A 123,238-nucleotide genomic window follows, 5' to 3' on the forward strand; every position below is an offset into this window, starting at 1 on the left:
GATATATCGTTCAGCCCTAATATCATCACAGTACAGTCAAAGGCAAAACGAAGCCAATGCGGCACCTGCAACGCTGACACAACCTCACCAACCAGTGATATCATACCATTTATAAAATGCATTAAAAGGTTCATCTTATGACTATCAGAAAACGATACACTACCATGTTTTATTCATTAAAAAAAGTCATTATTATAAATGGTCATGTACACAGGATTTACATTTAAACGGTACTATTTACAATTACCCTCTGTAAATTTTAAGACTAATTATCATCACTGGAGGCAGTGTTTTACAAGCGTGTGAGTTGAAATGTTGCCAAACCTGTTCTGCTGTTCTTTAAACCTTTGATAATTCTCTCTAGCCATACCTATGTTCCATCCATCAGCTTCCACTTGATGTCCTTTTTCAGGGTTGCCTATCCCAGCTGTCTTAAGGCGAGAGGCAGGGTACGCCCTGGACAGGTCGCCAGTCGTGGGGCTAACACCTATACACAGACAACCATTCGCACTCACACCTATGGGCAATTTAGTTTCCAATTAACCTTTGGACTGTGGGAGGAAGCCATAGGACCCGTGGAAAACCCCCACAAAGACAGGGAGAACATTCAAACTCCACACAGAAAGACGCCGGCCTGATGGTGGAATTGAACTAAGGACCTTCTTGCTGTGAGGCAATAGTGCTAACCACCGTGCAACCGTGCTGCCCATTGTTATTGCAATGATAATGCTGTGTCGATTTAGTTCCTGCACCATGTTGTAGTCCATATTGGTATTACACAAACACAACTGGTCCTAGTTCACCTTCAGCTGATATCACAGAGGTCAGTACAAATACATAAAGTCATTGTGGTTGTTTTTTTTTTTTTCAATTCTGCTGCAAAGAAAAACCATCAGTGAAAACTTTCACCAGAAGGTGGCAGCATGAGTCTAGTTGCTCACCCAGGAACTGAACGTTTCAGTTCATTTAGAAGGTTTCAAACTCTTTAGGCGTAGGTTTTTACAAAGAAGATCTTTAACTAAACACAGGAATTTAGAACAAGTAGCAAGAGGCATGAAGAATACTGAGTCACGATATAAACCGAACATGCACGCTGCACAATATTTGCCCTGTGTCAGAGTGATTTTGATGAATGACTTCCTCCTGCAGGGAGCGTGTTAGAGCTGTGTAACACTAATCTGAGCTCACAGGCCCGACTGACTAAGGCCTTTGTTGCAGGAGAAAGAAATCTGTTCACCCTCGCTCTCACTCTCTTTTCTCTGGCAGCCTGATGATTTTTTTTAACATTTCTGATGAACTGAAAAGCACGTGTGTTCCTTCAGCGGTCAGCGGGGGTGAAAATGATCCCGATCATCTTGCGCCATTCTGCCATAAAGCACAGCTGTCCACCCAACATTAGCACATCTGTGAAAAGCTGAGCCGGCTGAAAATCGGAAGAAAAACTCTAGGTCGGATGTGCTATCGGAGATTTTGCCCCTTACAAATGCTGCAATAATACATCCCATTCACGATACTTTACTGCAGAGATCATAAAGCAGATTTAGAGGATTGGAATAAACATTTTTGTGAACTTTGGAAGAGCGAGCTACAGGCTGCACTGTCACACTTGCTTTTATGAGTAATGTCATGCTTTTTCAGCAAAGTCAGTAATCGCAGATTTTAAAATATGGATAAAGAAGTTTCCCACAGCCCCCTGAGCCACGGTTCTCATCCAGCCTAAAATACACCACCCTGTTGACCTTTCTCCCAGAAGTCCACCACCACCCATCCCAGCCCCCCAACTCTGTCTGCTGCCTTTGAATTATAACCTTTGCTCACTGGAGGCAGCACAATGTGACGATTGTGATTGTATTTTAATTCTGATGGCCAAGTGAAAAAAGATAGCTTCCTCTGAGAATGGGCTAGATTTATGGGCCCTGTCTTGGCCGCTGGCCCCACATCCTCTCTGATCTGCTTTTACTCCAACGACCCCTCGACCCCCGGGGGTCATTAGAGAGCCCCCGAATGGTGCGGCTGGCCACCAGCCCATCTCATACTGCTTGTTTTCCAATCAAATCACTATATTTAACGGGGACACGAGCCCAGGGCCAAGTCCAAACAGACATCTGTTTGAAATTGTTCCTCGCAATTATTTCACACAGAAGTTCTCCCTTTGCAACCCCCCCGCTGCACTCCTCGCCCCACTTTGGTCTTTTGTTTGTTGTTGTTTGTTTTCAGCTAAACCTCCCCCTCTGGACTGCTAATGGACAGAAATGAGCAGGGGGAAGTGAGAGGGAGGGTTTCAGGGTTGGTGGTGAGGGTCTGGCTCCTGGAACCGCTGTCACTGAGATATGCAGCCAGAGGAGAAAAGCAGAACCAGCCAGGGGTTTTTGATTCAGTACAAAGCAGGTTTTTCACTCTGAACAGGGAGCAGCTTTTACACTCAGGGGCCCTGAACCGCTGCCAGCTCACAATGACGTCTGCATCAGGACCATCACTCTGTGGCTTTTATACCTTAGTGACAGCATGTTGTGTAAACATGGCTAATCTGATCGAAGAAAGTGCACTTGCTATGATGGTTATGAACATTTGCTTTACTTTCTTGTTAAGACAAAAAATATATAAATTTTTTTAGCCACTGTAGGCATCTCATTCATCTGGCCTACGATGCAGAATAATTCTATTTGATCCTGAAATTACACTTCCCAAATGACAATGTGTGCTGTGGGTGCATCACTGTCTTATTCTTGTACCCTTTAGGGACTAAGAACATCAATCAATGCTGTTCATATGTGGCTAGAACCAAAAGTTCTTCCCTCCTTTGACACTTTGTTGAAACATTCGTCACATGTTGGTTTTGGACTCTCGATATTGTTTTGACTTCTGCCATGTTGGGCTTTTAGCACTAAAAATAACATCCAACCTAATCATCTAAATATGATTATCAACTAAGGCTAGCTAGCTTGACTTCATCAATAGACTGTATGGGAGCATCAGATAACAACCATAAAAAAATCCTAGAATTTCACTCACCAATACTGAAACTCAGACTTCTTGGATTGGCCTGTTTGTACAATTAAGTGCAAAAGAAGTCACGTTACTGGTCAGTTAATTGAATTAAAAATGCTCCAAAAGGCTCCAACAGTACAGACACAGTCCAACGGTCCAGTTCATGAACTCTATTTAGCTAAGGTGAAACTTAGCAGATACCTACCACATACAGCCAACTGTGTCACCATCCATCTGTCATTCAACAAGACCATGATAACCTGATAATGCAACCTTTAAACAGGTGAGTCATAAACATTTTCACCACTGTAAAGTTGTTATGAAAGGTAAAATTCGCTAAAGTTTAAAACTAAAATTTATAGAAGTCCGTTAATATGTTTACTTCTCCTGTAAAGTTTTTGTAGAAACAGAAAAATAGAAATATTTTTAGGAACTGAAGTTTTTTGTCAGGAAAATTAAAAAAAAATCTTTCTGGCTGGCAAAAATATGGGAATAAATCTTTTACTTGTGATTTTCCTGCAGCTAAACACACCATTGAAGCTATATACAATTTACGCTCAGTAATATTCACTGGATATGTAGATATTATGCATTATTGAAGGAATAATAATTAAACGCGTGACATTGCTGAGAATTGTTCTCAGGTTTAGCTCAGAATAGCTGTGCAGCTGTAGAGGCTGTGCTGGATATTTAAGTGTGTAGCAGGGGTGTCCCGTTGCGAGTCAAAAAGATGCTCTTAGTCACCCCCACCCATGTAGCTGGATATTAGATGTGTGATAATGCTTTGTCACCTAAAATGGGACATTTTGACACTTTGGAGTGCTAAAAGCCGACATATCAGTGAGGCCTTCTGTGCAGTACCTGAGTTACACTAAAAGCCCGTCCTGGATTTTTCTTCAGGATTTTTTGACAAGACTAAGAGAAAATATTTTTTTCTATACATATTTTTGGAGGATTCAACCCCATGCTGATTTGTTTATGATTTATTAGATGACTATTTTTTCAGTTAAAGATACCACAGGTTGCTACTATTAACTGTGCACACATACATGTAATAAGTACCTGTAGAAAATGTGTATAAACCTTGTTACAACACCACAGAAAATATTCTTAGTCAGCCCTGAACTATAAAAAAGAACATATGTGACAAATTTATGGCTGCATACTTATGGAAACAATTTTATTTACTTAAGATTGTTTAAAACAAGTATTAAATAGTTTACTTGCTTATGTCACTTTTACATGAACTCTGCTGACCTTCAAAGGGTTCAGTTTCAGTGACAGACACACTGGGAATTATCACTCAACTGCATGCTTTTCTTTTGCTCTCAGTACTTTCAGAGATGTTCATCTTCATTTGCTTGTATTTGAATAGAAATGGGCAACCTCCAGGCTAAAAAATAAACCAGAAACCTGCAGCACTTCTGATGTTTGCTTGAAGCTGGCTTCTAAAGTTTAAAAAAAAGGGTAAAAGACTTCATGCAGTACTTGTTTTATAGTCCTGTGGTTGTTACAACAGAAATGTTCACAAAACCTTTCACGGGATGTGTTTTTTAGAACCCCAAACTCCATTTGGATACAGGAAGGACTTGGGAATGTGCTGCTTTGGATAACAGGTTTAGAACTACTAGCTGTCTCGGGGATCAACTGTTACTGATTTAAGTCACTGAAGTGCCGCTGGTTACTTTTAGATCATTAATGATGGATTTGCCTGAAAAATAAAGTGTGTTGTTACAAGGTTATTTAACACTAATTAGTAGGGATTTGCATTTGTGAAACTTTGATGGAACTTGCTAACAATGTAGCTAGAATTAGCTTAGCAAGTCTGTTTCTAGTCTTTTTGTTTCTTTTTTGGTGTTTTCAGTTTGGTTTATTCATAGTTTCTGATTAATGTTAGGTTAAAGTTTTGATTTCCTGTTGTTTACCTGATATTGTTTCAGTATTTTAGGTGTTGTTCTTGTAACTTTAGAAATCAGCTCACTGTTGTGTTATTTAAATGTGGTTCCTTGTGTTTGTTACTCTAACCTCTCTGCGCCCTTTGATATCATGTTTAGTGTGTGTTCTCTGGGTTTTGTATTTTGGTGAACTTTAGATATTTTGTTTGGTTTCATTGTTCTTGTTCATAACTTGAGATTTTGATTTATACACTAGAATTCTGATCCCTTAGTTCATGTATTTGACTCCTAGTCACTGTTTATAGAGCCTGAGTTTCCTCAGTGGCCCTTTTGTACAGTGTAGTTTGTTTCTGTGTAGTAGTTAACCTTTGAGTTACTTCCTATTATATTTTGGTAGTTTGTTACCTCCTGTTTAGGTTCAGTTTTCATCCTTCCCTGTCTTGTTGTCTTGATTGTCCTACCTGTGTCCAGTTTGACCCAGCTGTCTCCACTTCCTTGATTACCCCATATGGCTAAAAGTACTGTCTTCCTTCTGTCTTTATCACAGTGTCATCAACCACCCTGACATGAAGATGATATTTTAAATATATTTTCACACAGAATTCATTTTCCTTCATTACCAAGTGATCAGCTACATGGCCCAGTGACAGTGTTAGGAATAATATACTGGGTTTTTATCATTTATCATTATCTTTGATCTATTTCTGTATTTAAATTAATATAAAGACTTTACATAAACATAACTCACTTTTCATTCACTACTTGATGGCCATACTGGCTGTGTGGGATATTTAGGGAATTTGCATCAGCACAGTGATAATGACTCAATGTCTGAATTCCTTTTGTAAATCGGCTTAATTAAAATTTGCAGTTGAAGAGGCATTTGACACTTGTCCATTTTTAATAAGCGGGAACCTTTGATGGTTACCTAGTAAACCAAAATTCACTCGACGTGGACAGTGATGAGCAGCTTTCAGTGTATTTTTGGATGACGCGCAGTCAAATTCAAGTGGTTTAAACTGATGCAAGAAGCTGATGGTGAATGAAAGAATTAGATCCCAAAACATCACAACACTTTTTCCTTCCTTCTAACAGCACTGCTTGGTTTTATTGTCCTACACAAACCTGCAGTGTGAGCAAACTTTATGTGGCATTGTGCATTGAATGGAAGGAAACAATTTGTGTTTTGTCTAAGCAGGTTTATGTTCGCAGACCTCCTTCCTTGCCTGAAGGGACAGAATAACGAATATATGATATCTGTGAGATGCTCAGGCCTTGTTCTTATGTCACTAGGTGAAACTCAAAGAAACCTGACCCCACAGCTTTGCGTGGCTGGCTGGTTTCTCTAAAATAACGTATGGCACCAGTCTCCTCCTTGCTCCACTGATTTATGATGGGATGAAGATTATCTCGGTGCTCGGCTCTTTTAAGTGCTTCCAGGACTGTATGATTAAGGAAAAACAAACATGTTGAAATATCTATTTGCAAGGTTTTAAGGGCAAGTTCTACTGCAGAGAACTCATTTTGAAGGCCAATCATTCCACTGTAGCTGTGCTCAGACTTTCAGACTGTATTTGTAGATGGCATTTCCACTACATAATTACAGTGTTGTGGGATCTGAAAATACTAACTCATCAACTACAACTCCAAAGGGTTAAGAGTTCAGTTTCAGGGTGGAGAAACAGCCTTTGGAATATTTTGTGTAAACTTTATTTTTGTAGATCTTTTAATTCACAATTTACAAAGTCAAGTCAGCCTCTCTCTCTGAAGACTCTCTGAGCCTCTGTGCTGACCAATGACTGAAAGGCCAACATAATAACACATGTAACACCCAGCCAGGTTACAAAATTGGTACACAAGAAGTGGAGTGCACCATCAGTTGTGATGTCACTTTGTGCACATGTTGCATCATGAGGGTGAAAATGGCAAGCAAAAACTAGGTGTCAGACTTAAAGGAGATCTGTGGAACATCTACCATGAATAAACCATCCTACTGGACTGGCGCTGACTGTAGTTTTCACCAGTGTTGGTCAAGTTACTTGAAAAAAGTAATCAGTAACTAATTACTGATTATTTGCCCAAAAGAGTAATCCCGTTACTTTACTGATTACTTATTTTCAAAAGTAATTAATTACTTAGTTACTTTTTAAAAACACGATTTATAACCTGAATAGGTAATAAAGCGATAGATCTTTCAGCCCAATTCTACTTTTTCTGCATAATCCATCATACAAAATGTAATCAAATGGAAAAGTCTCTTTTTAAAACTTGTTTTATTAGTTTTGATCTTTTAGCTTTATGCATCAAGCAAAAATTTAATTATATGCAACATTCACTGACTGGAAGAAATTTGTTTAACATTTAAACCTATCTTCTGCACATTCCAGCACATAAAATAAAATATTTTTTTGTGTTTACATTCAGTCTTTCAAATAAATGCAAGTAAAACACAGCATAAAATAAATAAAATCAAAGACTAGCGGTCCTTTGGCTCTATTTTCACCTGTAAAGCAGGAGTGGCGTAGGCGTAGGTTTACCCTGGTGCAGGTGTGCCGCAGCGGTCAGTTGAAGAATCATTACCTTGTTGCGCACTCGGTGCTTGCTCAGAAGTTAAGGAGTTTTTTTCGCTGTAAAAAGAAGTTTTCTTCCCATGCAGCGATCAGCAGACGCAAATGTTTTTGTCACTTTTTATGGAATCAAACTCAAAGCAAGGTCAGTACTTCCACGCTTTAAACGCTGCACGCTCATACTCGCTCCTGCACTCGATATATTATCCATTGTTGATCTGCACACAGCTGTTGCCACCAACGTTGCACTCGTTTACGTCATTGTCATGAGACACTCTCGCAAGAAAATCACGGTTTTAGTAACGCAGTAACGCAGCGTTCCTACGGGAAAGTAACAGTAATCTAATTACCGTTTTTGCAATAGTAATCCCTTACTTTACTCGAAAAAGTAATCGGATTACAGTAACGCATTACAAGTAACGTGTTACTGCCCATCTCTGGTTTTCACTGATAGTCGAATGCTGTTTGGTTAGACAGGCTTGGGTAGATGAAATCCTCATGTGGAACTCATGTCATGTCTGTACTGTTATTCAACAGTTAGCTTAAGTGTCCTTTGAAAGCCAAGGTCTTCAAATATAAATCCTCCACTGGCTGCTTGAGGAAACCAAGACAATCAGATAAGTCCTTAAAAGATTAGAGAAGAAGTTGCATAAAGCCCCGACTTTGAACCATCATTAAGAGCCCCAAAAAGGATTTAAAGTGAACTGACTCATGGGGTCAAAATTTCTCACACAGAGTCGAAATGAACCTTGGAAGCCAGACGCAGGCATACTTTAAATCTTAAAGTTAGTTCTATTATGTACAGGAAGTCAGTGGAGAGGAGCCAGGGCTGAAGTGATGTGATGCCATCTGCTGAAACCAGTTAAAATCATGCTTATTTCTCTGAAAAAAGAAAGGAAAGATGCTTAGGTCAGTGTGGCCTACACAAAAATGCAAGTTAGCCTAACCAAAGGAACGTTGGTAGGAACTGACTTGCCCATTCTCCCTGTGGTGTTTACCCAGTACATTTCTCTTTGCCAGAATAACAGATCTATCATTTCAATGTACACAAGAATATTAGGAAAGGCTTCATTTCAACTTAGCAGACAAGTGTACAATCATGCCCCTGTAATCCGAATGACACAGCATTCATTTTAAAGGATGCAGTGAGTGAGGGAGATGAGTGGGCGCATTCTTTGTGCTGGTTATGACAGGAAGAGGAAAAGTATAGAAAACATAAAAGAGAAGCAATCAAAATGCTTCTGAGCAATAACTAACACAAGGTCATACACATGCCTGCTCTCTCATTCACGTAAGCCTTTAATCAGACGAATCCTCCTAACTTCAATCAAACTATGGCATTCCTCAACGGCCTACTCATGACGAGGTTCTCAGACCATCTGACCTCCAGTTTGGCTGCTAATAGAGAATAACTAAGGAGAGGTCATGATCTGGGTTAAAGACTGACTCTGGGCTCTCAAACCCCGGAGGAAGGTCCACAATGCTGCCCTTCTTCACAGACATTCTCTGGGCTCTCTGCCAGTTGATCATAATTCTTGTACTTCCAGAGTTTAGCAGGGCACGCCTGCCCTTGGGCCAGCAGCGGCGGGATGGGCCAAAGCTCTGTCGGAGCAGTAGGTAACCCTGACTCGGGTCATTTCCCTCTGATCTCAGTAGGCATAGAGCTCAGAGCAGGAAACCTTTGATGAGAAACTGAGCAAAGCCCCCAGAGAAAGGCACAGCAGCTCAAGCCAATGAATCGCTTTATTATGATGACCTGGCCTCAGAGGTCAAAGAGCAAAATGTGACACACTCCGATACAGCTTCAGAAGGGCTCAGATGTGTTTGGAATATATTGTGGATTCATTGTGGACACATGTTACGACAGTTTTGGGCTTAGATTTATTTACAGGAGCGCCATCGTAGTATAAAGAGTTTGAAATGATGGATATATTATTTTGCAGTTTGTTTAGTGACCTTAGTAACACTTGGTGACATGTCTGTTATTTTTATTGTATTTTATTAAATTATTTTTTATAAACATTACATATGTTCATCTCACTGCCCTGATAATTAAATTAACCAGATGGAGAAACACATTTATAAGCCAGAAACACACTATATACACTGATCCGCTACAAAATCAAATCAAATCAAATCACTTTTATTGTCACATCACATGTGCAGGCACACTGGCACAGCACATGCGAGTGAAATTCTTGTGTGCGAGCCCCACAAGCAACAGAGATGTGCAAACACAACAACACAAACGAGCAAAATACAAGAATGGCCAACCTGAAACTAATAAATATATGTACAATATATAATAGTGTATGCATTTCTGGATGTGTATACTAAATATTTTCCTACGTGTGTGTGTGTGTGTGTGTGTGTGTGTGTGTGTGTGTGTGTGTGTATACACATTTTTACAAATTAAATAGTAAAAAAATAAAATAAAATAATAATAATAAAATATATAAAATATACAGAGTTGAATATGTGCAAAACAGTGGCATTTATATACAGTATGGAGTGCATAATGTTGAAGTTCCAGTAGTGAAGCTGAGGTGTCTATGACGTGTTCAGCAGTCTGATGGCCTGGTGGAAGAAGCTGTCTCTCAGTCTGCTGGTACGGGACCGGATGCTGCAGAACCTCCTTCCTGATGGAAGCAGTCTGAACAGTTTATGGCTGGGGTGACTGGAGTCCTTGATGATCCTCCCCGCTTTCCTCAGGCAGCGCTTCCTGTAGATGTCTTGGAGGGAGGGAAGCTCACCTCCAATTATCCGTTCAGAGCACCGCACTACTCGCTGGAGAGCTTTGCAGTTGTAGGCGGTGCTGTTGCCATACCAGGTGGTGATGCATCCAGTGAGGATGCTCTCAATGGCACAGTGATAGAAGGTCCTGAGGATGCGGGGGCTCATGCCGAATCTTTTCAGTCTCCTGAGAAAGAAGAGGCGCTGCTGCGCCTTCTTCACTGTTTTGTTTGTGTGTACTGACCACGTAAGATCCTCAGCCAGATGTACTCCAAGGAACCGGAAGCTGCTCACTCTCTCCACAGCAGCGCCGTTGATGGTGATGGGGGTGTGTACTTCTCTGCACCTCCGGAAGTCCACTATCAACTCCTTTGTCTTTGCGACGTTGAGGGTGAGATGGTTGTCTTGACACCAGTGGGTCAGGGCGCTGACCTCCTCCCTGTAAGCCGTCTCATCACCGTTGGTGATAAGACATTAAAAACCAACATTAAAACCACTGATGGAAAAATCAGGGGGTCAGCATCCAGGAATATCTGAAGGTTTTCATGTCAGTCCCTAGTTGTTGGGATATTTGGCTCAAAGTTGGGGATGATCCAACATTCCCACATTATTCTGAGTTTGGCCCCATTGTTTTTTTTTACCCCCCAGGGGCAAAAATAGACATTTTATGTCAAATCTCAAATAATAAAAATCATGGCACACTATCTTGATCTTCCTCCATAAATAAAGGGTTTTTTTTCTAGTTCTAAATGGGCATCTACAGGTGATGATGCACTGATGGAGGATTGCGCCACATATAGTTAAAGCAACGAATCTGTTTTACCTAAAGGTAATTTTTTAAAACCAGTTGTATAAATTGTAAAATGATTCATGAATAATAAAATTACCTAAAGAAATGGCATCCACAGTATCTGATGTGTGTGTGTATTACATTGCAGAGTTATTACAGTCCTGGTGATTTTCTTTTGAGTCTAAAACCTTTTTGGGGGTGCCTAATGTGTTGTTTTTTCTGGGGGGTTTTTGAGTGGGAGTTTTTTATGCAGGAAAATCCCTGCAAAGTAATCCTGGTCCAGATATCCTTCTGGATCCATGGACTCAATTCATGCATGGAGTGGAGGGAATTTTCTGCCTTCATGGAGGTATGCAGTCACAGGCTGATCTGGTTCCCTCAAGCCTCAACAGTTGTGTTGCTAAAAGAGAAGGACAAGCTTTTATAAAACTGTCAAGTCCTTTAAAAACAATTCCTCTTCATTTCTTTAAGGATATATTATATTTCACTTATTTGTCATTAACCTTTACAGGGCATTGTTTGGCCCATACAGTCCCTATAATTTACTGCTTTTTATGTTTGCAGCTCTGAGAAGTTATTTTAAGGCTTTATAGTTCCATTTGTTCCATGTGGGTCAACTGAGGGGATCCGTCTTTCATCCACTTGACCCTCTGCCCCTGTGATGGAAGTTGTTTTGTCTGGTAGCGGCCACGGTGCAGGGTGTGAATACTACCGACCAACAGCTGATTCCTAATTGCATTCGACCTCATAAGCAGTTGTATCTTAGAGCAAAGAGATGTTGTCCACCCTCAGAACAGCTGAGCCAAACAAAAATAATGTTTAGCAACTCTTTGCTTTCAGTCCCTCTTTTTCCTCTAAGAACTTGTTGACAAACCTGGCAGCAACAACCAAACCCCCCTCAGTCTTTTCATCAAATTAAATTATTTTTTTTTTATTAAAAATCATTGTGTTTGGGAGTGTAACTTCCCAGAAAGCTACTTATTTCCTCAAAAGAACACTTTCTGCTCATTTATAGAGTCATAAATAATCCTTCTTTCTCTCATTCTGGGTCTTGCTGCAGCCCTTCAGTTCATCAACTGTCTGAAATAAACAGCTTTAGTTTCCCCCTCTTTAAACCAATTTTCTACTGATTAGCTGCCCCTCACAAACAAGAGGTTTGACCAGCAGGTGGATGGGACATATTTGTTTGAGATATTACGTAGAAAAAAACTAAGTATTAAAAAAGATGAGATTTAAGAGCTGAGCTTTTGGCTCACGTGGATTACTGCAGGTTTCATGCGAACATCCTGCAATGGAACAGCAGAAAGCACAACAGGTGCACTTTAAAGCATCACTGGCTAATAATTTTATATGAACAGCTGGTGAAACGATAACGTTGATTGATACTTGATGCTACGCTCGCTGCCTTTTGGAGCATTATTATTTACAGCCCGTCCAACAAGTTTGTACGAGAGGGAAACTGAGTCTTTACTGTAAAACGCAAATTTTGTGTGAATGAAACAGGCAGTATGTGTGCGTATGTGTGTGTCCTGGAGCCTGTTTATGATGTGAAGTCGTGTGCTTCAGAACACACCATTTCTCCCCAGCTGTGTGCTTTGTCTGATCATCCGTTTCTGCCTCACTAACCTCTTGTTCTCCTCTCTGCTGAGGCTCCTTACCCCGGGGCTATTTTTCTCCCATCCTCTCTCTAAGAGAATAAGGAATTCCAGTGGCAAAAGCAATCAGTGGGCTCCACTTCGAAGCAGTCCCCAGCTGAATTCACTGTCAGATTAAAAGTGATTTCTTCGCTCTCTTTTCTGCATCTTTTCTTCTACCCCCGGCCCCTCATGTGGCATCTCTTTTCTGCTCTACACCTCTCACTGGCTTTGCTTTCTTCTCTGCAAGAGCCCCCTCTTCTTCTCTGATGTTCCTTTTCTTGTGCCACCTTTTCTCCCGCCTCCTCTTTCCTGCTTTATGTTGCCCCTCAGACCTGTTTCTTCAGGGCCGGCCTGCCACTGTTAATTTTGGCCAGTGTACCATCTAACTTTAGAAACTGCGCTGTATGCATTTTGCTGTATGGAGTATCCTTTTTCACCTGACTTTTCAGATGGGATTTTCCCCCCCTCTTTCTTTTGTTCTAAGGAAGGCTGGAGGATTGTGTATAAAAGTGCAACTACTAAAATAATCCATTATCTTTTCATTAGCAGAGGGGCACACAGACAGTGATGTATGCAGAGGAAAGACAGGGCTTCAAAGCAAAACAAATGCTGCTCCTTTATTATTGAAGCATATGCACTGAAGCTATCACACAGCAGTCTAAAGACACCTTACTTAAAGGCAAAGGAAACAAGTGTGAAGGAAAATTGGTTTAATTTGACACCACATTAACTGTGATGTTATATTTATGCTGTAGAACCTCAGGAGTTTTTTTAACCTGACACAGAGTGTGAAATCTAAACTGAAACATAAGAAGAATAATTTCGAAGACTGAAAGCAGGAACATTTGCACAAGCATTTTCTTTACTTGGTGAAAGTTCTTAACAAAGCCCAGAGAAAATTTATGGATGGAGTACGCAGAAACCTTGAGTTTAATACAACTGTAGATGTAGACTGTCCTTGGGCTGCTTCATTCTCATGTTCTTAGTGTTTTCCCCTTTATGCTGCATCTGTATCTCCTGTTTGTCTGTGTCGTTGTGCATTTGTGTGATGTTGAATAATTGGAAAACTGAGTTGCAAGCATAAACTATGTAAAATATATACCTTTAAGTACATATAGCCACTGTGATGTTACCCATCGATCTTGGACTCCACATTCACAAAGTTTTGGCTCGACCAAGTTGTTTCTTTATTTCTAAAAGTGACCATTTTGGATGAGAGAATGGAGTGCTAACTTACCAGCTGGCTTTATTAGACAGAGATACCTGCTGATTACTGCTCAGTCGATTCAAATCAGTTTATTTATATAGCATTTAAACATATAAGACATAAAAACACTGCACAGTAAGTAAAACAAACACAGGATGACAAATTGATGAAAAATTAATACAATTACAGGCTGAAAATAATACTACAAAATAAAATAAATAAAAAGGATTAATAAAAAAACAGTCAAAGTGGCCGTGCCCCTAATTAACAAACTTTAAACAGGTGAATTAAAGAATATTCTCCTCCATTCTTTGGTTTCTCATATAAACATGTTTAGTTTTGCTGTAAAGTTGGACTCTATGGGTTGTGGGTTTGGTGCATTTAACCGATGAAGATTTCTGAAAGCAAAGAAACTGAATGAAAACCTAGTTGCTGGTTTGCAACTGAGAAAATAGTTGACGTGTGCAAATAGTGAAGTAGACTGTAAGTAACCCTGAAAACCAGTCAGGTTAAAGGAATTACATGATGGAGATAGTTATCAACATGGTTTAAATGCTGTTTTGTTTCCAGTAAGAATTAAAAGCAACTACGTCCCAGGTCCTGGATTGTGACCATCTGAGGAGAAGTTAACTTCAGAGTTAGACTGTTTAAATTTGCTTCCTGTTTTTTGGTAGTGACTTTCTTTGGGCATTTTTTCCTCTTTTCTTTGCCTGTGTTTTTTTTTCTTTGTGATTGTGTGCCCCGTCTTCATTAGTTTTACCTGCGCCCAATCAGTTCTCTGATTGTTTCTCGGTCACTCTGTATTCTTAATTCTTCAACCTCCTTGTGGTTGTTCAACTGCTTCCGTTTTGTATCATGAAGTAAGTTTTGGGTTAAAGTCACTGATTGTTCCTGTTGCTCGCTTGATCCCGTGTCTTGATTTGGGCCCTTTAGTGAAAAACCATCATGACTGCTTAAAAAAAAAAAATCAATCTGGTCTGTTTGGCATTTTGCGTAACATCATGGACAATAATTTAACATTGTATTTAGTAAAATTTATTGAATTTGTTTATTTTACTGAAGGTAGAATAAAAAAGAGAGCACACCAAATTTGATCCTGCCCGTTAAAATCCTTGCTGGATTATATGCTGGACTTCCAGGTTGGTGATGAAAACACCACCTGCAAAAAACTGATATCCTTTAAAACCAACAATTAAATCACTGATGATGAATCATTTTTAGCACAAATTCAACAGACTATGTGAAGTGTGTTAAAAAGTAAAGCTACAGGTCCATTTCTCTTCTTAATTAGTATTTACAGATGTCAAACATCAAATGACGTATTTATGAAAATAGCTTAAACCCAATAACCATGTGAGGCATTTATTAAAATGCTCTCATATAGTCTGTATATAAAAGATAGATGCAGCCATGGTGAGGTCACCCATCGGCATGTGTTTGAAGCATCGAATTCATCTTTATAGCTGCCACTTTGGTTTCTAGAGCCAGACGTTGCTGTATTAGACGCAGAAAATAGACACATTAGAGTCTAATGTGTGTTACTTTTTGCACTGAGGGTAAGTATGGCACTGGGGGTGATTTGTAGGCAGATTCAGGTCCAGTACTTATTCATGTTTCAGGAGATGAGTTGAAATTGCTAGCAAGCTTCACTCCTCTTTCCTTTATTAGTGTCTTCCTGTTTTTGAAATAAGCCGCAACCCCTAATAATTCAATCTTGGTATGAGTTATACAGGTGACTTATTTACCCCCCCCAATTTAAGATATATCTGTTTTCAGTAACTTGTATGGATGAATATGTGATAGTGTTTGGTTTCAGTTTTTCTCAAGAACAGTCTGAGAAAATACACATTAAATGAGATTTCGAATGCAGTGTAGCCTCACTTTCATGGTCTGTCTCCAGGGAACACAGATCAAAGAAGACACAGCAAGCAGATTTAGACAGAAAAAGAGGAGATAGTTTATTTGAAATGTACAAAAGCTATATACACATGCACACACACACACACACACACACACACACACACACACACACACACACACACACACACACCAAGCATAGTAAAAGTGGATGGTAGCATACACACAAACATTTAAAAGGCTACTTTCAGCAATTTCAGCAAACATAATAAAACAGAGGAATTTGCAGACCTAGTTTGCCCATCCTGTCCGAAAACAGGATTTCATTATCAAAGTCTGAGTCCTTTCCTGGACTCTGCAGTTCATTGAGAACCCAGGGGAGAGACAGGGTGCACTGACGGGGGTATGAATGTGTTAATTAGAGTTGGAGCTCTACTGAGAACACACAGAGGTACTTGTATATTCTTTCAGAGAGTGCTCCTCATTAGATGCGCAGGGGTTCATGTGCCCTGATGGACTAACACTGATGCATATCCTTGTCCTTTTCAATCATTTACCCTTGTGAGATGGGACCATGGAGAATGAACGTCTCTGATCCAGAGGGCAAAGAAGGAAATCACATTTCACATCCTCACAATCTCAGATTATGACCAGAAAGCACTTCAGTTCTGTGGATCACAATGCCTAACAACCATGTGTTTAAACTAGGGCTGTCAAATATGTTCACTTTGTAAACTGCATTCAGTGAAATTTTATGACACACACACATGTTGGTAACACATTTCAAAACATTTCAGATGGTAAACATTTATTACATAACGACATGCTCCAGCAAACACAGCTTTTATTTCCTCTGCTGCAGGATGGTTAAGTGCATATATGAACTACAACGGCAGTTTATTTTTTTTCCAATACTGGCATTTATTAGGGAGCAGAGATACGCTGATATTTACTGGAACTTATTCGACTCCCAGACTCAAATACTCGAATGAGTGCACGCACATGTAGTAACATGCTAGCTTTACCTGACAACATCTGCACCGAACCTCATTTTTATTTTTTATTTTGTTTAAATTTTGGGATTTCTGTGGTTGTCTTTGGCTTGGCATGTTTCTCCTGTTTGTACAGCAGCGTCTAACCTTGCTGTACTACACATGCTTCTGTTATCCAGTTATTTTTCATAACTTATTTAACCTGTTTCCGTTGTTTAATGGTTGTCAGCAAACAGTTTCTACTGTGGCTACATTACTATGACCTCTGGGAGTATTAGTGTGTTATATATCCACCCAGATTCTGGTAAAGCCAAAGGAAAATATAGTTTAGCATAACCAACTGATTAAAAAAAAGAAAAGAAAATGATAGAAGAAAAAATAATTGAATGACTATTGAAAATCATGACCATCCCTGGTGTATAATTTGGCCTCAGGCTTTTTTAAAAATTTATTTGGTCACTGTGTCAAAGTAGTACTGCAGGCTAGACCCTGCCCCGCCTATTTGGTGCTATGGTAGCTCAACATGCCCTCCCATCTATGCGCATTCATGGATGTCAGCAACAGGAAGAGGCACTGAGCATGACACTGATGAAGTCAGACAAAGTATTAAAAGCAAGGAGCTGGGACTGGGGTGGGTTAAAAGCAACTTGCAGATGTGTTGAAAATGTAGAAGGTAGAGCTACTTAATCAGATCACCCTGTGTGAGGTTTGCCAGTTAGTTGTAGTAAAGAACCATAACATGGGCTGAAGAAACTGCTCCACGCTTCCATAATCAGTTTTTGCAACTGCCTATTATCGTTTAGTTAAGTCAATACAAAATGAATTTATCATTTATAAACTGTTTGACAGCTCTAGCTTAAACAGCAAGTGTGTAACATATCTTAGACCAGGTACCATACAGTATCATCTACAAACATAACAGTCTATCCACATATTGTGTCCATTTCCTGATAATTCGGTTTTTGTGTCATATTCAGATTCTCACACTTGATGACCTCATCAAGGCACTATGTGAACTGCTATCAGTGCACCACTTTTTAAAGGCCTATTACGCTGGCAAATACTGAATGGCAATTGTTCTTGATCTGTTTATATACCCTGGGCTATCATAGACTTGTAGCTAAAAAGTATGGCTTTTTAACAAATGATAGAAAATGGTCCTTAACCGTATCTATATTTACTATTAACCTTTTAATGTAACATATAATCTGAAACAAATATTACAGGATAAGCATATTACTATGAACAGTGTAGAAAAAGTTTATGTAATGAGCAGTTTTGCATTGTACAATCAGTGCTTTCTTGTATAGTCTTTATATTCCTGATATTCATGGTAAGAATGGATGGATGATGAGGTGTTTGATTGCTCTCAGCTAATCATGTTGAGGAACTTGCTTTCCTCAGCCAGGGCTGTGAGCATAGAGTTCATGTCACCGATGGCCATGTTGCCAATCCCTGCCGGTACAGAAGCGAGGGTGACAGAGTTGCGGGGGGTGGTGAGACGTGAGGAACTCTGAGAGAGGCTCTGCAGAAGGCCTGGACTCAGGGTGCCCGACATTAGGCTTGAGTGGTCTCCGTCATCAAGCATGGTATCAAAGTCGATCTGGGCGTGCTCTGTGGCCCCAGATCCACTGGTGGAAGAATCCACTGTGCTGCTGGAGACCTGGTTGACGCCTGGTGAAGCCATGTTGGCTGCAGAAGTGTTGTTGCTGGAAGGAGCCTGACTGGCACATGGGGACATGGGAGCATCAAAGCTGACAGAAGGTGGCTCAAACACGTGAATCTGACCTGTGTAGAACACAGCGGAGTTTGGATTTTCTGAGTTGCTGTCATGGGCTACTGACCCACTGGGCCTCTTTGGGCTTGCCTCAGAGGTATCATTACCTTGACCGGGGCAAACATCCGATGACTTGAGCAATCGGCTCGGTTGTGTCATGCTAGACCCTCCGTGTGGTCTGGCAGTAGACCTGGGCTCTGTGGGAGGCCTGGGTTGTAACATTCCTCTGCCTCCATTTTGGACATTGTGCTGCTGTTGGGAGATAACGTAATTTTGCTGAGGATCCACTTGGCTGACATAAGAATAGACATCAGTCTGTGTCCTTGATCTGTAACTTTGGACCTCTTGATCTGCCATACTGTTGCGCGTAGGTCTCATGCTAGTGCTTCCAGATATAGAACTTGGGATTGCTTCTTGGCCAAACCCTTGCTGAGGACTCATTTGGTTACTAAAGTTCACGCTGTTGCATTGTCTCTGTTGTGGATGCTGCTGTAGAGAGATGTTCATCAGCCTCTGGTTGCTGTGGTTTGCATACCCCTGCATAGATATATTCTGACTCATAGGCACAACTTGCTGGTTGTTGCTCAAGCCCTGACCTTGCGTCTGGAAGGACCCAAAGTTCTGCCTCTGCTGTACAACAGCTAGATTCCCCCTGAGAGGATGCTGCTGCTGTTTGGGAAGCTTGGCTGTGGTGTCCACTGTTCCTGAACTCACCTCATTCCACTGCACTGGCATGTTATTCTTGTTCATGTTTTCTGATGGTGCTGCAAAAGGCTGCTGAGCACCTCCCGGACCCATCTGGCAGGACTGCACATCCTGATTGGACTGAGCCATCATGGTATCCACCATGGCCATCCTCCTCTGCGCAAAAAATGATGCTGGTGGAGCCACGCCTGTCTGGTAGCCCTGAGTCTGACCGTGGGAATTATAGTCGGTTTGTCCCAAGTTGTGAGTAGAGGGGCCAGAATTCTGTGACCTGAGGTACTGTACCACATCGTCTGGAAGCACCATATCATCCTCTCCACCCTGCTCACCCCCAACCATCATTCCATCTACCGCCATGTTCTCCATGGCTACATTCTCAGAAATGCTTGGTGGTCTGGGGGCAAATGGGTAGCGTTGCAGGCTTCCATCAGAGCGAGTATAGCCCTGTGTAGCCAGTGTCTGGTGACGTTCTGCAGCTGGTGGAGCATTCATGGGGTTCATGCTGCTCATGCTGTTGTAGCGCTGGACCCTTGGAAGGGAGAGAGGGTCCAGTGTCGTACGACGCACTGGATCACTTGCACGGCGTGGCAGATTGGTGGGTACTTCGTGGGGCATCATGCTCTGCGTGCCATATCCAATATCACTGCACCGTCTTGGTACAGTTCCAGAGGGTGGCTGATGGAAGGGATGCGATGAGCCTTCTTGGGAGTCGCTGTAGAGTGCCATGCGAGTCCTTAGGCTCATTCGTTCCATGTTGGGAAGAGGAGTAGGTGGTGCTCCACCAATGGCAGCAGCATACTTTGCCTTTAGCCGATAATGTTGTGCTGGTGTAAGACTGAGAAGGCTTGGAAGGCCTGCTCCACCTCCTCCGCTGACACCGCCACCTCCGCAGTGGCTGGCCTCACTGGATCGACGAGACAGGTCAGTAGAGATTGGGTCATAGGAGTCAGCTGAACTGATATTGTTGTGGCGATTAGCGCCAAACTGGGATGTCCCACTGGAGCGACGGCTGGAATAGCACGGGGATATACCAGAGGAGCGCCGGCTTAGGGTGTAAGCAGAGCTGATGGTGCTGGTGGTGCTGTCACGGCGCTCGTTCAGCTGGTTCAATAGCGTCACTTCACATGACAACAGGTCATCCATGCGTTGGCCAGGGTACGAACCACTTAAGTTACTCATGTTGGAGTTCTCCAGCAGGGACCCTGGCAGATAAAAAGATTAGAATAAATATTATTATATTATAACATTATATATGCACATGAGTTTATAATTACAGAGGAAGCATTTCTCAGCATCGCTGTTTTTGGTCTTTATAGCTAGTGTCCACCTTCATAACAACTGTACAGGGACTGAAAGCTAGAGCACTGTCCGCTTTGTTACATGTACAGGGAGCTGTAGCTCCTAGCTGTCTGCAAGGCTTAACCTCACCTGATTAAACTCACCATCACTTTTGGAACAAATAATACGGCTGTTGTGTAGTTAACTGTACTGACAGACTGTCCAAGAAGTCTGTGCTCCAGTTTGGGTAGTAAAATTCTGGGATTTTACTGGAATGTACTGAGCATTTATTAGCAGGTTTCTGTATGACAGACAAGTTTTGGATGTTCCTTATTAGTGCTAGCATTAGCTTACTGCTCCGACCTTTAATTGAAATATGATCACTCATTTAAGAAAAAACTAAGCAGCACATATAACTAAAGCTTAGGCTTCAAGATGGGTATAAATGGTTCATTCCATCTCCAACTTCACAGTCTATGACAGTACAGCCCAATATGAGGTGTTTCTTCAACATGTAGTCCTTACCAACTGCAGGTATGGGAGGCAGCTTCATGCTAATGCGTTGGCCCTGCAGCGGCTGTGGCGCAGAGTTAACCCAGGGGCAGGGGTCCCTCACCGTCTTCAGCCTTTCCTTCTTGATGTTTTCCAGCTTGATGGTGACTGCACCACCGTGACCCGTGGCTTTCCTCAACTGAAGCCCCATCCCAGCCTGCTGGCCCCCAGTGGGAACAGTGGAGTCAACCATGGGGCACTCGTCCTGTGCGCTGAGGTCCCCGAAGCTGCCCCCGCTGTGCACGGCCATCTCTACCCCACTGTCGTTGTTGTTGGCGCTGCTGAGAGGCGATGGCTCGCTGCTACATGACGAGTGGCCACCAGGACTGGACTGATACGTCTGGAGGAGGACAGACGAAAGTGTCATGAATCAAAATCCAAGAGGTTAGTAGATCATAGAAATATTCACTTTGCTGTTTGAGTAAATGAAAAAGAAAAGAAAATGATTAAAAAGTGAAATTTAAAAATGAATATAAATGAAAGAAAACTAAAACACAGCCTTGTGCCAAGCTAAAAAAAAAACCTATTAGATATTCTTCAATATTAAATAATTACCACAGTTAAAAAATTCTGATTGTGATGGTGTTTTGTAATAACTAATGTAGCCCTATAGCTTCATACTCTTGTGAATTATAAAGGAGGTTTATTTATTTAAGAAAACAAGTGGATAATAGAAAAGTTCTGTGAGCAGCACACATGCTACACAAGTCCCTGCCTTTCAGTATTAATGTGACAATGACTTTTATCATTGGTTGAATATTGAGCTCATAGATATAAAAATCCAGTGTAATGGCAGCGTAAGACTGTCTTACATGCAAAGGAGCAAGAAAATATATGAACATGGATTATCATGCACCATACATTTCCACCATACAGGAATTTGAAAAAAAAAAAGACATTGAAACAGGCTGCGTGCTCACCTCAGTGAAGTCTGTCCATTAGCAGGGTTTCAAAGGAAAGAGAGAAGCAGGTTCAGACAACAAACAGAGAGTGAGTTTGAAAGGACGCATGCAGGTCCAGCAGGGAACCTCTCACTAACAATGTTAGTAAAAATGTAAGATAACTGTTGTTCCCCTGTTTTAAAGCTCACCCAGAGCCACTGTCTCGTGTAACCGATAAACAGGACTCACCATAGAGTTCTCTGTCTTAATAGACTTGACTTGTAGGCAGTCTTCCCCTCCCCTAGAGGTGCTGTTGGCCTCCACCTTGCCATCTACGGCTCTTGCGCTGTGCTTGGAGTTTGCCTCGTTCTCCCCATTGCCTTTGGGTGGCTGTAGCCTTGGGGGAGCGTCACTTCGTTGTTTCTTGGTCACGTGAGCTTCGGGTCCATGGACCGTCTTGACGTGCTTCCTGAGAGAGCTTGGGTCCGTGTAGCGCTTGGTACAGCCCGGGATTTTACACACATATGGTTTCTGCCAAGATGGATTCAACATGATTTTTACTGTGGCAAATCTAAATCTTAGCTGACCTTTCCGGCTGCTCAGATGAGATCCATGTGTGAACTTACCTCATTGGAGTGTGTGCGGTTCTGGTGCTTCGCTCGGTCTGAGGCATTTGAGAAAGCCTTGTTGCAGCCTTCGTGCTCACATACATAGGGTTTCTCCCCAGTGTGGGACCTGAGATGGGTCTTGAGATTCTCCAGGCGGGAGTAAGCTTTAGAACAGCCCTCAAACTGCAGAGAGACAGACAATGGGACAGACGGACAATGAGATTGATGCTTGAGTGCTGTTGTTTTGTCTGCAGCTGGCCAGAGAAAAGAGCCGGAACACAACAACAAAAACAACACGAAAAAGCTCTTTTTGTTCCAGTTTTTAAATGTCATTTACTCTTGGACTCTTGCCCACCTACTGTGGTGTGCCACACAAAAGCAAAGCTCTGCTACACTTTTGGTAAAAAAAGGGCTATTACACAAAAAATCCAAACTAAGTGTGAGGTGTGGTAGAGCTCTTTGTCTGGTGCACTTTGTTGAGACAAAGAGAAGTCTGTGTTTAGCCTTTGTATTCACTTATACTGTACAAGCTATAATTTGGTATTCCTTCTGAGCAGTCATTGTGAGTGTAATTGGCTCTGAAATTAAAAGAGAATCAAATTAGAGCAGCCCAGAAAGGGGATGAAAAAGTCCGAAGACTCATCCTTAAAAAGAAAAGACTAAAGGGGAGTTAGGAGAAGATGCATGTGGGATTTGTGTGCAGAATATACAGCTTGGTCTTAATAAGGACCCATGGCCCCCTGCTTGTCTGCAAATTTTAATTACACACCCACACTGTCAATCAGCTTTCTTAACTTTATCCTTCACAAGTCATCTGTTTTAATACATTCATGAGAGGCCCAGAGTGAGCTTTGAAGCCAAGCAAACAGGCCCCTCAATTTGATCTTCACACAGCAAATGAAGGCTTCAATGAAAGCCCATGATTTATCAAACACGGGAAATATAGTGGTGGTACGCACAAAGAAAATCATATCAAGTTTTTTTGTAAGGGAGTTTTTTCCACAGGCGAAACTGACGCACTAAAGGGCTGACATTCTTTGACTGCTAAAGCGGCGGAATAAATTCCAACTTCAACTAGTTGGTTAACATGTTAACAAGAAGGTTAAAGGGCCTCTCCAGTGTTTTTACACAGATCAATGAACCAACTGTGAGAATTAAAGTCAGTGTGTATAACTAGTTGTATCATGTCTGCTGTGGCTCTGCAGGAACTTTAGTGAATCTGAGAGGAGATTTTGTGTCTGCCTTCTCATTGTTATGCACACACACATTGTTAAAAAGCATTTTTGCAGATCACACCTAGGTTTATGGTTTTGGAAACAAAGTTAATACATCATTGCTTAACAGGTGGGTGCCATAACCTATGCCATATATGTTATGAAAGGAATTCTTCTCCCCCCCTGTTGCCTTTTGCTGCTTATAGTGGATCGTTAGGTTTTCTCTGTATGTCTGTATTTCTCTGGATGTCACCAACTATGCCAAATAGCTTGCATTGCAATCCGAGCTGGAAAATGGTGCTGGCTGCATTATGGGAGATGATGGCTTGTGATACCAGTCAGCAAATTACCAAGAATACGAGGCGCTTACCGTGCACTTATGGGGCTTCTCCCCCGTGTGTCGCCTCATATGGACCACCAGCATGTACTGTGCCTTGAAGGGCTTTTGCTCCCGTGAGCACTCCTCCCAGCGACACACAAACTCTTTCTTCTCACCGTGGATGTGGTCATTGTTGATATGCTGTACATACAGATTGATTCCAGTAAATTGTCACAGTTCTATGATACTTTTCCCTAAAGATGAAAATAACGTAACAAAATGCTAAAGAAGAGTCAGCAAATTCTTGTCTTTTTCCCACCAGAATAGGCTCCCGCCTCATGTGTCCATGCATGCTTGACTCACTGACATCACTCTGCAATCCATTATAGCTGACAGTTATTATGCCTTTGTCAATAGTAGACAAAAGCTACAAAGGCTGTGTGTGTGTGTGTGTGTGTGTGTGTGTGTGTGTGTGTGTGTGTGTGTGTGTGTGTGTGTGTGTGTGTGTTTTTTCAGGCTGTGTTTGTGTTCACATTTCTCTTGGAAAAGGAACTACAGCGGATCCTTGTAAAAAGTGATCAAGAAGAGGATTTCCGACTGCATTCCTTCATTTCCTTCATTTCCATGGATCATGAGGTCAATCGAAACAGTTTCTATGTGACTTTTTAACTTGCACTTTAAATATGCAGAAAGTCTTCAGAGAAATTAGACAGTACTCAATTATCAAAGGCGTGAAGAGAAAAAAGAATGGCATGCTGGAGTCCAACGTACATACAGCCTAGAGCACTTCAAGGCAAAATGTCCTCAGCTACAGCATATTTGGTCACATGACTTCTGCTGCAGTCAAACATGATTTCTCTGAACAGACACATTTCAAAACACTTGTCCCGTCCACCGCATTCAAATATCCACACACCCAGAGGAACCACCTCATTTCCTGAGGACATCCAAGCCTACAATGCTCCACTTATGTGGCCACTTCTTCACCAGCAGAAAAGGTCTGTGGTTAGCAATTCTACTGAGGGCTATTCTGGGAGGAAGGAGGAAGAGGAGGAGGAATGGAAAAAAGTGTGTGGCCCACGCAGAGGTCTCTATTTTCAGGTTACACACTACTGTGAATCCGTAATTTGGAGGCTCTTGAAACAGGATTACTCTGGTCAAACAGAAACCACAAGAAACCCACAGGTGTGTGTGTGTGGTGTGTATGTGTGTTTGTTTTGGTCTCTTTTCGCTGATGATGTTTGAACCTCATGTGAAACCCCAGATGTGCTCAGAGAGGTGGTGTTAGAGGTCACACCCATGTAATTTATACTTTATAGAAAACAGGAACATAAACGCACTGTTGGCACTGTTTATCAGCACAGTCCTCTACTGGTCCACAGAGTTTGCAAAGTTGTTAAAGGTAACTCTGGTCCTGCGTGTAGCAGCTTATAGCGACCTGTCCACCTCCTCCCATTGGTCTGTAGGTCTATGGACCTGACATATGACTCTCCTACTGCTACTCGGAGGTGACTCACTGCCAGTCAGAAAGTGTAGAGAAGAGAAGTTGGCCTGGAAAAAGCAAGGGTGCATAACCCCAAAGTTGCTGGCATGACGATGGATTTATGGCCGGCCCTTTGGGCTTCGGGGGTTGGGGGTGTTGCTGGGAGTAAGAGGTTAGGGGTTAGGGGTCTCTGGGCTTGTGGAGGGGTGGGCACAGCTGCAGGGCTTGGGCTTGAATTTGGCAAGAGCCAGCAGGCTCATTAACATTACGCGTGTCGACCCAACAGAAAGAGACCGGTCACTACTCAGCTTTCTGAGTGGACCCAATCAGCATGGATTTAATTAGGAGCAGAAGAGGAATCTGAACTTTTGAGTTTTTACACAACAACAGTAGTCTATCCACTGTCATTGCAAACAAAACAGCAGATACTGACAACATAATGAGCAACACAACATAGAACCCTAACAACCACCAGGGATTAAGGAGGGTAGTATGTATTTCTTTAAAGGAATTTCTAATTTAGCAGTTTTGGTGTTTCCCAACGTTAACTGAGTATTTTTTTTTGCAACTCTCAACCATTTTAGAATATATTTTAAATTCATAGACAATGCTCTTATTTTGAAAAAGTTGGTTACTGCTAACAAGGTCCCCAAAAGTTGATTCTGTCCATCTAGACAGTGTTTTCAGTGTGAGAACAGAATCAGCTTTTTAGAATTTCCTTTCCTTGATGATTGAGGATGCATTAAGACATGCTAACAAGGTCGTTCTTGTTGTGGTCTGTGATGTCTCGTATTGGGACAGACTCTAAATCCATCTTTGGAGTTCCTGTTCTGCTTTTAAAATCTGTTTCTGGATGAGCAGTCCAGAACCTGCAGCAGGTGCAACTGGTTTAAACTGACTGAGGCTGCAGGGCCGGTTCCTGAAGTCTATATTACTTATTAATCTAATTAAGAAAGCTTGCACGTCCCCGTTCACCACTGCAATATAATCTAATCCTGTGGGAATCGCTGGATTTATGTCCTCTGTCTGCTGGCTGGCTGTCATTAAAAAACAAACAAACAAAAAAATCCAACTGAGTACTCAAAAACTCACATGAACGAGTTGGTCCTGGGTATCGTACTCTTTGGAGCAGCCATCCCAGTGGCAGTTGGTTTCATAGATGGCCTCTGGCTCCTGTTTACACTCATCTTTATCCAGATCTTCACTCAGGTCCAGGATCCCCCCACCGTGGTCCTGGAGACAAAGTGTATGATACTTCAGATATCAAATACGTGCATCCAATTTAAATGAGTTAAAAAAACAAAACAAAAAACAAGACTTAACCTTTCACAAGTCATTAAGAAGCATTCCGCACTATTTTGCATTTCTCTTATCTTATCAACCTCTTTATTACAGAGGAAGAGTTGTAAAAAAACACACCTCTTGTCACATATTAAAGCTGCATTTGTATCCATTACTTATAATCAATTAGAGACTAATTAGCAACCTAACTTTAAGGTGCACCACTCTCCCACTTTAAGGAGCTTATTATTTTCTCACCTGAGACGATGGTGAAATGGGCAGTGGACCCTCTGCTTCGGTCTTCACCTTTGACCTCTTCGTGATCAGTGGGTTGACAGTGCTGCTGACTGCTGGATCTCCACTGGCGTTCTGAAAGACATGAAGGAACAGAGGAATGTGTTTTTAACTGGTTGTCATTACCTACATTTCTTTTTATTGAAGGAAAATTAGTTAGAATTATCGTTCTTAAAGGGACAGTACACCTAGAAATATATATATATATTTATTTATTTACACGTTTATCCTTGGGCCACTAGTTTTGCTTGTCAATCCTAATGCCCAGTTTACATCAAGCTTTTGGTGTTTTGATGTTTGCCTTCCCTTGAATATAATGGAGATTACTTTTTGGTGCTTAAAATACAAAATACAAAACAAAACAAAAACACAAATCCCAAATCCTTATTTTTACAGGTTTTGATTTTAAAATTTTGAGTTTGTCTCTTTAAATATTCAGCCATCCCTTGACACTGGAAATATCTCATTCATAATTTATCAGCCAACCATTCCATTACTCGTAATACAAACCATCCCTAACCATTCATTCATTTGTGAACTATTAATCTTCCCACTCCCTCACCTTTTAATTAAACCAACGACTGAGCACCAGACTCTACTGCTTTCCACACCACAGGGAGCAGAGGGGAGTCACAAAGTTACGCTGTGCCGCTGCAAAGAGATGTGACAAGTCCTGGTTGCACCAGGCACCACGGTTCATAAGTCAGACTAGGACCCGCCGCCGAGACTAAACAGTTTAGACTGCTTTATGATCGCCAAAGCCGCAAGGAAATATGAAAGAAGAGGAGTTATTACCCTCGCTACAGATTGGGAGAGGAGGCAGGGTCGGGGCTAGAGGAGTATGTGAGTGTATGTGGGGGCGACGAGAGGGCTTTGATCTGCCGACTGATTCTGAAAAGACAAAGACTACGAAGGCCTGTTAAAGCTCTAATGGAGAAGAAAAGAAAGGATGGATATGAGTGTGTGTGTGTTTATTGAGGTTCGTTGGAGGAAGTCCAACAATGGAGAGGGGGGTCTTCTAATCCCACCCAGAACACTACAGTGCAGTTCTAGGGGCCTCGATGATTCATTCAGTTGGCTGGAAACCAAGAGGGAAATATGGTTCTGATCACTACAGAAATAAAGCTGTGTGTGTGAGTGTGTGCAGAAAGGTGCAAATATACAGTACACTCCAGCACACTTGGATTCAGCAGACACAGTGCTGAAACAGAGCTGGAGGCAGTGGCGTGTAGTGTGAGATGGAGTGATTCACCAAGTGGGAAGTTTACATTACGAGGGGCTGCGGTGTTGACAGTGGGCTGATAAAGTGGAGCAGAGGAGACAGTGGGAAGTAAGACAGATGGAACTGGGAAGGAGCCTCAAACATTTTTCTGACCTGAGACATCATTTGTAAAAATACTTCATGATAACTCATGCAATTAGGCTTTGTTCCAGCACCTCAAATCTATGTCTCGGTTCACTATCTTCTTTTTACGACTATTTGTTGGAGTTTTATAGCTTCTAAAATTATCTAAAAATATCAAAAGAATGTGGAGAAACAGCAGTTTGGACATTTTGTCCAAGATGCCTGCGTATCGTGTTGCAGAGATATCAACTTGTGTTTGGTTTATTTTACTTGTTATGGTTGCTATGTTTGTTTGTTTTTTACATTTTATTTTCATCTGTAATTAAAATGTGTATGCTATTACATTTGAAGAATTCTTTTCAAAGTATTATTTTACAATTTCTCTTACCTTTATCTACGGTCAAGTTCAAGAGACACTTAAACTCTTTGCAATGTTTTATGTATCAGGACAAAATAAAAATAATCATTTGCTCCTTATTAGGTCTTAAATTTATTTAAAGACAAAACATTAGATGAACAACAACATGTGAAAAATGAGACCGTGGCATTAGTAACAGCGTAAAAACTAAGTACAGCCCAGAAATTCCAAACAAGTCATATTTGTTCAGTCTTTTTCTAATTGTACTGTCATGAACATTAGCATAACAACTGAGGCCTGCAGAATCTGAGGTGTAGCTGCAGAGCATTGCACATTCTGAGCTCAGGGTGAAGTTCCCTTCCCTGGGAAGACTGGCAACTGTCTAGGGGATAGTGTCCGGTGAATGTTATAAAGGTTTTGCTTGTTGGAGAACCACAAGACTTAAACTTTGTTTATTCTATTAATGTTTATGTGACCTAGTGATCACAAAACATTAGAATCATGACATAAAAAGTGAAAATTTGGTAATCAGAGAAAATCTGTATTCATCCCAAGCTTACATATCCGTATAATGCAATCTGAGGTATAGCTTTAAAATATAAAGACATGAATGTTACCTGGTTTGCTTCGGAGTTGGTGCTATTGTGGGAGGACATAGGTGATGCAGTGAGGGGGTGTTGACGAGCAGAGAACGAAGATGGCGACTGTTGAATGAGAGGAGGCGTGTGGCCAAAGGCGTTGAGACTCCTTTGCTGGGACAACAGCTGCTGGTAGGCAACGGGGTTGATGTGATGGGGGAAGCTGAATGTCGGGCTGAGTGAGGGGGTGAGAGGAAAAAAGATATTTTAAGGCTAACATGGCTGGAGACTTTTGTCTACTAACATTAAAGCAACTGGAATCATGTCCCTCACTACCAAGTGAAAATAGATAAGCTAGCATTCTCCTTTGAAGCAAGGACCATGTAGTGTAACCTGGCACTGCAGGAAAGTCGATTTTACTCTGAATCTAAAATGCCTCATAAAGACCAAGTCAACGACTACAGAATTGTTTTTTTGTGTGGTTTCAGTCCAAATCCCGGACAAGCCCCCACTTACACTGCACCTTTACTTCCAGTGCAACCTTACACTTTAAGTGATAGTTGTAAAATGCTCACTGATGTATTTTTAATAGTTTTTGGAGAAGAATGTGTCATCTTTTCTTCAAAGCAATCTTGCTTAACTTGAAGCCACCCTGCATGTCTACTGGTTTGTTGTAACAGTATGAATACAATAAATTCGCTCCATTTGTTTTTAATAGCTGTGAATAGAAAATATATACATTTACTAGCCACCCAAAAAAGGAACTTGATTATAATGGATATTTCAAGAAAAATGGTGATTTTTAAAAGTGTGACTAATTAATAACTGTGGTAGATCTGAATCAACAGACGCCTGCAGACTACAGTTGCTGGAAACTATAAATATGCCTGTCAATGTTCATACAGTATTCTTGTATGAACCGCAATTATACCTGATTCCGCCGACTGAAAGGTGCCCATAGGAGCTGCTAGCGGCTGAACTGGAGCGTGAATTGTTGATGTAGGCCACCAGGGAGTTGGGTGAGGTACGAATCATGGTCTGCAGGTCAATGCTAGCATCTGACAGTGGCGAGATGGACAGCGCCCTTTTTCTGCTGAGCCGGGGTGTCAACCTTGGGCTGGAAAAACGGGATACTGGGGACAGACAACAAGAGACACAAATGCAGAAATGTCACCAATTTTGCCTTTTGATATTTGAGTTTTTTGCCACCAATAAATTAACTGCTTGAAAAATGGACAGCAAAATGCAGACTGTGAGGAAATGACAAAACCGCCATTCCCCTAATATATACTGGTTCCTAAAGTGACCGGATCCACATACACGCCAATGTTAAAATTTCTGGCTTTGCAGCAAAAATAAATGCTGCAAAGCCAGAGCACTGAATACACCCAAGCTAGCTAACAGTATCTAACACTCCACACATATTGTCCCAATATGTTTTTTTGGATTTCACGTTGAATGCCTTTAATGTGCAAATTCCTTGTGTAAAAACTATGCATGGCCTCAATAGAAACCAGCAGTTATCCTGGACCATGTTCGAGGAAATGCTGAGCCGCGGGCATTCTAGTGGAGGTCACAGCCATGCTAAGCTAAACCCTATCTCCTGCATCTCTCTCACACACAGCTCCCCTATTTAACATTTGCATCCTCTTATGCATAATGAATCTGGGCCTAATCATTCTCCGTAATTACTTTGATAGGAATCTCTTTCAGCCGCTGTACTTGGGGAAGTTAAATAGAGGCAATTTGAACAAATTGATTTCAGAATCCCATTTAAAAAAAAACAAGGCTGACTCACAAAGGTAGAGTTAATGGCCTCCTGTTAGACCTGCTTCTTGTACTGTTTTCTCATTCTTTTCAAAAAGAGCACAAGAAAATGACGGGGTTCACTACTTTCCCATGAACTTAAAGAAGGCAATTTGTTTTTCCACACATACTGATGTGTATTTATTTCTTTTAAAGGCATGCAACTCTCACTCCCACATAAGACGGAGACAAATCACTGGTGGGGACCAACAGGTGCTGGTCCCAGTGTGAGGGGACAGAGCTGAGTTGAGTGCGTTCAATTACAACTTACAACAGGCATCATCAGAGGTGTGAGAGGCAGGATACTCATAATAGCCCCATCACGGCTCACCTAAGCACGTGCATAGTGACCTAACACACACACACATTTCCTGCATGTCAGCTACGCTGCTGCCAATATGTTGCCAATCGCGACTCTTTGCTGGTACAACTCACAACCCCTCTAGCCAAATTAATCCAGGCACCGCCATAATCACCGCACCAGACCTGCAGCCATAAAGAAGGGGCTTACTTCCAAAGCTATTATGTTTGGAGGTGGCAAGTCGTAAAGCAGAGGCATATGCACTCAGTTAAAAGGCTCCCAGGAGCTTCAGATGGCAGACAACAGAAGTTGGGGGCCTGGAAAAGGAGAAAAAAGGCTGGTGGAGATGATATAGACATGTATCAAAGAGTTGGCAAAAACAACAAACGCTGCTCAGGAATGCGACTCCGTAGGGTTAATAAATAAATATGTCATCATCTCCCAGCCACACAGAGGGGTGGGAGTGGAGTAAAGGAGGGAGGCGGGAGGATTGAAGCAAAACTGGGATCATGAATGGGGACTTTTTTTTTTAAAGGTGAACTTGCACCCTTGCCAACAGATTTAATGGGAGATACAGGTATTAATATTCCCCTTTATAAAGCAGGAAACAGGCCTCACAGCCTGGTGCCCTGGTAGGCTGGCGCCAGCCTCACCCTTCTGGGCACGGCGCCCACAGTGCCGCCCTCTACCCCCATCTTTAAACTGCCGCCTCCAATCTGTACATCTAATTCAGCTCAAAAGAATTCTCAGTGCCTCCAGCAACAAATTTTCAACAATGTTTGGTCAGCAAGCTCTTGTTTAGCCCAGTAATCTTTCCTAATTTTACCTGGAACAACTTTCATTCACTCTGAAACTCTCACCACTTGGTAAAGGAGCGTTTTATAGGTGGTGGTTATGACTGAAAGGGTGAACAGGTTCCGGCAGGGAGTGAGAAAACAGATGTTGCGCAGGCCGTGGCGACGCAGCAGTGTGTGGTAACGTGTGTGAGTGTGTTTGTGCATACATATATGCGAGTGTCTGCATGTGCATCGGTGCTTTGTGGGCCTGAATCCCGGGCTGGTTGTAATTGTGGGATCTGGATTTATATAGAGGCATAATTACAGGCACACACTGATACAGTAAAGAAAAGGAATATTAAAAAAGAACCCGAGTGAGGAGTGTGCGTGATTATTTTAAGCATTTGCTTCTGCCGAAATAGTTTTGTGGAAAATGAAAATGCTCTAATTGGAGGGTTGTGCTGATCTCCAGAAGTTGCTAGCACTCGGTGTCGCTGCAGCCGGAGCCAATGGAGGGTCACTTTGCAGCCCTGCAAAGAATAGGTCTGCAGCTTTTCCTTGTGTAACACTGATAACAAAACAGCAGTGTTTGAAAAATATTTGTATTCATGGCCAATATGTGAGTGAAAACAGTTCTCTGAGAATCCACTGGCCTCTTGATAAGTTCATGGAGACAGTTAAGCTAATGCAGAGTTAGCCAACAGCAGAACGAGGAGTGGTGAGGATTGCAGCTGAGTTGGACCCACAAAGACTGCCAAGAAATTCAGCTCAGTGCCAATAAATCCTCAAACACGTAGTAAGAAATGCAAACCTTCTAACATCCTTGAACGTGTGAACAAACTGTCTCTGCTTTCGAAAAAAAGGGTTAGCATCTGTTTTGAGTACAGGACAGCAAAGCTAAGCCAAGAACATGCATACTTCACTGTGTTTTACTGCAACTAACTTTGTGGATCAAAGGTTTTCATTAAGAACTAACATTTATGTTCTCTAAACAATTCTTAAGGGATTTTAGTTTGCATAGTATTCTGCAGATATTCAGCTTTGGACAGTGAGCACCATCATATGAATATGGAAGTAGAGCAAAGATCTATTCACATACACAAGGGGAAAATATCAAGTAAATATTTATGTTTCTAGGGGAAATAGATCAATGTAAAAACTTGGATTTTAATGGTTATTGGTAAAATAAAATGCATTCAGTGCAGAGTGGCTTAACTTTTCAATATTTAATGTGTATAAACAGTAACATCTAGATACAAAAGTAACACAAATCTGCGAACCAAAGCATGCTAGTTTTTCCAAATAAGAGTTTCTAATAATGTTTCTGTGCTTTGACAAGCGCTTTTAAATGAGCAGATAATCTTGAGCTTACCCACCTTGACCTTGAATAGAGATATAACCACACCACCCACACCACCATTACACCAAAGCTAAGGTTTTGCCAGTCGGCCTCCTCATCTCCATCCACCCCCCAGTCAAGCCTGAGACGGGGACTGTTTATTTTTCCTGTTAAATCGCACTAATACGAACACTGTGAATTTTATTAGCGAGAGGGTTCGCACTGTATCCTCTACGAGCCCCCGGTGTCCAGCCCAAAGCCAGCGTTGTGTTTGCCATCGTGTTTATGCACACACTTCCAACCCATGTGCTCATGAACTAACATATAGTTAAGTGTTTGTGTAAGCAGTCTGAGGGGAACCCCCCCCCCTCTCCCCCACCCCATCAACTCCTTCTCCCCTCACCACCACATCGGTACACAAATCTATGGCCCCCACCCCCCACCCCGCTACATCAACACTGAAATCTTTTTCCTCAGGATGGCAGACATTTACTTTGGCTGCTGCTTTTGTCATGGGAGCTTCAAGGTTTTCCAGCAAACTACTCTGATATTTCTCTGCCCACCCACCCCTCACATACCTGTGCATTCATATACAAACAGCCTTCTGAAAGCCTCCCAATGTGATACCATAATGTGACTTTATTTGCATCCATAGCAGTGGCGGTGTACCAATGCTAATAACACTTTAAAGTCTATTCACTAACTAACTTTACTTTCCTTAGTCTTAATTCTACTGGGATTAAGAGGCTAAGACCAGCTCGGGCAACTGGTTTTATGGGCCCTAGTTTATCTTTTGTAATTTTAATATATTTATTATTTTGTATATTTATTTATTTATTAGTAGGGCTGGGCCATATTATACCATTCACAGTAATACCGGTACAATGTTAGGCAATGATAAGAAAATCAAATATCGCGATAGAATATGGGTAAAATGTGCATGCGCAGTGCCTTTGTTTTCATACGGACATGGCGGCGAATGAGAAGGGCATAAGCAGATCGTTGAATGAAACAGATGAACCAGAATTGGTTGGTAAAAATGGTGCAACTTCAGTGACGTGAAACTGGTTTGGTTTTTGTCCGTCAGATAGGCACCAAAGCACAGTTTTTTGTAGAACATGCAAGCGGGCCGTCGTTATTACTGTATTTTTCGGACACTAAGGCGCTCTTAAAAGCCTTTAATTTTCTCAAAAATTGACAGCACACCTTATAATCCAGTGTGCCTTATGTATGAATTCTGGTTGCGCTTACTGACCTCGAACCGATTTTATGTGCTACACGGTGCTCGAAAATCTGCAAAAAAGTGTCTAGTTTGACTTTGGTAATCTATGAATCCGCACCGCTTGATGGATTGTCGGAGCATTACAGCTACCGTAGTCAGGAGCCTCGCAGAGTAATACGTACTGCGCTTCAACATAATATTACCGTATTGTGTGTGTATAAGGAGCCCAAAATGACACCTGTTAAGAGACATGCGCATGAAGCGGATTTTAAACTCAAGGCTATCAGTCACACAGTAGAACATGGGAACAGAGCAGCTGCGAGAGAATTCAGCAACAGCTGCTTGTTTAAGTGAAAATAAATTGATGGGTTTTTTTGCACTGATAAAGTTGTGGAGTTGTAAAGTATTTTGTCTCGCATCAATTATGTAATCAGTTCTATTGTTATCGCAAATTTGCAAATATATATCATGATAAATATTTTTGTCCATATTGTCCTGCCCTATTTATTAGTATTTATTTTTTGGTATATTTATTTGTAACTGTCTTTAGGTTTATTGAAAGGTGTTATACAGATCTAAGTTGTTGTTATTATTATTATTATTGTTATTTTTTTTTACCATTATCAAACCCTTAAAATACGCAAAGGGCATTTAAAATAATATTCATATACCCAGTATCACTTAAACCTCATTCAAGCTTAGGCCTCAAACACAACTAGATGCATCTGTACAGATCTGTACAGATTAAAAAATGCTAAATGTAGTACTATTTTTATTTTAATGTCCCCCTGGTCTCCTTTACTTCCCTACTGTTACACATTACTTCATATTCATATTAGTTTCTTCTTTCCCAGGTCTCAGCCTCACTGCAAGTGGACCTCCACACACACACAGAGTGGAGCACAAAGAGACGGGAGAAGGAAAATAGTTCTTGTGGAAGCTGATAAAACTGTATATTACTATTATGCAATAAAATAGCTTCCTTACAAATATTACACTGAATATAACAAGAAAGAACGAGAAAGAGAGAAGCACCATGATTACCTGAGTACCTGAGTTTTCCAGTTATGTTGACTCACATAGGTCATACTGCTGATGGGATGTGACAATTAGCTGCACACATCTTTAGGTTGGCAGGTGTAGGTCAGCGTAACAACAAAAATGTTTTCTGATTTATTCATTTTTTTCCTTTTTGGCTTATGAGCTGGTGTAAAAATCTACTGAAAGTAGGTTAGTCGTGGGATTAGCTGTCACTTAAAGAAGCAACTGAAGGAACTTTTCTTTAACTCTAAACCAGCCGAGCTATTTTAATTAAAGAAACTCTAGGAAACAATGCTGAATTAAACAAGCTGCCAAACATGCACATTTTTCATGAATGTGTCTTTGGACTTGAATGTACTTTTGTTATTTCAGCCCAGTCGATTTCTCACCAGATAACGACAGTGATTGATGCGTGAAAAACATACCGCAAACACAGATACTAACTTACAGAAGCAGTTAAGCGTTGCAGCGAGGCCTTCACGGCCACTGCTAACACTGTTTGCTTAGGAGACCTGTCCATCACCCTGTCATATGGCAGTCCTGAGGGAAGGGAGAGTCTTAACAGTGGAAAAAAAGCAATCATTTTGCTGGTTAGGTTTGTGTTTTTAACAGTCTGTGCCACTTCAGTCAGCGCCACAGCAGTGTCTTTCAAATGCTGTCATCCTCATCGGGGAGAAATTGGTGTGTTTAAGTTTCTCGTCTGAGGTATACCCGACAGCAAATCCTAAAAATTCTTAAGTGGACCAGCAAGACCTGCAGACCTGCCAGAAATCCCGTGTGCTCACAACTTTTCCAGCAGCACCCTTCTCACAGCAGCACCCAGTGTTTGGGGCTCTACTCTGAGCCTTGCTGTTCACTCATCCAGAGGGAAAACATGGGCTGGACGAGCCATACTATAGGGTCACTGAGTGCTCCCAGTTCTTGCGGTGGGTCTGCTGAATATTAGTGCATAAATTGATTTTTAATATGGATTTTATCTGTGCTGCCTTCCAAAACTAACGGCAGGGGTGAAGCACATATTTGCCACGTCCTCCTCCTCCTCCTTCTCCCATGTTCTAGCAGTAAATAAGGCTATTGATTCAGGCTGAGGCTGCCCGCAATGACCATTAGTTGGCCGCCTCGGTCAATGTGGTCCCTGTGCCTCGAGACTGGCAGAGTGACCCAAACCTGACCACATCACTCCGAGGATGGTAGAACACTAAATAAAAGCTGGTAGCTAGTGTGGACGTTGCAGTGAAGCAGGCGGTGGGGGTGTTGGGGTGGGGGTTGTGGCTACACAAGTAAACAACCACCCAAACAAGTGTGGGCATGGCAGCACAGCGGCGGTCACTGAGGTGGTGGGAGAAGGAAGAGGAAGGAGGAGGGCGGGAGAAGGCGGTGGTCTACAGTTTCTGAAACCCCGCCTCAGCCTGCAGCTCAGCTCAGCTCTGTTTGACTAAGTGATTGAGGTAATTTAAAAGATTAATGTTCAAGCCATCCTGTACCTGATTTTCTCCTCTCTGCTGAGTTTTCCTACCTGTGTGTGAGGATGGCAGCTTTAGTGTCTTCTGGAAGCGTGACAGTGCAGCAGGTTTTTTTTCTTTTTTTCTGGGTGGGTGGTTGGATGGAATGAAAGGAAGAATGAGGGCTCCTGAAGGGGGTCAGTGCCAAGCAGGGTGTTTGATTATCAGGCATCGAAAAGGCCGACTTTCCTCTCTGTGAGCTTTCTCTTTCTCATTCATGAGGGCTGAAGGTTTCTTGGAAGCGTTTCCTTGCTGAAGTCAAACGTCTGTTCTGGTGCCTGACTGTCACTTTGATAGAGGGCCGAGGTTCTGGCTGGCATCAAAGAACAGGCTGGCCTCTGTGAGTTTGTGTGCAAACACGTGTACGAGTTTGTGAGCATTAGCCTGGCGGTTAAATTTCTGCCTGCCACTGAGTGTGAGTGTGTGTGTCAGCAATAACCTCCCTGCTATTACATAGCAGTATATGCAGGATTGAGCCCTGCCTGATACAGAGCAGAGATGAAGGTATACCTCCATGCTGCCTCTTTATTGGCTACCCCGGACGTTTTTCTTTTTTGTCGGCTGTTACTCATAACGACATCACAAACACACCTGAAACACAATCAGAATTAGAGACTTTAAGGTAATGTGGTTTTATGAGATCCTGGCCTCTGGGCTTTCAGTGTTTACACACCCTCAACTAGCCTCGGCCCCCATACGTGTAAGTCTAAAAACCACTAGCTTTGATGTTGAAAGCACTGCCATGAAAAAGCCTCAAGAGGAAGAACAAGAGGACCGTATCAACATGTCTGGTGCTGAGAACAAAGGACAACGTGGCTGTTAAATTTGCCTCTTAGTGTTAAAGTGGTGATAAAAGACAAGCTTGGGTTTCCGTATCAAGATGGTTGATAATATTTTGACATATCATGCTGGAAGCGCCGAGAGCTTCCACAGGTTCTGGTTTTGATTTGGTTTGAGGTTTTCAAAAATGCCTAATTATGAAATAAAAGTCTGCAGGCTGATTTTCAGCTGAACCAAACAGAATGATCTATCTTCTCCAGTGACTGATTTTCATGTCAGAATCTCCCAGTGAACCCAAACATTCTGTTAGATAAAATCTGGACAATAATTTGACGAATTGCTGTTGAAATTTGACCTCACAGTGGGAATCATGTTTTTTTTTCTTCTCTCCATGCTACCCCCATGGTGTCACTTTTCAATGTGAGGCTCACACAGAGCTCCAAAAGTCCAGTCCTGAACATGTCTTTGCCTTTTTTCATTGATGTCTGATTAGGTCAACACACTAAATTAAGCAGTTTAGGCACTAAAATGACTTAGTTACAATTAGAGATGGACCGATCCGATATTACGTATCGGTATCCGTCCGATACTGACCTAAATTACTGGACGAAAGCACCTCACAAAACTTGCAACACGCCGTAACTCGCCTCAGAACGTTAGCACGTCAGAGCAGTATGCATCACGTGATGGAGCGGCTGTGGCATGCGGGACCTGTCGGTGGTCTGGTTGAGGATGTGGAGCTTCGCTAGCAACCCGGCATTTCATCTCCGACAAAGTTATCCCCGAGAGAAGTAAAGCAAGTGTGTAAGTCCATCTCTGAATGTTTGTAAAGCATTCCTGCGTTAAGCTTAACAAACGATATATGGAGCGACTGCCTCTTCTTGCTGCTACTTCAATCATGAAACTGCTTAATGATCAGCTGATCGGCTTTTCTGTCGCGACTCCGTCTCTCTTGTTTGTTTTTGGCCCACTTTGCACCAGAAAGAGGAAACCAGTGTATAAACAACAGCAGCACGTTTAAGCTTGATCAGCTGTTGTTAGAATTTATTTAATATTACTTTCTACACCAGGATCTTTTTCTACGTAGCTGACGCTGGTAACTGTGCAGGGGCGGATTTAGCAAAGTTTAGCCAGGGGGGCCGATAGGGCATTAACAGGGAAAAGGGGAGCACAAAAACACACTTTTCTTTCTTATTCTCATTTAAAATGTCTAGCTTTTAATAAATAATTATCTGACACCCAAAGTTTTAATTTGATGTAAAATGAATAGAAGTCAATTACTGTATATAGTGACTATTAAGTCTAATATATACCCTAGTAAGCTATAGTACTTTTTCCTTTGGGAAGGTACCATCTGTGCAGTCTGCAATTTTGTTGAAGAAAGATGTTGAATCTATTTAATATTTCTTGAAAAATAATTGATTTCTGTGCATTTTTTTCACACTGCATCAAATTAAGGTTGATTACGTCGATTAAGCATCATGAGGTGGAGCGTGAGGGGTGGTTCCCTATTTTTTATTTATTTATTTTTGTTGTTGCTGGGAGTTGGAACCCTATTAGTTAGGTTGCTTAATATTTACGCTAAGTACTCTTTAAAATACCAGAATAGGGAGGATGGTGTAGGTTTAAGTTTATTAGATTGATCAGTATTGCTGAACTATGAAATATTTTTTTTTGCATACAGGTATAACAGAATAGTTTTAGTGTAGTTGTTGTTTTAAACTTGAGTATGAACTTATACAAAATGCAGCAAGATATTTAAAAAAACTGTTTTATTGATTAAAAAACACTATATCGGCTTCATATCGGTATCGGCAGATATCCAAATTTATGATATTGGTATCGGACATAAAAAAGTGGTATCGTGCCATCTCTAGTTACAATTAGAAGAAACCCTGGGTTGATATAAAATACACCTTTATGTAAAATTTGTTAAAAGTCTAGTACCATCTATAATAAGCTTCTCCAACATCTCCTGAGTTACAGGTATACCTATTCTTGCATGCATCCTTTCATTTCCTCATCATGTCCATTTATGACAGCCCTGGATGCTAGACAATGACCTTAAAGTGGTACATATATGACAATAGGCTCTGATCATGTGTCAGTGTCTTTTCTTTTCAGTTTTCTTCCTGTTTTATTTTGAAGGTTATTTCCTCATGTGGCTTCCTGTCTCTGTTGAGTCTACTGGTTTACACAGTTTGGTTTCTTTTTTACCCCATTTTTCCTTTTTAGACTTTTTTCCACTATGGAAACTTGAAATAAAATATTGTATTTTTTTGAACATACCATTTAGCTTCCTTAAAATGACCCTGTCTTAAACTCAAAGTATTCTTTCTCAGCTAAACTATTAATGCATACATTGATGGGTACAGTAAATGTGTCAGTACACTCAGCATTTCTCTCCTCACCATCCACAGGGCTGATGTAATCGGGAAGGTGAGCTGCGGCCGCTGCAGCTGCCGCCGCCGCACCACTTTGCATCAGCAGGTCACCGTAGGGGCTTCTCTGGCTGGCGCTGGCCATCAGGTAGTACTCTGCAGGGTTCGCTCCCGGAGGCGGTGGCGGGAGACTGAATAGGGCGCGGTCCTTCAAGTGTTCGTGGGTTACTGCGGCAGAGAACAGAGACAAATGGAGAATAGATCAGCTTCTCTTTCTGGAAATAAAGATCAAAGCAAATACTCGCAATCAGTAAGAGAAATTGTTAGAATTCCCGCTCATCCCCCAGTGCAGAGGTCGTTGTAAACCTGTGAAGTGATGCTAAAGTAATTCTGACAAGTCAGAAGGGCTGAGCAAAATGGATTTCCTGTAATGAAGTGATATGTTCACAGACAGTGTTTGACATATCCCTCGACAGAATGACAAAAACAAACAGGAGAACAGCGAAGGAATCGAGTGCCCTGCTTCACAGACTCAAGATTCGTTCCTGCATGTTCGTGAGGCTTGCTTTTTTTTTTTTTTTTTTTTTTTTTTTGATGAAACAAGTCTGATGTCTTTGAGGCTTGAAGGGTTTGGGGAAGAATCTCTGGGGACTAAAGGGAAGCAGAAGAAGAAGGGGAGCAGGGCAAATGGGGGAAGGGGGGGGGGACCACATTCCTGCACCTCTTGTGTCTGACAGGCTGAAGTCATACACAGAGTGCAGGTGCTCACGGACCCGTGCAATGCTGAGGAAGCCTTAAACGCTGCATGAACAAAAGTAATATTGACGTAAAAAGTGTTAACACCTGCATCCAGTAAAGCAATGTTTAAAAATGTCATAAACTATAAGAGTGAGGGACAGATTGCTTTTACTTTTTCCCTATTCCTCCAGTGGGTGTGGGTATTTGGAGGAGACAGGGGTGTGGGCTGAAAATGGATTAATATGCACCCTAATGGAAACATGGGGGAAGCTGGGGTTGTACCCTCTGCACGCACAGACGCATAAAGCAAAACTGTGGGTCCATCAGAAACTATTAGGCCATAGCTGTGGTAACAGCGCACAGGCAGCATGTTTGTGCTGCTGCAAGCATACTCCTGGTTTCTCCACGGCTGCCAGATCACGTTACCACCGCCGCACAGAAGCATTTTGTGTCTGGGTGTATGTGTGTGACCTCACATATGAACACAGAGGGATGAGGGGTAGCGGCTACGCTCCACAGCCCCAGAGAAAGCAGACAGAAAGTTACACTGGTCAAAAGTTGAAATGTTTTCCAAACTCAGCTTCTACCCGTGCACACCCAGGCTTTCTCCAGCTTCAGTTAAGTGAAAAAGTAGAAAACAAAGAACTGTAATTCTGCTGTTTTAGTCTTTGTCAACAGATCAGCGTGAGAGGATTTTGAGTGTCTACATGAGTGTGAGTCACCTGTTTGTGTTGTTGTTGAAAGTGCTAAGAAAGCTTTCTGAAAGTGCTATATGAATAAATTGCAAACGCATATATTTCTTTTGACAAATAATACAGAAAATTATAATAATACTACAGAAAAAAACTAAAGCTACCACTCAAACTATTATCAGCTGAAATAAACAAATTAATCATTTATTCTGGTAACTTTTAAAGGCATCATACATTTCCTGCACATAACCAGTTCAATCCAATATTGTCAAGTAAAAACCCTACAATAAACCAGACTTCAAGAAGGTGTCAAAGGTAGAAAGTCATTTTGGAAACCGCTCCAAAGCTCAGCGAGTCATTGTCACATAGCTGCCATGTTTCCCATCTATATATCCAACAGACATTCAGAAATATTCTGGTGAAAAGCAAAAGTCTTCCAGTTCAGTGCTGAGCAAACATCCATGGATGTCTACAGGCAGTTTACTTTATTCTCTGGAGACCAACCAATACTAGAGGAATGCTGCTAACACGGCTGAGGCTATTTTACATGCAGTCAGACGTTAGGACGTCCTTCCTTTTACCTCTCCACACATACTGTAGAAATGTCAGAGATACATATCAGTGCAACTACCAGCTACTAATTACATTTGCGTTTGGCATTATGAGCACAGACTTTGTATCACACCAAAAGCAGTTTTACAAACAGTCTTTAACACATGCATTACACCTAGGTAACTGTATCTGGAGTTTACACATGCTCCACTGAGCTCCATGCTTCCAAAGGCTTTATTTATGTTCTGCTGAGCTGCAGAGTGCCCTCCATTTGGTGCCATACTTCCCCGCCTGTTTATCAGTGACAGCATCTCTTCCGCATTGCTTCTCCTGAAAGGTGGGGAGGCTTTGCTTTGCCAGCAGCGTGTGCTCTGTGATTTATTGGAGCTCGTTGCAGGCCTTGGGCTCCTCTCCTCTCCGATCGGTTGTGGAGGATGGCTCTGTCACTGTGTGAACTCAATAGTTCAGGCGCACGGAGCGTTTGTGTCTGTGCTAATTTTCCACGGTCCCCCCCTTTCCAAACACACATACAAACGAGCGGGCACCGCAAAGCATGTGCCTGATACAACCACAAATTACCAGCATGCGCACACATGCAGAAACACCAGAGCATGCTTGATGAAAGGTGTGGGTCAGGACTTATGTAGGGGAGTGTATAAGGTGTAAGACTAATTATCACTGCTGGTGAAATAATCAGCTGTGTAAACTGCAGCCGAGCAGAAACACTTGGTTTATAGTTCACAGGATACATAAATTCTAAACCCGCTCAACTCTTGTCTCACCTCCTTAAAGCCGAGTTTCCAGTTTACTCTTCAGTCTGTGGTCATTACGTACAGCAAAGAAGACTGAGTGTTTAAATCTTGCAGATGCATGGTGGTGACTGTAATCCAACAGAAGGTAGTCTCATCTTATTTTACTTGAGCAGATTTTAGATATAAATGTAATAAAGGTGCAAAGAAATTGTTATAAGCTTCTGATTTAAGTTGCCAGAATTATAGCTTGCATTCTTAGACGCTGAATTTACATAGAAGAGTGACTGGAGACTTTCAAACAAATCTCTTGTACGAGTAGTCCTTTTTCTGCTCTGGAGACTCTAAAAGTTGGAGGTCCACTTTAACCAGAACCTGCACAAGGTGGCTGACGCTGCTCCCCTTGTAGCTCGCTAAGGCTGCAGATCAAAACAAAGTCAACAAGATGCAGTGCAAGATAGTGGAGGTGCAGTTCATCCATGGGATAATGAAGTTATTATTGTGGTGATATTTATTGTTACAAATCTTAATTTGAGAAAGTGTGTACGTGCCTCCTTTCGTGTTCACACACACTTGGATGCACACGTGCTCTCATCCTTTCCCTCTCCTACCACACATACTGTCTAATTGTGCAGAAAACTACAAGATGATGATTTTTATGGCTTGAAACAACTATAAGTGCTTTAGATTTTTGACTTGGTGAGCAAACACCTCATGCAAGTTTATTCTAAATGGACCATAAACTTAATTCTGAATTGTACCAGAATGCAAGAAGGACAATCAGTGAAACCTGAGCCATTTTCAGACACAAACTCTAAACAATGTCCAACGTGTCCTTTCTTACAAACACAGCAGCAAAAATCTGACTATTATAAGAACTCTGGTTAGATTGTGATGGAGGGCACGGGACGAGCACACCACTTTGAGTCTGCAGGCTGATTACTCGCACATATTCTTCAAGTTATAAAAAGTATCACACAGACTTTGTCGGAATCCCATTTAACTTCTTAGTCTACAGAATTACACATTTGCATCCTGACACACAGCTTCACAAGGTAATGCTGAGAAAAATGTACTCTGATAAACTTTAAAGCACAAGTTCTATTCAAATATACCAACAAGCTTAAGCTCCACTGCTCACTGACATTTTTGTGGTGGTGCATCAGATCCACTGAGGGGGGAAAATCTTACCGTCAGCAGGGCTCAGTCCTCGGGCCGCTGAGATCATAGAGAGGGTGGGACTGCTGTGTACTGAGCGTAGGTAGTGCTCCATGTGAGGGCTGACATACGGATGTGGAGGGCTGAATGGTGACTCGCCGGTCCCGGCTGCCGCGTGAGGAGACAGGCGAATCAGCGAAATATCTGAGATGACTGGACTGCCCGTCAGTCCAGGAGGCCTGTGGAAAGGAAGTAAAAATTGGACAAATATAAATAGCGGTAGAAAGATTTAGAGGCAGAGTGGATTAAGGGAAGGCGCAAGACAGACTGCGAGAGATCAAGGGAGAGAAAATAGAGTGCGTTCATTTGAATATTAGCATTGTTGTTATCTCCTGAATGATCTCCAGTGGTATGTTCATAGACATGCCTTAACTTTTGTGTCTTCAGTCCAAATCCATTTACACCCTTTCCCCTCCCCAGTCACACAGCTAATACATAATAATCTCCATTTGTTCACCTTCTCCCATTAAGCCCTAAAGCTACAGACAAGTTGAGACCAGGACTTCAACTGCAACGCTACGATGAAGTGTGTTGTATCTGTTCGGGTGGGCAAAACTGCTGGGTGTCTCAAATCAAGTATTACAAGGAGTGTGATAAGAGGACACAAGCAGATGCTTAAAACCTTAAGTGGTTCCCTGTAGCCACATTCCACATTCGGCTCGAAGTTTGTCTGAAGTTCTCCGTCAGCCTGCCGGTCAAATTGGCCTATACAGTAAATTTGTTACCTGTGGCAGGTAATTGGCAGCTGTGCTAGCAAGAACGCAGACAAGTAGGTGTTGTAATCCTGAGCTAGATAAAACTGTCTGATAGCCGCTGGCAGTACGACACAGCCCTTTGAAGGGGCACTAGTATTTATGTCGGCCAAGTTTGCTTTAGGCATGACAAGTGGCTTGTTTTTCCCCTGAGTGTGTGGTACGAAAACCTGGCACAGATCCAGCCCTCAGAAACACACTTAAGCCTAAGCAATGATTACTAAAATGCTAAATAAAAGAGGGTGGTTATGTTACTAGCTAGTAAATTGTCCATCAGTATGTTGCAGAAATCAAAGTGAGACCCTGTATCCACTTGTTTTCGTGAACGCCAAAGAAGGCATTGGAAAAGTTTCATTCTCTGTGATCACGTGGGAGCATCGCAGCCATAGGTCATCAGTCATTCATACTACAGTCAGGACAGAAACAGGCACTGGGAGGAAGCTGTGGGTAATAACTGTAAGACAGCCCTGAAGACAGCGGGGTCCTCCCTTTCTTAGAAATGACCAGACTAATGACTCACTAAAACTGTCAGCGAGTTTGAGGAGGGCCTTGCACAATGAGTCGGAGCAAGAAATGATTAAAGTTTTGGCCACCATAAGGCTGCTTTTAACCTTCTAACATCCCGCAGGTCTTCAGCAACCTATCTGTGGTTAGAGTTGGGCTTTTTTGTTGCTGTTGTTTTAGCCACATACTAAATAAGCAAATTTTGTTGGCTATAAACTATACAATGTTATATAAGATTTTCCATTTGGGTGGTCCGATTAAGCAAGTGTATAAAAAGGAGTGGTGTGTAACTGAACACTAACCCCAGATGAGTTGCCAATGACCTGTTGGATGTTAAGAGGTTCAAACTGAATGTTGAAATGTTCCCATTTGGTCATTTTGTTCCCATATTAGGCCTTACTTTACATGTTCAAGTGTGTGATTGAAGTGATTTTATGCTGGCCTTGTTCAAATCTGTCAAACATTACACGCTAAATGCCTCGAGTTAGCTCTCTCGTTCACATAATCTTCTCGTTTTCAGTTAAATGCAACTGTCAGCAGCACTCACTAGAACAATTCGAAGTAATAAAAATAACAGAAATGCTCTCTTTACGAGTGACGGCAAGCAAACTCTGACACTTCAGCATCTCCATGGCTGTTGTGTGAACAAGTGAGTGTTTATATGTGTGGTTTTGACTTTTGGCAGCATTGACTGCAGGCTGGGTACACATCGTGTGTGTGTGTGTTAGGAATGGTTAATCTTTTATAGAGGTATAACCTAATTTATCAAAAGTTTATGGCATAAATCAAAGTTAATGAGGAAAAAATCAAAAATCAGGCAGGATTTGATGAAATGAATGTGACTGCTCCTGTTTGAAACTCCTTTCTGTGGCTATGAAAGGTGGGTCAGGGACCTGGTAAGGCTGAGACGTCCCCCTCACCCCATCCTCCCTTCAGAATTTCCCTGCTCAGTCTTTCTTTCAGTGTATCTGTGCAGCCGCCAACCTGCACCCGGGCCCAGCCCTGCCCAGGCCCTCGCTCCATTTCCAGTAAGCGCCTGCAGACTGCCGGCCTTGTATGAGGGCCAACTTTCTGCCGTCCCCTACAAACAACCATAAAGAGCCCTCTGTTCTGGACGGGAGGGGAGAAGTGAGAAGAAACAGACGCTCCATACACAAAAACACGCTTTGCCCGATCTGCCTGTAAACAGCATACAGAGAGGCTGGCACTGCCTCCTCAGATTAGTGCCTGGGTGCTTCACTGAAGGACTACCTGGGTAAGCTGGCACTGGTGCTGTCTCAGAGCGGACTCAAAGTCCATCATAGTAACTGGGAATCCCAGCCTTTAGCTAAATAAAAAGGCAATCCAATGTGTCCTGAATGGACAGAACAGTAAAAATACCTGCCTCAATGCAACACAGGACTCTGCTGAGCATGTTGCATCTGTACCTCCATCCTGGATCGAAGCTGAGTCCATAATGAAACATAGTCAATTTCATTTAGGTCTCATTAAATCTTAAAATATAATAGTTTATATTCTATCTGCAATAGAGGGCAGATATCCAAGCCAAAATCTGCAGATATCTGACAGTTTTTGTTTATGGATACAAATGCATTAAATTAAAAACTACATAAAGATGATAACTGATGGTTTCAAGCACTTGTTTTACCTACTTACCTGCAACCAAAGAATGCAAACATGATCAGAACACGAATAAAGTTAAAGCACAAAGCTTTTTAGTACTAAATATCTCAGCCACTGATGCTGCACAGTCATTTGTAGGTGTGTCTTTATGTTTATAGACATAAGGTCAAATGAGCTGCCTTTAATTGTAACCACAGTGTGTTTTCACTGTTGTTCACTGAATGCAAAATCAAAGTTTCAAGTGTGAACTTCAACCCATCCTCTTCCACTTATCCAGTTCAAACTTGATTTGAAAATAAATGTATTTAATTCCGGTTATAATAAAAATGCCAAACTCTTTATTCTCACCTATTTTCCCACATTTTACTTTAAACCTTTATCCATCAGCAAAGTTATTTGTTTCTTGGCTGACAGCAAACCCGCGTGCTGACACACAATACTCGAACTGCAGTAAATCACTCAAACAGCCAAAGAGTGTGTATGAGGCCATGATAATAAGGTGAAATTTACTGCCCCTGCCTGTCAGGTGGTTGCAAATAATAGTCTTGCTTGGCAGGTACCATTATTGAAGCCTTGTCAGTCCACCCTTTTTCTGACAAGATGTTACTTGAAGTCTGTGTGTTTTCCCGAGGCTCCAATCACAGAGGCTTAATAGCAAGCTCTCCGAGGAGCTCTGAGCTCTGGAGGAGCCCTGCGTCTTAATCAGGAGCTGCCACTTAAAGAGATTTCCATCATACCTGAACACTATGGGTGGCTACCCAGTGGAAATAGACTAAGAAATGGAAAACAGACCTAATATAGATGTCTTGTCATTTGTCCTGGTGATGATGATACTTGAGGAGAAAAAGAGACAGAGGGATAGGAAGCCAGTGTGAGCCGGTAGATGACATGCTTTCAAGCAGGTAATTGCTATTTGTCTCTGTGTTCTGTACTGTGTGATTACATGCTCTCTGTTGTTCCATTGTTAAAACGCTGCTGTGAGAAAAAGTGATTTGGACAAGGTACGGCTTGTTGAGCATATGAGTAAGTGCATACCACAGAGCATGTACATTACAGCGCTGGTGGTGGCAGATTTCACTACGATTAGTTATGAAGTAAAGAAAAGTGGATCGTTTTTACGGGCCAGAACAGTTCCAGTCCAATATCATACAGAAACAATAAGTTAAGCAAACATGCTCTTTTTGCTTTGGTCTCCCTTCAATTTCAGCCTTTAAACACAAATGTGAAAAATTTATAGTTTTTATTAAGACTGTGGGGTCAGATGAATTTATTATGTCAGACTTTCACAAACCAACAACCCAACAGGCGCTGATTGGTCAAGTGTGCGGAGGTAAAAAGTGAAAAGATTAAACTGAACAGAAATATACTTGTTCTGACTGTTAAAGGATTTGAGGGAAACCCTGTTTAATTAAGAGGACCCAGAACTCAAAAAGAGCCATTCAACCAATCTGATAAATCTCGAACAAGAATGAATGTCTCCATCTGGACTGTCTGAGCAAATAAAGATTCTGAAAATGATCAGTTTTCTTTACCAAAGGATGCTTTCTGTGTTCCCGGGGAGGTCACATAGAGTCAGCTCCCCTTCTGACTCCCTGCCCTTTTAGCTGCCCAACAAGTTAGTGTTTGCCTCTCTGGCATTTTCCCTACTGGCTCAGGGTGGGATGAATTATGATGCACCACACTCCCTTCTGTACTTCTGGGCAGCCAAGGCGATCAAGATAAATCACCATGCTGCCCCACAGGGGATGTGGTGAGATCCTGCCTTGGATGTTTTTGGGGCCCTGATCAGGATGCTGAGGATTTGGAGCTGATGTGATACTGCACTCCCTGAGAAGCATGCACTGTGCACACAAAGGAGAGGCCTTGTGGAACTATGTCAGACGATTGGATAATAAACTAAAACGAGATGGGATTTTACAGTGGGTAATTATCCATTATTCGGCTCCGCTACTGTCACATACCATTTAGTCTTTTCTGAGTGTAAGAAAATTACACTGAAACCATGCGATAAACCGTGCAAATTTCAGCCTATTGATTCGCAGCATCCCGCTCTTTTGATTGATGGCTCTCTTGTCTTTTCAGCCGCACATTCCTGGCTGCAACTCAGGGGAGCCTCCGAATTCAAACATGAGCCGTGACAATGAGTAGGTCCTGGAGCCAACAAGAAACAACACAAGATACCAACATGTCTGTCAAAACCACCGAAAACTAATCGACGGAGTCGAAAATCCAAAGTCCACCCTACCCCGCCTCGCCCCATGTTACCCAAACCAAAACAATGAAGGGCAAAAAAAACAAAACAACAGCAGCCCAAATGGCTCATGCGTAAACTGTATTTAATCAACACATTCCGAGCTGTGGGGCTGCGGGCCGTCAGCAGGCTGATTGCCTGGTGAGCAGCACCACATCTGTTTGTGTACAGGGGCGGTGTAGGCCACAGCTCTGCCACACAAAAACCTTGGGCATATTTCAACTTTTCAGTGCTGCAATTTGCCCCCAACTGCTTCCCAAAAAGCATAAATACAGGCTGTGGAATGAGCGGGGGATCTGTTTTTCTCATCCACGGCGTTGTCATTGAGGTTCTGGGAACGGAAGGCTGGATTTCAGATGCTAATTACTCGGTCAAACGTACTGGCACGGTGGCTGGCTCTCCTGGCTTGTGGGTTTGCACAGAAGATGCACATATGCAGCAAACAGCACACAAGTACTGTATCAAAGTCCAAGTTCTACTGTCCGCCCACCAGAAGCTCTTCCTAATGTGTTTCAGAGCCAGCTCGGATATGGCATGGAGACCACAGTGTGACGGTTGCTACTTTTAAATTTTTGGACCAAGCCTTTAGAAATTTGCTGAAAAATGCACATGACATTGAAAGCCTGCATAATTAATAGAAAGTTGATACATACTTGGCCTAGACACTGTTTTATAACAGTCTTTTGTTCTCCGGAGATTCGAGCAAAGGATCACTTGTGTGATTCCAATGTAGCCAATGTAGATCACAATACCAGCTTGCACAAATATCCTAAGTGACTGCAGCAAGGAGCAGGCAGTGTAATGTGTTCAGCCCTGCGATACCTACAGAATCACAGGATGGAAGAAGTACTGCAGGATGGCAGCTTTTATAGAAAGGCCTTCAGACCTCATTATGTTATATGCAAACAGTAATGAAGGATCCATCAAAAAGGATGCGCAACGCTGACACTCGGGAACCATCGTGACCGACGAAGTTCCACCACCAGGTGCCCTGCGCCGACGGCCTGCTCCATTTCTCCAGTACGACACGCGGTAATTAGGTGAATTTGGTGCGGGCCGGGCAAAGACAGCTAGATCAAGGCCTTGATGAATTAGTGGGAGCAATCTGACAGAGTCACATCACATTAATCACAACAAACCGGGTGCAGAGCCACACTCTTGCCCCCCTCCTTTCTCTCGCTTTGCTAGTGATGAATAGCTCTGCCTGCACTGTGTATCACCTGATCTGGCTGAATTTAAATGTAACAGCACAATTCCCACAAAACCTCTATTGATCTTATTCCTGGGTTCCCTTCTAGGGTTCGAATATTTTAGATAAGGATGAAGGCGTGGTAATGTTAAGCAGGCCAGAGTTTTATGGTACGCTACACTCATAAGTCACAAAATAAATGAATCTTTGTTTTTAGGTCAGGTTAGAATACATGTGGTAAAAGTGAGGGGAAAAAAACTTCCACCCTGTTATAACAAACCATTCAATCAGTCAGTGCTCTTATTTTCATTTAAAGGATACAACAAAGATGTTGCTGTGTTGCAGAAACACTTTCTTTCAATGTTTGGACCACTTTCTTGGTAGAGCTAAGTCCTAAACCATGGTCCACGAGGGCAGATACAGAATGACACATTCACAATTTTAAAAGCCATCTAGTAGACTGGATTAGATTCTTTGATGGGGTGATTCTCTTGACCGTGTCTGCAGTGGCAGCTGGCTTTACTTTCAAATTGCTCGTGACGTCCCACGTGTTACGCATACATAACACCAAGATACCTACGGTATATTTTTTACTGCCACAGCTAGACTGCTGGATGGAGTGGTGGTGAGATAAACCAACTGACATGTCACACTGAGACAACTTTACATATCACCAAGTCCTCCAACTAAATCACACTAGTCGTTTGTTTAGACTGGTAGCCTTTTACAACATGGAAAACTCTGAATGTGAGTTTTCCATGTTGAACTCCATCCACAGGTGATGACTTACTGAGCTAATGTAGTTGCACTGTGTAAAGAGTTATTACGGCTTGATGATTCATGTGATCTAAGATAACGAGCCTTGTTATGAGCAAGCGTTTGTGTTTGTTTCTTTTTGTTCTCTGCTTATTTTCAGCCCTCCTTAATAGTATGTATGTCTTGTATTTTTCTCTCTTTTTAAAAGAATATAAATAGAATACAAGTCCTTTTAATTTGGGTTTGTTACACAGCATGATTCCCAAACTTTATGACAAGCCCAGGGACATAAGCTGTAACTGTGAACCATTAAGAGCCAGAAAAATGTTATGACTTTACCCCATTTTACCTGTTTAGCTGATATTCACTTACTAAGACTCCGCTACTAATGCCACACAGAATGTGTTGGCTATTAGACATTGAATTAAACATTAAATTTCTCCCAACCCCCATAGTTGGCTGGAAATAAAGTGTTTCAGAGGACATCAATAGATACCTACCCGTGCATTGAATGGAGTGGGTGTGGCTCATAATGGTACCGCCCCTCGTGGTGCCGCATGTCAATCGGGATAGGTGTGTGAAAAGTGGGGAAAAGGTGGTGCGCCCCTGCAAACACAAAAGACAGAAAAATGTTAGAGAACAGCATTTCTTAACACTCGCCGAAAAACTGGAATACAGTTACTGATTAGTGGCCGCTCCATTTTACAGTTCCCATAATGCAGGAGTAATTAAAACCGACCCATATGTGCCTGAAGAACCTTCATTAACTGCTCCCTCTCCGCCCAATAAGACCAAAGCAAGTTTTACACAACAATGAATGCTGCTTTATGTGTCAGACCAAAAATGCACGAATCTGCCATTTCCTGCCATAAATGCTCTGATGGCTCAAGGGAAGTCTCATTAGAACAGCTGTTTTTCATTAATTACTGTCATTAGAGCAGCAGATCATAGGAAACTTTACCGTCATGATTTAAGGAGGAGGAGAGGTCTAATCACACATAAAGGCTGGCTAATTCTCTCCACTTTAAAATGTTTACATCTCAGATCTTTGATGGAGAAAAATATGCCGTATCTCAGCGGGACTTTTTGTGAATCTGACTGGCAAATCCAGTTGTTTGTTCACTATAAGAGGAAAAAGACAAAGAGCTGTGCAGCAGAGTTCTGTCCTCACAAGGACAAGTAAGCCCAAGACCAGAAGGGTTAAAGGTCAAAGCAGATCATTATCTCAGCCTAAGAAAAACACTGGCATCAAGTGTCAGGAGGAAACTGGTGTAGCACCAATGGGATGCAAAGCAATATTCACACATGTTCAGCCCAAATTTAACCAGTGCAAGAACGTCTTCCTCACTTTGTTTCACTTCTTAAACTTACTAAACTTTTTATTTTTAGTTCTGCAGTTTCACCTGTTAGTGAAAAATGGTTTTTTTAAACTTGCCGTGACAGCAGCTGGGAATAATTAGTATTTATGGGTTTTGTTTTTTTGTATTTTTAAGAAAAAGAGCAACAGTTGTGTGTATAGTGTATAAATATAATATCATTTCATTCAGTGTTTGCATTGTTAACAACACCTTTCTCTATGAGATGTGCCTCAGGTGTGCTAATTCACTTTAGCCATCACTGTGAAAACAAGGTGTGTAACAGGACTCTGTGCCTGCAGGCTATGGCTAAATACTGGATGTTGTTTTAAGGTGACGGCAGTTACAAAGACAGACATTAACCCTAATAGAGCCTTTTGTTAGTGTGACTGAGGCAATCATTGTGATGTTGCACCATCTTGTTCTTGGTTAATTTGGATTGGTTCCCTGAAGGCAGCTCTGAACTGTATAACATTTGACAGGAGTGGAATTTTTTTAAGACCACGCATTAACGCTCAGCGATTATTTTACCCTTTGAAAACAGACTTTAGACAGGCCCGGTTTTACTGAGGCGTTGCCCTAGTGACGCTGTTGAAAACATGAAATTAAGAGAAGAATTGTACAAAACAATTTAAATAGATTTTTAACTGCAGTGCAGCACACCCATATCTCAAATTTTACAGCTCAGAAATTGTTTTAAAAAATGCTCAATTTTTGGTGAATTAAATTTTTGGATTTTATTAGGCTCTTACTTTGCACCAATTAGCATGTATATGTATCTCTCCCATACGGTCTATGGATATGGCTTAATATCCAGGCTAGCTAGCAGATGATAACACAGAACTCATCTCATCTGTCATCCAAATATAGTTAGTCTGGCTCCCAGAAACCAACATGGTGGCAGTCAGTAAAGCTAACGAGACTCTGGTTCCAACTGACATTTTAATGTCCTGATGTCTATGCCATTGTAATAATGTAGTCAAAATAAAGCAGCCACACATATACACATGTTCTATACTGTGCTACAAGATTTTCATTTGTAAAAAATTAGCAAATAATAAAAATTATTAGTTCAGAGAGCAGTGAAAAAAACCCCTGTAGGTTTTATTAATCACTGAATGTGCCCAGAACAGTGAGACCTGATCTAGAAGACAAATTGAGTTGTAAAACTCTGTCTGGTGCCTCTTCTCCTCCTTGAACTGTAAAGGCCAAGGGCTTGTTGTTTCTATTGAGACCTAAGTTGCTGGTTCTCAGCCACTGACCTGCCTTCATTTTATTTATTTATTTATTTTTGAGCAAGACGGTCAGACAAATCCAAGTCAGCTTCTGGTGAACAAGCCAAAACAGGCACCCAGTAAGAGAGAGAAACGTAGAGCTGGGGAAAAGAAGTTTGAGCTTTGTTTCACAAGTGGAGCCAGAAGTTGGTGATTTGTGTGAGGGGTGCCCCCTGCTTGTGCTTCCTGGCACATCTCTGGTGAAGAGGATGATGAAGCTTACTTTTTCTTTACTTATTATATTTTGTGCGGTTCTGCAAAGCTAATGTACAGTGATTAAGTCTTTTTGGATAATGTATCACATTCTACAGGAAGAAGTCTTGGTGTTTCTTCTGTAAGGACTAATGCCCAGGACATTAGAGAAAATACATGCACAAACACTAAAAGAACCAGCACCAAGCAGAAGCTCCAGAGGCTGCATGAAGCCTCTCCCCACCCCCTCCCAGGATGGTGCTGCTGGATGTGGGGGTTATAAGGGCTGAGCAGGACCTTCCATCACCCAGACAGCTGCATTGTTTGCTGGGCTGCAGGGACAACTACCGACAGGTACACGGCTGGGACGATTCACACGCCTCAGCTTCTTGATTTACCGTCCGTCTGTCCCCTTTGGGCGTGCTGGCATGTGGGGTTACTCCACCCTGGGCTTCATATAGCCAAAACTGTGTGGATGGCATTAGCACAGTGTCCCAAAAGCAATCAGTGTGCCAGAGACATGGAGGATAAAATAATCACAGTGACAACTTTAGATTTGCTTACACAGCAAGATTGTACCATGGATTTACTGCTTAAAATGTGATTTATTCACATTTATTTATTCAGATAGAAGCCTTTGTGTATTTTAACTGCATTGTGGTTTCTGAGTGTTTGCACAAACACACATTTAGTGGATCTCTGACATCACAAGTGTTTTGCTTCTGCTGTGTCATTGCAAACAGTTTAGAACTCAGCATCTAACATTATATATAAAAGCACATACCATGGAATAGCCGTAGGATTGTGAGTCAACTATTTTTATTATAGCATTCATTATCATTCTCAATATGCAATAAGCGTGTCGTGCACAGAGCACTGAGGGACTTTTGTTTTGGCACAGTCTTATGCAACACAGTCCCACTGGAGACTGGAAAATAGTTAGGACATTTGGAATATTAAGTTGTGTTCCCCTTTTTATTTTTACTCACCTGAATATGATCTTTTATCAGATCGGTCTCATATCTACTTATTCACCGTTTAACAGTTTTCCACTGTTAAGGATATAACAGTAACACGAGTGACCACATGATTTATTAATAGAATTGTATGATTGCGTTTCAAAAAGATCATATGTGTTAAAATGCAATCGTTGCCAGTTTAGAGTTGTTTGCCAGGATTTACATGTCCCACTGAACCCCTCACAAACAAACACTAAACAAACTTCCTATTAAAATACTAAAGTTACAAACTATCGTGAACAAACATCCATTTTCATGCCGTGAGACCCGGCTGTCTTATCTCATGAATCAAACCCGGCCACAGGGACTTTTGACCTGGAGTCGTTTTCAGTCTTCACATCTGCTCTGAACTCTGGTAACATGTTTGTTTTAAAACTGAACAAATCTTTGCTCCCCCATGACCCCCATAAGAAGGCTCCAGACATGCTAAACATCCTGCCAAGCAGCAGGAAGAGCCCCACATCCATCCCTTCTTTTTAGTTTGCATCTTGAATCCTCGGTTTGATCTCTCACTAAAGACAATGGCAGGTGTTCGATATCAACAAAGGCTACTTCGAGTCTCATGACTCAGGGGAGGAAGAAGGAAAAGCACTTTTGCATTATGAAGTCCCAGATCAGGACTACGCTGAAGTGGAGAGCGGAGTGGGTTCATATCTTTGAGGAAGTACTCAATGATAATAATAATAATAATAATACCCTGAAAGGCCAGAGCAGGCCAGGAATAATTTTCAGGAAAAAGGCTTCTGTTGTGCTTTGATAGAAAGAGGCGGGGAGAAAGATGGGGGGGAGAAAGCAGAGGAGTAGGAGCGGTGGGGGTGCGCGATTCAGACAGGAAATTCCACTAGAAAAAGTTGGCCCGAGTCCTAACTACACAGCACCGTGCCAACGGCTATACACAAACGCTCATGTGCTTGCATACACACTCACATTCACAATTACACACACAGACACTGATTTGTTCTGCAGTTCGGTCTCCGTAAGCAGACGTCCAGAAAGTGACTGAGACAAACGTGCCGCTCGGAGCTTCAACAGAACTGCCCTTTTCAAACACACACACTGCAGCAAGTGCTATGCTCAAGGTTAATAAAAAAGTGTGTGTTTAGCCTAATCCGGGAATCCTGCAGTACACACACAACATGAAACCTGCAGGTTTAATTTGCAAGACTTCGCTTCCTCTAGGGCAGTACATGGGCGAGTGATGGCGACAGAAGGATTAGAGGCTTACAGGAGAGCACGAAAACCACTGCCATGTTTAAAAGGAAGTCTTAACAGGGTGGCTCTTTACTTTTAACTACCCTCAGGGAAGGTAAAATGATACCTTTTTTATTGATAGGGGGATTCTGGGCAGAAGGTAAGTGGATTAGGCCAGTGGTCTCCGTAATGACACAAGATGGTTTGAGCGGAAATTCATTAGTCCCTGTGAACTCCTGCTAAGTCTGTAGATGTTATGGTGTACACACCAAAACGCTCGCAGCCTGGAAGCACTGACACAATTGTTTTCCAGAGGTTTTGAATCATCAGTGTAACTATGTTATGGAACATCAGGATATTGGATATTTCAAACGAAATAATGTCCAGTACAGGTTAGATTTGTTGCTGGATCCTAATACTTCTGTACTGTAGACTAAAGTTTTTTTGGTTGGACAATTTAGTCAGTTTTGATTCTTGGGATCAGATAATATGCAGCATTTAAAAATTCTGCTAATCGTATGGTTTGTTTGTAATCCCTAAAGCTGGTTAGAAAAAAAAGAGGAGGGATGTAATAATAGGTTGGTCAAATTACATTATCAGCTTTCAGCTCTGTTTGGGTCTCCAAGTCCTAAAAATATAGCAAGGCTTTTATAATAGGTTCCTGTTTGTTGAACTGAAACTGAACCGAATCAGGGGAACTGCAGTACTGACCAGAACTGCTCTACATATGAATCATGCGCATCTATCAGAAATCTCTAAAGTTGAAGCTGAAGGATCCTTAGGTAGACTTGACAAAAACGGTTGAGCTGGGTCCTAAACTTTGCTGATCAGGATAGTGATACAAGAAAAAGCTGGTGAGGCTCAGCGAAGAGCTGCTACAAACGGAGCCAACTGAGGTGGTGCAGCATCTGAGCAGGATGATTCCTAGATGGCTCCCAGGAATTTCAATGGTACTGGGAGGAGGCCTGAAGCATACTGGGCGATTATGTCTCTCAGCTGCCTTGGTAATACCTCAGTGTCCATCCCACCAGAAGAAGAACTGGAGGAAGGGTCTGAGGAGAGAGATGTGTAGGTACGGTGTTGATACTGTTGCCCCCATGACCCAAACCAAGATAAACAATAGACAGTTGGATAATTGTTTATATTAAAATTTCTGTAAATAGGCTGACATCTATTGATATTATTTTTTTTATGATGTACTGTGTGCATGTCAGTGAGTGATTAAAATGTTAACAAGTCTGTTGCTGATCCTGTGTTTATGTCTCATTGCCATGACACCCCCACCCCCACATATGCTGAATCTACTCGCCCAGACCTCTGCTGCCTCTCCTGTCCCGGCGTGTTTACAGATCCCTCTCAGGCCCAGCTGGCTCCTCTCTGCTGTGATTAGTCTCTGTCAGTTCAGCACGTCTGCTTCGGCCAATCACTCCTCAGTCTTAGCTTTAACCCCACGAACCCACCACCAGTATGATCCATCACCTGGGCTACAAGGTGCTGCACCGCCTCCCCTAATTGTTCTAAAGACTGAGCTCTACCAAGACCTTACCTCACCTGGGTTGCCATTAGCTACTGAGCTAATATCTCTCTTTGGTGTAAAAGAGGTGCTGAGGGGAAACAGGAGCAATTTTGTCAGTTTTACCTCCAGATTTTTTCCAAATTTCCATTTTTAGCTCTTTTTCTAAAGAACACTGGCTACATTTTTGGCTCTCCACCCACTGAGACTTATAATGGACTAAAAACACAAATATGATATGCACCACTAAGCCTGAATCGTGAGATTTAGCAGGATTTGGTGTATCCTGTGCTAACATTCAGGTAGCCTACAGCAGGCCTCTCTCTGAAGACTGATGGGGTGTCGGGATAATCAGCTTCCTGTACAGACTTCTGATTTATTGCCTGGTCACTTTAGAGCACAGGTGTGAGGCAGATCAGGTAATTAACACACTGGGTTTGTCACCGTTCTGTAGGTCAGGAGGATGTAAGGAAAAACCGGAAGGCCCCCTGTAAATGTGTTTAACATCCAATGGAGTGATACTTGACATAATGAGGTGTCGCGACCACATTTTCTGCTTTTCCTACTTATCAAAAACTGGGTTTATACACGACCTCTGTCCGGTCCAAACAGTGTTAGCAAGCACCAATCAAGCCAAGTAACCTCAAATGGCAAGAGCTGGCAGGAAAGCTTTGTCTGTCTCCCATGAGCCCTTTAACCTCTCATACACAGCTGATGAAGAGGCTGCCAGTTCACACAAAGAGCGTCCTCAGCGGTTCTATGACAGCATCCTTTACCCAAAAGCAGCCATCCGACCCCCCTGAATTACAAACTGGGCTTTTTTCTTTAAAGGAAAGAAGGGGAAAGACAGAGGAAGTGCCCAAAATGGCATACAATGTGTGGGAGAAGGAGGCAGCGGACATCAATCTAAAGCTGTCCCAGCTGGGGTTCACCCCGAGGTGAGGTGTCCCCCATGGGTAAGCTGCTCCCCAGGTCCCGGGAGGAGGCTGGGGAGTATCTCTTGGACGGACCTGGTCTCCATCAGATTGCCTGTCTTTGGTCTTCCAGAAGGATACACACTTCCCCTTACTGAAGACATAGGCTTAGAAAGGCCAGAGGTAAATTGTTTCAGAGGAAAATTAATTTATGTTTAGAATAATTTACACTGCTGAAAATGTTTATATCCATCAGCGTGGAAGTTATATTAAATAAACGACTGATGTCCATTAGTTTCATTGAGACATTAATAGCAGCAAAGTTTACAACAACTCTAAAAGCAGGTGGGCCATTTCAGCCTCGACTGCAGGACACAGCCAACATCCTTCCACTTTGCTTAAATGCATGTTTGCATTAGAAAGCTACACAGTATAAAGAATTCACTGTACTGTACTTATTTGTTAGGGTTAAGTTTTGTTTTAGTCACATGTTTAAATAGACAAATTTCATGAAGCCGTAAGGCGTTTTCCTTCAAATGAAGTCTCACAGATGTTCCAAAGAGGCAGGATGTTAACTTAAACCCTCAGTACCTAACCTTAGATGAGTTGCTGGTGGATGCTAAAGGGTTTAAACAAAAAGATTTTGAAGAGCTCAAAAGCAACAGCTGACTGCTGGTGGTTCATAACACAGGGATGAGCATCTTAAGTGCTAGCCCCTGCACTCTCAGGTCAGCTATCCTGATAAGATAAAACATTAAGACTGCGCTGTTTATATACACACAGACAAGCCGGATCTCACAAACCCCTCTCTTGTCTGGCCTCTTTCTTCGGGGCAGGATTCAGCGTGGAAACTCTGTGAATTGGTTTTAAAGCACTAACAAGAAACAGCTGTGAAGGAGGTCAGAGGGCCTCCAACTAAACGGATCGGCTCGCAGGTGATCCACAGTCTGATAATGCTGCCCTTCTCATCCTCTTTTTGTGATGCGGCTCTTGTTTCAGTCTTACAAAAAAATGTAGCAGACATGGTTTAGCAGATTATTCATTGTATTTCTCAAAAAGTGTAACCGGATAGGCTTATCAGCGAAGCATAAACACTCAGAATCAAATGAACAATCATCAGGTCAGCAGTGAACCCTGCTAGGGTTAGGGGTTTATGCCTATTGGGAACCTCTAAATTAAAAAGCTGTTACAAGGAAAATTGAAATGCTAAAATATTAGACATCTTCTACTTTCTGAATATTTGCCCAGGTAACATGTGGCTACAACAAAACCCAACCCCATCCCCAGAATGAGCCACTGGTTACCTGCCTTTGTATGACAAGGGGCCTGCAGGTGCCTCCTCATTCCTCAGGCACTGTTAGAGATCTGATGTGTGTGTGTGTGTTTTGTTTCCTTAAGCATTTCTTTGTGCAAACCATTCTCCATGTGCAAACACTTTTGGATTTTAGAAGTGCACAAGAGGCATTATGCTATCAGTGTTAGATACTGTATCAATCAGTGGTTCAGATCTCCTCCCCATAGTGAAAGTGATCAAACAGCGTAACAGTGCTTGACGTCTCTCCAGTTGTTCTTCAGCCTAAAGGCCAGTTTACTTGGCCTTAATGCAAGTATGGAAGCCAAATAAACAAGAATCCCTATGAGTAACACATGTCCCTTTCATCAGGGCCTCGCTGCCAACGGGGTCGAACCATTTACAAAGGAAAGAGGAGGAGGTTGATGCGTGTTACACTACAAGTCTGTCTTCAGTAGATTATACACGGGCAAATGTGAAGGGCATGAAGCCGAGCGGTGGAAAGCTTAAATCAGAGAGGAAAAAGCGAACACAGAAAGCAACCCTCCCATGGGGGAAATGACACTTGAGTTTGTGTACATATCAAAGAAAGTTTGCGTTGTTTCTGCAGAGCGCTACTTGAGCATTTTCGATTGTGTCGCTGTTTGTGTGTGTGCGCGCACGTGACTGCGGTTTGTGACAATTGACAGGCGAGCAGATGAAAGCTCCAGAGACGGGAGCGAGTGGCTAGGACATTACTCAGCAACAACAAACAACAGCCCTCAAGATAAGGCGTCATTTGTCACCGGAGCTGCAATGACAGCAGCGTGCATTGTGTGATAAAATTAGCTAACACGATACTTCCCTTGTGTGACACTCTGAGAGTTGAGTCACGGCGGGGTGAGCCTGCAGGGGAATCTCCTTTATCTGACAAACACCTTTATGGATACAGACAGGAAGGGCTCTCAATCATGAGGAAGTGGCTCTAGAGTTTTGTAACTTTTACATACTAGGAGCTTTCCTTTGGAATGGGAAGTATCAATTCTATTTCAGTCTAAATTATTTTGATGGAACAATAATAATAATGATAATGATAATGATAATAAATGATGAAATGTAACAAACAGGAAGATAAATTGACCACTTATTTTGTGCCGTTTAAAGATTTTTTTGCATGTGTAAAAAATGTTTTTCACACTTCCTTGTTTATATTAACACTGAGAATCTGCCCAGTTTAACCACAGACCTCCACTGAGCCGCCTGACCCGAGCGACCAGCCTTCAGCTGATGCCTTGCTCAAACCCACTTCAGTACCAGCTGCTGAATGAGGACTTACTTTGCAACAGATTTTCCCAGAACTCAAATATGAAAATAGGGGATAATCCTGTTAATTTGTATTTCTACAAAAAATACGTCATAAGAAAAGCAACGGCCACACCCGAAGCCCAGCTGCAACTGCCAATAGGACTGCACACCGAGGCCTTTGCGCGCTATTTTTGGAGCACAGCCAACTGTGACTCCATCGCTAAATTCTGCTCACACACTCCTCAAAGCAATCTTAACAGCATAGTAAACATGTCAGGGGGTCAAAGCGGGCTGTACACGTGTCTTCAGCTCACCTCCTTTAAACACAACGCCATGGTGGCAAAGAGAAATATTGATTCAAGGCAGGCTGGACAAACATCACGCATGGGTCTGAAACACTTTTGCACCACCTGAACTTATAACTTGACAGAACTTTAATATGACACAGACTGTATCATAAAATACTATATAGATCTGTATATATAAAATGTCATAAAATGTCCTATTTTTGACTCTATATGATGTCATCAAGAGAGGAACTTCTTAATATGGTCATCTCAGGCTAAGAATACCACTGATTTGCTGTTCAAGCCTTCAGATTACTTTCAGAACACAAGTGGCTTAAAGGGAAAGTGGATTTAAAGGAGGATATCTAGTTTGCACCATCTAGGAAAAAGGAATTGACTTCTAAATTGATCCACCAGATTCCTATTGGCATTCTTCACCCAGCATCTGGACTCCATTGTGGTTTCATTGACTCTACACTCGACATATGTAGCCTTACAGTGTTTCAGTGAATATGTCAAAACATGCAAATGTCAAAATAAAATAAGCATTTTCACAGTGAGTGGAAACTTCAAGGCTGCTTTGGTGGAGAACTGGTGACGACAGCCATACAATCAGCTAGTTGACAATGAAGAAAAAGCATGTGTGTTCTGAACTTTCTAAAGCCCTGATGTGTGTAACTTGAAACTACAAGAGATCCAGGCAGCAGAGCAGTGATTGCAGAAATTTGTCTCGTATCGGAAATTCATCTCAGAGTGACAGACCTTACATTCTGAGGATAAAGGACCAAATTAAAGAGCTGCATTTAATTTAAAATTCTGTTTTGAACTATTTTTTCTCTTAAAGGATCCCATGTCTATAACATATTTGTCATTTCTTTCAGCTCATGGTTGTGGTAAGAACTCGTCATCCAGTGTTAGCATAATGACTTCATTATGACATTAATCCCCGATGTCATACTCATCAGAATTTGTGCACAGAGCATGCGATCAGGACGGCTATAAAGTACACTTTTATGTATTCTTTTAGGACTCTTGCCCATATAAGAGTTTGAGGATGGGCATTTGGAAGAATATGATGTCTTTTGGCTAATTTTCATTTTCTGTGTGTGCATTTTTTAACGTTGCTAATTTGGTGGAATGAACCTCATAAACAAGCACTTCACAATACTGACATATTTAAAATACAACGTTTTTAGATCTTGTTTAAGCTCTAAGACTGTCTCCACCACAAGCTCCTCAGAAAAATACCCAAACTTTACTTGTTCATCAACGAGCTGGTAACTTATAAAGTTAATAATGCCATGAAGTGGAGTGTCCAAGTTAACAGCTGTACACACAAATTTCCAGGGATTCTCAGCAGTATGATTTGGGCATGTCGTGCCGTGGAAACCTGGCATTTTGCGCTGAATGTTGAGTGCCATACAACAAAATGCAGAAGTCTCCATTCATGTATTTTTTCAAGCTAACAAGCTATCCTATGCCACTAAGCTGGGTGCACATTGCTAGTTTTATCATCAGTGCTACTGCAGACCTGATCATATCTCCAACTGTGTATTCACTTGGAGGCTGCAAACCATGCTCCATCTTTTTGCTTTATTAATAGTTAATAGTTTTCCTAGGTGATACTTTTACACTTACTAAGATCGTCAGTCTTTTAATGGTAGACACCCTATTACTATTGGTGATTCAAAGTCAGGACAACTTGGCCTCCACTTCATGAATTTTTGACACTTTTTGTTGTGTTGTGTGTTGTATTTCTTGAGAAGGAATACTTCATTCTGGGTGTACCATGTTGAAGCCTGACATCATTATTTGTGACACAGATGTTTGAAGTTGTGTCATCATATCGTAAAACTCTGTCATTTTTATACTGTAATTTAAAATCTCTACTGCATTGTTAAATTGCAAACCAAATGTTTTTGCATACAAACATTGGGTTAGCCATACTTGACTGGACTGTATGCGCACTCTGTCATTGAGCCCACATGTAGACTGAATCAGTGCTGGAGAGCTTCCATCAACATAGAAAATGAAACATTTGGAGAACAAATTTAAGAGTCTGGCAGTCAAATGTTTTTACTGAGAGCACAACGTGGTGATAACAGTGGCATTTAATCAGACCTTGATGTTTTGGAGGGCTAAAATAAGACGCCCTAATGTCTTAGTGATTGTGCAACTGACTAGCGACATAGTGAAACAATTACAGTGTGGACTCATGCCAAACTCCAGAAATAATGCAGGGCAAACTCTTGTATGCTTATCTTGACTCGATCCAAAAAGGGGGGGCCTGCTAAATTGTATTTACCGTCTGTTTCCAGATATGAATTCCATTTATCGTAATGAGAAAGTGTTATTTGATGCCTTCTTAAAGAATTTTCCAGAACGAGTTACTGAACAAAACAAATAGTAAATACAGATGGACCTATTTTATCAATCTTTTACTATTTAGTTTGGGTTTTCCTTCAGTAAACATGACTGGCGTCTTGAGCTGGAGATGGGTCTTTCTACAGTTTGATCACTGTGGCATTTGTTCTTCCGGGCCCTTGATTAGAAAGTATTTTTCCTTTGCTCTGCTTCAAAGCACTAATTTAAAAGCACATTGAAGTTTTAACAATCCCTGCCTGGCTCTCGTAATGATCCACATGTGGCACAGTTGTGATGTTCAACAACCAACCCATGCTCTTTCTGTTGAGAAAAGGGTGCCACATGCTGCCACTGTATTATTCTTAATCTACTTTTATAGGCTCCACATTAAAGTTCACAACAAACACTGTGAGAAGTGACGCCATATGCTGAGGTTTGGGTGCTGGGGAATGAATCATGACTGCGGCAAAAAACCATAAAGACGATGGTGAATTTGGCAGCTCCACTAATATCCAGTGTTTTTCTTTCCAGTGCCTACTAGTTCACACCCCGGATTGTGTTTGGCCCAAATGTTGCCTATATTTGCAGTTTTTTGGACCACATTTGGTTTTTACTGCTAAGTCAGAGACTCACTGTTTCAACTCAGCCATACATCCACCTCATATGGGCCAAATGCCAGCTGTGTTGCTGGATTTGTGTAACAGAGAATTTTGGGGGCATATCTTGACCGTACAACTCTTCTCAGTGGTATAAGTAGCAAAAATCTGTCTCCTGTCCATGTTCTCTCTAAACCCATTAATGTTTCTAGACTTGTATGTATGTCTCAGGTAGCTAGTTAGGTTTTTCTCTGTCATCTTCTCCCAGACTGGTAGCTAAAGGGTTAGTCTTACAGCAAACACTCACAGCTTTGCGGGGCATACAGTATTCATTATATCTAAAATCCATTCTGCTTTTTTCAGTGTGAGCCCGCACACCAGTGGCGCTGAGGCATGCATTCATTCCTGAGACGTACCGTGTCACGAAAAACACCACTGTCCTATTTCTGTCCATCTAGCATTAGTACCATTTGACACTCCAGCAGAGCTGTGAATTTTGTATATTCCCCCATGAATTGGTGATAGCTCTTCTTCTTGTGCGGTGTTGTGAGTCACACAGCAGACAAGGAGGAACATTTACTAGAGTTAGCATTTCAGTACACAACACAGCCTGGTAAGAAAGCCAGACTGTGCTTCAAGGTAATGTCCTGCAAAAAAAAGCACAAGTCTCTGGGTATGTTATCTGAACTCAAACCCTGCTAATAACCTGAATGCACCTGACGACTTGGTGGACTTTAAGAGGTTAGAATATACGTTCACTATATTTATTCTATCTAGTCTAAGGATGCTAAAGAGTACCAATTAAAATATGATAGAGCCTCAGCAAGCACCTATATGTGCTACTTTGGCAGTGAGACTGGGCTTATAGTTTTGATAACTAGTGGAACAAATAAACTTTGATTTTGACTGACCCAACAGGTCGTGGAACACATTTTATTTACACTGTCTGCCAAACCTGGGGAGACCAAGCAATCCATAAGCTCAGTTTTTCTACCATACAAAGACTTTATTTTAAGCAAGCCCGCCACCGCAGGTCTTATTGAAACAGGGTTATGTTTCTATAGTGATCTCCCCCCCCCCCCATCAGACCGCCACTTGTCAGCTACTATTAGGGCCTCTGCTTACATGTGGTACCCATCACCCCAGACCACGAGGTAGTGATCGGGTTCAACTGCTACAGCTCTAGGCCCCCAGGGACACTTGGTTCAGTGAGACCTCGGATCACCTCCGGTTATATGTGCCGTGTTATGACAGGCTAATAGTGCTAGTCACTATGTGGCAGCCGAGTGAAAGAGAGAAAGTTAGTTAGACAGTGGACGAGAAGGATGAAGGTTAATGTGCATGCAGATGTTGGTCTTCATAAAAAACAGAGTTTAGTGGTGCTTAAAGAAATAAAGCCTGCATGTGTTTAGAAGTTTTGATATTAATAAGATTTTGAACATCAAGAATATCTTAAATGTCAGTGTTTGACATGTCATTGAGGATGTTCAGCGTGGTTTGAGTTGTTACTTTTATCTGTAACTTTTTGAAGGAAAATATTTTTCAGAGCATTTTTGGTGAACATGAGACTACAAAAACACCCAGCGAGGCCAACAAAAACCACAGTATGTAATAGGTATGAAATTTCTAGTGTGAAGAGTTGAGCTAATGTGCTCCATACTCTCTCACAAATTTTTTAAAATTACAGAAAAGAATTCATAAATATTCAGGTTAGTATGGTGAGCTGCTCTGATATCCTGTCCTTATATGAGCGTGAGAGTCACCCAAAATAAAAGCTGTGTATTATTGTTTTTTTCTCCATCTGCCCCGTGGAGAAGTTCAGGGGCAATTACACCGTCTCGATTACTGTGACAAACTGCCAAAGCTAAACTTTAACCAGTCAGGACAACACACACACACACACACACACACACACACACACACACACACACACACACACACACACACACACACACACACACACACACACACACACACAATTTTCCACAAGACCCATTGAACAGAATCAGCAACAGCCTGGTACATTAATGCACACCTGCACAAACAGCTTCGCTGCTGGTGAATGAGCTAGTCAGCGTATCCTAACAAAGTCATAATTTACCTTGAAATATACTAAGAAAAGCTTTTACAAATGGGTTTAACATGGCCTGATTAGCAGCACTAGCTAGTAGCTTAAAAATCTCATCCACTAATCAGTAGCAGTAACAACCAGATCACAAACACTAGACTAAACTACATGTCAGGACTAAAATAACAATGTGGATTCATAATTGATTTTGCTAGTGAGGAGGCTAGCTAAGTATGCCAGCTTGGTGCTATGTTTGACATCTAGAAAGTCGTATATATCTTAACAGTAGGAAAATGTTAGCTGATGTTAATCAAAAGAAAGCCAGTGTTAATTATTGAAACCCTTTTCCCAAACATGAATATGAATGATGTACTGGAAAAACTAGGGTCTGCATCAGCTGCGGATTTTAGTCATGGAGGGAGCTTCATTTGGTTTCAGCGATCAAAACCTCAGTTTATATGAGAGGGATGGAAAAAGCCTGAAATCTGATTTCTTCATAATGTCAGTGATTTCTTTTCTGACGAGTTTATGATATCTTTTGAAGTCGTGTTGAAATAAACATAAATTAAAACGCTAAAGCAGGGGATGAGCTAGCCTATAAGTGCACTTTTCAGCTAGCTAGCCTTCACAACTAATAGTTTAAAATCAACCCATCCTGAAACTCCAACTTCAACTGATGTACACAATTGATTAAGTCATGTTCTAATTATTTCAGCTCCAGTCTGTTGAGGTACTGTGATCCCTGCTGTCTTTCAGGGACTTTGGAACTTGTGTGAAAATGTGTTGAGATTAATCAGCTTCCATAAAAAGTTTGGACACTTGTCACTTCAACTTAAACAGCACTGAAAATATATGAAAACATAAACCATGTGCAGATTTTTTTAGACTAAATACACAACTTAATGACGTGTTGATGGATAGCTCTGCAGTATCCATATATTTTACCCTTCTTGGAACATTTATAGGTTAGGTCAATATTTGCTCACGTCTGTCATTACAGCTTAAGGTTCAAGCACCCAGTCTGGATGTTAATTGGCTTGCTTGTCATGTAATGGCTTTTGCATTCAATTTTCCAAAAGTTGGGATGATTTTATTAAGTGATTTCCAGTCTGTAAATGGTAAGGGACCCCATGGTTTTGGCAACCTGAACCATCCCCCCCTCCATTCTTTGGGCCACGACGCCTATGAGTCTGCACCAATGTAGCTCGCCTGGCCTCACAGGAAGGAAATATTACCTGGAGCGGAGCGTTAATTGGAAAGTGCCCAGACGACGTTGAGTGCTAATGAACAGCCAAAATGGCCACAGAAATGAAAAAGTAAAAAATCCAGATTGAGAGCAAGGGAAGAAGAGGGGGTCAAAAACTCACTGAGGCTCTCTGTGAGCCCTCAGCCTCTGTCCGAGGCTTACGGCTACTTCCTTCTCTATAATAAGGGGTTATCCCCCTGCACAATGGAGAAATTAAAGTGTAAAACCTTGCAAGGCAAATTACAGCTTTTCCTCGGCGTTAGAGGAAGTGTCTTGATATGTAAACAATACCCCCTCTTCAGCTGAGTACCCTCTCCCTCTCTCTTTCTCTCTTCCCCTCAGTCGCCCCCCTCACCCCTTCCCCCCTTCCCTCCTTCTTTGTTCCGTGGGAATTTCAGATGGGCCAGGTTCTCCCTAAGACTACAACTCTGTTGAATAAAGAGGATTTACAGTACCTTTATCGCTTAAGCATCTCAAACCTGTTTCGCCAAAGCTAACACTTAAAGAATGTGCACAGCACTCATGCAAAGAGCATAGACACAGTTTAAACTATCTGAGGTTAACTAGATCTTCTCCAAAACTTCTTTTTCACTTCTAATAAAGACAGGAAGATAGTCATGATTCCAAAATTAACAGTTTAAATCATGTATGCATTCAAAAAGCAGTGCGTATTTTCTGCTGTGCACCTGGAAAGAAAGTGCCTCAGTCTGCACAACAATATCACACACACTTGCCTTTCAGCAAGACAGCTTGTACCCAAGAACAAAGAAGCTACCAAAGATGAGTTAATACTAGAACATAAAAATGATGTGGGATATCAACGACTGATAACTGTCCAGTTATGGAAACTTGTCTTTTACAGAACATAATACAAAGGAAAAGATGACTGAGGCAATTTAATTTTATAATTACACAGCTTGCCCAGCAGTGCAGTTCCAACTCCTCTGTTTAATCGTGTCAGTACTGTGTGCAGCACATGTTGCAGAGCTGAGCAGCCAGTATATGTGCTGTTGTTCTGCAGGAATATTAAATTCTTTCTTATAATTCCTGCAAAAACCCCAGAACATATACTAAATACTTACCACTATGACCACTTCCAAACACTACCTTATATACCATTTTTACATTTTACATAATGTTTTCCATTCATGTTTACACTTCTTTATACTTTCTTAAATGTCTTTGTTTTTCTCTTTTGCTAACAGTTAAGCATCACATACCAAGCCCAATTCTTTGACTGTATGAATATTCTGATTTTGACAATAAAAGTCTGGATGTCTGGATCATGGAAACAAAAAGTGCTACTTTGTAATTCTGCAGTGTTGCTAAAGTTTAGACCGGTTTAGAGTGGATGTGCTATATTTACTGAATGACCTCTTCAAAAAAAGCCCTCTCTCTCTTGTTTGTTTGATTTCAAAGAGTAATGAATTTCTAAAGTTAAAGCAGGAGGAAAGAATAAAATTATCCAGTGTAAACAAATGGTCTTGGCAAATATCTGAGTCTGTGTTTGTGAGGCAGCACTGGACTCGTGACTGGTTTTCAGTTGAAGCATTGCAGTTTCTTTGTGAAATAGTTTATACAAATCTTCAGGCCCGTGCAAAGTGCGATGAAAGCGGTCAAACAGACAGACGGGATATTTTTCAGATCTGTGTCTGCCCTGAACATGTCTGTATTTGTTGCTGTCAGGGGATGACCCCAGTATCCTTTGAAGCCCAAACCAGGAATTCTCAGGCTTAGCTGACACCATCAGGGGAAATCACCTGGCAAGCAAAACACAACAAGCTTACATACTATACTAACACAAATGCCTAACACACACAGCCTTCAGCTAAATAAACGCTCATTTGCAGACTATTGATTAGATGTAGGGGGGAAAAAAGTGGGAAACTTCACTGTACAAGTGTAATTATAGCTTTGCATAAGAAAACATTATCTTTACTTGGCAGAGGTAAGTCTGGGAATATGCTTGGTATTTTCTAAGAATGTAAAAGCTGAATTTGAACACCATTCATGTGTTGTACATGTACCAAAGCATCCCAAGCAGCTTATAGGGCTGGACGGTATAGAAAGAAATTCTATCTTAATATTTTTAGGATGATTTACATGATGCATTTATCTCTGTACTTTCTACTAAAGCAACAAGTGAGAAGTCACAGCAGTGATTAATTTCACTCGGTTGAGGATCGAGTTTCTTTCAGTATGTTACGTGTAATAAAAAGCAGAAACACAAACTAAAGCCATGGACTGCTTGGACAGAGACTCTAGACATATATCACAGTTTTTACCTGATGTCAGACAGGAAGTGAAGCCATTATATTTACACTTCATTGCACTTTATGTAACAAGACATGTTAGCTTTTATGATAACAGCTGGCTATATATGAGAGGAGATATCTCGGTGGACACACTGAGAAGCATATTTGCTTTCTTGCCCTGTGCAGGATACACAGATTGAGCTCATGGCTCAAGTCGAGACTTGTTTAGCTTAGCTTAGCTTGAAGATACTGGGGAACTGTTCACTTTACTTTCTCCAACTAGCACCTCTGCCATTACACTCCACCAGACTCCACTAACAAAAGTGGCAATTCTGCCTCACAGAACATGAATGATGGTTAGTTTTGTGTCTTAAGTGTTTCAGTTCAGACCCAAATGGACCCAGTAAACACCAATGCTCACAAAGTAGAAAAGCTACTTTTTTTTTTGTCAGCAAAGTCTAAAGGCTTTACAAAGAGGGCGTTATTTCCCCCAAATGAACAAATTTCATTGACAAATCTAAATTTTAACATTAAGGTATTATGAGCCGCGTGTTATTCAGTGATGTATTAGCACTGTGTCCCCCTCCACGCTCTTCACATAAAATGCAAAACATTAAATGAAACCACCAGCACGACTTTACTGACAAAACACTGAAAGGAGAAACATTATGAAGGATAATTTCTAACCACTTTTGAAAATATATGAGTGTATTTTAAAATATCTATGTACTGCTTAGTCCTTGCTGCTTGTGTTGCCTTGGGAAGATACTTTTCTACTTTTTCCATCAATTTTAAGTTCATGTGCAACTTAATAGTGGTCATTTCTTTAGGTTCTCTGAGTTTGCCAAATGAGATTTAATATCTTGTGAGTCTCAGGTTGCATTCCTAATCTGCACAGCTGCCTCGCTGGTGTGTAGTGTATTCAGAAACCCAATAAACAATACAATGGCAGCTTAGCTAAGATCTGTTTGCTATACATATGAACACTAAGGCAATTCAAGCGTAAAGTGATAGGTTAACAGACCAAAAGCAGGGACATGTGTCGTGTTAGGATGAGTCAAAATGAGGAGAATTTACGATTCAGATCTCAGACATCCTGTTTCTAGAAACAGGGTGGATGCTTTTAGCCAGGAATACCACTCAATCATGTGTTGCTACCCAGCTGTTAGAACGACTGACTTTATTCCTGCATTTTTCTTGCAGCTGGATGATGAATGACATTACAAATTAGTTTTCCATATGGCAGCATTTTGTTTGCTTTTTTTCTTTTCGAAGGGCCATGACAACCATCCAGGGGCCTCATGACAGGCTTAGCTGTGATTACAGAGCAGTGCAACTAATAGAAACAAAGTCCTGAAGAATTTTCTCACAAAGAATAAGAGGATGTAGCAAATGGATACTTATGGCTGGTAGAATATATTTCCAAATTATAGCGTTTTTTGTTTTTTTTGTTGTTGTTGTTGTGTTTTTTTTTAATCCTGGAGTAAAGAAGGCGACATAAAGAACTGTACAGGAAAACCAGTCCCCAACTGGAATTTATCTTCTATTCTATATATGAAAAAATTGTATGAGATTCAGCTTATTGCCTTTTTTGTTTCATATGACAAGACAACTCAAATGTTATGATAGCAGGTGGCTATATATGATTCCATTTGATATATGGTGATATATCAGTGGAGTGATCTTACAGAAGTAGGTGGGCAATTGGGAAACTTTTGCTTTTTTCCCCTGTGTGGGATGAAAAGATGGCGCTCATGGCTCAAGTTGAGACTTGTTTTGCTTAACTTAGCTTAGCTTAGCTTAAAAACAGAAGGTAGTGAGGAACTGGGGATAGATTTTTAAGTGTATCCTAGCTTGGATGGAAAAATATGGAAAAAGATTTACTCCTCGACTGGTTGGTGAATGCTGGACATTTCTTGCTGTTACTAGATGAAACTGTTTGCAAAGAGGAATACAGCACTGCACCAGTCCCCTGTAGTTTGTACGTAAGATGCCGACTGGATGAAAACTCTCAACAACTATTTGCCAAACAACAAGCTGTGAGGAGAGTGGCTCAAACCAAAAATGGAGATCCTTTGGCTTGAGAGAAAAAGTTGTGCCTTTTGAGACATGTTGGTTTCAGCTGTAAGGCACAACTTCCACTTGAAAGCTAATGGGCTGGTTTCATGACTTGGGCATTACTTGTATCCTTTGGATGTAATGTAATTACAAGATACTCTGTTTTTTATGTAATTAGAAAAATATGAAAGTCATTAAATTTATAACACTGTGTTAAATCTATGCTGTGGCCTCACAGACACCTCCCCAAAAATGTGCATGTGTACCTCAACAGCTGTCTGTTTGGTAGTAATATACAGTGTAAAGACAATCCCCATCCACTTCTCACTAGAGTTGAAAACTTCATCAATTAAAAACTAATTCTGCCAATAATTCTCTTGAGTGTTTAAGGTTTAGTGCACAAGTTTTTCCTGCTGGTAAAGTAATAGAAGCTTACAAAGCGTTAACAGTTAAAAGCACTATGGTAAAAATAAAATAAAATAAAATGGGACTACTACTTCCAGGCCCAGAAGTAAGAAATTGTTTATATGGTATATAGCTTTAGAAACTTGTCTTTATTCTGAACTTTGAATCCCACACACAGTGAATATTCATCAGTGAAAATAAATATTTTATGAAAATTGTATCCACTCTTGACTCAGATATCTACTTATTTTGCTGGTTGCCCAAACGAGGCCACTGGGGGCGGCCGGACTCATGGCTGGACGCTCCGTCTGGAGGAAGATTTCTCCCTCCTGGGGATGTGACTACGAAAAATATTGTAAAAGTTTATTTTTTCATAAATGTTTATGGAATTCCTCCGCCTCTGCTGCAAACCCAGCTGCTGCTGACAGGGCAGGATGGTCTGAGATTGTTTCCATCCATGACCGTTTTATTTAAAAGTTTGAACCAAAGGCTGGCAGGTGATGTGTATGAACAAGTGTGACTGTTCCCCAGAGCTGTGGGTGATTAGGCTAATTGCTAAACGCTACCAGAGGCAAGAGACTGAGGTGTTGAAACCTTATAGCTGTAATTAAAAGAACCAGTGTGTCCCCCAGGAGGAATTTCACTGATGGCAAAAATCAATTTCCTCCTCTTGCTTTCAGCTACAACACAATTACACCAGGCATTAATTTTAAAGACACCTTTTGTCCAGCGGCTTACTGTGGCTGGCACATACCTTATCTGTTGGGCGGCCGGAGTCGAGGGGGTCTTGTGTGAAACATTTGAGAACATTATCCCCAGAGAGCTGTTATGTGGATGCAGACGTTCTGAGGTCCTATATTCTCTTAACCACAGACATGCTTGTCTCATCATGGGTCAGTGGGCTTTCTTCCCCCTTAATCCTTTTCCTCCAGCAGTGTTTCTACGAGGGCGGACCACAGCTGTGCCTGCAGTCAAGGGGGAGGTTAGGGGATAAGAACCGGAAGAGCCTGACCACAAACTGTCCGCCCCGAGAACAACTCAGCCATATGAACTGGGCCTGTTTATATAAGCACCTCCCGCCTGTGTTTACAGCTAGCACACATTTTTGTTTTACCACGTCTAAACTCCTCGGACGTTTATTTGGCTTCACTTGAACTGTGAGTGTTAGGGCTACATTAGCGGATGAAAGTAGCCGAGGCTGGCAGACTGGGAACTCTAGTCTGAAGGATACTGAGGATTACGCTGGGTCGGAGAGGTCGAAAAGCGCAGTCGCTGACTTTCAACAAGTTCTTTGATAACATGGCGCATCTTCCCATGGCAAAAAAAAAAAAAAGCAGTTGCTTGAGCCGACACCTTAGAGAAGAGTTATAGGCACCTTCTTGGGCAGATTTCCATGAGTCCACAAACAAAACAGGCAGGAAGTGTCTGAGAGGTGGGGGCATGGATTACACTCTGCATGCTGGGAAAGGGCTTTCTGCTTAAGAGAGGATGAAGCACAAAAAGAAAAAGGGAAGTGCAAGGAAGGGACTTGAAGGATAGGGAGAGAAAGCTGGTTGACGGGGTGTTGGCTAATCCCCTAAAGCATCCATATATTGCCTCCACCTCCTCTCTCTCTACTTGTAAACTGCGAGGAATGTAGCATGTTGTCTTTGGTTCTTGTGCGTGTAGACACCTCTGGTACAGAGAGATTTATATCCACAGACATTGCCCAAAGCATACCACATTGCTTTTTTAATTCTGGAGGCTTTGAAGCAGAGGCGGAGCTCCAAAGAAACAACCAGTATCAGAATTGTCCTCTCATTTGAGCCTGATTTATGTTTCCTAACCACATTAGAGAGCTGCCAAAGGCTGTTAGCCCTCCATTGAGTTGGCATACAATAGATTCAGAAAATACAGTGTTAACATTGGGCTGTTTAATATTTTTCTCTCCGGCTGTCTTCTAAGCAATCTGTAAAATAAACATTTGTCTTGTGATATTCTTTTTCAAAAGTAGAAAGAAATGTCTCTGTGGTGCTTGGAGCTCGTTAGGAATTCCTCTGAACTCCTTGGTTGGACTCAAGTTGGGGTTTCTTTGCTATAAACATAAAAAAGAATACTGGGAATGTATTCATAATTCAGTTTTACATAAAATACCCAAATGTTTGATTATATACCATAAATTAGACTGGAAACCCTTGTAGCCAATTGATCCCAGTCTCTGGAGGACAGCCACACCATTGCTTCTTATTGCCTCCTCTTGTACTTATTTTGTAGGCCAGCCACTTTGTGATGAGAACTGCCTACAATAACTAATGATAAAGGCTTCAGCAAAAGCTCAGGGATCAGAAATGAGTGTTTTTGGCTACAGCACAGCAATCAGCAAGGCCAAAAAACAAAACAAGATGTCCTCCTTCTGCTTTCACTTAGCATATCTAATCTTTGAATTCTGTCTTAGCCAGCCAGAGGCCTAAAGTGAAACACTAGATAAGACAGAGAGGCAGACATAGACATCAGGATTACTTAACTGTTCATAAGAGCCACATGAATTAACTTAAGCGCCCAGAAAGCCAGTCAACCGTTCAAGTATTGTAAGAATGCTAGCTGGTGGGAAGATGTGAATATGAGATGCGATCAAAGAAGCTACTGAAAAAAGTTGCTAAAAATCAAAAGATAAACCAAATTTAAATTTGGCTGATCACCAGCTCAAGATCATCTTCACACCGACCTCTGGACCCTTTTCAGTGTGGCTGCTATGTTTAGATCACTTCACAGAAGTCATTTTATGACCTCTGCAAATTTTTTTTTTTAGAAACAACATAGTGTAAAGCTCTGCTAACAGTCTCAACTTAGGGGATGAATTCATGGCTCAAAATGTTGCAATCCACTTGTCACACATTGCTTTGAAGCTTACACCTAGGAGCTTCTGGCCATTCCAACATCTTCATTGCCTAGGTAACGCTCTAATGTGTTTACCATGAGATCATATCATATTATCAATGACTTGAACTGGAAATTGGCAAAATAGATTTTGACTTGCTTCTTTCTGAAGATGCTGTTCATGTCCATGTGTAAAAAGACAAATTCAATGTTTCCAGCTTGAGCTTGCGCAGACTTAAGACAGGTTCTTAACCTAATATTTCTTTAATACACACTTTCTAATGTGCCTTGAAAGATTCTAAGTGATGTTAAATTCAGTTTAAATGCTTTATGTCATTTCACGTAAAGCACACAGTGCTAGTGTTTTTGACCTCTCCAGACAATCAGATCACTTGTTTTGATGTTGAACTGACATCAGTCTGTTTACTTGAAAAATGTACATTTTTAAAATTTCATCTATTTCCATTGCACTTTTGGTAAAGTAGCATCAGAAGTCTTGAATTTAACTTGTTTCTGCCTGTAGTCACTTGGTTGAAACACATACTGGAGCTATCAGGTATGAAATCTAAACAGGTATAAGCCGATCCTGCAGACAACAAAGCTATAAATCTGGAAATAAAAGCTGTAAATTGAAAGTTTTTCCGGGACAGAAACAATATCGGCATCTCTTGAAGTCATCCTTGGAGGACAGCAGTGAGTTCCTGATAGTGTGCTGCTATAGACCCTGACAGGAAAATAAACACTGGGACTTGGTCAATAGGCCTTCCTGTAAGCTTGTTGCTTGCAAGTCTTCTCAAGTATCAGGGAAGGCATTATTGATATGTTACAAAATGTTACTGTAAATGACAACTGATAAGAGTCGATTCCCTCTCCTCAGTGGGGATATATACTGTTAAAAATGAAACCCGTGACATGTTTGGTGGCTTTCAGACCCAGGGGAGGTGGGGGTTTTTTTTGTGTGTAGCCATGTAATTCAATCTACAGCACCTCTTTAAACAGGACACATAACATAAGGTTGAATTTTTACTGCCAACTTAACTTGCCTCCTTCAAAGAATAATTCAGGAAGAATTGTGAGGAACTGCATTTTTCTTTTTTTAGTTGAGTTCTTCAGGCATCACAAGATGAATTCTGTGATTCTTTCAACCAAGGTGGAGGGCCAAGGAGTTGAACCCCAAGGGGGGCACAGGGGTATAACATGAATGGAGTCATCCCTGCATAACTCTGGCCAGTGAGTGCCCCCACCCCCTCCTCCACCTCTGAACTGTTCGGTGGAACCACAACAGTGTAAGAGCCTCATTTAGGAGCACAGAAAGAAAAGCAGAAATCTCTTTCTCAGGAAGATTAGTGGCTGTCCCTTTGGAGTAGCCCTGTGGACGGGGAGGGATGGGGGGAGGTCTATTTTTCTCTGGCACATTTTTCTCTGCCAGGGAGGGCCGTGACCCACTCCAGAGCACCATCCAGAGAAAGGCCCCGTGCATAAGGCAGAGACCTCAGCAGAGACCCTCAGACTCAAGTTCTGAGACTTACCCAATGATAACCATAATTAACACCCAGTTCCTTATCGCAAATCCACCCTCCACTCCCAGAAAGACCAATTATACTACACACCATGTCTTCATCCATCTATGCTACGCTTTCGGTACCTTTACGTGTAAAACAGCTTATCTCATGGGTGGTAACCTCTATGGTACTACAGCTGTACCCTTGTGGAGACCAGAAACCAGTCTTGAACCTTTGGTGACAATTTTGGACTTTAATGTCAAGATCTTAGATCTTGACATTAAAGATCTTTGTATCTTCTAGTTTCTGAAACTGTGTTCAGCATAGGGCTAAAAAGCAAGAGATTCACCTGCTGACAGGTACCTGATTCAGAATAAAATTTTCTTAGTCCAATAAAATGGACTCAAACTTAGTAATCAGATGATTCCAGCATTTTAAATCTAGAAGAAAAGTTGCAGATGCAATTTGTTTTCTGCTTATTGTAATATATGATCCATTTTTAGCCTTCAGAAAGTTACTCATAGTTACCCTAATAAAAGGCTCCAAGGAGTTACATTCAAATACCCGTAGGAACAGAAACAGACGTTTTTTGGATTTCTGTTTCAGAGATATTTCGAGTTAGAGTAGTAAGACTTATTTCTGATCTATTTTCATGAGGAAAGACTGGAAGAAGTGATTTAATGCTTTTGCAGTAAGGGCTCTCGAAAGTGAGTCTCTCGAAAGTGAGTCATTTTTCTTCTATTGGCACTCTCCTTAGATACATCAGTGCTACGAATAACTATCTGTGGACATTACGTTTTATATGCTGAGGATCATCGATCTTTGCAAAGGCTGAACAAGCCTCTGGCAAATTCTAAGAAAGATGAAGACAACACTGTGGTTAGGCAGAAATAATCAGCATTACCCAGCTTGTCTGCTCCACTGGCCTCGTACAGTCAACACAAAAATGAGCGATGATGGAAAAATTCTCTCTGGCAAACTTTTTCTGAATATAACGGGAGTCGTAAAAGAACTCTGGCAGGTCTGTGTTTGAAACCGTCACTCTTCGTCAGTCGAGGTCAGAGGAGAGTAGCACATCTGAGCGCATGTACACTTTGGTGCAAAGTGGGGAGGGGGTTGTATCAATCACAGGTTTCCCTTTGAAATTGTGAGATGTTTTACAGTCCTGGAAGTGGGCACCTAATCTGAACACATGTTATTCTGACATGCTGAAGCACTCGTAAATCCCTGGGCCTGGGAATCAGGTTGCGGGAGGCGAGCCTGTGGAAGCACGCCCTGCACCGAGACAGATGCAGGCTGTCACACAGAATGTGGGTGCCCATTTAAAACCATTAACAAGACCCTGAGAAACAAGTCTGATTCTTATCAGATGGACTCAATCTGATCTGGGCGTTTGTGCCAGCATTCCCCTTTCCCTTTATCCTCATCCTACTTCTTCTTTCCCCTTGGATCCTAACACACTCTATTAGAAACCAGACACAAACTTCCATTATGTTTCCACACTCAGAGACACAGACAAGTTCAACAAGGCAATGCAAGTCTCCATGAAACACAAGCAAAGTGATGAGATTCGTGACCAGCTGACAGAAGGGATTATGGAGAACAAGATGTTTCTCCTTGAGTTACACTATTCCATTGTGGAGTTATATTTTCAAAAATAACCTCACTGCATATGGACTATACAGGGGACCATTTGGTGTCACCGTTAAAGCTCAGAGTAGTCATCCTTTTTCAACTTGCAGGGATACTGTTTTTTTTTTTTTTTATTAGTCCTTTATCCAGGTAAAATATCTCATTGAGATTAAAAATCTCATTTTCAAGAGAGACCTGGCATCATGGCAACAAAAGTCAAAATACGCATACCACATAAGTATATAACATTTAAAACAAATACAATATCCCATACCAACATGTGTAAAATATACAATAACAGATCAAATTAAAAGTACATTAAAACAATCACACTGAGTAAAAGAGTTATTCTCTCGTTCCTTTAAGTCAGACTTAAACTCTCCCAAGGTAACCAATTCTGATAATTGGTTTTAAAGTGAAACAAGGCTCCTAAACAGTCTGAAGGCTGATAAACCTGCGACTTATCACAACAAGAAACCTATAGCTCTTTTAAAATTGAACTATTATCCTTGTGCATCCAATAGCGTCACAGGCAGTGAGTGAAGCTACTCACTCTAAAACACACCATGTGCTATCATGGTATTGTGGAAGACTGGCAGCATTTTATGTCCTGTAATGAGACCACATCGGTAATTTTTCTTTAAAAAGCATTTCCATTTTGGTCTTCCTAAGAGGAAGAAATTCTTTAAGAAGAGTGGATCTGAACCTAAACCTAAACCTTACACCCACTTGGTCAACGGAAATCCATCTGGGGTTAGGGTTAGGAGTAGGACGCGGGTACTTTTAAATGTAGTTTGAGTACTTAAAAATTCCATTTCAAATACGACTAAGCAGAACAAACAAGGCCCTAAAAGTTTACCAGTACAAAACTACTTGATGTATTCACAATCGTCCTATATTTTTTGTTTGAATCTGCATACTAATATAAGAAACGAAAAGGAGGCATAATCCAAATTGAAAGCAAAAGCCTTAAAACTATCTAATGACATACTAATGTCCTACTTTAAAGGTTCCCCTGTGTGACAAAGTGAGCTTTGTGATGCCAGGGCATCAGGCACTTCATTAAACAGTAAAACAACTTGAATTCGCTGCAGTGGCCTCTCACTTGATGCCAGAGCATCTTTCTGAGGGGGTTCAGTGTCCACCAGCCGGCGTTAGTAATTTATAACACTTGTACCTCAGAGGCCCCAACAAGGTCCTCCAACCTCGTTATGATGAGTTTTCATCACACACTCACTAATGAAAACATGAGCTCTCATCTTTTAATTATGAGACGAAGTCTTGGACACCCAGCACCCTCACTGTTACCTCACAAGCACAAATAACCCCTGATGGTTGCAGCCTGCTGCTTTTCAATGGGGCAAGGTTATGAAAATTCAACCCCCACAGTGGTCACAACTGTGTAAACGACTGAATAATTCATGTTATGGCAAGTGCAATATTTTCTTATCGCTGGTTTGAAAAACTTTTGGACCCTTTGTGGAGGTGCCAGAGAGGACGCACTGAAACGCCCTAGTTTCTCACCACGCATCCCTAAACAATTAATGCTCATGGCTCCTCTCGTGGCAGGCCACCAAGCCCATCATTAAGCAGAAATAGCGCTAACGCCACAATGTCATACGACATCTTGTTAGCATTTCAAAGGTGCTTCCCTCCTCCCTCCTCTTTATCCACGGCCTCTGATACACCATGTCGTCCACTGCTGTGCCAGCCTTTTTTAGTAATTCATGAAATTTACACTCGGGAGGTGAGAACAAGGTCTTTCGACCTCATTATAACATTTTTTCATCACTCATTCTCTGACATCTCTGAAACACGCAGCCCCCATCTTTGAGCATTTTCATGTGCCACCCAACTACTTAGTGAGCAGCAGTTCACTGCAGTGCAGAGTGCAGAAACCTAAAGACAAAGGTCCAGATTCTGGTGTTTGAAGGCGCCAAAGAGAAGCTGATTTTTTTTTTTTTTTTAACAAATTACTTTGACAAGTATTATGTCAAAGCTCTAATCTGTCATCTCTTCTGCTGTACTTCCACCTTACAATGAGGAAAGAGCAAACGGATACGGATGTACCTCTGGTCAGAGTGGTGGGCGAGGGTTTCTTCGGGAGTTCTGAGAAGCTGCTTCCATCCAGACCAGAACTCTTACACTCCTTCTTGTCAGTTGCTGTTGGAGCTGAAGTTTCCATGCTGCTCTTCAATTTCTGTCACAAGCTGCAGAGGCAAGACACACATAAGAACATAAGGTCAAAAAACTGATCAAGGAAAACATCATGTGGTGAAGGAAGTACTGTGCTGAACTCAAAGTCCTGCAGAAGCAAAAACAGCGTAATAATAATAATAATAATAATAATAATACAGAAAAGTCAGACAGTTGTATTAATGTATTGTAGTAATGTATTAGTGTTCTGTCATTCTGGGAAATCAACTCAAAACATTTTTTTTCTTGCATTGAAAAATATTTAAACATTGTCCTTTTCTTCTAACGAGCGAAAAAGATACTCATCATTCTCACATCTAGCACACCAGTTCTCAAACTTTTTCTTGCATGCCCCTCTTCAGAAACTCAAACTAATTCCCACTTTACAGTCCACATTTATCTTCAATTATTAACATGAATAGTAACAAAAAAATAAAAGCAAAGAACAAAAAACTGACCCCTTACAGTGGGTCAAATACCCCAACAGAGGGTCCCACCCCACAGTTTGAGAACCACTAGACTAACAAAAACAGAGCTAAGTTTAACAGAGCACAAATGTTTCCATTCACAAGCCAAACAAATTTCAACAATCTTTAAGCTACAAAATAGAATTTAAGTTGGAAAAAGACCCAACATTAAAATCTGGAGATTGTAGAATTGCACAGTTGGGCTTTCAGGAAGCCAAACATTAAATAAGTAAATTACTCTCAGCAATTACTGCTGACATAACAGACGGCACAGGAAGCAAGAGAGGTGAATTTTTTTTCATACTGAACTAACAAAAACTGTCTTGCTATAGTGTGTTTGTAGCATATCTCCATAGGTGTGCATATGTGTTTATTGGGCCAGTGTAACCGAAAAGCCTTGAACACACACACACACACCCTCAGGTTTCTCAGTTTGATGTAATGAGTTCATGGAGCCCCTTCTGTTCCAATTGTAAATGTGAGTGGCCCTCAGCGCTGAGGTTTTAGCCTCACGCACTGTGTCAATACCTCCTCATGTCTGTGTGAAAGGCTCGATGACTTGGCAACCTGCCACTTGTTTGACTTGGTGGGACCTACAAGATCATCCTCTGCTGAGAGCAAATAAGACCCAGTCTCTCCATCCACCTCCCCCACCAGCCCCCCACCACCGGGCTGGCCTAGAAGGGAAAAGTCATTCTGGCTAGCTTGTGGTCGTTGCTCTTCCACATGCTTTCAGACACTGGTGAGAAAACGTTTGTCACAATGCTGGAAAGACAAGAGAATGAACAACTGCATGTAATCACAGGGGGGTGTTGGGTCTGCAGGTTTCTGTCCTCTCCTCACACCTGTTTGCAGCTAGCTGATTAAAACAACCTCAGATCTTATAAACCAAATGTGTTTATGACCTAATATGTGCCCAAAGAACACAAACAACATCCAGAGGATATTAATTGTTGCTTATATACGAGAAACAAATGTGATTTTTGGCTGCAAAGAAACCACAAAATAATTCAGTTATACAGCACCTATCCACAACAACACCCGGCTCACTTTGTGTTAGGGAGGGTCACCTGATCCATCCCAAACTATAAGCTTTTTTAGAAAGCTTATATCTTAAAGTTTGAAGTCTAATCTTAAAAGCAGAGAGGGTGTCTGTCTCCTGAATCCAAACTGGGAGCTGGTTCAACAGAAGAGAGGCCTGATAGCTGAAGTCTCTAACGCCCATTCTACTTTTAGAATCTCAAGGAACCACAACTAAGCCAGTGCTCTGTTGGGATTATATGATACTGTGAGGTCTTCAAGACAAGATGGGGCCTAATCAAGAGGAGAAGTATTTTAAAATTCAATTCTGGATTTTAAATTGCGCCAAAAAAGAGACGTTAATATAGAAGAACACGGATCTCTCTTTCTAGTCCCAGTTAGTTGTCTCATTGTGTATTTTGGATCGACTGAAGGCTTTTCAGGGAGCTTTCAGAGCAGCCTGATGATAATAAATTACATTAGTGGAGCCTATGTTGTAACATATTAAAACACGGGATGGTGTGACACCAGGTAAATACACAATTAGGAATGTGGAGAATGATACTGTCATTCAAATGGAAACCTAATTGCTCAGTGATCTGGTTCCTACCAGGCAAACGTGTGAAGCGTTGTTTTCGGTTTCATGTGGATTTCCAACATGTCATGCTTTATTGTGAGGTGTGCGTACTAGCAGCCATGTCTGTTACCCTTCGGAGGTGCCAGTCGCCTGTCAGTGAGCCAATGTAAGCCGATTAGAGGTGGGCGACTAACAGGTTTAGGCTACATCTGTTTCTTTTTTTCTGCTGCCAAAAATGTCGCTGAGCTCGCCAGCGAGCCATCTCGTCTCTGAGAAGTCCGTCACTCTGACATCACCTTAGTGATAGAATCTAATTTGCTCTTTCATGGGCCTTTATCGTATTTAGAGTTGGCCAAAAAGCCGACTAGTTTTTGGTGGTGATCCCTGTTGGCTCGGATAAGATGTGCCCATGAACAGACCAGAGCTCGGAGCAACCGTGTTCGCCTTTCAAGCAGCCTGACTGAGAATCCTCCCCTTAACATTGCCGCCTGATGAACATCTGGCATCGCATTAATGCTTTTACAGCAAGCCAACTATTTGGTTTCCAGTTGCCTCTGAACCTCGAGCCAATACTTAGATTAAGAGGGGTTTGGGGGTGCAAACACCTTTAAAGGTCGTTTAGCAAGAAACGAATAAATAAAAAAACAGGTGCAAAAACTGTCAATAACTGGAAAATTTGAGCACATTTTTGAAAAAGTGGCCCCAACTTCACCCTCACTCATCCTTCCTTAATACCTTGGAGCTGTTACATTACACCCTCCACCCCCCTTAACCAATCTCTCCCTACAGGCAAGACCCTGTTGCCCCCAATGACAGGGGAGCCCAGTTCTGACGGGCTGGTACAGGTGTCAGGAACTAAGCGGACAGATGGCAGGGGCCAAAGGCGAACAAACAACAAGGGTGCACTTCTTTACTCATCTTCTGGTTGGCTGGGCAGCCTGTCGCAGGACGAGCAGCGTCCCCCCCCCCCCATCCACCCTCTGGTGTCATGTGACCACAGGCTCAGAGACTTCAGAGGGCAGAGCAGGCATCTGATTGAGTCTTCTTTTTTTATGTTACACCTGAGCAGAACCCAGGCTTTTAAATTTATCTGGTCTCTTACAGGACGGTCACTGGAGGCGATGCTCTACAGACGGCCTCAAAATTCTGATGATCGAATGATTTCCTGGAAGTGCAGAGCTAAAAACACCACAGCAATGTCAGTCTAACAACAAAATCCCAAAACAAGACTTACGCAGATTGCAGTTCTAAATGATTTATTTTGTTCATCTGAATGCAAAGCTGCTTTTCTTTGCCTGTGGTTAAGGCCAGACTAACCATATCCGAAACCTTAAGCTTCACTTTCATCTTTGTTCTTGCTCCTTCCTGCCACAAAAAACTGGATGATTTTCCCCACTTTAGTGAATTATCTTGCAAACATTCAAAACTGCTATTTAGAAGTGAGCACAGACACAAAGAAACATCTTATATTTATTTAATTACCCAAATCCTTCCTTTCCTGTCACATGCAGTCTGCTGAACATATTCTAGATTTATAATAAATTATTGTATTTGATGATTCATAGAAAAGGAGTAGTTTATAGGAGAGATTGCACATCTTGATTTTCCTTCCCCAGGACTTTGCTACGATGGACGGTCCAGGCGTGCCAGTAACCGCACAAGGCACCGGAAAAAGACTGAGGTAATGGGGAGTTGTCACTGATATGTTTTCTGCTTCGAGGCTTAACCTCTTAAGATCCATCAGGTCACCTAGGATTAGTGTTCAGTTGATGTCCCCCCATTTTCATTGACGTTTTGCCTGTTTGGAAGATCAAATGGAAAACTTTAACACAAAAAAACTAACCCCAAAATGTCTAACACCTCATTTGAAATGTATCATCTTCTACTTTATATATTTTTAAAAAAAAGGCTATTCAGCATGTGGCTAAAACCAAACCAAGCCCTAGATGAGCTGCCAGTGACCTAAGATCATAGGAGAGCCATATCATTCCATTTATTTCTGAGCAAAATCATTTGTTGTGGGAGCAACGATGAAAGCAGTAGTGAGAAAAATCGCCTGCTTAATGAATTTGCTCTTCACGTCAGGATTGATTTTCCCCTGGTCTCGCCTGCTTTTGTCTGAACTCCTCTTCCGCTCTCTGTTAATTTACCTTCTGCCCCCTTCGTCTCAGACGTGCAGGACTTTTGTTATGAGACCCGGTGTGTGTTTTTCTTAGCGCCTCGTTCAGTTTCAAGTGTTCCTCTCCTCCACTACCGTTCAACAGCTCCCCTTTCACCAACACTGAAAGGAATGCAAACACACATCAAAAGAGGCCCTCTCATTCTGAAGATTTCCAGGCTTTGCTCTTCTTACTTTCTTCCTTCCTATCTTTCAGTGAATGCGATCCGTATGCTGGTAGGCTCTCTTTCCTGGCAGCGCGCACACACACACAGTCAGTTTCTCACACCAACTGCTGTCCCACACTCTGCTCACTTGGCAAACAAGGGACAGACGGATAAGTGAGGTCTCCAGCCCCTATGCCACCTGCAGACCTCTCTGCTCGGGTTTCTGACGGTGACACTCATGCAGGTTAACAAAACAACTAAAATGAGCCAAAATATGGTTTTGTTTTACATATTTTTGGATCTTCATCACACATTTTGTTTTGGAGCCATGATTAAGATGAAAGACTTTTGATCTTTTTTTTGAGGTATTGTAGACTTTGGATTGTATACTACTCTTCATATTTTCTTATTTGTCACCTTTAACATCTTTAACCCTTATGAGTACCTCCTGATCTGCCATCTTTTTGGTTCAGATTTGGTTACATTTAGGTGACTAAGCCTATTAGATTAAAGTTGTCCTATGACAGGGATAATTCACATAAGCTGAAAAAACTGCTAAACCATTAAGTTTGCTTAACTAAAAGTCAGCTCTATAGCGTGACCAGCGGTGGATAACACTTTTATTTCTTGTTACAGGGACGGTGTCCCACATTTGTATTTGCTCTACTTTATAGAAGTCAGAATACTTGGCTCTAACAAGAAACATGCCGCTCAAAAAGAGACCTGCAGATGTACAGATGCATTCCTATTGAAACCTAAAGATGGTTACCAGACAGAACAGCAGCTCAAATAACGGCTGAACAACTACTGAGACACAAAATGGGAAAACATGGGTGAAGGAAGGCTATTTTATAAGAATCTTTCACGTATGCTTACTGTATTTACTTAATAGTCAATCTGGGGGGAAAAAAAGAATCCATTTGTTTTTTAGTTATTACCTTTTTGACCAATCTATATTCTGCATAGTTTGTTAATTACATTACATATAACCTCTTACCATATTACGGTGTTTCACATTGTCCCACCCACATTTGGTTTGTTGGAATCTGATCACCACACACACCGTATGCTAGCATGCTTCAATAAGGCTGGCTAGCTTGGATCGAACTCACAATCTTTTAAAATGCAGTGACACACAATGACCACTAAACCATCTAACTGATGCCTTGATAATTGTATAATTTATATTTTTACTTATTTACTCTCCGTAGGAACAGAATAAGTTTCATGTTATTTTTAGGTTACGTAGGAATTCTTCAGCTGTCAGATCTAATTTACAGGTAGACAGGTGTACGGTGCACGGAGGGGAAGTGCTGGTGACAGGTTCACCGCAAGTTTCTTTTTTTTTTACTGTGCTTTTGTTGCATCCCCTGCGTATTCAGAGAGCTCACGGCAAAATGTGGACATAAAAACATATGGTTTCCCCCTCTCATGGCCAGCTCTAACCACCTTGGCTGGACTTTCTCCTTGACTCTGTGACAGTTTCATAAGTAACCTTTAATTTAACTTCCCAGATGTTCTCTCCATGAGAGCATTTTTCACTTACCAAATGCTTCCTTCCTGAGACTATTCAGCTCATTTTTGGTCTTGGCTGCAACACTACCTAACAGTAAAATGGCAGTACTTTTTAAACCACACTCTAAAACTTTCACCTTTGGTTCACCACATTTGAGACTGTATTCAGGCAAATGTCCATTACTTAACTGTTTTAACTTTTTGATTTCTGCATGTTGTTTTCGGTGCCAGAGTAAAGAACATAGGTCATGGTCATGTGAAAGTAAAGTCATGGGGTAATGACCCACCGTAGATATGCTTGTTAGGTACTAAATCTTGAGATTATGTGGAAAACTTAGAGTTTTTTGACCAGGTATTATACCTTTATAGTCATAATAACCAATACCAATAAAACGGGTCACTCAACTGCGTTGGCCCTCTTTCTCCCAAGAGTTTATTTCACTTGAATTTATAGTTTTGGCTGGGTTTGCAGCCATGGCAGCATGCTGTTTTCAGTGATAAATCTCTAAAAACCCAACAACAGTTCATCATTTAAGAACTAAAAATCCAACATTTCCCTTAAAAGTTGGTGGAGACCGAAGATCAAAGGTAAACAGGATAAGACTGAACTTTGGGATGACCACTGAATGGTAACGTGGCTCAACTGTAGTCCACCATATAAAATTAAAAATATGAAAACATGTCAGAGTTGTTTTTTTCTTTATTCTTCCCCTATGTAGCTACAAATCTGTTACAAATGAAAAAAAAAACTCTTAGGATACAATATTACAAATATTTGACATCATGCAAAATGCAGATGTCTTGTAAAACGGAAGATGTGACCTTGGCACCTTTAAACAAACCCTCAACTCCTTTCATAACACCATAAAACTACTTAATGTGGTTGATGTTGTTGTGGCAAAATCTGTACCCCATCAGTGCAAAACAGTCTGTATCAGACTAGGAATGTTTTTGTTGACAGATGATATGCCAAAATGGACGGCGACTACAAAGACCTTTGGGAAAAGACAAGTTTAGACTAGGACAGGACACATTCTCCATGGGTGAATCACTTCTGTGCGGAGAAATGTCTCCCTTTGAGGATTTGAAGCTCAGGTCTGAAGGATCATGAAAGCAGTTGAGACGTGAGAGGCCTGACAGTAGCACGTTATCCATTAGTTTGATTCAGAGGTCGAAATTACCACAGGCTGCCTCACATGTATAGCTTCAGGTCAGCCAAGCAGAAAGGAGACGATTGCCACAATATGCTTTCTCATTGCCAGGGTGAAGGTTGTTTTAAGGGTTAAGCACTTAGCTTGGCTGAGCTACTTTAAGATCTTTGCTTTAAGAGCAATTTAACGTGCAGTGAATCAAAGGAAGCCTGCAAATAATTTCTTATATCAATTAAAACCACTATGGCTCATATGTGTGAGCCCTGTTTTCAATCACAGGCATGTAAATCGGGGATTACTGAACTATTTTCTCCATTGCATTCCATGTTTGTATGAATCTACTATCCATTCCAAATGTTTACAATGTGCACAACACACTGGGGGAACCAAATCCCTCACCAAAGACCAAGTATCCAGTGGATTGCAGATCATACAGAGTAATGAGAAGCTAACAACTGATGTAATATAAAAGGCATCTAAAACAGCAGAGAGAAAAAAGCCCTGTGGATGAGTTCTTACTCCACCCCTGAACCTGACCTTTCCTTCTAGTAAAGGCAATATCCTGTGGTTGATCTCTTTGTCTCTCTCAACCAACAGAAAACAGATGTGGAGCTCGTGGCCTATATAGTACACGGTCACCAGCTGGAGGGGAAGATATATGAATGTGATTATTATTATTTTTTTTTTTTGTAATGGTCCTAACACTGTCAAAGGCACAAAAAAAAAAAAAGAGTTTGGCGCAAATTTAGGTGTCACTCACATTCTTACATTTTCTTCCTGTTAAAAGAGAGTTTTTCTTTCCCACTGTCACCAAATGCATTCTCAAAGTCAGCCTTTGATCGCTGGGGTTTTCACCATATTATTTTATAAAATATATAGTATGTAAAACACCTTGAGGTGACTGCTGTTGTGATTTGGCGCTATATTAAAAAACTGAATTGAATTGTTTTGATCTCTATTGAATGATTACATGAAAAAGGGACAAAAAAAATATTTGCCACGCATTCTTCTGCTGTGTAACCTTACACCTTAGCTGCAAAGTGGGAATGCTTTTATTTTTGCAAGTATTCACTTTTTTGCAAGAAGAAATGTCACAGGACTGCCGAATTTATCACAATTCACGGAACAACTATGCCCGCGCCAAACTTCACAGCAAGTTGTTTTTTTTTTAACATTTTCAAGTTATTTTAGCCAGTGTGGCCCCACCACGCTGGTCTACAACAAGCATGCAAATCATTAATCAAACCATTAACTGATAAGCTGACGAGTTAGAAAGTTCTCATTGCTTGCATATCTCAGCTGAATGAAGCTGAGCTGAGTCTGTATCCATGTAATGTGTGTTTTAAGTCCCAGCTGTCACTGGTGCCACCATGCACACTGCTGAGTCGTGCCTCCCTCTCTGAAGCATTTGGCCGGGGGCCATTCATCCTAAACGTGCTGTTAGCACTCACTCTCGACCACTCCAGCTGTCACTGACCTCGACCACGACATCAGCTAAACTGCCACTCTGCACGTCTGTGTTCGGACGCTCCAACGAGCCAATGTTGGCATTTGCTACACTCAGGTTTCACTGTGGTGCAGCTTCCACGTCGTTGTGGTGAGTTTAGTAGAAGTGTCTGATAGCTGACAGTCTGCATGTGTCTGCATCGGCCACTCATGCCAGCTGCTGCCAATTCACAGTCAAAGCTTTAGTCACAGCAGAGGGACTCCCATTGAAGTTTGCTGTGCATGTGTGTTTATGCAGGCATCCAAAGCAGCTGTCAAAGCGCATCTTCAGATGAGATCCTAGTTGACCAGTAACAGTTATCAGGACCTAAAGTGCATTTTAATTTTTAATTTTAAATTTTTCACTAAAACTAATAATTACACCATTAGCTGCTAATTTCCACACTCCCAGTTTGTATTGCAGACTTTCAGTTAGTTACTCAGACATCTCTTCTGCTCCAGAAAGAGCCTCAAAACTTTCCAAGAAGCTGAGAAGCTGAGCTGTGGTTCTCGATTGATCCTTATGTGTAGAAATGGTAGACCGTCCCTTTTCCCGTGTGCTTTTATGTGGCTGCTACAAACTCTAAAAGTACTAAATGTGTAGCTCAAGGTGAGCCAAATGGCACTGTCCTCTAAATGCAAGGATTAGATTTAGTGTTAGAAAAACCACTTTAATGAAGCTGCATTCTTTAACCTAGAGCGTGACCTTCTTATGTCAGGCCCATATGAAAGGTAACATGCGCTTTGCTGTTAAACAACCTTTTTCTGCCGTCTTCACCTGAATTTTTTCACCCTGGAATCCACTGCTGCCCTGCGACCATGTTTTGGCATTACCGAGTTCACGCTCAGAGCAGCCTGACATTACAGAAGTTTTGCATGTGAAACAAATTAGAACAAAAATGGGCCCTGAAGATAACACGGCGAGGTTTTCATCCTACTTTCTCTCTAATGAGCTGATTACAAAACACAAGCAGACCTCTTTTTGGACCCAAGCCACAGAGAGAGAGGAGAGGATGGCAGCAACAGAAACGCCATGAGGGAGGAGGGGGAAGGTTTGGAGGAACTTGCTGAAGACAACCACATGTCTCTATATCCTAGCTCAACTCTGAGCTCCGACTCTTGTCTCCGGCTTCTATCTGAGAGGAGACTGTGGCCTGGCACTGAGTCAGCGTGATGTGGAATCTAATATTTCCCATCATATGGAAATGTAAGAAAAGGAGCCCAGCTGCCCTGCCCTTAAGGCTGCGTTGACTTTGTAGCTATGGGAGGGCCTGGTGTAAATCACAACTTACAAACTCCCTGCCCTCTCCCCTTCCCAACACAAACCCCAGAGTTAGGAGCACAAACAGATCCCCCTCCTCTCTCTCTTTGAGCACGATGGCTGCATTTTGCTGCGAGTGGCCTCTGCGCAAACCCCGATCTCTGCCTCTGCATCAGATTAGGGCCAACGGCAAACAACACAGACAATACTGCATTGTCTGTTAGCCTGTGTCAGTCTATCTCACAGCTCTCCACCACACAGAAAAAAGCCTGCTGGGTGTTTAATGAGGAAGTGACAATGATACAGTGAAGGGAAATCAGAAATCCTCCTCATCAATGGCACTAACAGCTGATTCCACAGCCAGTCAGGGGGGCAACATGGACTGAAGAAAGCATGCATGAGCTTGGAAACATTACTCTGCCTTCCCATGTGGTTTCCATTTGTTCACAATAAACAGGACACCATCATCACTTTCTACAGACTCAAATATTTTGGGAAGACAGTTCGACTTAGTCTAAAGATGTGAAGTTCAATCTTTAACCTTTTTTTATTTACAATACGCACAATATGAGAATGCAAATGTCCAATTTTAGTCTGGATATTAAACACCTTGACAACATTTGATTGTGCCCGTGTAAAAAAAACTATTTCCTAAAGTGTGAACAGGTCAAAGGTCGACTATTTCTCTGTGCTGTGTGCTACATTTAATAAAAAGCAACTGTGGACAATATCTGAAGCTGATTCTCTGTAAGGGCTACATGTGCAGAAGAGTGCAGTGCAGTTTAGGTGCCAACTTTCTGTTTACATCTATAAATGCTAGCTACAACAGGAAGTGACCATATCTGAATGAAGTGGTAAGTTTTCACCTGATCATCGCTGAAATGCTTTGCAGTCTGCCTCTGTAGACTGTATGGGAGCATACAGACACAGTTTAATAAAATTCTAGAATTTCACTGGAGCTTGGACTTCTTTGATATCAGTTAGTACAAATAACCGCACAGCAGCCATATTATTGGTCCGATAATTTCATTAAAAATGCGTCAAAAGGCTCAGGCAGCATAAACACAATCCAGAGGTCCAGGTCAGGGACGAGGTGAAGCCTAGCAGACAGCTATCAACTACAGCCATCTGTCAGTCAAAGAGACCACGCCCCCTAATGATGCAAAATATGCAAAACAATTTAAACAGGTGAGTTAAAAATATCACACAATTAAAGCTGTTGCGAAGGGGAAAATTAGCTATAGAGACGGAAAATAATTTGTTGCTCTCATGTGAAGTTGGACATCACATGGACGTCTATGGGCACTAACAGACTGCTGGAGCCTCAAGTGGATGTTAAAGGAACTGCACCTGTTGCTGTTTCCATGTTGGTTTTATTTTTCAGCTCTTGAGGTTACTGCTTGTAGCTGATACAGGCTAATAATGTCTGGTAATCTACCATTTTTCTAACGGTCCAAGCCAGAGACAAACACTTCATCACTTAGTCACAGGACTAAATTAAAAATATTCAGTGTTCGGCTTAAAAAAAACATCCAACCTGTCACTTTCCTTTGTCCACAGAGTTTATCTTGCGGTGAGATAATAGAATAAGTTTCACCACCCCACCCCCCCTCCCTCCCTTCCTGCAAATGAACTGACCTGTGGTGACCTGGGTAGGGTTTCCCCGCAAGACCCCCGCTCTGTGACCACCATTGTTCCTTTGTAAGCTGATAGACAATGATGATGTTAGACCTGAAACACTTTTGGGAAACCAGGCTTGAGATGAGTCAGTGGAGAAGCGTCTGTGAAGAGTTTGACCGGGCTGTGTGTTTGTCCACCGCTGCTGCTGATGACACATCGTGCATCACACCAAGTACAGTGTATACAAGAGTGGATGTGTTTAAGTTTTCCTCCCTCTTTGGAGAGTCTCGAGCTGGCTGAGGTAGAATTACATGACAGAGGAAGGCGATCGTTAGACCCTCAGTTTGGCTCAGTTTCCCTGAAACAACTTATTTCCGCCGCAATCGTGTTGAAGATGAAGGAGAAAGGCTGCAGTGATTGACGAGGTCAATCGGCCTGTAATGAGCTTGTCAGTTATTTTACTGCACAGCCCTTAAAACGGCTTGTTAAAACTACATTATCCTGCATTTTCACATGTGTTCTCACAGGCCATGTGTGCTCCTTTTGAATGTGGCGTGACCTCTGTTTCTGTGCCGGGATTCGAGTGGCCACTCGTACCCGCTCTAGTGTAAAGAGGACGAAGCCCAGCCCGGATATGATGTGAGCCTCTTTAACCTCACGCACTTGAGTCAGAATTGAACGGGACGCCTCGAGGGGAGAGAAACAACAAGTGTTAAAACAAGCGGGGATTGTCCTGCGCCGCCCGCCATGCCAGAAGCAAAGGAGACGGGATTGAGTGAAGGGCTCTACACATGAATGTAAGCGGCCATCTCTCTCTTTCGCTCGCACACTTTCCCCTCCGTCTGAAGTGCAGGCTGACTGTGAAAGATGGCGGTTGCACGCCGCCTTTTACTGCCGCTCTAAACGCCCATTAAAGTCTCATCAATTCATCCCTGTACATTTTAGTCCTCAGCACACCTCCCCACCCCGTCTGTCTGTGTGCTGCGGGTCTCACAGTGAGTCTCATCATCACCAAATCAGAGTGTCTAACAGATTTCATTAATACAATATCAGATATTTCTCACTTGGTCCACATGTCAGCTTTGAGCTACACATTTCATTATGTTTTATTTTCTAAATCATAATCATTAACTTCGGGTTCAGCAAATTGAAATAAAACAAACCAAATTAATTATTTTACAGCATTTTTTTGTGATGGTGAAAATCAGTCGTTATATATTTAATCCCTGCATACAAACCTATACTAACACACAAACACACATCTTGCTCTGTAAGGGGTGTGTGATCGCACTTATCATCCCCTCAATAATGTGAATATTTAACAATTATGTTTTTTTGTCTTTTAAAAGAGAAAGAGAAACTGATAATGAAACTGATGATATCACGTTTTCTATATTTTTAAAAAAGCACAATGGCCGTGACAGACGTGAAGACAGAATTGTGAGTTTCCTGATCTTTTTGACCCCTCAAATTTCAAGTCAAAACCCTTTTTTTAAAAAGCACACCACACAGCGTGAAAAAGAGGGAGAAATAAAACCATAACAGCCACGTCGATATGATAAGCAGAAGAACTCAAAGAAAATATATAAGTAGAAATGGCATAAAAAAAACCCATTAAAGACTCAGAATGGACAAAAATCCTGAGACACCACAGCCTGAAGTGAAAACAAATTAAAACAGAAAGTAATCTTAAGTTGTCAGTTATGGGACTCTCACAGAGACGGTCGCTTCAGGTTTTAAGGCGTGCTCAGAGAAGATTTTAGCAGGATAACTAAAAGCTGGTTTCAAACCGAGCTTCTCCAGAACCTTACAGAGCATCATGCGTGCTGCCTCCTCCACGCTCTGTTCAGGCAGATCACTCACCTAAAGCACATGGAGTGTGAATGCATCTGAAGCTGAGTATTTCCTGCTTTACGCTCAGACTGGTCGATTATTCAAATATTAAAATTTCACTTAGATTTGTCTTCCAATCATAATGAAAATCAATCAATCAAATCAATTTTCTCTTTAAAGATTCAATCTTTTTTGTGCACCTTAGCGCACCTACAGTAGTGTGCTTTCACCTCTCCCTAAAAGCTTAAATCTAATCACTGTTTAGTTCAGCTCAAGCCAAGATGGTTTAAAACACCCTTTGGTCAATGAGATCAACAAGAAATAAAAGTTTTAGAAGGAAGGATGTTGTCTGCAGCAGATTAGGTTTTAGCTTCAGCTCTTAAATTTTAGGTTCTTGGGCCTAAAGTTCAATTTAAAAATTTGAACTTGAACTGAAACTATCTCACCCTGACTCGGTCCAAAATTAATGTCTGAAAAACAACTTTGCAAAGCTGAGCAGGGACAACATGACTCACGGTTTTCTATTTACATTTAGTTCATCAGTCAGGGAAAAGAGCTGCAGCTGGTGACGGACTGCCTGTCAGGAGCCTGGAGGACATTTCCCGGTAGCCCGAGGCTCATTTTGGCTCGCTACAAACTCGAACGGTAATAAAGCAACAGGCAGGCAGGAGTTAACAGGCCTTTCACGACCGACTCATCAAGATCGACTCCCGCTCTCGCACACAGACTCTCTCACTACCATGTCCACGACGCTCAGGCGTGCACATGCTTCTGCTCCTCTGCCAGTAATGTTTAAGTTTTTCAAAAGAAAATGAAGGGAGGAGGAGGAGAGAGAGGAAAGAAGAAGAAGAAGATGAAAAAGGCCCAAAGATGCAGTTACAAACTGAAATGACAGTCTGAGGCCAGCTCAGTGAAAACAGGAGCAAAAACACACACACACTCTGAATATATGGGTGTCGTTCTCAACTATTTTTCATAATCCTTTAATATAATCATTTAGCTCACTTTTGTATTTTCATCTGCTTTTAAAAATAAAATAAAATCAAGTAATTGTTTTGTGTCGATTAGCTAATATCGCCAGATTCCTCTTGACTCTTTTTATTGGTGCCTCCACAGCCTTGGAATTGAGTTTTCTAATCCACATAACTTTCCAAAAGAGGTGTCTAGTGCCTGTTTGATCAGCATACTGTTATTACATATCATATGCTGTAACAGCGAAAAACAACATTTTTGAAATATTGTCATTTTAGAAAATGTGACATGTATTGAAGTATTGATTTATTAACACTCACAATACAGCCTTTCCCTGGAACTCCCTGCACTTGTTTTTTTTTCAGTGCAGATCGGGGGGGACAAAAGGCATAATAAACATAAAGATGAATTGGACACCTATTTTTTTTTCCATGTCCCAATTCCCATGGCTATTCTAAAAATTGTAGCCTAAATGGAGTCAGATTGTCAGCCTAAATTGCTTTTTCATTATTTATTTTTCTTCTGCCGATCTACCACCAACAGCCAAGCATCCACGCATTCATCTTCTGGAGGTTCTGTACACTTTCTGGATTATAATCTGGATTACAATCAACTAACTGAAGTGATTGAAGGCACATATTCAAAGATTTGATGGCCAAGTGCTCATCAGTATGTCTGCAAAGTGTTGTCTGACGCTCCCTGCAGCAGTTCAGGGGTTTACACGGCACTTAAGGGAGCAAGCAGCAGCTATCCTTCATCCACAGCAGCTAAATTCCAGTGCAAACATTTTTCCGCTCAACCACAGAGGCCTCAGAAGCCCCCCACACACACACACCCCCTCCCACAGCTACTGCATCCCGACGCTGGCTGCACTTTATGCCATCACGAGGTGACAGGCCGCTGAATGGCTTCATTGGTACAGTGCAGACTGTGAGAGGCATTCTCTCTCTGTCTTTCAACTTTTGAGTTTACTCAGCAGGAGTGAGCGGTTGTGGTGTTGGAGAAGGAGGAGGAGGAGGGTGGTGGTGGTATAGGGGTGCTCCTCCCCCTCCTCAGAGTCACTTCACCCTCCAAACCCTCCTTTCTGCCCCTGTACGCTAGACTTCATCGGTATTTGCTTTAAAAAAAAGAAAAAAGAAAAAAGAAAAGTACCCCCTCCTCCTCTTCTTCTTCTTCCAACACACACACCTACGCACACACACACACACACACACACATTGACTCCTTTACCAGTATGTGGTTCATTAAATTTTCTGCAGACTTCCAAAAAAGACACACACACACACACACACACACACACACACACACACACACACACACACACACACACACACACACACACACACACACACACGTGTTTAGATAGATGTGCTGTGGGGGAGATATCACACACACACACACACACACATACACACACAAAACAAAACAAAACAAAACAAAAAACAAGAAGCAGATCAATAAAATAGGGCCTGTGTGAAATGGGGGGCTTCAGCAGCACACGGGGGCTGCAGAGATGAAAGTGACATGGCCACTATAGGGTCTATGAACGGCACAGAGCGGAGCCCCCAAACTGAGGCTGAATGAGCTGAATAGGCTCATCCATTCTTCCCTCCTTTCACTCTCCATAGGCCTGAACTGTTGGAACTCTTCATTCCTCACAATGGCCAAACGCACTAAAACTTTTTCTTTTTTCTTCTCATGCAAATCACCTCAGCCCTGACCGCCAGTGTCATCATGTGCAGCAAAAAAACACACATGAACCTTCTCAGTTTTTAAAAAAGGATCACAAATGCTGCCATCATCTGAACCTTTAAAAAAATCAAAAAATTCTTCAGAAAAAGCTTCATTTTGGCCTTAAAGTCCAAAAAAAATCCCAATTTTCCTAAATCTGTGTCTCATTAACATACAAATAAATAAATAATAATAATAAAGCAGATTTTCAAATGTGACTTAGAAAAATTCCCACCAAAGACGGGGCTTCTTTCCCACTAACATTTAGGCCAAAGCAAGTAAGAAAAAAGGGGGACTCATAAAAGTCCACCCATGACTTTGGAGATCATTAGCAGCGCCTGTTAGATAGGAGGGAAAGCCAACAGCAAATATAGCTGCTAAAGGGCCCCACAAAGGCGTGAAGTGTTTGTTGACTGCTCAGGCTGCAGAGCAAACAGTAAACTTTGAAACTTTCAACAATAAGTACACATCTCCCACAGTCCAAGGCACTGATGTGTCCACCATTCCTCAGCTCACTGTTTGATTTTTGCTCCTTTGTACCATTACAGGATTAAAAAAGTGGAGCGTGTGGCTGACATCAGAATAACTACAATGAAGCAGGAAAAAAATATATATCAAAGGTTATTTTTGCTTGAAATGAAACAAATGAAAAGAAGATAAAAATACTTTGGGTACGTTAGTGCTAAACTGTGAAAAGTGAAGCAGGAGGATTGGCGCCGGGTATTCTGATCACATCTCTTCCCATATGGATCAAGTTGCAGGAGCAAAAATTTTTTGGATTCCTGTGTCAGATAAGTTCAAAGTGCAAATGAGATGTGAAGCTGCCCTAAAAGCTTCATCTGCCGCTGACACGCAAGGCAGCCGAAACAGAGGAAGAAGAGGAGGAGGAGGAGGAACAGCAGTGAAACACTTTCTAACACAAGAGAGGGAAAAAAAACCCAGCAACATTAAAGCGACTCCAGTTAGCATCTGCACGAACTTCTCCTACCTTCACTGACGTCTCTTTTTCTCCTCGAAGCTCTTCCAGCTCCGTGTTTTTGCCGGGGGTGGGGGGTTGAGGACTGTGCCAGGAGTCGAGATTCCCGTAAACTAGAACCGAGCTGGCACCAGCACTGAGCGACGCTCTCCAGGCTGGACGCAAAACTCCATGAACCGAGTTAAGAAAAGTTTGGAAAGCCGCAAAGTTTGCGCGACATTACACTCCTCTCTCTCTCTCGATCGCTCTCTCTCTTTCGTCTCCCGATTCAGAGCGCAGTGTCTAACTTTTTCTTACAATCCATCTTCCTGAAGAGGTGCGCTTGTGCGTGCGTGCTGTGCTGTGCGCGCTCTCAGCTAACTAACCTCATGCTTAAGTTTCTTCCTTGATGCGCGTAAAAGTTTGGAAGCAAACGCGGTTTGTGTGCGTCTCACGGCAGTTGTTGCAGAGACATGCGGTGCTGTTGAGATCTTCAGACTGCTGATCTGTTTTCAATCCGACCCCCCTCCTTCTCTCTCTCTCTGTCTCTCTTCCCCCCCTCACCATCCCTCCTCTCACTCCCCGTGCTCCCTGGTGAGTTGGGCCATTTGCTGCACCAGATGGGCCGGGCTAACTCAATCCAGCAGTTGCAGAAAGCAGGGGGAAAAGTTAGCTTAAGTTTCAGTTATTGCCCGGTTTTTCACAGGCTTCATCTTTAAGCGTGTCTATCTGAGCCGGGTTTAGACTTCACGCTTAAAATGCGCAAATCTGCATCAGCTGAAGCGCTGATGTTGGAAAAGAAATAAGCGCCTGGTAATTTTCCCTTTTGGGAGCAGTGATTTCTTTGAGTGGGTGGACACATTATCAAAGCGCTCTTTTATCATGAACAAACCAAACGCGCATTCAGCAACAGATACATCCACAGCCTGTAGTTCCAGTCACAGCTTGTTGATTTAAAAAGTAGACAACAGGCAATCTTCATAATTCATGCTTTGTTTACTTCCATGTAGGCTTTTTCATCTTGGTTGGAACCTTTTATTGAGCGGTGCAGCGGGGGCAGCACGGTGCGGACAAACGGCATTTATGATGTGATGCATGTACAGTAGATTTCACCTCACATAACCCAGGCAGTGGCAGAGCGTTCAAAGGCTCATTTTGTGGTTCTTTTTTCAAAATATTAGATGTTCTTTTTTAAGGAAAGTGACGATGTGGAAAGAGGAGACAGAAACTGAGGGAAGCCAGGTCCACTCTGCACAAGTGCGCGAAGTTTACTTTTAATCAAATCTGAATTTAGCTGAAGAGTAAAAAGACTGAACTCTAAATCCTGCTTAAGTACAGATTCATGATAAAATAAATAAATAAAAAATACCCATAGTAACCAAAGTTGAAGGCCTCAATCTTAGAATATATACCCCAGCAGATGTTTTTCCATGTGAGCACCACTTTAATGCTGAAGTGCCTCATGGTGAAGCTGATTTACTGACTTTATCAGCCACAAAATGCCAAGGCAGCATCTTATTTGTTAAAAAAAGAGGAACATGGCTCCCATGCAGGTGTCACAAGGTCTCTAAAAATTTTAGATTTACAGAAACATGAATGCAGGACCTAGTGCTTCCCAGTGGAACTTCCCAGTGGGAACTTGGGGAAAGGATGCCAACGTGGCATCCTTTCCCCAAGTTCACACCATGCAGCACCTGACCATCAACATAATGCAAAAGAAAATGAGAACCGTGCTCCAGCTCGCCTCCTCACCTTCCGGTCTTAAGTGAATTTGCGTTTAACACAGGCTTACCAGAAGCTGCAGAGCTCTGTGCATTCTGACTCTTTCACACATGGAGCATGGACAATTTCAGGAGAATCAGTAGTCCTTTTTCACAGGCAGGACATAGTCTTACTACAGTAAGTGCCTGTGTGGTTTAGGTGAAGCTGCCTGATGGAGCGCTTAATGAAACAGGTTATTAGCTGCTTTATTCACACATCAGTGCACAGACTTTATACCAGGTATCTTGCAGGTTAAAGTCTGAAGAACACTCGATCCATCAGCATCGGCCTTGTCAACATTACTAAAAGTCCTGTTTTTAAAAAGCTGGGTGTTGCAGTGAATGTGTGAAAACAGAAATTATATATATAAACTCATCAGTTTCCCCTTTCAAATAAAATATAATAATAACTGAGTTTTCATGTCCTCTCTGCAGTCTGTGCAGACCATCAAGTGAGTTGTTCCCTGTCTCCACCAGTCTGCATTTGGAAATGTCCCCAAGCAAGATACTGAACCCCAAAGCTCCTGATGCATGCTTTGCGTCAGAATGTGAGTGGCAGTTAAAAAGTACTTGAAGTGCAGCGCGTGTGTGAAGTCTGAGTGGATAGTAAGAGTAGAAAAGTGTTACATAAATACCAGTTTACCAATGAGCTGTCCCCACTCATGACACAGTCACATACAACACTGCACAAATGTCTTGAGCTGTCACTCATTTCTTCATATTTCACTCAGAAAATGGAAAATAAGTCCAGCAGTTTATCGCATGCTTATATGTTTGTATATGTTTCCACTTTGAAACGTGTGCAAACACAGCATACGAGGCAAAAACAGAGTGTGTACAATCCTAATGAGCCTGAAAGTCAATATTTAGTATGACCGCCTTTACAACACAGCCTGAACTCTCTTAGGTAGCTTTCTTGCAATTTCTGTAAGTGGTCTTCAGGAATGGTTGTCTAGTTTTCTCGAAGAAAATCTAAAGCGATTTTATCTCACTGTTGACTATCTTTTATTCTGTTTTCTGTCAAAATGGTTCCACACAGAGACCCTCAAATGAGAAGAGTTGCTTCAGTGGGGTCCAGAATGCGGGATTGTCATGTGGTTCATATAGATTTCAGATAGTTCCCGGAAGTGCTGTGCAGGGATTTGGAATATGTGAATATAGGGAGGCAGAGCTCTTCTTTCAGGAATTAGTCGTGAATAAAAACATTGCAATACAATAGTTGGTAATGCCAAAGTGAAGTGCATGTAGTTAGATCTCTGTATATAAATTAATAAAATATTAAAGCTCTAACATTAACTGCAAGTGTTAACAAACCTTTAACTGCAGTTTTGACATAGTTGAGCTGATCATTACAGTGAGAAATCCGGCTGCTTTCATTAATATAACAGAATAAATATTTAAAAATGATTTATTACCTACCTGCCAGTTTTTTTCATGGTGGTTTAAGTAATCCCGTGATAACTAACATGATGTGTGTCTACAAGCGAATATTTAACTTGGTCAACAAAACAAGGTCAGATTTTGAAGCTTTTTTTTTACTGATTCCAAAATGTTAGATGAAATAATATTAACATAAATTAATTCACAATTAATTATATGCTCCTGGTTATTATTATGTTTGCTAACCTAATCTGGCATCAACTATCATGCCCAAAATCTACAAGTGAATTTGATTTCATTAATTAAACATTAACATTAAACATTTTTTAAAAGTGCATTTTAAACTTCTGTGTCACTATCTCTATGGCATGGGTTGCATATGGTGCTAACTTCTGGGAGCCATTGCAAGATTTTTGAGCCGCCATTGCTGTGTATTAAAAAACAACTAAATACCAGGATGCAATCACTCATCGTGGTGACTTCTTGACTGTGAGCTGACTGCAGGTTTCTGCAGCCTTATAAACAGTACAGCTGCATAATGACTGAAACTTGCAGTGCTGCCCAACAATAAGCCACAAACTCAGTTTTATAACTATATAGCAGTTGAGTAAACAGAGACTCAAAGCTGAATGACTGGTGATGTTAGACACCGACTCACAGATGCATTCATTCTTCATCGGCTTTTCATCCCTGCGAGGATTTCTTGTTTTTTGAGGACCTGTCAATCACAGAGCCCCCTCACACACACACACACACACACACACACACACACACACACACACACACACACACACACACACACACACACACACACACACACACACACACACACAGTCCATAAAAGAGGCCTTTTAGCATGTTTTCGTGATCCTGCCCTGCCATTCATGTGTGGGAGAAACAAGCACTAACAATGGACATCCCAGGTAACCCTGGCCGCACATGTTCAGCTCCAGAGCAAAGAGAACCAGGAGAGACAGAGTCACAGGAGGGCTGTCAGGCCTAGCTAGTTTTGGGGCTCAAGGTGCCACCTTTTGTGGCATTCTCTCTTTGCGCCTGCATCATGCCTGAGTGGCCACTGTGAAAACCAGCCTGTGCACATGAGCGTCCTCTGTGCCTGTATGTGTCCTCAAAAGAGGGTGAATGCCAGTGTCAGGCCTCTCTCCTGTGCTACTACACTCTCACAGGCAGGAATTTTAATGAGTGTTTTTTTCCCCTGATTACAGCAGAAGAATGTAACGGCAGAGATCGAACACCAAAGCTTTTGGACAGAGAATCAAAGAGGGAACAAGTATAAAAGGAAGGAGGTGAGGTGAAGACATGCAAAGGATTCAAAGTCTGACCACAAGATCATAGTTTGATCGTATTAGCTCATGCATTCTTTAGTGATGACCCCTGCAGCCCGTGATGGTGCAGCTTATTATTTGCCCGTGTTTATAGGTCACATGTTGCTTTAAATGAAATTGTTGGCCAATCTGGTGGATTTCAGTTTGATCTGAAGGTCAGTGTCTGCGTAATAGAAACTCAGCGTTTGTCTTTATAGCATACTTCTTACTGATAACTTGGCAGGTCGGTGATCCATTGCTCAATCATGCTGCTATTTTGATTTCACTGTTAGAAAAAAATCACTCCGAGATGTTTTGCAGCATTATATATTTAAGATTATTCATCATTACGTCAACTTTTCTGCATTGTTTTACATAATGAAGTAATAAGCCTAAGATCTGTGAAACAAGTCAAGTTAATGTTTTTTAAATACACAGTAAAGGTTGTGGCTAAAACACATTGTCTGATAAATATACAAATATTTAGAAATCTATGTCGTATCAAAGTTAAAATTTCATTATTAAAGAATAATAATAATTGTTTTAAAATTATTATTTGAAAGAAGGTTTCTAATGGTTACCCGTCAGCTCAGTATTAAAGCAGCATAAATTCTGTCCCAGTGCTGAGTTAAAGGATGCTTGACTAACACTGCCATGACTCACTGCACCACCCTGTGGTTCCAAGTGGCATTACACAGGGAGTACATCTCTGCAACACAACAAACCAGCGCAGTCTCACAGCAGTTTTCAAATAGTTATAGTTAAATCTATTGATTTGTATCTCTGAACATACATTTTTTCATCTCCCTGAACATGACTTCTCATCTATTCAGTCACATATGAACTATTTTGTGTTTATGTGCCCAAAATATTTTTCACTTTTTAATGGCCAAAAGTTCGTAGGGGGTTGAGTCACACATTTGACCGATTTTCATTCATCCTTTATTATTATTTTTTTAATATGTTATTAATTTTGAAAGATGAATAACTTTTTTAATGGTAAACATATGTTGCTTGGTGTAGCCTTTAAAAATTACTTGGTTCGGATTACGCGCTGTAACAATGTGGTTAGGTTTAGAGATTCATCACAGTTGCCACTCCTTTTAAAGGTCTGTTTTCTTGGCTACCGTGGTTACGTGAACCATGGTGCTTTCCCTGGACAGCACATTATACGTTGTTGAAATGCATCAGTTAGAAAGTATCTGTCCACGGACAATTTGTGTCACTGAACATGAACAAATAGACTCACTTTTTATGTCTGTTTCTTGTTTTGTGGGCTGAATTCAGCCCAAATGCACAAATCTTACCTTTACATAACATCATACGTGTTGTCTCTTCTTATTGATAGTTGATAAAACTGGTAGCTGAACCAATGAGCTAAACTGGTTTTAGTTCATGGGCAAAATACTAAAAAATCTAATCCCTATAGGGCTAGACTATATTGTTTTATATTACATTATTCTGAATCATTTTATTGCATTTATTTGTTGTTCACCTTTTATTTTAGAATAAAATGAGTCATTTTACGTTAATGAGCTCTTTTGTTTTGTCATATTGTGTTTTAATTTATTTAACTCTTCTACTTTATCCTGTTTCACATGGGGTTTTGTCTCCTTTAACAATGAATTTATCAAATTTCGGGATAACAAAAGTGTCTCTTATTTGTCTCATCCAAACTAAGTGTGTTACATGCAATCTGAAGAACAGAAAAAGTGTAATTGTTCAGATATTTAAAGTGTGGTCTCCTCTCTTTTCTGCTATCACTGAAGCCCATTTTCAACAGACACATCTGTACAGAATATTCAGCATAGTTCACGAAAATGAAAGCAAATAGAAAGGTTTGCTTTGAACAGAGTTTAATGTTGCATTTAAAATCAGTTTATTGCCTTCACTAACAGAGAGGGCATTAAAATCTGTGCAACATGTGACATGTTCAATCCTCCCAGCTCCATAAAACAAGGTGGACTTCATGAGGTACTGGCTTTAAGTGAGGCAGCCCTCTGCTGGAGTACAGGGGCTGCTTTGTCCTCTTATCTGCCATCGCTGAGCTCCTCCTTCAGTCACTGGACCTCCTCCAGCGTCATCTGTGCACAGTCGGAAGATTCAGGTTATTATAAACACACTAATGATGCAAATAAGCTGAGAAAAAGAAATTAAAAATAACACATATTTAACATGTATTTTAAAATAGTTTCTTACTCTGATCATTTTGCTTATGATAGAAGAAATTAGATTAGATTAGTAGGACTAAATTAAAATAATACTGTTTTAAAACCATATAACACAGTATCACATGACCTTGACCTTTTGACCTATGTTTAAATATTCAGCCCTTAATGTGGATGTTTAGTTTTCTTTCTTTTACTGGAACATTTGATGATGGGTTTTTAGAAGCAAAAAGAGCTGGCCAGTATTACACACACACACACACACACACACACACACACACACACACACACACACACACACACACACACACACACACACACACACAATGTGTAATGCATTCAGTGAGTCACAATATATGTAGGGAAACTGTGCCTTGAATAATTAGGAAAGTGCTTCCCTCTAGTGGTCCTCCAAAGTGTTGCAATGTTTTCGGTTAAAAATCAGTAGAATCTGACATCAGATTGGAAACAAAACCTATGTCTCAACTGATTCAGACTGAAAATAGTCTTTTCCTAATTGTTGATATATTTTGTGAGCCCATGGGCTGTAGTTAAACTGAGGGTTTCTAAAACCTGAGCTTGAAGACTTGCTGCACATGAACAGAGCAGTTAAAAAGTGGGTCTGAGAATCATGGCAAGATACAAGAAACAAAGAACTGTAACACACTGAAAAGACAAGTGCGTCATCCAGCACAGGAGATACATCATCACTGTAAAATTTGAAGTAAATCTGATGTTTTCAGTTTTGCGAGTCAGTGTTTCTTCCTTTTGTTTTAAAAAACCAATAAGCACAAACCTGAATGCATAGACAGGAGCTTAATGATTGCCCACCCGCAGGTACAGCTGGATCGGACCTGGTAATCTTCCAGTGCCACAGCATGATCGACGGAACCCGCTACCTGTACTCAGTTCCTTCGCTGAAGTAAAGTTTAGAGCGTTTATGTTGTCCTTGTTATTTTGGGTGTACTCCATAGTGTTTAGTTAGTTAACTAACTGTTGTGGAGTACAAAGTACACCTTATACTTCTGATAGAGGTACACAATTGTTTATACTTCTGACTCAATTTTAAGTGAAAATTGTGGTGTGAAAATATATCTAGTTCTTTGCAGCCTTTATCGGGACTGTTAGTAAATCAGCTCTGGATTTCACATGTGGGTGAACCTTGAACCTGAAGAAGCAGCAGTTAACTGCAGTATTTTGGAGGTGTCAAGCACAGCAGTGAGAGTGTGTGTATTTATCTGTGACAAAACTGTCCCAAAGCTACATTGAGGCACCTGGAGAGGTCATTTCTCGCAGTCCCTCTTTGGGAATCCTCATTACCACAGATCTCAAAGTGGCTGTGACAAAGGAGAGTCCGTCCGGAGGTACGAAAGCTACAAAACAACCCTATAAACTGAATGGATCTGTCTTAGTGGCCATTTCCTTGCCTTGGGTGGTAAATCGCAGGGTTTGTCGCAGGGAGGTTTATGTTGTTTGTGCACAATCTGCCACCACTTCAAAGCTGTGGGAGGGGAGCGAGAGACGGGGGAGGGAGGGTGTTGCCCCATTTCAGTGAGTCACGGTCAACCTCAAAGGACCCGGTCTCTAACATCCGGCCCAGGCATTTTGTTGGCTCAACTGGGAGAAGTGGTGAAGAAGATGTCATTGTTTGAGGCCATGCAAGTTCAGCAGGTGGAGACAAGTCATCTTTATGTTTTAAGACTTCAAATGCTAAGCGAGCTGCCACAGGAACAATCACTTTCGGATATGACTCTGTCTGGGACTTTCCTTCACATCCCCTTTGAGCACCATGAGAAAGTAGTTCTGGCCACTTGAGGTCCAGACCGGTAACCACAGATTGCCGCTGATACAGTAGCTGTAACTGTAAGTGGAGCTAATTCTGTGAATCACGACCCGGTCTGGCCACCCGAGTCACGGTAGCGTGCAGTGCAGAGCCTGTGAAAGAGCACCAACATACACGCTGACCACTAATCACACATGAACAGTCACTCTCATGGGAGGAATCGGTGAGGGAGTTCTGTGATGTCGCCAAATGATCCAGTAAAAAGTCCCACTGCTGTTACGGTAAAGAGGAAAATCACACATTAGAGGAGGGTTTACAGCTGGAGCCAGAGTTTTTTATAGAAGTAATAAACGTCATTTTACTGCTGTAGCTTGGTTTAGGTTCTCACTTAAGGGTTGTGTTCAAGTGTGAGCTGCACTATGAGCGGTCAACACAAGGAGGCATCGGTGATCAGTTTTTGCAATAGCTGTTTCAGTCACTGATTCAGAAAATTATCTGCCAGTTGATTTTTATGTTTTGATGGTTGTAGGCCATAAAAAACATGCTATTGGTTTTTAACAGATAATTATAAAACTACTAAAAAAGTATTTTTATACACCATCTCTGAATGTGTGAAAACTTTCTGTTTTTCCAATCTTGGAACTGTGTTGCTGCTCTATGCACACACATAAGTGTTTTTATTCTCAGTCATTGCCAAAATTTTGGCTGTAGACAATCGGGAGAGAAATATGAAGTAAAAATTTTTATTTTTGGAAGGTATTTGCTCCTTTTTTGTTATTAATGAGGTGTGGGCGGTTGACATCTTTTAGGTTCTGAAGTGGGGCGTACATGGAAAGTTTGAGACGCACTGCTGCAACTCTCCAAGATCCACAACCAGACCAGCATGCCTCTGTAGTTTGAACTTTTCCCCCTTTTTATAGAATTTTTCCATACTTTGTAAATTAAAACGCTTTTATCAGCATAACTGTAATGCCAAACTTTATTAGATTTCATTTAAAATGTCCTAGTTTTGAAAAATTGGCCCATTCATTAGATAGCTAAAACTAAACCCAACCCTAACTCAGATGGGCATCAATAACCTGGTTGATTTTACCTCTGTGAGATCTAACCCTAACCCTGTGTTATACAGAATATTTTTTTTATTTATTTAACTTTTACTTATACAGCTACTCCCATTGAGACTCAATGTCTAGTTTACAAGAGAAATCTGTGTCAGACAAATGTATTAAAATTACAAAAATAATAAATTAGCTATAAAAAATGAAAATAAAAATTGTCTAAATAAAAAAATATGTATTTTTTCATCTTTAGAAATTGTTCCCCTAAGACATGCTATCCCAGGGACAAAAAAATATAATAATATTGGTGCCTCACAACAAGAAGATCTTGGGTTTGAGTCCAAGTGTCCCCTGGGGTCTTTCTTTGTGGAGTTTGTATGTTCTCCCTGTGCCTGTGTAGGTTCTCCGCAGGCACTTGAACTTCCTCCCACAGTCTAAAGACATGCATGTTAGGTTTAAAGTGGGTATAGGTGTGAATATGACAGTGAAGGATAGCATGTCTCTCTTCATCTGACTGGTGACCTGTCCAGGATGCACCCTGCCTCTTGACTTAGGACAGCTGGAATTGGATAAGCCAAAAAAGATGGATAGATTGCATTAATCATAATGATAATTGTAACTGACATCCCTGAATGACTTTTTACAGTTTTTCCAAAAAGATCCTTGTCTTTTTTCAGTGTTAGGTTTGGGTAAGAGCTATTACCAATGATGGCTTTGATCTCACAGAGGTCAAGTGTGGCTGTTCATCTGTTCATAACAGGTATCAGCACTGACCCCCTTAAGGGACGGTCAGACTACACATGTATGAACAAGTTAGTTTTGAGTGCACCCAAGTTAATATGGATGGATTTCTAAATGCTTACATGATCGCTCAGCTTCACTTTCAGCCCAAAGGGGATGAAAATAAGCTCAAAGAGACAATAAACAAGTGCAGAGATGGAAAATGATCACATCGAGTGACTAAAAATACATGAAATAACAAAAAAACCCCAACCAAACAAAAAAAGCCAAAAACAAACAGTGTCCAAGTGATTCAAAGTGATTAAAATGTGATAAATTAAAAATGATTAAAAAGGGAATCAAAACGAATTAAAAAATACACAATGACCAAGAATACAAGTAGAAACAAGTAGAAGTAACATATAGAACATTACAAAATAAATGATAATATTGCTGAATCACTTCTGTGCGTATCTAACCAGCGCAAACACTGCTTAGAAAAACTGCAGTAAAAGGAACAATCATCTGCCTTGTATGTGAAAGACCTCCCCGCAGTTCTTACTGATCTGTGGTGCTGATATGAGTGAGGCACATCTTTACCAGAGGCCTTTTTTTCAGAGATATCCGCTGAGTTTTTCCATTCTGTTTGGTGATAGTTGTGCTAACAATAAAGCAGGAAAACGTCCTGGTTGGTCTAAACTTGCATCCTGTTGTTCTCCGACTAGAGCAGTCTGCTTGAAATTAGACCAACCACACGGGCACATTAGCATAATTAATTTATCAGCTGGTTGCTTCTTAAGGCTTTCTGCAAGACTTGGGGATTTTATCTCTCTATGTATCCATGGCTCAGGGGTATGACTGAGATGCAACTGATAATATTTCAGGACCTCTAAGGCATCTGTTCAGCTGACATGGCACACTGTGTTGTCATTGTGCAGGACTTTACTGTCTCATAAATCACCTAGCCATTGACCTATGAAGGGCCTTTCATGGTCTGTCTTGCATTTGGGATCGCTGCTGAAGAAATGTGAGACGGCGGGCATGCGTTGGGACTCCACTTGCAGCTGCCGATGACGAGATAACGCTCTGTGGCTGTGTGCGTCACTCTCTTGTCATGACACTTTGAATACTATCAGCGCTCTTTCAAGCTTGCCCAAACACAGAGGGTTGGTTTGAGGAACTCCGGCGAGGGATCAGTCCAAAAAGATGCAGATCAGATCCAGATACACATCTGTGGTCTGAGCATCAGAGAATAAAAGGACAGCAGAGGAGGGGAGAGGAATAAACTCTCCCTCATCTCTACATCGCTCTCCCATATCGGCCGCTTTTTGACTTCCTTTTTGTAACTCTTTCAGTTCTCTGGTTGCCTCGTGACTTTTCTTCTTCTGCCCATCTTTATGATTTGTCCCAGATATTTCATATTTTGACTACTTAAAAATAGATTGTTTTTTTAGTCATCCAATTCATTCTGTTGGCTGAGGAGATGCCAAGCACTTCAAATTGCTCTTGGCGTCCTTAAATGGTGAAGAATCTGTTATAATCTGTTATAACAAAGGTTCACCATAAGTGAGAGTACTGTGGTGATTCATGTCCATATGTCTGTTGAATTAGGCAACTTCTAGTGGAACCTAGGCAGGACCTAGGCACTGAAAATTATTGTGCCCAGTATTTCGAAGCACTGATACCTACACACACCTTGTCTGTATCTCTGTGACACTAGCCACTTCTGATGCAATAGAAGCATCACACACTGCTGGAAAGGCCTCTGTAATCAATTATATTTATATTAGAAAATGTTAAACAGTATCTTTACACAACATTCATGATAATATTTTCAATTTGTTTTGTGAGTTGTGCATATTACAGAAAAATCTTCCTGTTACAGGGACTGCTAGCCTTTGACATTAAACTGTAGTTGTGCTGTTAGTTTTCTACTTTTCCAATCTGAACTTCATGCAAGAGCTCTCAGACACCTGTCCGAATGGCGGTACCTAAACACTCTGCAGACGTATGATCAAGGCTATTCTTTTTGACATGTCTTTCCCCCTTTATTATAACCAGCTTGTGATATATTACATAGTAAACCTCTATGAGTAGCTAGCTTGGTGCTTCCTCTCAAATCAAAGACCCGTGTGTTTTTTCCATATGACCAAACCGTCTGGGAACCTCGAGTGTCCAGACAGACAAGGAAATTGGACTTGGACTTAATGCCTTTGACTTCTCTCTGAAATCTGTGCCTTGTGGTCTCCAGAGGTCCACTTGTTCTCTCTCAGATATGATCCAGTTGCCATGACTGCCCCCTCCTTGGTTCCATCTGCAGCCCTTGTCATATAGGGAGGTTACAGTTAAATTCAAGAAAAGCTCACAGGCTTGGGTTTGGGGGATGGGGACAGAAATAAGGGGTTCATGTGTGCCACATCTGAGAGCTTTAATTCCTCATATGGAGTCTCATAAGGGAAAAGGTCAGAGGTTGGGGAGTTTCCCCACTGTTTCCTGCTTTTGTTGTGGGCTCTCGCTTTAGGTTTGGTGATTAAGTAAAGGTGCTTTGAAGTACCATTAGATGAGCTTAAAAGTGACAGAGTATTGGGTGACTGGTATCATTCTCAGACGGGCGAGTGATGATGACAGACAACAGGCCTTGTATTGTCAACAGTTGCAGGTCTACTGTAAAAACACCCTTTAGCATCTGATGGAGTAACAAATGGGATTTGCTTCAAGAGCGCACTTAAAACCTCCTGAGTCAAAGCCCAAATGACCATGCTTTGAGTCTTATGTACACCTGTGCAGACAGCCATTCAACTAATGATGTTTGGGGAACATTTCCATTTGAAGTATGTAGGTGAAAAAATATCTTGAGGGATTATTTTGAGTGATGGCAGAGAGATCAGCCTGCAGTGACTTAAGCACGCGGTATTGGTGTCTGATACGAATACACAAAGCAAACACAAGCCCCTGATCACATTACCTACATGTGGCATTTTGTGTGTTACCAGGTATTTCTTTTAACAAAAGATCTTTTATAGTGAGAAATTAGTTGCTTTGAAGCAAGCAAGTTATTCCCCTTAAAGCAAGAAGCCAGAGTGAAGGGGTAGTTTTGAAATCCTCAAACAACTTGACATGTGGGCCGCAGACATCTTTAAGACCAGGAGCATTGTCTGGGGCATCGTCTGGAACTTCATGTAATTTCTGACTTAACCGTTTCCACTGTCCTAACCCTATTTACCTCATCGCCGTAGTTGCCGACAGGCTGTCCAATCAGCATGCACGAGGGCCACGGGAAGCTGGACGACCTCATTTAGGAATCTTAAGACCGTTGCTTGGCAAGAGTCACTGTAAGTCGCTCACCTGAGTGTCATGTGTCTGTGTGTGTTTGTGAGAAAGTGGCTTCACGCTAGCTTTAGCTGTTGCGTTTACTTTAGCCTTAAAGGGTCAGAGGGTATTTCACTTACCTCTTATGGTATCCAAGCAGCAACCTCCAGGGCTGGAAAATTCAGTGACATTACTCCAGTGTCCAGAAGTGACCTAGTGCTTATGGACATAACAGCTCAGTTTATTTGTGGATATTGCTAAAGCTTAAAGTTTAGCTAACAGCTGGATGATGGCAGAGGCAGCTATAGCGTCTAGCTGTTTGCTAGGCTTCCTCTCAACGACTCAGGGTCGCTGAGGAACTGGACCTCTGTGGTGCTCTTTGAAACAATTTCAAATGAAATGGGTATTGATAGCAAGTTTTGTGGATAATCTGAAGAAGTTTTTGCATTGCTTTGTTAAATGTTTCCTAAGTAACTATATGACACTTTTTTCCCTACAGCTTTAGAAGACTGGATTGACACTTAGCATATTTCACCAGAGCTCATATTTTCCACTGTGTTTTCTGGCTGGAACTGAATATTGTGTTACAGTAGAACACGTAGAGGCAAGTCAAAATGTCAACACATTGACTTAATATTAGTTGCGTAGGAATATTCATCTAAACACGAGCCACCTCAAGCTGCTCGTTGACTGTGGCAGGAAACCAAACCATGGAAAATAAAATGAGGGGAATCCAGGAGGCCTGGCTGAGAGAGACAGAGACAGAGATTTAGTCCTTCATGCCTTTATGGAACCCTGCTCAGATGTGTGAGCAGAGGACCCTCACAGCTCCAACTCAAGTTCTAGTGCCTGGAAAACAAACAGTGGTGTAAGATTAAAGGTAGACAGAGTGGGAGGGGTCACCGCAGTATTAAAAATGAACATCTACATTCAAACATATTGGAGGCGTGGTTATGGATCCAATCATGGAACTTAAAATTCATGTGCAGCTAATAGAGGATGCAGGAAAAAGATTAAAGTTTAACAAGCACAATTTGAAGCTTAAAGAAGTTCAATTTCGAAGACATTCTGATATTTTTTCACAAGTGGAGCAACCATAAATGATATCAAAGATAGACAATTTTAGAATTGCAAACTGGATGAATTTTTCAAGGTGCATCCATTCACTGTATGAGAGCATCATGTAGACAAAGATACTTGGTAAGTAACATACAAATAAAATCTTTGAATTTCATTAAGCAAAACTGGAACTCAGAATTCTGATGGCCTGTTAGAACAATTAACCACCACCAAAAGGCTCCAACAGCATAAACATGGTCCTAATTATCTGAGGTGAAGCCTAACAGATAGCTAGCAGCTACAGCCATGAACCATTCAAAGAGGTTACAGCCCTAATAATGCAAACTTTAAGTGTTAACACAGTTTATACAGGTGAGTAATAAAAATACTCTCCCACTGTACAATTATTATGAAGGGGCAGATTAGCTATAGGGGCTACAACAGTTTTATGTAGCAGGCTGTAAACATTGGCACCAGATGCCAAGATGCATCAAATGTTTTCTAACAAGTCTGATTATCTGAAGAAACACCTTTTTCATTGTTTAAGGGAAGTCCTCCTTGTAGCATGTGCCTTCGCCATTGAGGAATTCAACCTGGCTCATCAGTGAATGAAACTGGAACCTTCTGGCTACCCAGAAAGCTGCCCTGCTTTACAACTACAAGTGTAATCACAGTAATCTGCCTGAATCCCATTATAGCACTACCAGTCTAGACAGCATGATCTCTGCAGTGTCCTAAACTCTGCAGTCATAATGGCATCAGTGAATACTGTACCATCTCTCACACACTTCCAAACAGACGGCCCTCCATCAGCACACCCACCGCCAACTCCCAGTCCAGTAATCCACCTAAATCAAACTGCAGAGTAACCCTGCCTGATATCATTCAGAAGGGACAGAGGATTTACAGTCTTTCTAAAAATATTGAGCTGAATGAGGGGAATCCATCGCACTAAGCTGTATTATACTTTTGTCTGTGATCATGCTTTGCCTTCATTTTGCCAACTCTGTTTTCTTTCTTCAGCTTTTCACCTTCCATCTTCTCTCACTTTGCTTTCTGTTTTTTTCAGCAAAGTAGAATGATTGTGCCTGAACAGTCTGATTTATGAGGCGGGACATGTTCCAGACAAACACGTGGATTAGAGAGCACAAGGACACATTGTAACCCGAGCACAGGCAGATGGAAATGTTGTTTTGGATTTCCTCCGCCGAGCTGAAGTTAACTGTCCTCATGAACACGGCCTTCTGTTTTCACTAATGATGATGATGATGATGACGGTGATGCTGTTCTTATATTGAGGGCATCACCACCCTGACGATGATGAGTGTTGAATGTCCTCAGAAGGAAGTTCAAATATGTGATCTGACTAAGTCCATTTCAGGACTCAGCTACTCTTTTATAATGCTGCTGTAATACTGCAGATTGAATGTCTGTGTTGATCCCTAATCCATAGTAATTCAGGTGATGTCATAAGGTCAAAAAATGCATCCGGCAAACACTTTGGCCTAGTCACACTCCCATTCAGATTTAACCATTCCAGTTATCCACACATCCATCAATTTTTTTGCCTCTTGTCTGGATCCGGAGAAGCTGATTTCAACTACTTAGATACACAAATGTATGCTTTCAGCCACTAGCTCGTGGTCATAGGAAAAGGACATACAGCAGGGCAATAGATGGACCATAATCCACAGCTTCCACAGATCAGTACAGCACCCACATCACTGCAGATGCTGCACCAGTCCAGATCAGAAAGGCTCTGAGTCAGCAGTCTTGTTTGCCGGGTTTTGCTTCAGGTAGTTCAGGTCTTTAAACCACCTCTCCCACATTCGAAACTCCATGAGAAACAAGTGTTAACTATTCCAGTCCTTAATATGCATCATGTAACGCACTAAAGCAAATTGTTTCATCTTGGAATGTTCAGTGTATCACATACTTGGGTCTAACTGTGCTCAGAGAGAGGAATGGCAGTGCAGCAGCCATATTTTAAGATGGAAATGAAAATTTAGATGTGAAGCCCTGATAGTGGATGGAAAAGAACACCAAGGTTTGTGATTCTAGCTAAATGTAGCAGCCAGTTTCTATTTTTGAAGATTACAATTTTTTATTGAAATCTGTATTTTAATTTGGTGAGTGAAATTCATCAGGTGTTCATCTGGAACAAATCTAAGATAAGCTTAGTGGACACTGTTAAACACAACATTTGAAACAGACTTTTACTGCTCACTATTCTTTCCATATTTTTATTCTAGAACTCTAACTTTGTATGATTCACAGCTCAAAAATAATGATAATTTATTTTAGATCTTGATGCCATCTATTATCCTGTTCATCCTGTTTGAAGGAACCTCCTTCCACTTTTAGGCAACTTTCTCCTGGCTAGCTGCCCTTCATTGTCAAAGCAGTGGGTGGAGTTTCTGTGCCTGAGATCACCAAACTTGGGTCATCCCATCTCTTTGACATCATGTTAAGCCAGAGTAAAACAAACAAACAAACAAACAAAAAAAACCCCAACCCAGCACTTAGAGCAGTCTGAAGCTTGAGGAATTTAAAGAAAATTAATAATCCCTTGCTAAATACAGGCAGCAGTGTAGTGTAGTGTAGCAAGCACGTATAGCACAGTCTTTTTGTCTCACAGTGTGACTTTATGCCCGGTGATTATGGACCGCTTATTATGAGGGAGGTCTTGGACAGAAATGAATGGAAGATGTAGGAAACACATGAGCCTGCCTGCACAGTGTGGCCCGGCTCCATGAAATTTGATCAGGTGATCTCCTGACTGCTATCACTTCTGATGTTATATTAAAAAAAACGAAAAAAACCCCAATCACTCATCATCCAAAATAAACTCACGTCTCAGTTTCACTTCTACGTTTCTTTCTACATGCAAGCTTGCTTAGTCTTAACGTGTGTGTCTCTCTCTTTGTCTGCTTGTCACCACTGGCGATCCTGTCATGTTCATCATGCCAGCTGTACCAGAAACACTGGACTAACAACAAGCTCACACTACCAATTAAGTATAATTAAATGGATGTTTTGTTTTGTTTCTTATATCACCTTATGACTAATTCCAGGAGTTGGTGTCTGTTGCTTTGTCTTTCTTCAGTTATTGGATAAAACAAATTGCTGCTTAACTGAAACATTGTCATCTCTGCACCTTAATTCAAATAAACAAGACCAAACTTGCATCTTTGCAAAAACTTTGCAAGACAATCTGTGTAGCTGCTACTATTTAAAAAAAAATCCACAAGACATACCTCTAATTAGTGAATACTGGATATTATATGAATATTAATTATTAATTAGTAGTTTACAGAACACACAAGCACGTTTGTTGTTCATCACCTGTTCAACCCTCCACACTGGGCTGCCTGTGCTTCCCTTCTTTTTTCCCTAAAATGAAATTCAAACTGAAGTATCAGTTATCAGTTTTGACATATTGGAGAAGATCCAGCTTATATCACACGCTACAGTGATATATTACTCAGAACAAACACCTTGTCATAACTGCAGTCTTTCTACAAAGCTGCTTTTTGCTAAAGCTGGATGTTAAAGGTCAGTCATGAGCCTTCTGCAGAAGAGGCTTTTTGTTCCTCTAAATCATCTGTTTGAGCCAGCATGAATATTTATGCCTCTGCTAGAGGGCCTTTTATTATATAAAATCTTTCCTTAGTGATTCTTATTCATTCTAGTCTCCTTGGCATGTTTTCAGATTACACTAGCTTCAACTCTAAGAAATTTGAGAGCTTTTTAAAGTCTAAACTATTTGGATTCGTGTCATATGCCAAGATCTTTTGAATGTTTCCCTGAATGCCGCATAATGATACTTCTTGGCATCCTTTGTATTTTTGAAAGTCCTTTAACAAACACTAGGGTTACAGTTGACTGAAAACTGAATGGAGTGACCCATAGGTATCTGCAGCCATAGCTGGAGCTGGTTGAAATCTGTTACACTACATGAAAGTGCTTCAGTGGTGCCCTTATTAACTCCTTAAATCTGGGATACACTAGAACAGCGGTCCCCAACCCCCGGGCCTTGGACCGGTACCGGTCCGTGAGTCGTTTGGTACCGGGCCGCGAGAGTTGAGGCTCAGGTGTGAAATGTATAGATTTCAGGGTTTTTATTGTTTTTCAGCGTTATTTTGTTATCGTTTGTATCGTTTACTCGGTTTTCCTGGGTCTTTTCACATGTGTTATGAATAAATTTTCTTTTTTTCGTTACCGGTACTAGTTTTATTTTGTTGTATTTATCCGCGACACCTTAAAGGCCGGTCCATGAAAATATTGTCGGGCATAAACCGGTCCGTGGTGCAAAAAAGGTTGGGGACCGCTGCACTAGAACATCCTGATCTGAATGTTAAATAGTTTGTAAAGTTCACAAGCATTACTTTGTAACACTTTCTTCTCATAACTACTTTTTTTTTTTTTGCTGCTGACAGAGTAGGGGGTGGATGTGGCCACTGTGACATCACCCATTGGTTAATGAATTATTGAAGTCCTGTTATGAAACTTCAGTGTGAGCATGGAGACCATCTTTTAGCCCTTTTCCTTTAGTATCTACTTGGTTTGGTTTGGCTTGGCTCGACTCAGTTTTTAGGGTTTGCCAGTAGGTGGGAGGACCTGATTCCAGGTACTTTTATAAGACCTACTTGACCGGGGTTTCAAGCGATCTGAGTCGATCCGAAAATGTTTCAGTTGACTAGTCATTGGCGTCAATTGATGAGTCATGAGAGTGTCTCCTTCACAAAATTCAAATCTGCAAAACGCAGCACAGTGGGAAATGGCTCCACAAAAACCACCACAATGTGCATGCTCATGTGCATCTTCTGGATAATAATTTAGAAAATCAACTTCATCTTTTAATCATTATGAACTGAAACTAGCAGCTGAGGCTGTAAATTCATCAGTAAAGTATTGAGTGTGGTCACAGAGCAAGTGAGCTGAGGATAGTTTACAAAATAGACTTCTGTACAAGTAACCCTGGACTTCTGTACGCCTGGAGTCACCCCCTGGTGGCTGTTAAAAAGAATACAAGCTTTGGGCACTTCCACGTCGCCTTCACTTCTCAGATCATGAAAAAATGACTGTCTTTTATACCTTATACATGCTTTTAACTTGGATTCAGAAATACTACAAAAAAGATAATAACCTATAATAAAATCACCAAAGTTAAGTGAAGGTTGGAGCATAACTGCTGTATTGTTTTTTTTATTCCAGCACTGATAATGAAGTGGAATGTTTTTTTTTTTTTACTAAGTGCAGACTCTGCAGCAGGCTATGTTTCCACATGTAAATAGCCTTCAGGCAGCATGAAGCAGCACCTTAGCTACTTAACTGTGAAATATTTAATATCTGCAAATAATTAGATTTCATGTCATGGTGTATTTTGTTTATAAACAGGCCAGTTGTCCAAATGTAGATATTCAATTTCAATTGAATTGACTTGAATTCAATTTTATTTATATAGCGCCAAATCACAACAACAGTCGCCTCAAGGCGCTTTATATTGTACCGTATATCCTATAATAATAGATACAGAGAAAAACCCAACAATCATATGACCCTCTATGAGCAAGCACTTTGGCGACAGTGGGAAGGAAAAACTCCCTTTTGACAGTAAGAAACCTCCGGCAGAACCAGGCTCAGGGAGGGGTGGGGCCATCTGCTGCAACCGGTTGGGGTGAGAGAAGGAAAACAGGACAAAGACATGCTGTGGAAGACAGACAGAAGTTAATAACAGGTACGATTCAATGCAGAGAGGTCTATTAACACATAGTGAGTGAGGAAGGTGACTGCAAAGGAAAAACTCAATGCATCATGGGAATCCCCCGGCAGCCTACGTCTATTGCAGCATAACTAAGTGAGGATTCAGGGTCACCTGATCCAGCCCTAACTAAAAAGGAAAGTTTTAAGCCTAATCTTAAAAGTAGAGATAGTGTCTGTCTCCCGAATCCAAACTGGAAGCTGGTTCCACAGAAGAGGGGCCTGAAAACTGAAGGCTCTCCCTCCTATTCTATTTTTAAATACTCTAGGACATACAGTGTGGTAATTAATGTTACCATTCACCATGCTCCCAGTGACTTTATCACTGGCTTGCCTTTGTATGTATCTGAAAGACTCTTCAAACATGGAGCTAGACTCTTCATGCATTATCCCAAATGTAGTCAGTCTTTGGAGCATTGTAATTTAGTCACGACAGACTCACGTCAAATACATCTGCTCCTGCGTCATTAAATAGCTGAATGAAATGAAGTCCGATTCTCCTTCCTACTTTTTCTTCACTTTGTTTTCAACTGAGATAGGGAAAAAGTGATGGGTCATTTTCAAGCATGCCTGCAGTGTAACATTCACTAATGCATAAATTCTCTCATAATCACTTGTGCTCTGTTTCTGCTGTTTAACCTCCAGCAGCGTCCCAGCATCCAGCTAATCCAGTATGGTCCGCACTCTTCAATCTTTGCTGAGCTGAGTTTGGTGTACAGTGGGGCAAAAAAGTATTTAGTCAGCCACCGATTGTGCAAGTTCCCCCACTTAAAATGATGACAGAGGTCAGTAATTTGCACCAGAGGTACACTTCAACTGTGAGAGACAGAATGTGAAAAAAGAATCCATGAATTCACATGGTAGGATTTGTAAAGAATTTATTCGTAAATCAGGGTGGAAAATAAGTATTTGGTCACCTCAAACAAGGAAAATCTCTGGCTCTCACAGACCTGTAACGTCTTCTGTAAGAAGCTTTTCTGTCCCCCACTCGTTACCTGTATGAATGGCACCTGTTTGAACTCATCATCTGTATAAAAGACACCTGTCCACAGCCTCAAACAGTCAGACTCCAAACTCCGCCATGGCCAAGACCAAAGAGCTTTCGAAGGACACCAGGAAAAGTATTGTAGACCTGCACCAGACTGGGAAGAGTGAATCTACAATAGGCTGTGGGAGCAATCATCAGAAAATGGAAGACATACAAGACCACTGATAATCTCCCTCGATCTGGGGCTCCACGCAAGATCTCATCCCGTGGGGTCAAAATGATCATGAGAACGGTGAGCAAAGATCCCAGAACCACACGGGGGGACCTGGTGAATGACCTGCAGAGAGCTGGGACCAAAGTAACAAAGGTCACCATCAGTAACACACTACAACGGCAGGGAATCAAATCCCGCAGTGCCAGACGTGTTCCGCTGCTGAAGCCAGTGCATGTCCAGGCCCGTCTGAAGTTTGCCAGAGAGCACATGGATGATACAGCAGAGGATTGGGAGAATGTCATGTGGTCAGATGAAACCAAAGTAGAACTTTTTGGTATAAACTCAACTCGTCGTGTTTGGAGGACGAAGAATACTGAGTTGCATCCCAAGAGCACCATACCTACTGTGAAGCATGGGGGTGGAAACATCATGCTATGGGGCTGTTTTTCTGCCAAGGGGACAGGACGACTGATCCGTGTTAAGGACAGAATGCATGGGGCCATGTATCGTGAGATTTTGAGCCAAAACCTCCTTCCATCAGTGAGAACTTTGAAGATGAAACGAGGCTGGGTCTTCCAACATGACAATGATCCAAAACACACCGCCCGGGCAACAAAGGAGTGGCTCCATAAGAAGCATTTGAAAGTCCTGGAGTGGCCTAGCCAGTCTCCAGACCTCAACCCCATAGAAAATCTGTGGCGGGAGTTGAAAGTCCGTGTTGCTCGGCGACAGCCCCAAAACATCACTGCTCTCGAGAAGATCTGCATGGAGGAATGGGCCAAAATACCAGCTACTGTGTGTGCAAACCTGGTAAAGACCTATAGTAAACGTTTGACCTCTATTATTGCCAACAAAGGTTATGTTACAAAGTATTGAGTTGTATTTTTGTTATTGACCAAATACTTATTTTCCACCCTGATTTACGAATAAATTCTTTACAAATCCTACCATGTGGATTCATGGATTTTTTTTTCACATTCTGTCTCTCACAGTTGAAGTGTACCTCTGGTGCAAATTACTGACCTCTGTCATCATTTTAGGTGGGGGAACTTGCACAATCGGTGGCTGACTAAATACTTTTTTGCCCCACTGTATCTTTGCAGGGAGCTTCTCTAGATATTCCGCGTACACACGACAATCTGTTCCACATGAGGAGGCTTAAATGAAAACTAAATGATGGAGTTGGATATCTTGCAGTGGTCCCTCCCCACGTGCACATGTTGGCATTGCTGAGCCCTAAAGTACCACTTGATTTAAAGAGCTAAGCAGGTCTGGAGGCATGCCAAAGGGGAGCTCCGATTGCAGTGTTGACATTGCTCATTCTCATCCTTCACCTGCTATCTATTAGCTCTGTGCTGGTGATACCAGGGCAACAGAAAATAGTTTCTCCTACAGTCATTTTTGCCTGGGGCTGGTTTCACTGTGTTGGACCTTGGGATGTTTAGTTGAAAATTAGAGTGGGGGCCCTCCCGGTATCAGTGGTGTCATGGAAAAACTCACTTGTTGTAGTTACAGATTATACAGTAATTTCTTAATCTTTCCACAGTCAGTGACACCTCTGATAAAAATAAAATACGTATGTCATCCAACATGAATGTAGGCCTTATTTTTTCAGCCTTTTTTGGAGTACAGTGCTTTTCATTTAATACATTCTGTCTCTTTGTTCCAATCGTGTGAGAGGCCAGAGAGGTCCTTGCTGTGAAATGGAACTCAGCTTATATCGCCTATATTGTGATTATTTGGCTTCTTGTTCCTTTGTGTCCCTGTAGTATCCATAACATGTGAATTATAAAGGCATTGTTCTGTGTTTTGGTTATGATGTGACACATATTTCAGATTTCAATACACAGTAACTCCTCATGTGTCATGGTAGTGTTTATTACCCCCCTGAGGACCAGCAGGTGTAAGCTTTCACACACAGTCACACGGAGAGTCCATGCACACTTTTATTATGTACAAACACATATAACTACATTTATGGATGGTCACATGCACTCATGCACACACACACACACACACACACTATAACTTTATATGTGTCTATTTTCTCGTTGTCTCATAGAGGTTCGGATTTAATTAGAGTTTAGAGGTTAGGATGAAATTGTGGTACCTCGTATAAGATCCCCAAACCAAACAAAGGTCCCTGAATGCTAATCTTAACACTAGTTTTACACTTGCAACATCGGTCAACCTAATGTTTGCCCAGACTAGATAAAATTGAGTTTGTCGTCCTCAGGTTAATAAAAAAATCACTCGGGCTGTGATTAAAAAATATTCTTTAATTTAATAATGTGGTTAGCCTACTCAATGTAAATTACACACGAACAACATTAAGCTATTCACACCGAGAAGAACGGCTGCTGCTGCCATCATTATCCGTCATCATTTCTGCTACACTGGCAGGGCTAGGGGCCAAGACTCTCCTCTTCGGGTTCTTGGGGTATGTTGCTAACTCCGGGTCCGATAACAGGCACCACACCTGCAGTAGATGTGCTCGGTATGAGCTCTTGCAGCAAGCTATCAAATACAGTGCATTCCTCGGCTTTTAAAAAAACACTATGCGTCGCCAGGTGTTTAATCAAATTTGAGGTGTTACCTCCTTTGCACAGTATCACATTTAAGCACTTGTTGCAGGCTGCTGAGTTTACATCTTTTGCTGTGAAGTACAGCCAGACTTTTGACTGCTTCGCCTTGGGCATTTTTAATCTTTAGCTCTGCTCTAAAAGAACGTACGTACCTGGGCCTGCCTACTATCCTTGGAAAGGTAAAATGATTGGCTAGAATCCAAAGTGTATGACGTCTCAAGAAAAAAAAAGCACAGAAATAAAGCACCAAAATGTGTGTTGCTTTTCGGTCTGGTTACTACCGTTTATGTCAGAACCGATACCGGTACTCATCCTTAATGCAGACCAGTTGCTGGCCATCCAGCAAAGCTGCTAGCTCGCTAGCTAACCATCTCCTGTGTCTCAGTTTGCATACTTGCTTATTTGAAAGCATAAATACAGGGTGGGCCATTTATATGGATACACCGTAATAAAATGGGAATGGCTGGTGATATTAAAGTCCTGTTTGTGGCACATTAGTATATGTGAGGGGGCAAACTCCTCAAGATGGGTGGTGACCATGGTGGCCATTTAGAAGTTGGCCATCTTGGATACAACTTTTGTTTTTTCAATAGGAAGAGGGCCATGTGACACATCAAACTTATTGGTAATGTCACAAGAAAAACAATGGTGTGCTTGGTTTCAACGTAACTTTATTCTTTCATGAGTTATTTACAAGTTTCTCTTTGTTCACAGCCATTGACATATCGAAGAGATTAACACATGAGGAGCGGATCGAAATTGTGTTGATATCTGGTGAATGCAGTAACCGGGTCATTGCAGCAGATTTCAATGCAAGACACTCTACGAGACCACCCATCTCCCATACTACAGTTAGCAAACTGCTTGCTAAGTTTCGTGAAACTGGTTCAGTGTTGGATTTGCCAAAATGTGGACACAAGAAAACTGTCACTAATGAAGAAACATCAGTGGCTGTCCCAGCTTCATTCAGCAAGAGCCCACAGCGTAGCAAGAGCCCACAGCGTAGCAAGAGCCCACAGCGTAGCAAGAGCCCACAGCGTAGCAAGAGCTCACAGCGTAGCACTCGCCGCATGTCACTGGAGAGTGGCATTAGTCGAACATCCTTTCGGCGGATATTAGCTACTCACAAATGGCACCCTTACAAACTCCAGCTACTGCAGCATCTCAATGAGGATGACCCAGATCAGCGCACAGAATTTGCAGAATGG

General features: G+C 41.5%; 1 protein-coding gene across 1 annotated transcript; it reads right to left on the reverse strand.

The window, feature by feature from the left end:
* Positions 1–15,750: 15,750 nt before the first annotated feature.
* gli2a (GLI family zinc finger 2a) lies at positions 15,751–98,437 on the reverse strand. Its single transcript, XM_004563100.4, has 14 exons — positions 97,955–98,437; positions 80,884–81,023; positions 52,012–52,117; positions 44,410–44,615; positions 40,518–40,715; positions 30,271–30,472; positions 29,379–29,574; positions 27,023–27,133; positions 26,576–26,716; positions 24,052–24,201; positions 22,486–22,650; positions 22,109–22,390; positions 20,952–21,318; positions 15,751–20,350 (listed from the first exon to the last, which is right to left on the reverse strand). The coding sequence occupies exons 2-14, from the start codon at positions 80,996–80,998 to the stop codon at positions 18,036–18,038; spliced, it is 4,554 nt and encodes a 1,517-aa protein (XP_004563157.2). The 5' UTR covers positions 80,999–81,023; positions 97,955–98,437; the 3' UTR covers positions 15,751–18,035.
* Between the last annotated feature and the right edge of the window lie 24,801 nt (positions 98,438–123,238).

This window comes from Maylandia zebra, linkage group LG16, assembly GCF_041146795.1.
Source record: "Maylandia zebra isolate NMK-2024a linkage group LG16, Mzebra_GT3a, whole genome shotgun sequence".
Taxonomy (NCBI): domain Eukaryota; kingdom Metazoa; phylum Chordata; class Actinopteri; order Cichliformes; family Cichlidae; genus Maylandia; species Maylandia zebra.

Coding starts and splice junctions, on each gene's coding strand:
- gli2a (XM_004563100.4), bottom strand. CDS start 80,998: ATGGAAACTTCAGCTCCAACAGCAACTGACAAGAAGGAGTGTAAGAGT. Junction 26,717..27,022: donor CCATTTCACCATCGTCTCAG/GTGAGAAAATAA, acceptor CTTTGTCTCCAG/GACCACGGTGGGGGGATCCT. Junction 20,351..20,951: donor GCCTCCCATACCTGCAGTTG/GTAAGGACTACA, acceptor TTTATCTGCCAG/GGTCCCTGCTGGAGAACTCC.